The sequence below is a fragment of the Rhamphochromis longiceps genome, linkage group LG7, assembly GCF_057381845.1.
Source record: "Rhamphochromis longiceps isolate RC_006_pf linkage group LG7, R_longiceps_female_GT1.1, whole genome shotgun sequence".
NCBI lineage: Eukaryota > Metazoa > Chordata > Actinopteri > Cichliformes > Cichlidae > Rhamphochromis > Rhamphochromis longiceps.
The window spans coordinates 32,806,411-32,920,230 of record NC_140563.1 but is presented as its reverse complement, the minus strand read 5'-3'; the positions used below and the strand labels follow the sequence as shown (position 1 = coordinate 32,920,230).

The window sequence follows — 113,820 nt, the reverse complement described above, 5'->3', positions numbered from 1 at the left end:
CAGCCATCAGACAGTACACAGTACTTTATGACCACAGTGCACTGTGGTCTGTAACAATACTCAGGCGGGCTGTGGTGCTTAAATGATGCTCAGTTGGTATGAAGAGGCCCAAAGTGTTCCCCACCACCATTACAGGGTGACCGTGGCTCAGGGGGTTGGGAATCGCATCTGTAACTGGAAGGTCGCCGGTTCGATCCCTGGGCTCTCTGTCCTGGTCATTGTGTCCTTGGGCAAGACACTTTACCCTACTTGCCTACTGGTGTTGGCCAGAGGGGCCGATGGCGCGATATGGCAGCCTCGCTTCTGTCAGTCTGCCCCAGGGCAGCTGTGGCTACAACTGTAGCTTGCCTCCACCAGTGTGTGAATGTGAGAGTGAATGAATAGTGGTATTGTAAAGCGCTTTGGGTGCCTAGAAAAGCGCTATATAAATCCAATCCATTATTATTATTATTATCAACAAGCTGAACTGTTGATACAAGTTGTTTACACCAAATTGTGACTCTCTTCTGCTGCTGTAGCCACCTGCTTCAAGGTTCAGTGTGATGTGCATTTAGAGATGCTCTTCTGCATACCTTGGTTATAACAAGTGGTTATTTGAGCTACTGTTGTATTCCTATGAGGTCAAAGCCGTCCGTAAAACCTATTCTGAGATTGATATGTGAGGAAAATCCCAGTAGATCAGCAGTTTCTGTAATATTCAGACCAGCTGGTCTGGCAGCAACAACTATTCCATGTTCAGAGTCACTTAAATCACCTTTTTTGCCTATTCTGATGCTCAATTTGAACTGCAACATGCCTAAATGCAGCTCTGTGGCTGATGTTAGAGTCCTAATCTATGCTTTTTTTACACATGACCTTTGAATTTCTTTATTTCCAGATAAAGAGTGGGGTAATGACAGATTAAAAATCAAGATAAAGGCTAATCGATCAGGAAATAAGTGAGTAATCATCCAAGATTTAATTTGAAGAAGTTTAACATAAGTTTTAATATAAGAATGAGCGTTATCAAAAAATAAACGAAAAAGAGGCTATGGTTAGAACTGGAGGATCAATTGCTGGAGTAAAATAAAAAGTATATGTAAAAGGACATGGGTACAGTGTCCATTTATCCAACATCAAATGCAATAAATCACAATAAGAAGGCACACCGCGTTGTAAGCACGTGGATGATTTTATTTACAATATTTTCTTGTGCAGCTGCCTTGTCCCATTACAGCACACTGCTCTCCTGTTAGACCCCAGCATCCTACTGAAGCAGGGAAGGCGTGACCAGGTAATGGAGAACAGCTGTGTGGGTCAGCCTGCTCTAACACCACACCCTGAACTAGCTGCTCCACCCCTTCCCCTAGAGCTGAGCTACAAACCACACCCCACCACAGTGGGTCCATATAGTAGAATAAACAACCATGACAAATATACCAGTTAAGGTTAATTTACCCATAAGTTCCATTCCAAACAGTTCAACAGGCTCAGTTGCCTATCTGGGGGAAGAGGACAGTGTTGCATTACTATTAATGTATTTGAAAACTGTTCCAAGTGTTTAAGTGTTTGATTTCCTTCTATTGGAATAGATCTTTTCTCCTCAATTCATCTCAATCCACTAATGTTGACACTGAGCTCTCAGCTTATCTCTTGATTGCAAACCTTTCCCTGCTGACTGTCTGGTCAGAATAGCAGATTTGTTTAAACTCAAGAAGATCCCACAAAGTTTCTGGAGAACCCCTAGCCACTTATCTAAGAGTTAGTGCAACGTGACTGTATCACCAAATGTCTGGAAATCTAATTGTACTTTACAAAGCTTCACTTGTCCTCACTTTTACATTTTAGAGATGCCTTTTTGAATGAGAGTGGTTGCTGATCAATGGGCATGAGAATTTGCATAATTATGATGAATAAACTGACTTCTCAGCCCATTGTTCCTTCAGTGGGCTGGTTTCAGTCATTATGCAAATCTCCAAAAGTTGATTCTGTTCATCTGGACGTAGCGTTTTGTGGGAGAAACGTTTCGTCACTCATCCAAGTGACTTCTTCGGTCTCAGCTGACTGCAGGTTTCCCCAATCTTATAAACAGTACATTTGCATAATGACTGAAACCAGCCCACTGAAGGAACAAAGGGCTGGGAGGTCGACCGTTTAAATATTTTGTTACTCTGAAAATATGGCAGTATGAAGCTAAACCTTTAGCTTGACAGCTAAAGCAATGCTAAGATTTACACGGAAACGATCAGCGGACATCGTTAAAGTACTATTGGTCTACATTCTTCTTCTATGGTAGCAGCCTGGGCAGAGTAACAGCCAACTTTAAACTGCGCCATCTGTTGGCACAAATTACAATACAAAACATTATTGCGACAACACGTTTTTTGGGGAAAATAACAGAGATTGAAACTTTATTGATAATTTGTCCAAGTTGAAAAATGCCCTCCTCCAAAAATATCATGTGACAACCTCATTGCCTTACAGAATTATGACGTCACACACATGTAGAATCTTACCACCATTCTGATCCTTTGATCCTTTGATCCAAAAACCTATAAATAGCGGTGAAGAGCAACGACTTTTAGTCCGTTTCTCGCAGCATTGATGTGTGCAGCATTGAACCGTTCGCCAGAAAAGCCTTTTGAAATATTTGGATCCTTTGCAATTCTAACTGTATCCAGACCCAACATGTCTCAAACAAATCCAAAGGGACAAGAAGTTGACCCCTACACTCTTCCCTGGGATGAGCCACTAGACTCTTCCCTTTCCTCTCTTCCTTGGTGTGACCAAGTGGAACTAGAGGAAAAGCGTTTGGAAGAAATGGAGGATGAAGCGCTCAGAAACACAGAGAAGATGAAGTTCTTGATGGAGGAAAATGAGCAAAAGAGCGCTCAACTAAAAAAGTTGTCATGCCAGCTTCAAGAAAAGGAAGCTATTATTGAGGAGAAACAACAAGATCTCCATGACATGGACAAAAAGAACCAGGAGCTCCAAGGAAAGCTTGATGAAGCCCTGCAACAAAATAAAAAACTTGTCCAAGAGAAGAAACAAGACGCCACGAAGAAGAGAGGGCTGCACAGCAATCTCCAAGAAATGGAGCTAATGTACAGTGTATACAAAAAAAAGCTTGATCACACACTGCAAGAAAATGAAAAGCTTCTGCAAGAGAAAAGGCAACAGGAGTTAAAAGAGAGAGAAATGCATTCCAAGCTTCAGAGTATCAAGCAACACAATGAAAGCTTGCAAGGAAAGCTTCATGAAGCTCTGCAACAAAATAGAAAACTCCTCCAAGAGAAGAAAGAAGATGGCATGAAGAAGAGAGGGCTGCACTCCAATCTCCGAGACATGGAGCTAATGTACAGTGTTGACAAAAAAAGGCTTGATCGCACAGAGCAAGCAAATGAGAAGCTCCTCGAAGAGAAAAGGGAACAAGAAATCAAACAAAAAGAAATGGATTCCAATCTGCAGAGCATCAAGCAACAAAATGAAAGCTTGCAAGGAAAGCTTGATGAAGCTCTGCGACAAAATAAAGAAATCCTTCAAGAGAAAGAGCAGCTGGACAGAAAGCAGGGAGACATGGAGTGCCAACTCCAGCTCATGGAGGGAAACGACAGGATGCTGCAGGTAAAGTTGGATGAGACACTGCACAAATATCAAGACCTGCTTCAAGAGAGAGAACAGCTGGTCAGTAAGCAGCGAGAAGAAAAACTTCTTCTCCAGGAGTTTGAGAAGAAAAACCTAAACCTGCAAGAACTTTACAACAAAATGAAGTTCAAAGCATCTGAGCTGGAAGGAGAAAATGAAAAACTACAAAAACAGGAGGCAACATCTAAAGTGCTGAAAGAAAGGTTGGAAGAAAAACAAGCCGAAAAAGAAGAAGTGGTGAAAAAATGCAACAAGCTGCAGAAGCAAAACACTGAAAAAATCGAGGAGCTGATCCTCATCCTCGAGAAAAAGCAGAAAAAGAAAAAACGCTTCTTCTGGAGGAAGAACACTCCTTCTTTCACTACTGCCAATGTCACCTCTTCTTCCCCCACCTCTATTCCAGCTTAATTCCCCCCCCCCTTAACTACTAACACCTCTCCCATCTCCCCCATCTCCCTCCCCTCTCTTCACAGTCACCCCCCAACCAGTCCCGACAGTTGACTGCCCCCTCTAGAGCCTGGTTCTGTCATAGGTTTCTTCCTTTAAAGGGAGTTTTTCCTATCCACTGTCGCCTCGTGCTTGCTCAGAGGGGATTGTTGGGGTTTTCTCTCCTCTCTCCCTTTACATCCCACCCACCCCCACCTTTTCTTTTTTCTTAATAATTGAACAATAAAAACAATTGGCCGCTAATTAAATGTGTCAAATCAATGTCTTTATTCAAGAATACAAGAAATGGGTAATAGCTGCATGTGTGTTTGTGTGTGTGCATAATATGCATACTTTACGTGTTGGATCCAAATCCCACAAGGAATTAAATAAAACAAGAAGACAAACAAAAACAAATATTTCTCTCCCTTCCCAGGTCAGGAATCAGGATGAGGAAGAAATGAGGTCAGATCAGTGCAGGTTTTTGCACTACTGACATAAAGTTTCTGCTGATTAAAAAAAAGTATGTCGATATTTCTGAAATACATTTGCAAACAAATAACTTTGACAACTTGTGTTTTTTCATAAAAGAAAAATCAGAGAGCAGAGCTGGTAAAACAGCTTAGCTCCGCAGGTTACAGGAGATCAGATGCCAAACACTTTTCATGACAGTCTTCGTTATTGCATAAATCTCCCCTTTTATCATTGATCAGTAAATCACTGCATATACATTCATCTAACCGTTATAATTTCATGAGGAAAGATTCTCAGATGACTGAATGGCGGTTTTAGTAAATGTTGAACTTTATTGTGATTTCTATTTTTAGAATCAATAGCACACATTTTGATTTAGTTTTGCAAGCTGCTGATTTCACACAGATCCACTGCCCAAACGTGCCTTTGAGTTTTTCATCATTTAACAAGAATAGGCTCAGGCAATCATTGTGGAATTAGGCTTTGGGAAGGTCTGGGGACAGGTATGATGGTGGTGGTTTTAAAGCACTGTGGCACAACCGCTTGACTCAGGGAGATGTTAAAGATGCCTGCTAGGACATCAGTCAGCTGGTCAGCACGGGCTCTGAGCACGCGTCCAGGTATATTGTCTGGTCCAGCAGCTTTGTGTGGGTTGACTTTAGTGAGAGTCCTTCTCACACTGGCCGTGGACAGGGACAGCACTTGGTTGTCTGGCAAGGGGGTGGCCCTCTATAGTCCGTCTTGCGTCCCATTTAAACAAATGCGTGTTCACACTGCCCCTGGATGTCCTGGCCTCTGAGGTTAAGGTGTACGGCTCCTGGTTGTCAACTGACCAATTTATCATGGCAAAGCCTGTGGTGGACAAAAGATAAGAGGCTGATGATAAAAATGATCCATGCACGCCTTATGACCTACAGCATGTGCAGTTAACACAGCTAAATGGCTGTGAAATTGTAAAATTACTTTTGAAATAAAGCTATTCAAAGTCAATTAACTGTGACTATAATAATAGCAATGTTAGCCAGCAAACACAACGTTAGCACTAATTAAAATAAGCTGCTAGGTGATGTTACTGTTTCAAGTTCTCTCATTGTTTGACATGTAGGGCAGATATTTTGGTGACACTGAGATTAGCCAGACACTAAACAGCAGTGTAATATCAACGCTAGATTAGATGTTTTCTAATCCGATAAAATGACATTATTCCTGTTTATAGAAGATGTTTGTCGTCTGTTTGTTTGACTGACAGGAACAGGAAATAGTGGTTGGAAATTACTGTTGGTGTTACATGAGGGTAAAGAAGGGCTTTAAGCACCTGGGTAAAAACTGGACCCATGATGAAACACTACAACAAGTACAACATATTCTCCAGTTTTAATATGTGACCATACTGTGCAGACTGCTGATGAGTTACACGGTTACATTTCATTAATCATTGTTAAACTAAAGTGGTAAGCAGTTACTTTATCCTTTCACTTAAAATTTCCAGGAAAAACACGACCTTGGCTACTTTTGTGCTTACATTTGATCTATGCTGGGTCACTACTTTTGCACTATAATGCTGCTGCTGACACCTTGGTTCACACTGACAATTAGAAAAAAGCTGATAGGAAAAGAAGGATGGAAAATGCCTGGAATTTAGTTACACTTGCAAATACTGCTTCCTCCAAACTGCAAGCATCAATAAAATGTTACAGTATTGTTTTCTATATCTGTGCATATATCCTTATTGGTAGTTTTCTCGAAATAGAAGATCTTCATTTAAAAAAAAAAAATCTCTGATAACATTGCTGAAGCTAGCGCCCACCCCTACTGCACGTACTGCAAATATAAAACTGATATATACTTACATCATGAAGCAGTTGATGTCTGGTTTCTGACAAATACAGTAAAGAGGTGCGTTCTCCCCCTCCATACCAGTGTTCTCAGGCACTGGTACATGGTCAGTGTCAGACACTTCACTGTCCTACAACATACCACATAGGACCACATTAGAAATGACATGTATGTAGACATGCTAATTATACCTGGCTAAATGGATGCAGTAACAAAATGTTACTTAACTACTCTAGTTATTAGTTTCCAGATGTGTGCAGTTGCTCCAGTCTTACTGACAGTATACTGTTTCAAACACCAGTGCCAACATTTTATTTTTTAAATCTTAGTATGATTCTGCACCAAGACTTGTGGCCTGTTGCTCGGTAACTTATTGTCTGACTACATTAACTACAGTTCATAAACATCATTCATTTTCTCCTACTTATTTTATTCAGGTTGTATTCCAGCTGTCATAGGGCAAAAGTACACCCTGGACAGGTCGCCAGTCTGTTGGAGGGTTATTAGAGAGACTCAGACAACCACTCACACCAACAGCCAACTAACCTAACCCCGCGCATGTCTTTGGAGTTCAACACCAGACTGGCCGAATCACAGATAAGCAGGGTGTCTGTGCTGCAGAGCACAGCTGTGTCAGAGACTCTCGACATCAATGTAGCGTTAAGGATGCGGAGCGATGGGTGCACTAACGTAATGAAATTATGAGAGTGATCGTCATTGTCTCTATGCTGTTGCGCTCTTATTCGTATTACTGAAACCATATATCTATTCTAGCTCACCCTAAAACTGTGGAGAAAATTGATCTGATAATAAACGTGGTCAATTATTTGGGAATGTTCTGGCAAGAACGTCGCATTCTTCCGGTGGGGAAACTAATCATAATAATAATAATAATAATAATAATAATAATAATAATAATAATAATGACAACAATAATAAATATAATCACCGGTAAAGTCAGTTAGCGAACACTACTGGCATGTAATGCCAATGACGACCATTTCACAAACTGTCGAAAATGCTCAAAATGTTGTCGGCACCAAAAGTGAAGGGCTGACAGTTGTGTTTATATACGAACCGTAAGCGCTAATGTTGGTTAGCATCAGCTAAAGCGAGGAAGTTTGACACTTGCAGAGGCAGTGAACACAGAGAGAGCTTAAAAACGCATTGTGGGGTTTTTTAGTCTTTGCTTCGTTGCTTTGGGATTTTTTTTTTTTTTTTTTTTTTTTGCATTAAGACGTTGCCCACAAAATTACAGATATAACGGTGATTTAGCTGCTCGTTGGATAAACCCATGGACCTTAGAAAAGATCAACACTACTCGGATGTAAGCACCCGTGTATAACACAATAGGCAAAATTACGCTTGCTAACCTTTCCACATCACAGGCTTCACATTAAATAAACATTTTTTCAAATACTCACCATGATCTGAGACCGTTTAAATATTTTGTTACTCTGAAAATATGGCAGTATGAAGCTAAACCTTTAGCTTGACGGCTAAAGCAATGCTAAGATTTCCACGGAAACGATCAGCGGACATCGTTAAAGTACTATTGGTCTACATTCTTCTTCTATGGTAGCAGCCTGGGCAGAGTAACAGCCAACTTTAAACTGCGCCATCTGTTGGCACAAATTACAATAGAAAACATTATTGCGACAACACGTTTTTGGGGAAAATAACAGAGATTGAAACTTTATTGATAATTTGTCCAAGTTGAAAAATGCCCTCCTCCAAAAATATCGTGTGACAACCTCATTGCCTTACAGAATTATGACGTCACACACATGTAGAATCTTACCACCATTCTGATCCTTTGATCCTTTGATCCAAAAACCTATAAATAGCGGTGAAGAGCAACGACTTTTAGTCCGTTTCTCGCAGCATTGATGTGTGCAGCATTGAACCGTTCGCCAGAAAAGCCTTTTGAAATATTTGGATCCTTTGCAATTCTAACTGTATCCAGACCCAAGATGTCTCAAACAAATCCAAAGGGACAAGAAGTTGACCCCTACACTCTTCCCTGGGATGAGCCACTAGACTCTTCCCTTTCCTCTCTTCCTTGGTGTGACCAAGTGGAACTAGAGGAAAAGCGTTTGGAAGAAATGGAGGATGAAGCGCTCAGAAACACAGAGAAGATGAAGTTCTTGATGGAGGAAAATGAGCAAAAGAGCGCTCAACTAAAAAAGTTGTCATGCCAGCTTCAAGAAAAGGAAGCTATTATTGAGGAGAAACAACAAGATCTCCATGACATGGACAAAAAGAACCAGGAGCTCCAAGGAAAGCTTGATGAAGCCCTGCAACAAAATAAAAAACTTGTCCAAGAGAAGAAACAAGACGCCACGAAGAAGAGAGGGCTGCACAGCAATCTCCAAGAAATGGAGCTAATGTACAGTGTATACAAAAAAAAGCTTGATCACACACTGCAAGAAAATGAAAAGCTTCTGCAAGAGAAAAGGCAACAGGAGTTAAAAGAGAGAGAAATGCATTCCAAGCTTCAGAGTATCAAGCAACACAATGAAAGCTTGCAAGGAAAGCTTCATGAAGCTCTGCAACAAAATAGAAAACTCCTCCAAGAGAAGAAAGAAGATGGCATGAAGAAGAGAGGGCTGCACTCCAATCTCCGAGACATGGAGCTAATGTACAGTGTTGACAAAAAAAGGCTTGATCGCACAGAGCAAGCAAATGAGAAGCTCCTCGAAGAGAAAAGGGAACAAGAAATCAAACAAAAAGAAATGGATTCCAATCTGCAGAGCATCAAGCAACAAAATGAAAGCTTGCAAGGAAAGCTTGATGAAGCTCTGCGACAAAATAAAGAAATCCTTCAAGAGAAAGAGCAGCTGGACAGAAAGCAGGGAGACATGGAGTGCCAACTCCAGCTCATGGAGGGAAACGACAGGATGCTGCAGGTAAAGTTGGATGAGACACTGCACAAATATCAAGACCTGCTTCAAGAGAGAGAACAGCTGGTCAGTAAGCAGCGAGAAGAAAAACTTCTTCTCCAGGAGTTTGAGAAGAAAAACCTAAACCTGCAAGAACTTTACAACAAAATGAAGTTCAAAGCATCTGAGCTGGAAGGAGAAAATGAAAAACTACAAAAACAGGAGGCAACATCTAAAGTGCTGAAAGAAAGGTTGGAAGAAAAACAAGCCGAAAAAGAAGAAGTGGTGAAAAAATGCAACAAGCTGCAGAAGCAAAACACTGAAAAAATCGAGGAGCTGATCCTCATCCTCGAGAAAAAGCAGAAAAAGAAAAAACGCTTCTTCTGGAGGAAGAACACTCCTTCTTTCACTACTGCCAATGTCACCTCTTCTTCCCCCACCTCTATTCCAGCTTAATTCCCCCCCCCCCCCCCCCCCTTAACTACTAACACCTCTCCCATCTCCCCCATCTCCCTCCCCTCTCTTCACAGTCACCCCCCAACCAGTCCCGACAGTTGACTGCCCCCTCTAGAGCCTGGTTCTGTCATAGGTTTCTTCCTTTAAAGGGAGTTTTTCCTATCCACTGTCGCCTCGTGCTTGCTCAGAGGGGATTGTTGGGGTTTTCTCTCCTCTCTCCCTTTACATCCCACCCACCCCCACCTTTTCTTTTTTCTTAATAATTGAACAATAAAAACAATTGGCCGCTAATTAAATGTGTCAAATCAATGTCTTTATTCAAGAATACAAGAAATGGGTAATAGCTGCATGTGTGTTTGTGTGTGTGCATAATATGCATACTTTACGTGTTGGATCCAAATCCCACAAGGAATTAAATAAAACAAGAAGACAAACAAAAACAAATATTTCTCTCCCTTCCCAGGTCAGGAATCAGGATGAGGAAGAAATGAGGTCAGATCAGTGCAGGTTTTTGCATTACTGACATAAAGTTTCTGCTGATTAAAAAAAAGTATGTCGATATTTCTGAAATACATTTGCAAACAAATAACTTTGACAACTTGTGTTTTTTCATAAAAGAAAAATCAGAGAGCAGAGCTGGTAAAACAGCTTAGCTCCGCAGGTTACAGGAGATCAGATGCCAAATACTTTTCATGACAGTCTTCGTTATTGCATAAATCTCCCCTTTTATCATTGATCAGTAAATCACTGCATATACATTCATCTAACCGTTATAATTTCATGAGGAAAGATTCTCAGATGACTGAATGGCGGTTTTAGTAAATGTTGAACTTTATTGTGATTTCTATTTTTAGAATCAATAGCACACATTTTGATTTAGTTTTGCAAGCTGCTGATTTCACACAGATCCACTGCCCAAACGTGCCTTTGAGTTTTTCATCATTTAACAAGAATAGGCTCAGGCAATCATTGTGTAATTAGGCTTTGGGAAGGTCTGGGGACAGGTATGATGGTGGTGGTTTTAAAGCACTGTGGCACAACCGCTTGACTCAGGGAGATGTTAAAGATGCCTGCTAGGACATCAGTCAGCTGGTCAGCACGGGCTCTGAGCACGCGTCCAGGTATATTGTCTGGTCCAGCAGCTTTGTGTGGGTTGACTTTAGTGAGAGTCCTTCTCACACTGGCCGTGGACAGGGACAGCACTTGGTTGTCTGGCAAGGGGGTGGCCCTCTATAGTCCGTCTTGCGTCCCATTTAAACAAGTGCGTGTTCACACTGCCCCTGGATGTCCTGGCCTCTGAGGTTAAGGTGTACGGCTCCTGGTTGTCAACTGACCAATTTATCATGGCAAAGCCTGTGGTGGACAAAAGATAAGAGGCTGATGATAAAAATGATCCATGCACGCCTTATGACCTACAGCATGTGCAGTTAACACAGCTAAATGGCTGTGAAATTGTAAAATTACTTTTGAAATAAAGCTATTCAAAGTCAATTAACTGTGACTATAATAATAGCAATGTTAGCCAGCAAACACAACGTTAGCACTAATTAAAATAAGCTGCTAGGTGATGTTACTGTTTCAAGTTCTCTCATTGTTTGACATGTAGGGCAGATATTTTGGTGACACTGAGATTAGCCAGACACTAAACAGCAGTGTAATATCAACGCTAGATTAGATGTTTTCTAATCCGATAAAATGACATTATTCCTGTTTATAGAAGATGTTTGTCGTCTGTTTGTTTGACTGACAGGAACAGGAAATAGTGGTTGGAAATTACTGTTGGTGTTACATGAGGGTAAAGAAGGGCTTTAAGCACCTGGGTAAAAACTGGACCCATGATGAAACACTACAACAAGTACAACATATTCTCCAGTTTTAATATGTGACCATACTGTGCAGACTGCTGATGAGTTACACGGTTACATTTCATTAATCATTGTTAAACTAAAGTGGTAAGCAGTTACTTTATCCTTTCACTTAAAATTTCCAGGAAAAACACGACCTTGGCTACTTTTGTGCTTACATTTGATCTATGCTGGGTCACTACTTTTGCACTATAATGCTGCTGCTGACACCTTGGTTCACACTGACAATTAGAAAAAAGCTGATAGGAAAAGAAGGATGGAAAATGCCTGGAATTTAGTTACACTTGCAAATACTGCTTCCTCCAAACTGCAAGCATCAATAAAATGTTACAGTATTGTTTTCTATATCTGTGCATATATCCTTATTGGTAGTTTTCTCGAAATAGAAGATCTTCATTTAAAAAAAAAAAATCTCTGATAACATTGCTGAAGCTAGCGCCCACCCCTACTGCACGTACTGCAAATATAAAACTGATATATACTTACATCATGAAGCAGTTGATGTCTGGTTTCTGACAAATACAGTAAAGAGGTGCGTTCTCCCCCTCCATACCAGTGTTCTCAGGCACTGGTACATGGTCAGTGTCAGACACTTCACTGTCCTACAACATACCACATAGGACCACATTAGAAATGACATGTATGTAGACATGCTAATTATACCTGGCTAAATGGATGCAGTAACAAAATGTTACTTAACTACTCTAGTTATTAGTTTCCAGATGTGTGCAGTTGCTCCAGTCTTACTGACAGTATACTGTTTCAAACACCAGTGCCAACATTTTATTTTTTAAATCTTAGTATGATTCTGCACCAAGACTTGTGGCCTGTTGCTCGGTAACTTATTGTCTGACTACATTAACTACAGTTCATAAACATCATTCATTTTCTCCTACTTATTTTATTCAGGTTGTATTCCAGCTGTCATAGGGCAAAAGTACACCCTGGACAGGTCGCCAGTCTGTTGGAGGGTTATTAGAGAGACTCAGACAACCACTCACACCAACAGCCAACTAACCTAACCCCGCGCATGTCTTTGGAGTTCAACACCAGACTGGCCGAATCACAGATAAGCAGGGTGTCTGTGCTGCAGAGCACAGCTGTGTCAGAGACTCTCGACATCAATGTAGCGTTAAGGATGCGGAGCGATGGGTGCACTAACGTAATGAAATTATGAGAGTGATCGTCATTGTCTCTATGCTGTTGCGCTCTTATTCGTATTACTGAAACCATATATCTATTCTAGCTCACCCTAAAACTGTGGAGAAAATTGATCTGTTAATAAACGTGGTCAATTATTTGGGAATGTTCTGGCAAGAACGTCGCATTCTTCCGGTGGGGAAACTAATCATAATAATAATAATAATAATAATAATAATGACAACAATAATAAATATAATCACCGGTAAAGTCAGTTAGCGAACACTACTGGCATGTAATGCCAATGACGACCATTTCACAAACTGTCGAAAATGCTCAAAATGTTGTCGGCACCAAAAGTGAAGGGCTGACAGTTGTGTTTATATACGAACCGTAAGCGCTAATGTTGGTTAGCATCAGCTAAAGCGAGGAAGTTTGACACTTGCAGAGGCAGTGAACACAGAGAGAGCTTAAAAACGCATTGTGGAGTTTTTTAGTCTTTGCTTCGTTGCTTTGGGATTTTTTTTTTTATTTTTTTTTTTTGCATTAAGACGTTGCCCACAAAATTACAGATATAACGGTGATTTAGCTGCTCGTTGGATAAACCCATGGACCTTAGAAAAGATCAACACTACTCGGATGTAAGCACCCGTGTATAACACAATAGGCAAAATTACGCTTGCTAACCTTTCCACATCACAGGCTTCACATTAAATAAACATTTTTTCAAATACTCACCATGATCTGAGACCGTTTAAATATTTTGTTACTCTGAAAATATGGCAGTATGAAGCTAAACCTTTAGCTTGACGGCTAAAGCAATGCTAAGATTTCCACGGAAACGATCAGCGGACATCGTTAAAGTACTATTGGTCTACATTCTTCTTCTATGGTAGCAGCCTGGGCAGAGTAACAGCCAACTTTAAACTGCGCCATCTGTTGGCACAAATTACAATAGAAAACATTATTGCGACAACACGTTTTTTGGGGAAAATAACAGAGATTGAAACTTTATTGATAATTTGTCCAAGTTGAAAAATGCCCTCCTCCAAAAATATCGTGTGACAACCTCATTGCCTTACAGAATTATGACGTCACACACATGTAGAATCTTACCACCATTCTGATCCTTTGATCCTTTGATCCAAAAACCTATAAATAGCGGTGAAGAGCAACGACTTTTAGTCCGTTTCTCGCAGCATTGATGTGTGCAGCATTGAACCGTTCGCCAGAAAAGCCTTTTGAAATATTTGGATCCTTTGCAATTCTAACTGTATCCAGACCCAAGATGTCTCAAACAAATCCAAAGGGACAAGAAGTTGACCCCTACACTCTTCCCTGGGATGAGCCACTAGACTCTTCCCTTTCCTCTCTTCCTTGGTGTGACCAAGTGGAACTAGAGGAAAAGCGTTTGGAAGAAATGGAGGATGAAGCGCTCAGAAACACAGAGAAGATGAAGTTCTTGATGGAGGAAAATGAGCAAAAGAGCGCTCAACTAAAAAAGTTGTCATGCCAGCTTCAAGAAAAGGAAGCTATTATTGAGGAGAAACAACAAGATCTCCATGACATGAACAAAAAGAACCAGGAGCTCCAAGGAAAGCTTGATGAAGCCCTGCAACAAAATAAAAAACTTGTCCAAGAGAAGAAACAAGACGCCACGAAGAAGAGAGGGCTGCACAGCAATCTCCAAGAAATGGAGCTAATGTACAGTGTATACAAAAAAAAGCTTGATCACACACTGCAAGAAAATGAAAAGCTTCTGCAAGAGAAAAGGCAACAGGAGTTAAAAGAGAGAGAAATGCATTCCAAGCTTCAGAGTATCAAGCAACACAATGAAAGCTTGCAAGGAAAGCTTCATGAAGCTCTGCAACAAAATAGAAAACTCCTCCAAGAGAAGAAAGAAGATGGCATGAAGAAGAGAGGGCTGCACTCCAATCTCCGAGACATGGAGCTAATGTACAGTGTTGACAAAAAAAGGCTTGATCGCACAGAGCAAGCAAATGAGAAGCTCCTCGAAGAGAAAAGGGAACAAGAAATCAAACAAAAAGAAATGGATTCCAATCTGCAGAGCATCAAGCAACAAAATGAAAGCTTGCAAGGAAAGCTTGATGAAGCTCTGCGACAAAATAAAGAAATCCTTCAAGAGAAAGAGCAGCTGGACAGAAAGCAGGGAGACATGGAGTGCCAACTCCAGCTCATGGAGGGAAACGACAGGATGCTGCAGGTAAAGTTGGATGAGACACTGCACAAATATCAAGACCTGCTTCAAGAGAGAGAACAGCTGGTCAGTAAGCAGCGAGAAGAAAAACTTCTTCTCCAGGAGTTTGAGAAGAAAAACCTAAACCTGCAAGAACTTTACAACAAAATGAAGTTCAAAGCATCTGAGCTGGAAGGAGAAAATGAAAAACTACAAAAACAGGAGGCAACATCTAAAGTGCTGAAAGAAAGGTTGGAAGAAAAACAAGCCGAAAAAGAAGAAGTGGTGAAAAAATGCAACAAGCTGCAGAAGCAAAACACTGAAAAAATCGAGGAGCTGATCCTCATCCTCGAGAAAAAGCAGAAAAAGAAAAAACGCTTCTTCTGGAGGAAGAACACTCCTTCTTTCACTACTGCCAATGTCACCTCTTCTTCCCCCACCTCTATTCCAGCTTAATTCCCCCCCCCCCCCCCCCCCCTTAACTACTAACACCTCTCCCATCTCCCCCATCTCCCTCCCCTCTCTTCACAGTCACCCCCCAACCAGTCCCGACAGTTGACTGCCCCCTCTAGAGCCTGGTTCTGTCATAGGTTTCTTCCTTTAAAGGGAGTTTTTCCTATCCACTGTCGCCTCGTGCTTGCTCAGAGGGGATTGTTGGGGTTTTCTCTCCTCTCTCCCTTTACATCCCACCCACCCCCACCTTTTCTTTTTTCTTAATAATTGAACAATAAAAACAATTGGCCGCTAATTAAATGTGTCAAATCAATGTCTTTATTCAAGAATACAAGAAATGGGTAATAGCTGCATGTGTGTTTGTGTGTGTGCATAATATGCATACTTTACGTGTTGGATCCAAATCCCACAAGGAATTAAATAAAACAAGAAGACAAACAAAAACAAATATTTCTCTCCCTTCCCAGGTCAGGAATCAGGATGAGGAAGAAATGAGGTCAGATCAGTGCAGGTTTTTGCACTACTGACATAAAGTTTCTGCTGATTAAAAAAAGTATGTCGATATTTCTGAAATACATTTGCAAACAAATAACTTTGACAACTTGTGTTTTTTCATAAAAGAAAAATCAGAGAGCAGAGCTGGTAAAACAGCTTAGCTCCGCAGGTTACAGGAGATCAGATGCCAAATACTTTTCATGACAGTCTTCGTTATTGCATAAATCTCCCCTTTTATCATTGATCAGTAAATCACTGCATATACATTCATCTAACCGTTATAATTTCATGAGGAAAGATTCTCAGATGACTGAATGGCGGTTTTAGTAAATGTTGAACTTTATTGTGATTTCTATTTTTAGAATCAATAGCACACATTTTGATTTAGTTTTGCAAGCTGCTGATTTCACACAGATCCACTGCCCAAACGTGCCTTTGAGTTTTTCATCATTTAACAAGAATAGGCTCAGGCAATCATTGTGTAATTAGGCTTTGGGAAGGTCTGGGGACAGGTATGATGGTGGTGGTTTTAAAGCACTGTGGCACAACCGCTTGACTCAGGGAGATGTTAAAGATGCCTGCTAGGACATCAGTCAGCTGGTCAGCACGGGCTCTGAGCACGCGTCCAGGTATATTGTCTGGTCCAGCAGCTTTGTGTGGGTTGACTTTAGTGAGAGTCCTTCTCACACTGGCCGTGGACAGGGACAGCACTTGGTTGTCTGGCAAGGGGGTGGCCCTCTATAGTCCGTCTTGCGTCCCATTTAAACAAGTGCGTGTTCACACTGCCCCTGGATGTCCTGGCCTCTGAGGTTAAGGTGTACGGCTCCTGGTTGTCAACTGACCAATTTATCATGGCAAAGCCTGTGGTGGACAAAAGATAAGAGGCTGATGATAAAAATGATCCATGCACGCCTTATGACCTACAGCATGTGCAGTTAACACAGCTAAATGGCTGTGAAATTGTAAAATTACTTTTGAAATAAAGCTATTCAAAGTCAATTAACTGTGACTATAATAATAGCAATGTTAGCCAGCAAACACAACGTTAGCACTAATTAAAATAAGCTGCTAGGTGATGTTACTGTTTCAAGTTCTCTCATTGTTTGACATGTAGGGCAGATATTTTGGTGACACTGAGATTAGCCAGACACTAAACAGCAGTGTAATATCAACGCTAGATTAGATGTTTTCTAATCCAATAAAATGACATTATTCCTGTTTATAGAAGATGTTTGTCGTCTGTTTGTTTGACTGACAGGAACAGGAAATAGTGGTTGGAAATTACTGTTGGTGTTACATGAGGGTAAAGAAGGGCTTTAAGCACCTGGGTAAAAACTGGACCCATGATGAAACACTACAACAAGTACAACATATTCTCCAGTTTTAATATGTGACTCCTTCTTTCACTACTTCCAATGTCACCTCTTCTTCCCCCACCTCTATTTCAGCTTAATTCCCCCCCCCCCCCCTTAACTACTAACATCCCTCCCATCTCCCCCATCTCCCTCCCCTCTCTTCACAGTCACCCCCCAACCAGTCCTGACAGTTGACTGCCCCCTCTAGAGCCTGGTTCTGTCATAGGTTTCTTCCTTTAAGGGTAACTTGCATTAGGAAATCTCTGAGCTGAGGAGGAGAAACACTGAGCTGGAGCAGCTCTCTCACACAGAGGACCCCACCCAGTTTCTACACAACTACACCTTGCTGTCAAGTCTCAGTGAAGCTCCCGACTCAGCCAGCATCAATATTCATCCTGAGAGGTACACCAAGGATGTGACGGCAGCTGTGTCAGAGACCAGAGACAAACTACAGGACATCCCCAGTGAGGAATGGACAAAAACCTCTCTGAGAGGAACTGAATGGGATGTCTTACTGTCACAGACAGAGCCCATGACCAGAGATGAATTCTTAAATTATAAATGTCAGAACACATTCAATCTAAACACAACACACCAGCGTATTGAATGTGTCCAGAGCTTAAAAGTAGAAAATAGTTCTACTTAAGGTGAAAGGTATCAAGATCACCCAGACAGATTCACTGACTGAAAATCTGGCTTTCTGTTCATAAAATTACATTTATGAATGTGGAACCATGGGCACATGGTAGCATTAAATAATTAAAAAAAATTATAGCATCAAATGCGGAAGCATCTTTGCCCCCAATGATTATAGCAAACAATTAAAATATTCATAGACTAAGAAGCAAAATAAGAAAAACTATTATCAACCACAAGAGTCTTCTTTGATTTCAGTCCCCGTTGCTGATTGGTCGCATTGTTATGGCACATAAGTTGACTGACGCGGTATTCCACCAATTGGATTTGCTTGACGTCTCCACTCTCGCCAATCAGCGCCTGGGAAATGAAAACACACTTGAGTCTCCTCCCTCTTCCCTTCAGTGTGTGTGAGAGCAGGCTGTAGCAGGGCTGATGCAAAGTTGCATGTAACCGGTTAGCAGTGAATACCGGTCGTCGGCTTTGGAGGTTAAATTCCATATTCTTTAAATATAAAACTAGCGCGTTTTAGCGGGCTGCTGCTGCAGTAACAGAGCTGAAATGGCGACGGAGATAACGAAAGACGTGGAACAGATCTCAGTAGGTAAGGAAGGAGAGTGAGCTAGCTGGTTAGCTAGCTCCCACAGACATGTGTGGCTTTAATATTGCATCAGTTGCAGAGATGTTAGCAGTTAGCCTGCTGTGTAACGCCGATTTCTGATTCTGTCAGGTCTCTGGAATGATATGAGCTAATATGTGGCATGATCACGCATCGATCGGCCCTTCTTACCGCTGCAGAACCAATGAAAGTCATTATACAAACGAAAACATTAGCAAGGATATGCTAACATTTAGCCACGGCAGCTGTCAGTTTGCAGTGGAGAAGCAAAAGGAGGCTGCGGCAGACCTGGATTTGAATATCTCACCGTCTTTTATTTAATTGATCAAACCAATATCTAACCCGTGACTGTATTTCAGTCTGTTTTAATCAAGCAGAAAACTGAAGGTACTTTCGGTTTCATTTTAGGGTGTCACTATGATAGAATTCACACATATGTGGTGTAAATATACAGCAGATTTTTACACATTACATGTAAAGTTCGTGTATCGATAAAAAGCGTGACATTCTTAGTTTTTACCATTGCCTATTGTTACCCTGATAGCTGACTATTTTACATGTCACAGATATGATGCAATCTTGCTGATCACATTGCTCAGTGGTATATAGTACGTGTGAAAGGTACTGCATCTCCAAATTCTTCACCAGGACTAAATTCGAATACAGTTTTATTTATATAGCGCCAGTCACCTCATTAGCTTTATATTACAATATTAAAGAGGGAACCCCAAGGGTCACACGGTCACTTATGAGGATGTACTCACTTTTAAAAGGAACCAGAACAAATGAGGGATGGTGCAAGATGACCTGATCCCATAAGCTTGAACAAGTAAAGTTTGAAGCCCGGACTTAAAAGTACAGAGGGTGTCTGCCTCTTTGTCTGACATTCTTTAGCTATCAGGAAGATCTCCTGTGTAGGAGCCGGTTGCAGAAGGCTCTGTCTCTGATTCCTCTTTTGGAAACTCTGAGTCTGAGAACAATGTTCTCTACTAGGATAATTTGGTACTTTGAGGTCTGAGATATGGTGGGGCCTGATTTTGCAAGACTTTATATATGAGGGGCAGAAGTTTAAATTCAATTCTCATATAAGAGGGCGCTAACGTGGGAGAAATGTGACGTCTCCTTCTTGTCCTTGTTAGTACCGATGTGTGGAAGTATTTTAAATGTGTTTTTCTCACAGCATTTTAATTCTCTTGAGTGACGAGTAAGCCCTGCCTTGAACGCAGGTAAAATCTGAGTGCCAGAAACTTAAGAGATTGCACATATTGAGAAAATACTGAGCCGACTGTGCTGGTGTTTCTCAGGTGAGCTGTATGTGTCAGATAAATGTGGCAGCGACCAAGACGGAGATGGCACGGAGCAGAAACCCTTCAAAACTCCTCTCAAGGTAACTTGTTTGTTTACTTCAGATGTGCACGGGTAAAAATGCTTCAGGCTGCATGGATTGTGGGATGTCTGTCAGCACCTCACTGTGTCTTTGGATCTTCACAGGCTCTGTTGTTTGCTGGAAAGGAGCCGTTCCCCACCATCTTTGTAGAGTCCCAGAAGGAGGGAGAGGTTGGTTATATTTATAGATGATCACTTTAACAAGGATAGAAATCCAATCTTTACCATTTTGAACCCAACTTTGCAAGTTTTATTCCAGTACCAGCTGCAGCACCTGTTTTTACTAACTGTTATTAATGACTGATTCAGTTTATTTTCCTCCTCGTCTCCCTCAGCGCTGGGCGGTGATCTCTAAGACACAGATGAAGAACGCAAAGAAGGCTTTTAACCGCGAGCAGATAAAGAACGATGCCAAAGAAAAGAAGGAGGTTTGTGTCTAACCTCGAGATGTTTCCTACAATCAGTGGGTCACAAAACATTCTACAGATTCAATCGTTTTGTGCTTTTCTCTTCATTATGGCTCCGCTGTGTTTGTCGTAAAGGCCGAGGACAACGAGAGGAGAGAGAAGAACCTGGAGGAAGCCAAGAAGATCGTCATTAAGAACGATCCCAGTCTGCCTGAGGCTGAAGCAGTCAGTCTTTCTTATTTTACCTGTATTTTGGCTCCTGCTCCTGTTATAAAGTTTGATTTTAAGTCTGATTGAACTTGAACACAGAAGTTAGCAAAAAACAGTCCAAAGAACAGCAGCTCTGAATGCAGCCTCATTTCCAGCTCCATCTTTTTAGTGTTAGACTCAGAGTAGCTTTGCATGATTCACAGTTCAAAGTAAACAGCTTGTTTCGTTTCTATCTGAAATCACTGAATGACTGCATTATGCTTGATTTATGTTTACATTTAATTTGAAATATAAGGCCTGAGCTTTTGGTTGCTTGCAGATTTATAAACCTCCTTATTGGGAACCGTTTTATGAGAATTAATTGTTGTAAAATAATATATATGAGAAAAAATAAGAACAGCCCTCTTAACCTGTTCCTTAAAGTTTCACTTTTTGGTTCTTTACATTCATTTTTAATATTTTGCAGCGGATGCAGCGTTTCTGAATAAAAGTCACATACAGTTTAAAAACAAAGAAAGTAGATTAAGCTGAAAGTAACTGGCTTTGTGTAGATAGAAAACAGTTCACAGACGACATTCCTGAACCAGAATGGTTTGTGTGGAGCGATAAGCTTTGGCTGGTTTGCTGCTGTTTGAATTGAGCAGCTGAAACACAGAAGTTTGTTTTAAACCCCAAACTAGCTGAACAATCAATAGAAATATAAATATGTCTCCAAAGTCTGAATCATTTCACTGATTCTTCTTCTTCCTGGTGATGATTTAAAGATGATTGTTGTCTTTATTTCAGGTTAAAATCCATCGTCTCCAAGAAAAGAGAGGCCAGAGGGTCAAAGTGTTTGGATGGGTTCACCGCCTCAGGAGGCAGGGTGAGGAACACATCAATATAATCAAACAGTCGATCCATTCAGTATTTACTCATTCTCATTTCAATTTAAGATTCCAAAGTCAGAGAATTCAAAACTGATTTGTTGCTTGTTATTCATTTATAATACGGACAGCTGCATTAAAGGCTTAAACGAGGATATTTCTGAATTATTTTGCATTTAAGAATAATGTCAAAATGACAAACTTGAAATGAAAAGATTAATTTGTAAGTTTAAGATTCTTTACTGACTGTGAAAAGAGAGAAATGAGTAAGATTCAGTTTTTAAGATTGAGCCAAATTAAGTTTTTTAAGAGGATAGAAATAATTAAAATGTTACTTTGAGTCAACATATGTGTATTATTATGTTTTTTTGCTTTTTATTTTGTCTCCTCCAGGGAAGAACCTGATGTTCCTTGTGCTGAGAGATGGCACCGGTTTCCTCCAGTGTGTCCTCTCCGATCAGCTGGTAAAGCTTCATAAACCCCCATTTTTAACCTTTCTACACTGTGAGCTACATGTTATGGTTAAAAATTAAATGTTCATGTCCTGTCACGGCCAAAAGTTTGGCACCGGTGTGGTTTTTCACAATCTTTGCTGCTTCTGTCTTTATTCACAGTGTTTCTGTGTTGTTGTGCAGAGTGATCAGAAACATATTCACAAGCTGCAAAGAGCTCCCTGGGATTAAAAAGTTGTTTGTTTGTTTTTTTGGGGAGGATAAACGTTTAACTGCCGCTCCTAAAACATTTGGCCGTGAATGTAGTTCAAGACATTTCTTTTTATCCTCTACCACCAGGCCTAAGCAGAGAATCAAAGATTTAACAAAATCGGTGGGAGTGATTCATTTGAAGTTGGTGCTTTAAAAAGAAGCTGTTTAATTTCTGAAGTTGATTCTGAGTGCGACTCTCTGTTGTTCTTGTCTTTAGTGCCAGTGCTACAACGGCTTGGTTTTGTCCACAGAGAGCACGGTGGCTATTTATGGGACCGTCACTGCAGTTCCTGAAGGAAAGCAGGTAAACTCACCTGCTGCAGAAACCTGCTCTGCCTGTGCATGCTCACAGGAAACTAGGTCACCCAGAGCAACATGTTTACATGCCCCACAGTTCTTCCTGGAATCATCCTAACAAGAAATCACCGCATGACTGAAAGTGTATTTCAGTAATGAGATTTGAGTTTCTGTTATTTTTATCAGTGTACAGTAAATATGTTGTGTTAAACTAATAGTTGAACAGAACAGAAAACTTTGTCTTCTGCTAAAGTCTGAACCATGACTGAGGAACAACCTGAACAATCTAGTAAACCGTCTGTTTCCACTGATGAGCCTCCTCAGCCGTTACAGATGCTCTGCAGATGCAGGACGGAGATGTTCAGTGAGTTCTCCTCGTCTTCTTTTCTCAGGCGCCCGGAGGCCACGAGCTGCACGGCGACTACTGGGAGCTGGTTGGCTTAGCTCCAGCGGGCGGGGCCGACAACCTACTGAACGAGGAGTCAGACGTGGACGTCCAGCTGAACAACCGACACATGCTGATCAGAGGAGAGAACGTCTCCAAGATCCTCCGAGTCCGATCCACAGTCACACAGTGCTTCAGGGACCACTTCTTCAGCTGTGGGTACTACGAGGTGAAGCACAGATTTATTGTGGATGCCAAAATGTGGTGGGGTTGGGTTTGTTTTGTTTTTGCTTCTTCACCTCTAACAAGGAAAGAAACCCCCAAACCTGATGACCTCACTTTTAGTCAGTGACACTCTGTGCCTCTGTCACAGGTTGAGAGTAGTTTTGCAGATTAGGAATCAGATCCACCTGAACTGAAAAGCTCCTTAGTCACGTCAAGTCGATGCTGCTGGCCAGATGCAAGATAAATAGCTTTTTTCCAGTCTTCTTAAAGCAGCTGCTTGAGTGTAGCTGGTCACATATTCCACCTGCAAATATCTGTCTGTGGCCTAAGTTTGTAGTTTTTAGCTGATTGTCTTATCTGGGACCTATTGAAGGATTTAGCCTCTATCAGATAAGAGCCTGGTACTACATCTTCTTATCAAATCCAAATGCATTCAAATCACTTCTTCAGTTTGTTTATTTGATTACAGATATTTTAGTCATAAAAGTGCAGTTTAATAGTACAGAGAAGTCTCACTCGACAGCTGCTCGCTCAGAAATAAAGTCGGTAATAACTACAAACCGTTATGGTTGTTTTATTTTATCCTGCTTTGTGATTGGCCCGTTTCTCCTTTATTCTGAAAAATATGCAGCAGCAGTAAGTTTGAGGGTTGAGTGTGAAAAGGAGCAGACAGCTCGGCATCAGACTGAGGATCGCTTTGCTCTACAATAATCGTTAATTTATTTTTCCGGTGTAGATCACTCCTCCGACTCTGGTGCAGACTCAGGTGGAGGGCGGCTCCACGCTCTTTAACCTCAATTACTTTGGCGAGCAGGCGTACCTGACGCAGTCCTCTCAGCTCTACCTGGAGACCTGCATACCTGCCCTGGGCGACACCTTCTGTATCGCCCAGTCGTATCGGGCCGAGCAGTCTCGCACTCGCAGACATCTTTCTGAGTGAGTCGCCACGTTACAGCTTAAAAGCCTTTCTGCAAAGATCTATCATTTACTTACAGTGTTTTTATTATTGTCCTCCATGGTCAGATACACTCACATCGAGGCGGAGTGTCCCTTCATTACATTTGAGGACCTGCTGAACAGACTTGAGGACCTGGTGTGTGACGTGGTGGACCGAGTGCTCAAATCTCCCGCCGCAGAGCTGCTCTACGACATCAACCCTGTACGTGACGAGCGACAGTTTTGTGCTCCTGCGTCATTTTTCTAACTATTCTGGAGCATTTGACCTCATAACATTCACGTGTGGTAGTAAAGTTGATATTTTGTTTGGTGACTATGGCTTTTCCAGAACTTCAAACCCCCGAAGAGGCCGTTCAAGAGGATGAACTACAGCGAAGCCATCGAGTGGCTCAGAGAGCATGACGTCAAGAAGGACGACGGCACCTACTACGAGTTCGGAGAGGTGACGGTTGAACACAGCACATCATTCAGCTGCTCAGCTCATCTTATAAAGTCCCCAAAACGTCTGATATCAAAAAAAAATTAATCAAACATATTCCAAACAATTCAAATTCATGAGTGCATACAATCCATTAAACATTCATCAATGTTTTATTAAGTTTTAAAACAGTCCCCTCGATTAAAATGTTAAAAATTTTCCAAAAACACCCACATCTTCATTCCTTAAAGTATTATTCACACCAGCTCCTCTGAACGTCTAAGCCGGCCTACACTTGTGACAGACAAACAGGAAAGTGATCTTCAAAGATCCTGTCAGTAGCAGAGAGCTGCGGTTTTCAGCGACGCCTGTAGAGGGCACTATTGTACAACTTGTTAAAAAGCTCAGCTGTCAAACTTTGGTCTTTTCAGATGTTCTGCAATCATTTACAATTTATAAATACGGTTTTCTCCTACCTGAAGAGTTTTTTATTTTGAATATTCATGAAGTCTTTCTTTGATTCTCTCTCTTTCTTTGACTTGCCTGTTGTGTCGATATTTCTCCCTCTGTCAGGACATCCCCGAGGCTCCAGAGAGGCTGATGACCGACACCATCAACGAGACCATCCTGCTCTGTCGTTTCCCGGCCGAGATCAAGTCTTTCTACATGCAGCGCTGCACCGAGGACAAACGCCTCACCGAGTCGGTACGAACCTCACAGATCCAGCTGCGGTGTGGCTGAAGCCTGGTTAGAGAGCGGGGAGGTCATGTCCTTCACTAAAAGTACAGTTTCTGTGTGAAGAGGAGCATGAGCTCTTCACTTCAACCTGAGCATTAAGTAGGTAAAAAGGTAAAGACTTAAAGTATAAGTAAGTTGGTGATGAGTGAGTTAAAGGCTCGGCAGGAGAGTGTGAGTGACCTGTGGTGTGAGAGACGAGGTGTAGAGCTTCACTAAAGCAGGTCATCTGTGACTAAAAACAATGTTTTATCTTAAAAATAAAGGCAGGACAGCAGAACGGCAGTTGTGATACAGCGGCATGTCAGGAAACAACCAGCGGCCTTATTAAGATATGATCTGATATATTCATTAAACACAGTAAAGGTTCAAAGTTCTTTATTTGTCACATGCATAGTTATACAAGTATAACACACAGTGGTCTGTCTCTGTTTTACCAAAAACAAAAAACGTGAGTTACCTGGATCCCTCGAGTATCGTATGTTTGTCTGTGCTGCAGGTCGACGTGTTGATGCCAAATGTTGGTGAGATCGTGGGAGGGTCGATGCGTATCTGGGACGCTGAAGAGCTGCTGGAGGGATACAAGAGGGAGGGAATCGACCCGACTCCATACTACTGGTACACAGACCAGGTAAATGAACACTGGTTTGACCTCAGATGTTTTGTGCACCTCACTACATCTTTACTTTGTGCAGTTAAACGACTCACGTGGCAGTTAGTTTGTAACGTTAGCTTGAATAAGGTTATCAAACATGCGCTAGTCGACGTTGGCCAGAAGAAAGACAGTTCAGGACTTGGGGACCAAATCCTTGTTCAGCTTTATCATTAGATAACAGTGGTTCTCTTATGGCTGATGCAGTGGCTTCCAAACTTTTTGTCTCCGAGGACCACCAAACAGGAAGTCAAGATTTTAAGGCCCACCTGGAATGAGCCCTAACGTTTGGCTTTATTGCATCACTGCATGTGTGTAGTTGTTGGTAGCTGTGTGTTTCAACAGGCTTCTGTGTGTGTTTCAGAGGAAGTATGGCACGTGTCCTCACGGCGGTTATGGTCTGGGTCTGGAGCGTTTCCTCACCTGGCTGCTGAACAGACACCACATCAGAGACGTCTGCCTGTACCCGCGATTCATCCAGCGCTGCCGACCCTGAGCACTCACACGCCCACACACACACACACACACACACACACACACACACACACACACATGCAGTCAGTACACCCGCATGTGGCAGCGCACATTAAATGAAACCGAATCCATAGTTTGCCCGTGTAGCTTTCATTTCTGAAATCTGAAGAGTTTAAAACTTCACCATGCAACTCCTCAGAAACAAAGTCGGACGCCAGCTGTGCTTCGCCTCTAACCTTCACAGCTTCCTCCTGTGACTTCAAAAGTGCATCTGATCATGTTCAGTGTCTGATTATTAAACCAGAAATAAACAGTTGTTTCCTGTAAGTATCTGCTTCTGAATGTTGCAAAATATTAGCTCAGTCCACCTTAAATTCTTTGTTTTTCTTCGGGAAATTTGGCTTTAAACATTGAACCTGCAGCCACGACATTTACTAAAATAAGTCAGCCTTAAGAATATTTCAGGTGCTCCTGAACAGAAAGCTGAAAAATATGAATCGAAGAATAAAACAAATCCACTTTATTCCTGAGACTCATCGGTGCGTCCGTCCTCCTGAAGTCTGGACTCAGGAGAAATTCACAGCCTCAGCATTGCTTCTCCTGCACGTGGTCCTGGGAACATTTTCTCAAAACTGTTCGTCATTGGTGGTTTAGAAGTGTGACATACTGTACGTGTTGGCCTCAGGGGGTCTTATTGTGTTTCTGTTCTGCCTCTTCATCTGAAATAAATAAACTCTTACTCGATCAACTGAAGTTAAATAAAAATGTGATTCAGACGTGGCTGCTTTGGGCTTGTGTCCTTTTTTTTTTTTCTCCTTTTAACCGTAACAAAACCTTAATTATTTAACCTAACAAACACTACAGGACATTTTAATGAAAGATATTTTATATTAACTATTTTTACTAAGTTCACACAACGTCTGGCCCCATGTCATGCTCATCATCTTGCGAAAATCTGTGCCTTTTGTTGCTGCTCCACATGCTACAACACCGCCCCTACAAAGTTCCAACAAAGCAACACTTTAAGATGCCGTTTTTGCTCCTTCCAGGCCGGATACTTTGACAAAATCCTCGTAGACATTTCATCAGATCAGCTTGGTTTTTGGTCGGATCAGTCTAAAGATCACAGTGATGCTATATTGCAAAGCGTTTGAGTTCATGTTGGAGGGCATGTCCATGGCCCTATTTATCTTATGTCAACCTTAGGACTGATGTTTTTGCACCAACTTTCTTTTGATTGGCTGCTCCTCACAAAACAGAAGGAAATTGCAGCGCTGCAGTTCCACTTATGACCACTAGAGGCTGAGATAATCCAACACTTGCTTATAAAGACTTTGAAGCGAAAGAACCCAAATGGCGACAGGTTGCGTCTGTGAGAACTTCCCCATCTGGCAGCTTTTGTTTCTTTCTTTGTGTTTCTGCTTAATTTAACTTCCTCTTCTTGTAAAAATGTTTTTAAGGAAGAAGGAAACATTATGCAAACTGGAGAAACTGGTATTATTTAATAGGAATGTGGGCCATTCAAACGAGATTCTGATTCAAGGAAATAGTTTTTTGAGCTCTTTAGTAAGGCCTGATGCTGTTTAAAACACACTTCTATAGCATTTTAATCCCTTATTTAATTAGTTTGATTACCGGGAGGTTGTTAGGCAAATGTTTGTAGACGCTTTAAAAAAAACCCATCAAAACACATGTTCTGACAGAGCAAAGCAGTCGTAACAGGCTGTTTATGATCAGCATGGTAAGCCTTTGGCCACTTTTGCACCAGAAAGTGCAGCATAAAATACACAGCAGGTCAATGAACATGTGAAATGTTAATTATGAATAACTCATAATTAAATGCAGAGGGGCGTAATAGTGGGGATCAGGTTGGATCAGCTGCAGTGTCAGGTGATCAGGTGTGTCACAATTATAGAGCACATTGTGTGTTTCGCTTTTTCTGTTTAAATTAACGTTTCTCTTCTTGTTTCCAGCTCTGATTAAACTCTGATACTTTATCTCCTAACACATGTCTCTTAACACGCCGCCTGTGGGCGTGACCAGCACGGCCGTGGGCGGGGTCCTTTAACGTTAAGATGACGCCACACTGAGATAACGATTCTACGTTAAGCACGCCACGGTAACAAAGCAACAGACCGGAAATTGACTCAAGCTATTTCTATAATAAAAGCACGTGTTCTTTTTCTTTTCTTTTTCTCAGTTTAAAGCAAAAACAAAATAGATATCGAGCAAAGGGCTTGTACAATGCAGCTTACAATCCGTTTCTATATATAATTTTACTGTCATAAATACAATGAGAAATGTGAAATATATGTTCAGTTTAATTTATTCAATTATTTTTTGTATACTTACCTTCTTAAATCCCAAATAGTTGTAATTAGAGTAAAATAGTTCACTAATCTCTGGAACTGACATGGTTTTCTATAATTTGTGTAATCTTTTGTATGACCTTGTATTTTTCTTTTTTTCTTCCTTTTATAAATTTTGTTGTTATTTATTTATGTATTTACTTACAATAAAAAAAAAGCTTCAGTTTTACTGTTTTTGTTGTTTTGTTTTAGTTTTGATTGATTTTATTTTATGTTGTGTTTCATTGTCTTTATTCTAGATTGTCTTTTATTATTTATTTTGGCTTTTTTTTCGTTGAACGTTGAGGGAAAAATATTGCTGAGAAGATTTAATTACAAATAATAAAATGCATTGACCAAAGACTAATACTACATGCTTGAATAGGAATGTAAAAAATAAAAATCCGACTTTAGGGGACAAAAAAACCTAAATGTCCTATGTTGTAATACCACTTCCAGTTCGGAAGTGCCTGATAAATATCCTTCATAGTGTAATCATTAAAAAATATAATAGTGACATCCTCTTATGAGGAAATTATCCAGGACACATATTTTAGTTTTTAAAGCGTTTAAATATATTTTAAGAAGATATACAGGTGAAATCTAATGAAAAAGATGACATTACATCAATGCAGTTTTTGTAACGTTTAGCTCGTGTTAGATTTTGTTTCGAAACTCTAAACCGGAAGTTGTTTTTCATTAGCTGTTATAACTCTTAACGGAAGTCCTTGCAGGCAGCCGGCGGTAGCTGAAGGAATCTGGCTGTGGTGTCGGATAGTACCGTGAGTTACTGTGGATCCAGCAGCAGAGAGTCTCAGCATCCAGCCTTAATCTTAGCAGGCGCGGAGACGTTTTTTGCGTCAGTGAAAGCGAACATGATGGCAGCCCTGGGCAGCGCCGGTCGTTCGATCCAATGTGAGTGTGATTGCGCCGCCAAGTTAACCTGAAGAGAAAACTTCCAAGTTTTACTGGTTTTCTGAGGATTTAATGTCAGGGCATAAACAGCATCACAGCGCTTATTTTACACAGTTTACAGTCACTGAATTATTTTATTTTTATTTGCCAGAAACTCAACAGCACGCTTCTGACATTGACATCAATATTTTGTAAATGTAAAGTTAGCTCAGGGGATAGCATAACAACTTCCTGGCCGGATGTGCCCCTCGCTTTTAACAACCTCCTTTATTTTGCCATATTACTGACTTTTTTTTTTTTTTACCGTCACCGTCGTCTTTTTTGGAATACATCGAACCCAGGTTTTGTGTATAATACCCATGCGGTTAGGCGGAAAGGCTAAAATTATCTGAATGTGTTACCATGCTTGCTCTCTTATTTTGTAAACGTTGGTGTTTCTGCGGCTCATTTCCACAAGCTTGACGCGGCAGAGCTGCGTCCCTTTAGGTTGCCGTGCGAACGTGAGCGTTACATAAGGGATTTATCCCATGCCTAGGCTGCATTTGGTGAGCGTCAGGTGGCCTGAAACTATCGCCAGTGTGCACATACACTTCGCGTTTTAGCGCCGGGAGGAAGAAAGAAAGACTCGAAGTTACACAATTGCAGCTCTGTGAACTTGCGTAACCTCAGCGAGCCCCCTGGCGGTGCGGCGCGGTACTGCTGGGAGCGGTTATGAAAGTGAAGCCGGCTGAACGCATCGGTTAGACTGTATAGTTATTATCATTATTATTAGAATAATAAAGTTTATTTCCACGACAGCTTTCAAGAAGTTCTTTCAAAGTGTTTCCCAGGATATTTGAAAAAAAAGGGCAACGATCTAAAGAAGAGAATGCACGCAGTTAAAACGGCAATAACAGTTTAAAAGCTCATTCATGACTTCAGCTTCATAATCCATAAATAAATCTGTAACAGATCCACTAATCTGAGACCACTTTAGGATTTATGGGTACTTTTAAAAAGTTTAAAGTAAACTCTGTATCTGCCAGGAAGCTGGTGTTAAGTTCACTCTTGCCCAGCAGCTGGGGTTTGAGGCCTGAGTGGGTTAGGAAATTATAACAGTCCAAACATGATGAGATGAAGCAAACAAATCTTTATTTATATAGACTGTTTCATCCCAGGTGGGGGCAAAATTGCCTCATTCATACTCTATGAACAGATTTATAACTGATTCAGACCATGCATGTGCACAGATGATAATGAATGAAGGCCATAACTTAAACGCACACATCTATCATTATGTTTTTTGTGTGTTTAATATTTTGTTTTTCAATAAACCCCCAAAATGCCCAGAATGACAATGAAATTTTAAAAAAGGCAATTAAATTACACGTTAAGACCAGAAAGACCAAAAAATCGTCAGCTTGAATCCAGCTGTGATTTTGTGTGAGCGCTTACATTTTATCTGCATTTCTATGCTCATATCAGTGCCCATTTATCTGCACAAAGCCTGAACCAGTGCAGCCATGACAGATTTAAAAAGGAGCCAAAATGCAACGGTAAAATGTTGTTGTTGTTGTTGTTATTATTATTATTATTATTATTATTATTATGTACTATTTTAATCCATAAGCAAAATAGAAATTAAGATTGTTATTACAGCTATAACTGTAGTTTCACAGTACTTCTTTGGAGAGTAGCATTGGCTGTGTTACCTCTGTGATTTTTCTGGAAGAGAGACTTTTGAGTTTAATGTAACAACAGATTTGCCTTCTCTTCACCTTAAAACTGATCCATGGTTGAACTCTACACTCATTACAAACTGATCGTTACGCTCACTCACTGATTCTTGAGCTAATAAAATCATCTAATTGTTGTTCCGATGAATCGCACTGTTTCTTGTTCTTCAGTTGCCAGGAGCAGCTTGAGTCTGAGTTTGAGACGACGCTCCACTGCTGCAGCCGCCGCCTACGCCCAGACTCCAGAGACGCAGGAAAACAGGTCACACACGCCACACTCGATTTCATGTCTTAGCGAGGACATCTAATTGAAATAATGCTTTCCCTAGCTGCTTATCCTTACCCTAAATATCAAAAATGAATACCTACCCTTAAGCCTTTGCCTAAACCTAACCATAACCTAATTGTATCCCTGACACTAAAACCACATTTTGAGTCTCAAAAATGCCTTCAAACTTGTGGGGACCGGGACCACAAGGGCTGTTGGTCCCCACTAGTGATGTGCGATACCACTGATTTCCTTTCTGATCCGATACCAAGTAAAAGTCAGGGTGGTATCGACGATACTGATCCGATACCGATACTCTGTACAAAAACGTAATGTTTCATTGTATTTCATAATACAATATATAATTGTATTATGAAATTGTAATAATATAGCTTCATAATGATTACAGGACATCAGACTACTTGTTCTTTTTGCTTAATAATGTAGAATTATCATGTAGAAATAAAAAACCTGAAGTTGTGCCCTATTTGAACATGTTGAGAGACAGACGTCTCTCAGGGAGTCCTGAGAGACGTCTGTCTCGCCCTAGCAGCACCTGTCCCTCTCCTCCTCTTCAGTTCGCCTCAACATAAGCTCGTCATATTCTGTGATGTGATTTACTCTCAGGTGTTTGACGAGGTTAGTGGTGTTGCCACAACACGTCACTGTCTTGCCACATGTATCGCAAACTGCGCCTCGGCCGTTTGTGGAGGTAAAATACGTGCACACATGACTCCATTTATGCTCAGCCATTGTTGTGAGTGCGCACGCCAGGGGCTGGACACATTTATACAGCTGTGTTTTGCACATGACTATGAAAGGCGTAAGAGGAAATAGTTCCTTCCAATTTAGACAATCCGAATGATATAGTTTCTTTCCACTTTGTTCCTGTTAATGAAAAACTACAAATTTACCCCAAAGTACTAAAATATCGATATTTTAATATGAGAATTGATTCTAGAACATAAATGACTGGTATCAGAAGAATCGATATTTCAATATCGATCCGCACACCACTAGTACCCACAAGTATAGTAAACTTCCAATTTTTGGTCCCCACAAAGATGTTTATACCCGGCGTCCACAAACACACACACACACACACACACACACACACAAAATATGAAATAGGTGTAAATGGCTAAAGGGGTCTCTAAACACAGAGTCAGTGCCAGAGGTGGGTGGATCAATCCAAGTATTGGTATTAGATCGATACTAGCCCGATAGATTCGTACTTTCTATCATCTATGTTAAGTTTGCTTTAGCTGCTCTCCTATTGATTGATTTATTCCTTTTATTTCAGAAGCAAAGTCTAATAAAACCGCTCCACACCAGTGTGCAGGGCTGTATACACAAAGATTCCTGACCTTGTCTAAAAAAACAAAAAACACGTTTCACAAAGCATCTTGAGTCTAAAAGAAGGTGAAAGCCTGTCAGGAGTGAGGAGGGGAGAAGACGTCCTGTAATGATTAAAGAACAAATAATGGTGGATTTCCTTTCATCTTCTGTGAAATCGTTTCTCCTGGTCTGACCTGCTGGGGTTCATTAGAAATGACAGGGACTGTTTTCACCAGTTTGTCGACATCTTCTCACACAGGACCCGCCTCACGCCTCTTTATAAAATTCTGTCCTCCTCGAGCTGACAGTTAAGCTATATTTATGAATGCGACAGCAGATTATTGGAGTTCAAAGCTCACTGAAGGGTTTAAAACCTTAGCAGTGAAACATGTTTCTCGGAGCTGCTACGGCTGTAAGGCCTGCAGTGATGTAGCGTCAGAGGATGGAAAAGCAGCAGGCAGATAATTCCTGCTGAGCTTTGCCCACATTGGTCTACAGCATAAATGCTTTTATGCAGTTTTTTGTGCATAAATACATTGGCGTCTCCTCCAAGCAGGTTTTCTTCTGTTAGGGGAAATGTTTACCCTTCACTACCAATTTTCATAACTGGACTTTCATTTATTAAAGCATAAAATGCATTTTTGTTAATGAGAAGTGGGCATAAACATCAGAACTTGTTGTATGTGAGGAAAGAAAGATAAATGACCTTTATTAACTCTAGTAGAGCAGGGCGATATGACCAAAAACATTTATCATGATATACATTTGAAAATTTGCAATAACGATATAACTGACAACATAATTGACACTAGACAAAATACTTTACAACTCCACAACTTTTATCAGTGCAAAAACCCATCAATGTATTTTCACTTAAACAAGCAGCTGTTTTTTTTGTGCATTAAAGTTATATAAAAATGTAACAGTGCAAAATCCTTGCTGACAGTTTAACCAAAAGACATTTCCAGTGGAAACTGGCCGACAGATCCTCAGCATAACCATGTATAATATCCACAAAACTTGAAGAGGTTATACACACACAATATGGTAATATTATGTTGAAGCACAGTACGTATCACTCCGCGAGGCTCCTGCCTACGATAGCCGTACTGCTCCAACAATCCATCAAGCGGTGCGGGTTCGTAGCTTAGCAAAGTCGTACTGAAACATTTGACAGATTTTCGAGCGCCGTGTACATAAAATCGTTTCAAGGTCAGTAAACAAAACCAGAATTCATACATAAGGCACACGGGATTATAAGGGGACCTGTTGATTTTCAGAAAAATCAAAGGATTGATTTTAAGTGTGCCGTATTTTCCAAACAACACGGTAATAACGACGGCCCGCTAGCATGCTCTACCAAAAATAGTGCTTTGTTGTGTATCTGACGGACGAAAGCTAAATCAGTTCCACACCACTGAAGTTGGAGCATTTTTACAAACCAATTCTGATTCATCCGTTTCATTCAACGATCTGTTTTCGCTCTTCTCATTCTGCGTCGCCGCCATGTGCTTATGTAAACATAGGCACTGCGCATGCGCGTTTTACCCATATTCTATCGCGATATTTCATTTTCCTATCGTTGCCCAAAATTACACCGGTATTACCGTGAACGGTATGATATAGTACAGCCCTAAACTCTAGATCAGATTTGTTAATTTGCAATTGATTAACATTAAAATACAGACTGCTGAATGACCTGACTTTGTACTTTGTGGGGTGTAAACGCATTGAAGCACTGAGTCTGGTTTAGATCCTGTTTGGCTCAACTTTTCATTATTTATTCCAATAATTTATGCCTTTTGTTCTTAAACGATTAAATTTACCTAACAGAAGCTCCCCCTTGAAATATCTTCCCAGTCCCCCTGGCTTCCATCCATAATTTTTCTGACCTAGATTTGGCCTAGTGCACAGTTTCTACACAGTGTCACATCTTTTAGGGGTGTTAGATGTGAATTATTGATCGTGACTCTCTCCTGTCTGCAGGAAGCCGAAGACGGGGATCCTGATGCTGAACATGGGAGGACCCGAGAAGCTAGAAGATGTTCACGACTTCTTGTTACGCCTCTTCATGGACACAGACCTGATGAAACTCCCAGTACAGAAGTACGCACACAGAGATCACGCTGCCTTAAATGCAAGGAATTATTTGCAAATGTGAACACAAAATATAGTGACGCAAACAGCTGACCTTAGAGTTGAGGTGGTCGGTGTTTAACAGCTGGGATCTCGGTTTCCCAGCGCTCGCTCCATGCATTTAGCCCGTAATGTGAACTCTCCGGTGGACAGGATGTAAACAGGATATAAAGCTCTGATAAGAGGTCCTTCCTTCAAACAGTCCTCTGTCATCATTATTTCAGCAGGGCTTTGTGGGGATCTAGTGGATTATGTTATGCTCTCGTGCTTTTCTGAAACTCCCCAGATGTTTTCTGTTTAGATTATGTGATGAATTAAAAGCAACTGCTTTATTTTTGGGTTTACACATATGTAAGCACACACAGTGGGGGCAGGCGGTTTGAGGAAGTTTGTTGGGTGACGGCTCTGTGCTGTGTCCGTATTTCATAACGTCCCACTGAAAAGAAAAATCTTTGTGGTTTTTAGCAGCACTGATCCTTTTTAAAGCAGGCGTGACTGACCCAAGATCACACACTTTGACTTCAAAGATTGCTCCACCTCAATATGAATGTTTTATGAGCCACTTATTGACTTTATTTAGACCTCGGGCGGTCCCGACCCCGAGGGAATGAAGCGCTATAGCGAAAGTCTGGATATTTGGGTGCAAATGTGTCCTGTGACTTAACCAAGGACGTCATTCCAAACCAGCAGTTTGATCTGAACTGAGTTCACTCTGTGAAGAGCTTTCCAGAAATTAAGACCCGCTTAATGCATCCAGTTCAGGGTCTTGGGGTGGGGCTGTCACAGGATAAGATGCGGGGTACACCCTGGACAGCTCACCAGTCTGCTGAAGGGCCTCGTGCATGGTTTTGGGCTGTGGGAGGAAGCTGGGGTACCCATACAGAAGGACCCATGCTGTGAGGTGATGGGGTTGGCCACTGCACCACCGTGCTGCCCTGCACATAAATGCACATAATGCAACTTTCTGTACAGTTTTGGAACATTTTTAAAACATTGAAGAAATGTCAAAGTCGAACTGTAACTGAAACACAAATGACTAAACGCGTTTGTCTGTCAGTCGGCTGACCTCGGTTGGACCTCGGGGGTTAAGCCTTTCTTACACTTGAAGCTGTTTGACTGTAAAGTAGAGAGATTCCCATCAGCCACTGCTCCTCTTTGTTTGCTGCTAACATGCCGGGTTAGGATGGTGAGCATTTCAGCATGCTAACATTAGCAGGGGGTCAAATGACAGCTGTGTCTAAGTATAACCTCACAGAGCAGAGCTCCCTCCCTTTAACTTCTATTTCACTCAGAAGTGAAGCTCTTTGTGTGAAGAATCTCCTTTTATTTATTTATTTATTTATTTATTTATTTATTTATTTATTTATTTATTTATTTATTTATTTTTAAGTGTCATGATTGTAATCTCTGCTCTGTGTAAGAAAACAACACGAGTGTCCGTCTCCATGTTGTCCAGCACTGAGACAAACCATCCTCAGAAGCTGGACAGAATAATACTGACCTGCTAGGGGGTCGTGTTGTGCATGTTTTGTATAATTTTAGACCGTTTTGTGTTTCTGTTTTATTGTTTGGCCTTTTAAAATGCTCAAATATGACGGCACAAACTCCTTGTAACCCTGCACCAGTGCTCAGTAAGGTCTGTTTGTTCATCCATGCAGCATCTGCTCGTTGGACTACAACAGCATTTCATGATGTAACAGGATGAATCCAACTAGACCTGACAATAGAAATGTTAAAATAATAAATTCCTGCCATCATTGTGTACTTGGTGGTCACTTTACCTTTCCTGCTTCTGGCCATTTTGAGCAGAGTTGTCTGACAGGTTTCCCTGGGGTGGGAAACACAAAAACGGTGCAAACGTTAGTGCTTCTCGCTGCAGAAAGTCCATGCTGGAAACTCTAAACTAGATTTATTGTCTGGTGTTTGGTGACGCTTGTGGACATGAATCTCACCTCCGTGTCCATGGAAACTGCACATCTTACTGACAATGTTAATAATGAACCTTGACCCTTTAAAGCTCCAGAAATCACACGTTATAGTGCTGTTACAGGTCATTTGCTTTTCTTCTTCTTCGTTGCTGCGCAATAATTCACTGTATTAAATCTGTGATGCATTAAGTGTGAGTTGTGTAACTGCAGCTGTGCGATCTGCCTCCCGCTCTGCAGTAAACTCGGCCCATTCATCGCCAAGCGGCGCACACCGAAGATCCAGGAGCAGTACAGCAAGATCGGAGGAGGCTCGCCCATCAAACACTGGACGTCCATGCAGGGGGAGGGCATGGTGAAGCTGCTGGACGAGATGAGCCCTGAGACGGGTGAGGATGCCTCACAGAGGCCTCCGCTCCTCCTCAAATCTGACAGCTTACATGGAGTTAAAGTCATGTTTGGAGGCAGTTTGTGTGCTTTTATTGAGATTATGGTTTGCTTGGCTGTTGTTGGCAAAGTGTGTGTGAAATGGAGATAGTAAGACAGCGAAGGAGTGTCTCCTCACACGCCTGCAGCACACCTCACTGATAACACAGCAGCAATCTGAAAGCTGACCAGATCTGTTAGAATTTGGTCTAAAAGCACGATAATCTTCATAAAAACCTCCCTTTAAGCTCCTGAAATGTTATTTTTATTTGAAGATTTCAATTAAACTGCATATCCTGCATATTCAAACTGTAATGTTGCCAGTGAGTTTCTCCCGTGCTGTCTGGTCATTGGCTGTTTCTTCTCTCTGCGCAGCTCCTCACAAGTTCTACATCGGCTTCCGGTACGTTCACCCGCTGACGGAGGAAGCCATTGAGGAGATGGAGAAAGAGGGAGTGGAGAGAGCTGTGGCCTTCACGCAGTATCCTCAGTACAGCTGCTCCACCACAGGTGACACAAGCAGGAAATGATGTCTGTTAAATGTAGAGAACATGTAAAAGGAACAATCAGAAGATTACTCAGACGTTTGTGTCCGTTAATGCCGCCACACCCAGGGTGCTGTCTGCTCTGCGAGCTCCTGATAAATACACTCTGTTCTCTCCAGACTAAATCACACTCAGCATGTTCTCAGACTGTTCCAAGAACGCCCAGCTCACACGTGAGGCAGGCACACTCTTCAAACCCACAATCCATCCATGAATCGGTGCCCACAGACTGTTTTTGAGTTACAAAATATGCATCTGAGGAAGAAACTTTGAGGAAATTTATTGATTAGTGATTGGCAGCAGCAGAGAGATTTTATTCCTGTGTAATGAAGTATTTCTCAATGTGTTTTCTTTTGCTCACAGGCAGCAGTCTGAACGCCATCTACCGTTACTACAGCAACAGAGCTGACAGGCCGAAAATGCGCTGGAGTGTCATCGACCGTTGGCCCACACACCCTCTGTTGGTGGAGGTTAGAGACACACGCACTCATTTTCATATCTTAGTGAGGACATCTAATTGGCATAATGCTTTCCTTAGCCGCTTACCCTAACCCTTATGATTAGGCTAATTCTAACCCTGACACTACAACCACATTTTATGCTGCAAAACTGCCTTCAAACTTGTTGGGACGGGCATTTGGTACAGTGGAGGCCAATTTCTGTCCTCACAAAGATGTCTAAACATGAGTGTACACACATGCAAAGTAAAACAAACTAGTACTGATGTACACGATTCTGCCAAAAGTATTCACTCATCTGCCTTCACATCCATATGAACTTGAGTAACATCCCATTCTTAATCCATAGGGCTTAATATGATTTTTGACCCACCGTTTGTAAAGGCTTCAGCTCTCCTGGGAAAGCTTTCCATAAGGTTTGGGAGTGTTCATGAGAGTTTTTGACCAGTCTTCCACATGTGCACATGTGAGGTCAGACACTGATGTTGGGTTGGGCGAGATGGCCGGCTTGGAGTCTTTGCTCTAATTCATCCTAGAGGGTTTGAGGTCAGGACTCTGTGCAGAAAGGAATTCAGTGAGCTCCTGAGAGCGACCCATTCTTTCACAGATGTTTGTAGAAGCAGTCTGCATGCCCAGGGGTGCCTTTTATTTTATTTTATTTTTTTTTATTTATTTTTTTTTAAATAAATAAATACACCTGTGGCAGTGGGAGAGATTGGTATATTTGATTGGGTGAGTGAATGCTTTTGGTAATATAGTGTGTAAGAAAACAGAGTCAGTCAGTAAGTCACCACGCAGCTAAATGACCAGAAAGCAGTTGTGGTGGGTGATCATGGCAGCTTTTTGTCCTGACTGTGTTTTATCAGCTGAGGTAAATTTCACTAGCTGTGTTTATAATACACCCTAAGTGTGTGTGTCTGTGTCCAGTGTTTTGCAGAACATATCAGAAATGAACTGCTGAAGTTCCCAGAAGATAAGAGAGATGATGTTGTCATTCTGTTCTCGGCACACTCACTCCCCATGGCTGTAAGTATGAAAAACTACTATCAGTACTGCTCTAGCCTCAAAGTAACATGCTAATAAAATACTCAAGTTTCACTCACCAGAACTGGACCACAGACTTCTCTAAGCTCTGTACTGCATAACACTCATTATATTTCTCAGATAATTCAAGTAAAAGGCTTAAAAGGGTCATAAAATCGAGTGAAGTGACTCCAGCTTGCAGCAGCTGTCGGTATCACACCCATCACCCCAACTTTTAAACTTTAATACATTTGAAGGGGTGGATTATAAAAATGAGAACAGGTTTTTGTCACCAGACTGTAAAGTTTGGCATTTGCTGTCACAGTTTCTGGGGACTGACTCTTGGAAAGGAACGAATGAAGCCAGAGTGGGGTCTGGTCCTTATTACTGATGACACTGATCAGATGGTACTGACACTGACACTCTTATAAAAACTGATGTGCTTTCCACAAATTACTACTAAAATTTACTGATATTTCTCAGTATAGGCATTTCCTTTCACAATGGAGTAGTAGTATTTATCTCTAGAAAACAAAACCCACTTCATCTTCATTTTCTTTTCGTGTAAAGAAGTACACTTTAAAAACTATTCCGATTTGTTACCTGACGGTTCATCAAAACAGATGAAAAACCTGAAATATCTCAACAGAAATCAGTGCAAATTCAGTTTGTCTTTGCTGTTAGGAAGCCTATAAAACAGTTTTCTGCTGCTTAATTGGTTAGTTTGACAGCACATCTTTGGCATCTATATCCAACATGTCACCAGCAGTTCAGTGTAACTACTCACACTTTAAATCCAGGAAAGTCCCAAACTCTGTGATAGGCCAAGCTTCTCAGATGAGAGATCTGATTTCCTCGTGCCTTGTTAGCTTTCTTTGAACCATGCCATTAGGCAACAGAAGGTTTTTGTCCAGCTGAAGTACTTTCTTCCAGCACATTATTCAGGAACTGCTTAATGTGTTAATGTTGCTTAGCGCCGTGCTGTTGTGTGCCCTGTGCTGCAGGTTGTAAACAGAGGTGACCCGTATCCTCAGGAGGTGGGAGCCACAGTTCAGAGGGTCATTGAAAGACTGGGTCACTGTAACCCCTACAGACTGGTGTGGCAGTCCAGGGTGAGTAAACATCACTCGCTACGTAATTGAATAAACCAGCAGCACCACCTAGTGGTGACAGTGTGCTGTAATAATCAGGTAACGCTGCATACTCAACACTGATCACACATCAGTTTGTAATGCTTATCAATATGGTTTAAATTCACTGAGCGTATGCTTTGCTGTTTTTCACACAACTTTCATTGTCAAAATGCTTTTTTTGTTTGTTTGTTTTGTTTATTTATTTACTTTTTGGCATTATTTCACCCTGAGCCTGACTTTAAAAAGACAAAAACGCACATAGCGACATGGTCACCACAGGCCAAAGAAAGTCTGTGACATTCAGCGACTGAGTAATGATGGATTAAGTGACCACTAGTGATGCAGAGTGGGCAGGTTCCAAGTAAGGGGGGCATCAACACAAGAAACAATTTGCTCATCACTTTTAACTTTGCAGCTGCCTGGTTGTTGCTAAGGGACGTTCCAGACTCCAGTTGCCTAGGTAACCCTCTATTTTATTTGCCACACCATCAAAATACAGATAAGAGCATCCTTTGCTCTCATAGGTAGTCGCTCCATTCGCCTAAAAGTTCAGTAAAGTTTAACTTGGGATTTTCTATGGGAAATACTCAATGTCACCTAGGCAACCGGAGCCTAGACTGTCCCCTATGTCACCATCGGTGACAAAATGCTTTACTTCCTACATGAGCAGGAGCCCATCTGGTCACCGTAGGTAAGAATAGATTTGGGCAGTGCTCACATTCCTGGCAAATGTGTTCAGTTTTTCTTTAGTTCTGCAGACAGACTCTTCCAATCCAGCTTTACCTTCTTATTATACTTACATGCAGCTAAACTATTAATATTATTTAGACCTGGCCGGCCTGCTTTTGTGTTTTGTGTTGCCACAAGATGGAGCCACTTGTCTGACTAATATTTTTGCTATTTCAGAGTAGAAGCCCTCAAAGCTCCTCAGTGCTCAGGTCACAGGGCCTGGCAGCTTACATAATTCACAAATGATAAAAATTTCACAGTGGAAGAGGACTCTGAGCTGTCACTGGCTACCTGTAGGGCAGAATGAATAACCCAACAGGGTGAAAATGCACAGTATGTGGTACATACAGTAACACAGGGTACCAGAGAGAGCCTTCCTGCAAGAAGATCATGGTATCAGTTTTATTTATTTTATATTTAATGGGATTTCAAGAAAGGTCACAGGGTCGTTTGCGTCCTCACTGAACCAGGAACACCTTAAACCACCTTGGACACGTCATCCATCTATAGAACTTAAGTCAGCCATGTCCTGTGTGTGGTCTCTCAGGTGGGGCCCATGCCGTGGCTCGGTCCCCAGACAGACGAGGTGATCAAAGGTCTGTGTGAGCGAGGGAAGAAGAACCTGCTGCTGGTGCCCATTGCCTTCACTTCGGACCACATAGAGACCTTACACGAGCTGGACATCGAGTACAGACAAGTGCTGGGAGAAGAGGTGAGAGGGGAAAAAAGCAGTGTTTATATACATTTCCTCAGTTTTATGTAAAAATTAACCGGTACATAAATACTGATTTAAAAGAACAGAATAAATCTGCAGCAGCCTTTGGAGAAATAAACTGAAGCAGGCAGAAAGTCAATTACCCAGACCTGCTCTTTCTCTAAAGTCCTTAGAAAGATTCATTAAATAGGGGAAACGTATTTATGCATTTGTGATCTACAATTAGGGCTAAGGTCTTTGTACTGGTTGCTTTGGTTAGCTAAAGTGTGTGTATGTGTGTGAGGTTTGTTTCCAGCAGCCCAGTGCCCTCTGTCTGTCTGAAGGCACCAGTAAAATGGCCACCAATCAATGTGACTGGTGCCATAAAGATACACATTCTTATACCCATGAGGAACCATCGAAATCGTTTCTAAACTTGAACCTGAAGAAACACATCTGTCTTCCAGTCCCAAGTTTTGAGGTCTGAAATGCTAAAAAAAAACAAACCATACTCCACCAAAAATGTGTAACACCTCTACACACCTGATGTATTAAATTCCTCGTGTTTGGATTAATTTACTCCAAAACAAGACTGTCGCATTAACTGAGCGTTTACTACCTTTTTTCTGTGTGAGTCTAAATTGTTGGTAGATATGTGCAGTTCCAGTTTTTCCCAGTGGGCTGGAGAATATCATGACGATCATTTTAACTGATGTGTTGTGGTCGTGAATCACATATGAGCTGTGGCAGTGACTGCATTTTCTCTTTGGGTCTATTGAGTTTCTAAAGCTCAAAAGCCAAACGAATGACTGCATAAAGCTATAAAATGGAGTAAAGCAGCAAATGCTGACCTTTTAAGTCCACAATCAAGAGACTCTTTGGTGTTCTGACTCCACGTTCAGAACAGAAACTCAGACAGGAGCAAAGGAATGAGGAAAAGGGGGGGGGGGGGAGGGTTTGTCCCCTAATTTTGCAGTTTTCTAAGATGTTATGAACATTTGTGATGTGTTGTTATTTTTCTTTCCAGTGTGGGGTGGAGAACATCAGGAGGGCCGAGTCATTGAATGGGAACCCTCTCTTTATGAAGGTACCTGTCACACACTAACCTGACCCATGTTTGCAGAACAAAGATTTTCTTTAAAAGAAATGCAGATGCCTAACATGAAGTGCCACGCTGGTTTTTAAAGTCATGTTTTGATCCCTTGCGTTGAGCATTTTGGCTCTAATGTCATATGCAAGTGTTGCATATATCTCAGAAACGGAGTTGTTAACCACCGACTGCCCTTTATACAGTCCTTTTTACTTCAAATATGACCATAATTGACAAAATGAGCATCATCATCAATCAAATAACAGTTAAAATGAGCAACTTGGACAATAAACCCATCAAGAAACTCTTCACTGAGGTCACAGATCAAGTGAGAAGTAGGGTCGTTTTTCCCATAGACTTCTATGTAGTTGCGGCTCTATTTTATAACCAAAGGAGTTGCCCTCTGCTGGTCATTGGAAAGAATGCAGATCCAGCTTGCATATATATTCGTAAAACAATATGAAGACTGACAACGGGTAATTATTAAAAGGTGCAAATAAATGTGGAAAAATGTTCAACCCCTTAATACAAAAGAATAAGTGTGAGTTTTCAATTGGTAGATAAATTTTCACTCATGTTCCCAGACTGTAAAATATTCAGATTTCTTTTCAAACTTGCAAACTTACAGCTCTGTCATCAAACCTTTTCTCTATTAATGCCAGCAGAAAGGACAAGTAAAGTAAATGACAACAGTATATGTACAGTAGAAGAAGAAACGAGCAAAGATAAAGTTGAGGTATGCTGCAATGTTCCCGTGGGGCATGTTCATGTCATATGACATTTCTTTCCTGTCGTAGGTGAAACCTTTTCGTTGGCACCATAGAGCTTTTTACCACATAACATATATAAGAAGTTAGTTCTCACAGTAAAACTTCTGAATCTGAATGAGGTGGATGTGATTTAACCTTCTAGGCGAACTGCATAAAATGATGAAACCTGTCATTTCCATTCCCACTAGGTGGCGCTCTAAGCAAAGATTATCATGTACATGTGTTCCAAGGCAGGACTTCTATCTATGAACTTTGGGGCAGATTGGGCGATCCAGGTTTTGAGCTGCAGCAACTTTTTGTGTTTTACTGTTTCATGACGAATCATTGAAATTTGCCCTGGCACCATGGAAACGCTCTTTAGCAAAAACGCAAAGAAGAATTCATTAAAGTACACTGCCTGGAAATTGCTAAAACTGGACCAAAGTTGCATTGTAAATTAAAAATGGGGACCTTCCTGTTGTGTTCAGGGTATGGCTCTCATAGGTGTTTTTATACCTTTTGGGATGACACACATGTGAGCCAAATTTCATACATTTACATAAAACAAGCGGCTGTTTCGTTTGACTTTGCAGGCAAGACCCATAAAACCATATTTAAGTATGAAATCTGTAAGGGGGTCAAAAGAAGAGATGGTCCTGTGAAGTAGCTGCAGCCATGAGATGGTGAATGAATGAGTGAATGCCTCCTTGTGTCCTTCGTTCTATCCTTTATCTCTTTCCTTCTCCATTGTCACTATTTTTCCTTCCATCCCTCCTTCCTTTCCTCTCTCACCTCCCTCTCTCCCTTCATCCTCAACCCTGAAACCCTTCTCACAACAGGCAACTCCTCCAGCTGTATCGTGTGTGTTTGTGCGTGCGTGTGCACAGGGTTTATTAAAGGAAAGGGGCAGATCAATGGGAACCTTTAGAGCTGACTACAGTAGAACTGAACCGCCCGGCTGGCTGGCTGGTCAGGCCCACCGTGCTCAGAGACCCCTTGCCAAGTGTGTGTGTGTGTGTGTGTGTGTGTGTGTTTGTGTGTGTGAGAATCAATATCCAGAGGATGATTAGTTGGTAGTTACTGAAGGATGGTTTCCTTGGTGTGGTTTTTAGTTTCTCAGTGAGCTGCTGCCGTCTGCAAGTAGCAGCAGCTAGAAAATACAGAAAAATGCATTCATCAGGATTTTTACTGCACACTCTGGCTGGTGTTGAAGCTTCATTTAAAAAAAAAAAAAAAAAAAGTTCCCCTCAAAATTACTACACCTAACAACTTTTTAAAGCAATTTCAGAGTTGCAAAAAATGTCACCTGTAAGACTAAAATTACAACAGTTCAGGTAAAGTTTTGGAGCGCTCCTGTCATCCTGTATGTTTGGTGTAAGGGGATCTTAAGACAAAATTTGCACTTCAGCAGTTGAATGAACTATCATGTGACTATTGTAACACCCACCAATAGGTGCACTCGCTCCAGTCTAGTGCATTAGCTGAAGTTGTAGTTCATGTTCACTGTGTTTGTAACCTTGTTGAGTAAATGTTCATTTGCTCACAGATGTGGTCAGACACATCCACTCATCGTGGGCATGAATGTCGTGGTAATTCTGTGCTTTTAATGATATCTTTGAGCGGTTCTTTTTCCAGAGTGGAATAATTGTACAGCCTACATCTTTAATGACTATTTATTAAAAAAAACAAAACAAAACACTACAAGTTGGTACACAACTTCATTCATTTATTGTTTTTTCTCAGTTTCAAACACACATTAATTATGTATGCAGGTAGCAGCTCTGCCAGTTGCTTTTGGTCACATATCCTGCCAGAGGCTTGTTGATGGATACCATTTGTCTTGGCAGAATTGGTAGCTTATTTAACTTGGTCTCCTGGTGCAGATCTGGCTTTAAGCATAATCCACAAATTTTTCAATACAGTTGAGGTCGGGGATTCGGAAAGGCTATTCCAAAGGCTTAATGTTTGCCTGCTATTTTAAAACTAGTTTTGATATGCGTTTTTGATCATTGTCTTATTGGACCAACCACTTGTGTCCAAAGTTCTACTGTCTTACTGATTTGACAATTTTGGAGGTAGTCCTCCTCCTTCTTTATTCCAGGCCTATTAACGGGAAGTTAATATGCCTTGACCTTATCAACTTGAAATACTGCAGAACCTATAGCACAACATTAAAAGATTTAAGTGTACATGTATATTTGAGCCTGTGTGGATTAAAGAAAAGGATTAAAAGTTCTTGTTTGTCTATTTATTTTCTATTTAATGTCTTTCTAAGACATTAAAGATGTATGCTGTACAATCCTGTTTAAAACAAACACAGTGAAAAGGATTCTTATTGGCTTTTTACCCACAAAGGTTTCAATTCTGATTATAGTAACCACCACCATTGCTTCAGTGCTGTGTTCTTTATGCCTTTTAAAGCTTAATATATATTTGCTTTGCCGGGTTACAGCATTAGTTACAGCGTAGGGTTTCAGAAAGGTTTGCAGATATGTGCCCAATGTAGAAGTTATACTTAAGATGGCCTACTTTCTTTTAGCCTTTAAAATTAAAATGCTGACTCCAGCCATCTGTTTACTGGTTATATGGAGCCCTAATCTGTGAGGCACAGTTTGAACATACTTGTCTGACTGCTGATATTCATTTATCTCGTTCAGGCCTTGGCAGACCTGGTCCAGTCCCACTTGAAGTCCAACGAGCCATGTTCCCGTCAACTGACCCTGCGCTGTCCGCTGTGCACCAACCCCACCTGCGGAGAGGCGAAATCCTTCTTCGCCAACCAGAAGCTCTCATAGAAACTCAAGACACACATTCTGATGCAGCAGGGCTACCTGTGGAGGAACTCGAGGCCTTCTTCTAAAAAGCTTCATTCAAACGCACAAGCCCACACCACCTCTCCAACAAGAGTGTCAGTTAACCAGGAAATGCCACCAAGAAAGGACCAAATGGTTTCTGCAAATGTATTCCCACACACACATTTACTTTAGGTTTTGGTCTTTAGATGGGACTAATATCTGCCTTTCAAAACCTCTTTATGCTACTTAAATTCATCATTTTATTTCACCAGAGAGGTTAAACCGTCAACAGATACCATTTGGTCAAAGCTTGTGTAGATTAGAGAACTGGGACATCACATGACAGGAAAAAATTGCACTAAAAACTGCATTTCCCCTTACTCACATTCCATTTGCTTTGCGCCTGCAAACTTCCATCAGAGACCCCATTTTCTTGCCTCTTCGCTGGTGCTAAATGACTAACAGTCGGCCATGATGACACAACACGCACCCAAAGGGTTCTGGGCTGTCTGGCCATTTCCTTCGCCCTTCATCTCACCTGCTGCTTCACGCCATTGTCTCTCCAGGTGGTAGCCCCGCCCATCCTGTTGTAACTCCTGCAATTTGATTGGAGGAGGTTGGATCCTGTGTGATAGGAGGGTACTGGCGGGCTTAAGAGAGAAAAAGAGGTTCATATTTAAATTAAATAAAACTAAATGAATTCTTGTGATGATCCTTCATCTGCTCTAATTTCATAAATGAACCCCAGTGAAGCTGGGAAACTAGAGTCACACACTGACCCTGTGAGTGTCATAAGCAAGCTAGAAAAATACGTTGCTTCTGTTTTCCTGCTGAGGGAAAAACGGAAACCAAAACAAGTCAAAAAGCGATGAGGGATAATCGAACTGTTCACATCTTGAGCTGTCCGTATCGGTAAAGGTCCAGCCTGTGAGTTAGGGGTTGTGTGCAGCTATTTATTTTGAGAGCGATTGGCCCAGTGACGTGACCAGGAGATGAAACAGTAGCTGCATACTTTTTTTTATTTTTATTTTTTTCAAATAAAGTAAAATGAATGTAATGAAGAGACCAGTCAGAAATGTGACTTAAAATTGTAGCTTAACAAGGAAGAAGTTACCATAAAATTGTGAAACTATATCAGTGAAGCTGCTCATGAACCCTCCATGAGGAAAAACAAAGAGGGAACAGACGTTACTGGTTTTTATAGTAGCAGTACTGTTTTCACAAATTGAATAACAGCCACCAACATCATCAAGCTTAAAAATATCTGGAAAAGGGGGGGGGGAATGACATTGTCTGTATCTGTACACCTGAAACTGAAGCTAAACCTAATCTCTTTAAAGATGAGGAAAGTAAGAAGGAAAAACAAGCAATTAAAAAGAAAAACTAAGTGATCAACACGAGATATCCTCACATCTGTTAAAGGTTTTAAAGGCTCGTACAGCTATAAGGCCGAACCGATTTGGTTTCAATGGGTGTAACAATTCTGAAAAGACTAAAATCATCATATTAATGCTGCTTACTCCCATTTTTCTATTGGGCATCACCAACTTAGAGTTTTTTGTTGCTGTTATGGTTTCTCTTGTGAGCCAGTAGATCAGTACTAGTTGAATAGTTTAAATCTTCTTTATCAGTATAGGTGCTGAGTCGGTGTCAATTCCATCACTCTCTAACCAGAGCCAACGTCAGAAAATGTCTTTATTCTTTAAAGTATCCCATCCTTTGGGGCATGATAAGAACTGGCTTCAGTTTGGAAGGACTGAACAAAATGTAGATGAGTGCAGAGAAGTAGCTCGAAAATGACATTTGTCAGGTGTTTAACTGCAGTTTACCTCTGACTGCTGTCTGCATATAGAAACAATTCATCCTGATATTATTGTATCCAATTTAACCAGTGATTAGTCTGAATTAAAGAATTCTATAATTGATTTCAGTGTGGGTTGATAAAACTCCAGATGTCGTCTCAGTGACTGCTGGTTTGATTCCACCTGACTTCCTGTTGTCTTGGAAATGTCCGGGATTTGGGAAGTGATGTTTGATAGTGATGTGTCGGTCGCGAACGAAATGGCTCTTAGAGCCGGATCTTTGACGTGAACGACGCGAGCCGGCTCCTTATCGCGAGCCGTGGAGTTTTTTTCTTTTCTTTCTTTCTCTCACCCTCTCTCTCGCACATTTTTTCCGCTTCACTCGCACGCGAGCCTTGTGCTTTGTGCTTTGTGCTGGGCAGAGAGGGGAGGGGCGGTAGTTATACTCGCAGTAGCACAGGAACAGAGCGGGAGGGAGAGAGAAAGAGAGCCAGGGACAACAACGTCAACTGTATTCAGTTGTGGATGATAAAGGATTCAGAAAGTTTATTCATGCAGGCCCATAAGATAGAGGATATGCATCTTATTTTTATTTATATTTAATTGTGTTGTGCTTTCCAGTGTTTTGTTTTGTTTTGTTTCACTTTAAATTGGTTTAAAAGGAAAAAGCTGAACATTCATATAGTTAAAAGAAGCACGTACAAAACACAACAGAAGTGCTCCAGGATGCTAGGCACAGTGTTGAGCTTTTGTTACCTGGTGGCTACACAAGCCAGCAAGTACCAACGACTTGATTTGGTGTGTGGTAGTAACAGGTAAATGAACTTTTTTTTTTTTTTAATTATTTGAATATATATGAGTGCTTGTGTATAAATACACAAACAATACACACATGCTTTCAATTGTGTAATTTAAGTGATCGAGGTAGCTCTGTTTTGAAGTTCAGTTAACGCTAGGAATGTGTTTTGGAGTTTGTACGTGTTTTGTCTCTTGGGGCCAGCACATATATTTATATATAAACATATATAAATAAAACCACCAAGCAACAAAACAACCTGAAGAGCCGGTTGGGAGCCGAAAGAGCCGGCTCTTTTTAGTGAGCCGAGCTGAAAGAGCCGGTTCTCTAAAAAGAGCTGGAAATCCCATCACTAATGTTTGACCTCTGACCCTGTTCCTCCTTTACTGGTTTTGTTCTGTTATGCAGTGATAATGTGCCTTTTTTTACACTGGCTGACTAAAAATACTGGACTTGTGCTGTGTATGTAAATTATATGCGTGCTTAACCAAAATGCTGACAGGAGAACTCCATCCTGAAATCTGAATTTGCGTGTTTCTGCTGTGGTCAGTGCCATTTATTTAAAAATACATTAAAAATAAAATCTAACCATAATATCCAGAAAGTAGTTAAACTGCTGGGGCTTTACTGCACATGTTTCAGTAATGACCAGTCTCTTTAAGGGTCTCCTCTCCCTAAAACTCCACTTTCTTCTGTTTGGCCACTTTCTGGAAGCTTGCTTTTTTGTGTGTGTGCTATTTGGAACTATGACCATGTGTAAATTTTGCAACACTGTATCATTGTGTCAAAAACAGGGAAGAGCTACAGATATGTAACATTTAAAAAGTAGCAAGTACAGGATATTTACATAGTTTAGAAATGATATGAAAAACTGAAGGCTTGAACCTGTTTGTAGAAGCTAATGGAGCTCGAAATCAGCCTTTTCATGGTGCAGGTCATTCTCATATTTTTGCCAATGCTTGCAAAAAGTTTCTAAGATATTTTTGCTCCTACATTTTTCTGCTTCGACTGTACAACACAGACAGAAATGCACTATACAACGTGTACTCATCAGATACCAGACGTGTTAGTGTGCTTCCACATTCTTTTTTGTGTGTGTGAGAGTGAAATGCGTGAAGTATTACTCAGTCTCAGTGACTCCTTTTTAATGTCAGCATCCATAAGCTGTCTAAAGTGGTTTGTCATTATTATTGTGACCCATGATGTGGGCTTTCAAAACTGCTTTGCAAAGGATTAAAGGAGTGTCTCACTGCTTATGTGCAACTAAAAGACAAAGTTGACCTTCATTAAAACCCTGCTAACAATGGGAAAAGGTCACAGCAGAAAGACATTCTCAGGGTGTGTGTATCCTAACTTATTTTCAATGATCCTCAGTGTGTCCGCTTGGACAGCTGGTGTGACTGTGCGTGCGTTCAGCTGAAATTTTGCAGTTTGATTTGTACAAGCAAACGCACTCTAGATTTCTTGCACCTCCTGTGTGCTTGTTGTAGTTTGGATTTTTTTTAATTGATTTATTTTCTTTGTTCCAGAGCACATAAACCACCTGTCTCTACTGTTGTATCATGTTTTTTGGACATGTACATGAGAGGACATGGTATTAACAGTGCAGTTACAGACGACAGCAAGTCTTCCTTCAAAATAAAATACAGTAATGTGAGAAAAAAAAAAGTAGTCATTTCTTATTATTTCAAATCTGTTGTCACGATTATCATTTGTCACTAAATAAAGGGTGAGATTTGCATGCACCAACCATTTTATTAGGCACACCTGTTTAGATATTTGTTAATGAGCAGTTAATCATCCAAATGCCAGCAGCTCAGTGCTGTTCATACTATGATCGTAGAGCATGTGTGTGTTCTCTATCACTCTAGACGAGTAAACCAATCATGATAAAACTTTGCATAAACACTGCAAGTCCCAACCTCTATATTCCATATCTATCTATCTATATATACAGGGAGTGCAGAATTATTAGGCAAGTTGTATTTTTGAGGAATTTTATTATTGAACAACAACCATGTTCTCAATGAACCCAAAAAAACTCATTAATATCTGTGTGTGCAGGTGACTATTACTGTGCATAATTATTAGGCAACTTAACAAAAAACAAATATATACCCATTTCAATTATTTATTTTTACCAGTGAAACCAATATAACATCTCCACATTCACAAATATACATTTCTGACATTCAAAAACAAAACAAAAACAAATCAGCGACCAATATAGCCACCTTTCTTTGCAAGGACACTCAAAAGCCTGCCATACATGGATTCTGTCAGTGTTTTGATCTGTTCACCATCAACATTGCGTGCAGCAGCAACCACAGCCTCCCAGACACTGTTCAGAGAGGTGTACTGTTTTCCCTCCTTGTAAATCTCACATGTGATGAAGGACCACAGGTTCTCAATGGGGTTCAGATCAGGTGAACAAGGTGGCCATGTCATTAGTTTTTCTTCTTTCATACCCTTTCTTGCCAGCCACGCCGTGGAGTACTTGGACACGTGTGATGGAGCATTGTCCTGCATGAAAATCAAGACTCACTCTCATTTCATCAGTCCATAAAACCTTAGAAAAATCAGTCTTGAGATATTTCTTGGCCCAGTCTTGACGTTTCAGCTTGTGTGTCTTGTTCAGTGGTGGTCGTCTTTCAGCCTTTCTTACCTTGGCCATGTCTCTGAGTATTGCACACCTTGTGCTTTTGGGCACTCCAGTGATGTTGCAGCTCTGAAATATGGCCAAACTGGTGGCAAGTGGCATCTTGGCAGCTGCACGCTTGACTTTTCTCAGTTCATGGGCAGTTATTTTGCGCCTTGGTTTTTCCACACGCTTCTTGCGACCCTGTTGACTATTTTGAATGAAACGCTTGATTGTTTGATGATCACGCTTCAGAAGCTTTTGAGACTTTTGAGACTGCTGCATCCCTCTTCAAGATATCTCACTATTTTTGACTTTTCTGAGCCTGTCAAGTCCTTCTTTTGACCCATTTTGCCAAAGGAAAGGAAGTTGCCTAATAATTATGCACACCTGATATAGGGTGTTGATGTCATTAGACCACACCCCTTCTCATTACAGAGATGCACATCACCTAATATGCTTAACTGGTAGTAGGCTTTCGAGCCTATACAGCTTGGGGTAAGACAACATGCATGAAGAGGATGATGTGGACAAAATACTCATTTGCCTAATAATTCTGCACTCCCTGTGTGTGTGTGTGTGTGTGTGTGTGTGTGTGTGTGTGTGTGTGTGTGTGTGTGTATATATATATATATATATATATATATATATATATATATATATATATATATATATTTATTAGGGGTGCAACGATACACAAAACTCACGGTTCGGTACTTTGGTGTCTCGGTTCGATATTTTTTCGATACAAAAAAAGTTCATGCCTTTTTAATTTGTCATTTATTAAAATTATAAATATATATTTTAACTCAAAAGTACAGTTTTTAAATTTAATGTTGCTGAAACAACAAAGTCGGAGTAAATGTGCAGTCATATTCGTTGTGTTCCCACTAGTGCTATCAGCGTTAATTCTCGTTGAAATGCCGTTAAAGCCACAACACGACAAATCTCCGTTAACGAGCTACCGCAGATCGCCCTGTGTGTGGGGCTGGACCGCCAACACCTTAACAAGCTAACTGCGCTAACACACTAGTTCCCACCAATGTAATTGAGCATTGCGTGGCGCATCCCACATACTGTTTTACTTTAGTCCGTGACGCGCTTACCTTCAGGGTCATACGTCACATGAAGACCAAAATAGTTCTAAACGCCAGATCTGAATGAAGGTGGGAGAGGTTCAATTTGCCATGTTGCAAGGAGAGCTTAACTTCTGTCTGCTAGCTTGCCCTGCGCTCAGTGAATCTGCATTCGACTACTCCGCCTAGGCTGCACTGTCGATCGCAGATCCACTGAGCGCTCAACACAGACAGCATCGTCAGAAGGAAAGTTGATAAAATATATTAAAAACTTTGTATTGTTCATCCATATGTGTATCGAACGGTTCAATATCGATACGAGTATCGTTGCATATGATTATATGATTAATGGTGAATGGACTGGTTCTTGTACAGTGCCTGAACACTCAAAGCACTCAATACAACTTGCCTCATTTACCCTTCACATTGGAGCAGCCAGTTATCTTTACATCTTGAAACATCTCCCTCTGTATAATCTGTGAACCTCTCAGCTTCTACGCTGAGAAAAAACAACTTGATCATACTGTTGTGTCCTCACCTGTGCGCAGACACCAAATCTGAGAGGTGCATGACTGGCTGAAACTCCACCAAAGCAGCAACAGCATTCATGAGAGTGAGAATGGCAAGTATAATGGGCTCCTTGCACAGCTAAGCCAGGTGTAACAGTATCCAAACAGGTGAGATATAAAAAAGACTCCAAAACATGAAGGTCACTGGGGCTTTATGCTGCTTTCCATTTGAAGTTAAAAGTTGAAAATCCTGAGTTTCCAGTCAGGATTTACAGTTCGAATTCCGACTTTAGAAAGTTTCAGAAGGCACACCAACCCAAGGCATCTATGCTGTGGCTGTTGTGTATTTGTATTTGGATAAAGCTCTATCAGGGCACATTAAAAATATCAATCCAATAACCTCAAAAGAAAAAAAAAAGGGGGGGGGGGGGGAATAAAAGTAGCGTTAAAATTGGCTTCTTGTTATTTGGTTAGTTTTGGACAAATGTAGGTGATTCGAGACACTTTTGAAGTTTTGTTGCTTGAGGTTTTTTTTGTTGCTGTTTAAGGCTAATATAGCACGGTCTAACACACCACCAGGATTTGATTTCCTTTATTCCTCCTCTGTTTTCCTTTCTTCTTTCACTCATCTCGTCTTTTCTCCTTAATTGTCCTTTTAATCCTCAGCCTATTTCTCTTTATCTTCCCTTTATTCTTCTTTCTTTCCTTCCCTCTCTATTTATGTCTTCATAGTCGTCACCTTTTTCATCTGAGTTTCCATTCATTTTGCTTTCTCCTCCACGTTCATCTCTGCCTCGGAAAACATTCCTTTCACTTGCCTGCTTTCAGTTCCTCTTTTTCCCCTTTCTCCCACATCTTCCTCACTTCCTCTCCCATCTGTCTTTCTCTTATCTTCCACTTCATTCCTTTCCTCCTCTTTCCCGTCTCGCCCTCTCGCTCATTTCTCTTCATTTGTGCTTCATCTTTTTCTGCTTTTACCCCCTCACCTGTTTTCTCCTCCTGTCATCCCATAATTTTCTCCCCTCTTCCTCTCCTCTGTCCCCCTTACTGCTCTTTACCCCTCCCCCGTTTTCTCTGTCCCATCTTTTCCAATCGTTTGTCCTCCCTCCTTTCCTCTTGCACACCCCCCTCTTCCCCCAGTTTTCCGTGCTTTTCCAATCTTTTCCTCATCTTCACTGTTCCTCCCCCCTTCCTCTCCTGCACCGTTCATTCCTATCTCGTCTCCCTCCGCCTCCTTCCTTCGTTTTTCCCAGCAGTCCCCTGCGGTGTTGCAATCACCTCTGCTGCTGTTGATTAAGCTGAGAGAGATTGGCTGTCCACGACCCAATAACCCCTGAGGACGGCCGGCTGAGCGACCAACCCCCCCCCCCCCCCCCCCCCCCCCTCCTCCCTGCATCTGAGCCAGCAACTATCTTTCATTTCATTTTCTTCGCTCTCCCCTTTTTCCTCATCGTACTTCATCCCATGTTTTCTTTTTCTCCTTGTTCTATTTTATCTCCACTTCTTCTTTTAATTTACTCCTCATTTAGCTCCTATTTTTTCTTCCTGTCTTCCTCTCTTGACCACTGTCCAAAAAATCTGTCCTGTCCTGTTCTGTCTCCTTCATTCCTCTTCTTCATTCCTCTCCTTTCCAGCATCTGTTTTTATTTATTTCAGTTACCTTCTCTCCTTGTGCTCCACCCCTCGCTAGCATTTTCTTTGATTTTTTCCTTTTCTCTTTTCTTAATTGTCTCAGTTTTGTCAAACTTGTCAGCTAAACAAGTGTCAGGAGGTTTGGTGCAGATGTTTACTGAGACTCTGATCCTGTTTGGATTGTCGTATCCATTCTGAACTTAATTAAATTAAATTGAATCTTTATCCTGACAAAAAAAAGCAGCTACCATAGAATAATAATTTATTTTTTTTTAAATCCCTCAAACTAAAACAAGTTCTCAAATCCATCCATCTTTTTCCGCTTTTTCCGGGGCGGGTCGCGGGGGCAGCAGCCTAAGCAGAGAAGCCCAGACCTCCCTCTCCCCAGCCACCTCCTCTAGCTTATCTGGGGGAACACCAAGGCGTTCCCAGCCAGCCGAGAGATATAATCTCTCCAGCGTGTCCTGGGTCTGTCCCAGGGCCTCCTCCCGGTGGGACATGCCCGGAACACCTCACCCAGGAGGCATCCTTGTCAGATGCCCGAACCACCTCAGCTAGCTCCTTTCGATGTGGAGCAGCAGCGGCTCTATTCTGGGCCCCTCTGGCTGAACTTCTCACCCTATCTCTAAGGGAGAGGCCAGCCACCCTTCGGAGGAAGCTCATTTCCGGCGCTTGTATCCACGATCTTGTTCTTTCGGTCACTACCCACAGCTCGTGGTCATAGGTGAGGGTAGGGACGTAGATCGACCGGCATCGGTCGGTGACAAAGGGCAGCCCTGGCAGACACAGCCCGAAAAGGGGACATGGGCCCACCACCCGCAGGAGGTGGGTGCATTGCGTGCCGGACGGCGGCCAGGAGCGGAGGGCCTGGCGGACTGATCCCCGGCTACCAAGACTGGAAACTGAACCCATTTAATCTATTTCTGTATTTTTCCTCAGATGTGTACTTCTCATTACTTACACTTTAAAAATGTCAAAAACTACTCAGAGCATCGTTAAAATCTCCTCCCACTAAATATGGCCAATAGTTTAGGAAGGCTACTTACTTGAAACACTCGCTGCCTTCATGTCTTTTGAAAACCAGCTCGCATTTCTACAGGTTGGAGATTTGAACATAACGAAACAGAAGTTTTCCGCCCCCTCATCGGCACCCACATTAGAGGGAGCATTTTCAGGATTTGTTTTAAATGAGGCGGTGCAGGCAGGCCACATGAAATCAGAATATTTGATCAGAAGTTTTACAGAAATGTTACAGCTTTGTCTTTTCTCAGGACAGGCTTTTCATACTTTAGGTGGTCGTTAGGTGGAGCCCTGCTCAGTTCTACCTGCATTCATTCCACCAATCACCCCGCTGTATTTGAGCACTAGCTTAAAGCTCAGAGCTCAAATCATTGTTGCCCTTGTGGTGTTAAGCAGGTTTAGGGAGGTTTGATTCTGTCAGTTTTTGATGTTGCTTTTTAAATTTTCCTCCTTGAAAATCTTGAAAACAACCCCCCTCCGCTCACCTGCAAACATCTCCTTCTCTGGACAAAACTGTCTCTCCACCACTCCTCGGCCTGACTCCTCTCAGCAAACTGTAAAAGGAAAACCAAGTAAAGACTCTAAACTGCACACTGAAGCATTAATGGCATTAAACATCCCCACCACTTCACACTAACCTGTCTGCTCCTCTCTGGCATTCATAAATTCCTTGTCCTGCTTCTGAAAACAGACTTACCTGGTTTCACTTACTGGCTCAAAATACTGGCTCCAGCTCCTGAAAATGGTGATCGGTCTCTGAGTGCTGCTTCTGATACTATGAGACAAGTACATTAAAACGGTACTTGAGTAGATGTAGTGCTGATTGGTATCACTAGTCCTCTCCTTGCTTTCATCCAATGCTGTTGTCCAGAATAGAATGAACAATAATTCAGTATTTCTGCATCATTCAGCACTGGAAGGTGTTGATTTCATATCACAAGTGACTGACATCCACGAGAGGACACGCAATGCAAACATTCATCATGGATCACTGACACTCCATTCTTCAGATTTTTCTTCTTTATTTCCTTCAACAATCTGACTTTGATTTATTCCATCTCTATCTGTCTCTGATGGTTTCTGTCATTTCAACATCCAAATTGTCCTTTCATCTCAAAATCTTTGCACTTAATTTTGCAACGGTGGGTTGGAGGAGCGGCTCAGTACTAAAGGTGTAGGTGTGTGTATTTTTGTGTGTGCACGCGCTGTGGTGACTGCAGGCTGCTAGTAATTGAAAAGCCAGGACGCCAGCGCCCGGAACCCCGTGACCTCCTATTGAGGAGAACGACCATTGATTTCTGCAGAGCAAGAGAGAGAAGGATGGAGCGAGGTATGAGGTAAAATGAAATTAGAGAAATAAAATTGGGAGAGGATAGAGGTAAAAGAATGAAGGGCGAAAGGAGAGGAGGAGAAAGATGGAAGGTTGAAGAGAAAGCGAGCATAAGAGGAAACCAGAGAGAGAACTGGGGAAGCAGAGAATAAAAAACAAAGAAAATAGAAAGAAAATTTAGTAAATTCTGCACAGTCTCTCAGAGGAATAAAGAGCTCGCCTTGTATAAATTTCTCCACTGAATGACAGAATCAAGTGATAATCAAGGGGCAAACACCTAAAAATTGCAGTTCTTCTTGTGGTCACTTGAGGTTGTTATTAATAGTTAAACACTACAGTCTTAATTCCTGCTCTTCTGTGCAGGTCCGACTATTCAGATCAGCTTCTGTATATAAAGATGTGCGTGAGTCTGCTGATGAATTATTTTCTGTGCTCTCATTTTAAAGCAGAACCAAAATGGCAAAGCCAGGTCAGGTGACGTTGTTTGGGAACGGCGTGGTGGTCGATATCAGCCGGGCTGCACCGAGCTCAGCATAGTTTACAGGCTATTTGATTCCCTTTCTCCTGCATGCTGCCTGTTTACACTCATTGTGGAGGTGTATTGGCTCCTGTCCACTGGCATTAGCAATGTCAGCCTAGTCCAGCAAACACCCTTCTACCACGCAGCCTGCAGCACAAAGTCCTCGTACTTCAGCCTGAGTGGAAACCAGCACCACGCAGGAATCTGCTGGACTGTTAATGTGAATTTAGCACAAAGCAGTGACACAAAAATCTTAAAATCAAGCTGTTCATTGTACAGCAGTTTCCAGTGAGTTGCTCTTCGGTTTCCCACGCTTTGTTCTCCTTATCAGGCATCTGACCCACAGGTAATAGAAAGACAATGTCACCAGATTAACAGCTACACAATGGGCCACTGTTTCCCTGGCAACAGAGGTAGGAAGGCGAGCAGGAGGTTTGGGACGGAGTGATTAAGAGAGCGGGAGGAGGGGTTAAAGGGGAGAAGTGACGAGGTGGATTGATGAGAGGAGATGGATGCTGGAATGATTACAGTGAGAGAAAACAGAGCAGAGTGACACTGAGAAGAAAAGAATGAAGAGAGAAGAGATGTAGAATCAGACGGAAGAGGCGGTAGAGTCATTACAGACACAGAAATAAATAAATAGATGGGGTCGTGGAGTGGTTAAAAAGAAAAGAGGCAAGGTGAGAGGTAGAGGGGACCAATCTAACAAAAGAAAATGCGGGACAAGATGAAACTTTAAACACGTCTGTAAGGAAACTGAGGAAAAAGATCAAATTAAAGATGCTTTGCCAGGACTTTACTGCAGCTACCTTCGGTCTATGCTTGTTTGTGGGTCTTCATGGATTCAGTTTTTATATTTAATAAATGAAAAGCTGTTCCATCAGGTGACTGACTGTTTTGGACATTGAACAACATCCCATTTCTTTGCCTTGAGAACCTCTTGGGTTGCTTTTGAACTGTGACGCTCTGTCCAATCAGTTTTGAAGCTTTCCCTGAATCCTGAGAAAAGACCAATGCCCTGAACTCTTCACAGTTCATGTCCTGCTACTTCCATCAGCAATCACATCATCAGTAAACACTAGATCCGGATCCGCTGGCAGACCTTTATGCCCACGTAATGCTGCCTCCACCATGTCTGACAGATGTTGTACTCTAACCTCTTTTCTGTCTCTTCCCATCAGGATTAACTTTTTGGGAAAAGTTAATCTTGATTTCATCTGTCCAAAGAATTGTTTTCCCAGAACTGTGCAGCTCTCTCTACTTAGGAGGTAGGCTGTGGTTTGCAGTTTTCTGTAAACCTTCTGTATTTACATTTGTAAAGATCTTGAGCCCTTGAGAGCGCTCTTGACTTTGTTAGATGTTGTGATGTTATTTTCCCATGGAAATAATTCAGTCATCGCACACTTAGTTGTCTTTTTTTGGTCTTACAGCTTGTATGGTGTCGCTGAGCTGGTCAGTGCGTTCCTTCTTCATAGGAAATAACTAGATTGTTGGTTTGGCCACACCAAAAGCTTTTTTTCTTTGAACCAAAGTAAAGCTAATGATGGCCTTCTTCACTTTCACAAGCAGCTCTTTGGACCTCATTTTGAGAGTTTCAGTGAGCAGTTACCAAATAAAGTTCGACACTTAAACTCCAGATTATTTATTTGCTTAATCTGTCAGGGAACAGGACTCACCTGACCACTGGTCACTTTCAAACCTCTAAAAAGGACTCCAATTACTACTTTGTTGAAACCCATTAATCAAAGCTGAAAGCCTACACTTCAATCACATTTTGATTTTTGATTTTAATTTTGATTGAGAAACTAAAGTCACTGCACACTTGTTTGGTTTTGACTTGACAATCCCATGGTAGCTGCACCCTCAAACAAACCCCACTTTATCTTCTAGTTAAAGCATTCCCAAATTCAAGTTTCTTTCAGCACACTTTGGTATCTGAAAACCTTCTGCTGCTTACCCAGACCACTACACCTCTGCTGAATGCAGAAGATTAAGGTGTCTTCTGGTCCCACACAAGTTGGGTGATTTGAACTCCTAAACAATATGACTTCTCCAAATCAAGTGGCAACCAAAACTATCTCTAATGTCTCAGTTAGCCTCCAGACTCCCATTTTAAAATGCCCCTCTTTAAATAAAACCCTTTGGAGCCTGCTGTATAAAAAAAATAAAACACCTTTGGTCTCTGTAGGTAGTTTCCCTCCTCTCTTCAGTTTGGGCTGTTGGAGCACTTTTAATGCAGCTGCCAAATAACGTGGCCCGCTGTGTTATACTGACCATACAAGAAATTTGATTCAGTGTTAGTAAGTGAAATTCTAATATTTCATTAGTCTGCTAGCAGCAGTGTTGGGGAGTAACGGAATACATGTACCGGTATTACATATTTAAAATACAAAATATGAGTAACTGTATTCTATTACAGTTACTGTTTAAAAAGGTGGTATTCAGAATACAGTTACTTTGATGAAATAAATTACACGGCGGTATTTTCCTGTTTCATATGTTCGGCTATGTCCTCTCTATTTTTGGTCATTCCACGCCGGTGGAAACCCAAACAAAACACGCATTAAGAGGCTCTAATGCCTGTGTCTCAATCTTGTGGCCCGCATAATGACATGAAGAAATATGTTTTAAAATGATTATTCAAAAAATTATTTAATATGAAGGCAACAGGCAGAATGCTACAGGCATCGCCCTAAAGAATGTAGCCTCATGGGCAGTGTAGTCCGTGCTGCAGGGAGAATGGACTGCCATACCCGTTATGTTTCTGTGAGCGCGAGGAGGGAGAAAAAGGAGAGTGGAAAAGTACGAGCTGTCATCGAGCAGAAACGGGAGCTGGAAGGATGTAAATATAATAATAACCACTGCAGCCAAGAAGAGTGCCTGACGAGCCCAGTTGTAAGTAAGCTGTTAAGACTCGACTGTACACCGTGTACACACGGAATAGTTTTCTATACGAGATCGCTGCAAAAAGTGCAGCCTTACCTAATTTCCACCCTACTGTTACTCAAAAATCTAGTTTGTATTGGTATGACAAGTAACTTTTAGTAATAGTAATAAATCACACAGCAGTAGTACATTCATGTAGTTGTAAAAAGCTAAAAAGCATGATATATTAAGTAATCCAAAGTATTCAGAATACGTTACTCTCACTGAGTAACGTAACACATTACAAAATATGTTTTGGGGCATGTATTCTGTAATCTGTAGTGGAATACATTTAACCTTCCCAACACTGGCTAGCAGTAATTAGCAAGTATGTTTCTTTGGGTGATATATAGTTCATGGGTGTAAATACTTGGGTACTTACATTAGCAAATTCTTACTAACTGCGATAGTTAATATTAACTGATTATTTATGGTCATTTTACGCCTAAAACAAAAACAAACAACAAAAACCAAAATGGTAACTTTAAACCTTAAAGACCAAAACCAGAGGGTGACATTAGTGACCACATTTGTTAACCAGTTTATATTTAAAACACACCACCTCATTATATATTGTCGAACTTTCTATAAACGTTTAAACCTTGAGAAGTAAACTGAGTATATGAATCTGCAGTTTCCCATCATTGTACTTTTTATTATAAACAAAATAACAGAAGAATCAGTTGTACATGGATAAGACCATTGTGATTTCTTTATTGATTTTTTTTTCTTCTTTTATACATAGAGTGGAACAACAATTATTCTCCAAATATCTTCTTCATGTTTGATCATCATTTTTATTCCACACCACAAGTTTGCAGTCACTTCACTTTTTCTGTTCCGACCAAATGTCAAAAATAAAAATGCCTCATTTGATTTTTAATTACAGTATGACAAATATGACAAATTAAAAATTAAAAATAAAGAAAATTAAATTAAAATTTAAAATTAAATTAAATAAGTAAAAAAAAAGGTTAAGAAGCAAAAACAAAAGGATTAAAATATTGTTCAGGGGGATGTTTTGCCGCGTAAGCATGGAAAAATGTATTTTTGAAAGGAAGCTACATTAATTATTCTCCCCTGCAGTGTCCGTGGTAACTAAAAACATGGACAGGTTGTGATTTTATCCACGTACTGACTTCATGAGTCTGCCTCTTTAACCTTTGACCCCATTTTGTTGATGCTGCTGATGTTAAAACCATAGGTTCTGACTGGATTTCTATATGCACAAAAGAAATGCAGCTAAATGCACATATACAAATTTTATGTCATTGGTTTCATTATTTCACTTGTGCAGGTTAATGTTTCGTACACATACGTTATTAGAAAATTAATAACTTAGCGGACTTGTAAAGTTCTGATTCTTAAGAATTTTCAACTTAACTCTGGGGTTTATAGCACAAAAATAACATTCAGGATTTAGCATATTAATTTACATCACACACTTAATCAACAGACAAATGAAACAAAGAAAACATATACTCAACAAGGACCAAAAAAAAGAAAAAAGGGTTTTCCAAAGTCAGACTGTTAATTTTCAGGTGATAGATGCCATTTTCTGACTAGTTTCTCTAAGTTAGAGTAACACTTTGACCACGTTCACAAAACACTAGCCTTAAGTGAGCTTAAAGATTTTTTTTTCCTCACTGAAACACTGAAGTAACTTTTGTTTAATTTTCATTTTAGTTATTGAGTTATGAGGGGCCATTTGTATCAAGATTCTCATCACTTAAAATGTTCTTTTCCTTTGGATACTGAAATAACTCAAATTTGATCAACTGTCCATTTGTTCTTTGGCTCTTTTTGTTCATAAATAGCCTTTAAAAATGAATTAAATCTTGAGTTTCTCCTAAACATCCCTCTTATAAATGGTCAGAGCATGAGATACATGAACAATTTCTTAAAGCTTTGCTGCTTAGTGGTTTCAAGTTCACGTCCAGCAATATTCAAACCAAGCAAAAAACAAAACAAAAACAGAATACTACTTTGATTATTGTTTGGTTTCAGTCAAAACCGTTTCTACGTCAAAGGCATCACATTTACTTTAACGATCACAGGAAGGGCCAGCTTCTAAATTGTATGATAAATTTTCCTTTAAACTATCAGTACCCTGATAATCCCTTCTCACTGTGGGTGCTGATGCTTCAATACTCCAAATGGAAACAAGTTATCAGGTTAAACATCAGGAGGTCAAAGGTGTGCCAATGCGAGATGCAACACAAGGGTCTGTGTGTACAGCATATAGTCATGAAAATGAATCAAGAAGATGACAACAAGAAGATGGTTAATAATAAGACTCACAATGCATTACATGGCTAGCTAATTATACTCATGCATAAAATCTGGGCTATAGAACTGCTGTATGGGTTATGTAATGTGATGCTAGCATTACGGCACTGGTAAGGAAAAAAACCAAAACTAAAAATGTAAAAGAAGTACATGAAAGCAGCCGTTATTATTCTGGGCTGAAACATGTAGATTGTGACATCATTCCAACAATGTTCCCAATCCCAAAAATATCCATACGAGGGGACAAAAACCCCCTTTAAAAGAGCCAAAAAATAAGATTTAAAATGATGTGTCCTTCAATCCTTGGCAGATGGGATAGACGGAGAACAGCAATACATCAACAAGAAAGAGCATAGAAGAAGACAAGCATTTTTAATTTTTGGTTTTAGCGCACCTTTTTAGCTATCACAAAAAAGAAATCACAAATTAAAAATGTATAAAGCTTTTTCCCCACATTTGTTTTATTTTAAAGTCACAGTTACCAAAAAAAGAAAGAAGAGCAAGTGAATAATTTATGACATACGCTATAATAACATCATCCTAACACTAGTGTCTATGAGGTATATCTGCAACAGTTTGGTAAAGAGAGCACGGTCTGCGCACAACGCTCATAAGTTTGTCTCCATGTTTAGTTTTATTTTTAAAGCTTTGCGACCATTTAAAGAGAGAAGAAGAAACAGAAAAGAGGAAAACAAAGCGCTAATTTTCCACCAGATCTGGTTGAGTATTGTGGTTTCTGTCTTGCTCAAGATTGCAAAATTTTCATTTCAAGAACAAGATCTACAATTGAAACCAAAAATGGAGTCAACATTAGAGAATCTGCACAGCTTTTGCTGTGTGAAATGACTTTAAAATTCCATCAGATTTGCACACTGGAGTTACTTTCACAAATAATAAAACTAATGCAACAATTGTGAAATATTTTTGGTTGTACTGAAAATCTTTCTTTTCTCATCACTTTATTTACTTAAAATTTTATGTCTCGTTGGCTTCAGTGCACAAAGATATTCCATATTTCCCTGTGAAAATTCCAGGTCACTTGAAATTATGTGTATTATAAAACATTTATTTTTGACTTTCTGTATACATAGAAAGCCAAGAATTAAAAAAAATTAATTTATTTCAAGGATGTCATGAAGTAACTGGAGAAATTGAGAAAATTAGTTTGTTAGCATATTACATTAAACTGAGAAAGAAAAGCAAAGACCAAAAATGCAAATTGTTTGTGTCTTTGGCCAAGATGCCAAACATTTCATTCATCACTGTCAAAGTTTGACAATTGGAATCATCAGTCATGGTAAAATGGTAAGTAAACTTGAAGCAAGCAATGATTAATCATGACATTAATTTTTGTACATTAGACGCTGAATAAAGCCACAATGAAAATGATGAATTTTGTGGTATCTAAGAAACTGCTTTGTAGCATAATCATAGAAATATCTAATAAGATTTTATCTGTTTTAAAAAATTACATTTTTAACATTGTAACAGAATACATAGGCTTTTTGTTCTACCACATTATGGAAAAACTGTTCATTCTTTTACTGTACAAGCAAAATCCTCGCAAAACTGGGATTTGCCTTCTTGTGATCTACACAAATATTTGTACTGATTTGCAAAGTCTGGAACTCATAAAGCAAACTTATATTGTTTGTAAAACATAAGAGTTTTATTTTTGTGGCTTTCCATATCTATGGAGGGTCAAAATCTACTTATCTTTGTGTTGGTTCCTGGTTGGACCAACATGCATTAATTGTGAAGACAGGTTTCTTGCCTTTTAGAGTATTGCTTGTAAGAAACAAAATACAATCTGATTGGCCATCCTGTTCCAGTATGCATTAAACTTACAGTAGATGATTATAGCATTAAGTATTTTGTTTTTTCTTTTAACAAAAACAAGGAAAAATGGCAGAAAAAAAGTTTTTATGTCTCTTTGGCTTTCCACATTTACAAAAGGACAAGAGGTCAAACTTTTCATTAATGTCTCTGTTAATTCTAGCAAATATGACATTGACATCTTTCAGTCAGTTAAAACAGGCACAACATCAACCAGATCATCCTGTGAAAGCCCAGCTGGGAAAAGACAAAGAACAGGGAAGGAATAGTACGTAGAAGAGGAAACCTTTGGTATTTAATGTATTTCTTCGCTTTCATTACACTGCAAAGCACCACAGAGCAGTGAAGACACTCAGTGGTGGCATCCACACTGAGGTTTTTCTTATTTCATGGGAACAGGACATTTAAAGCACATCAACAGATCTAGACTTTGCTTTGGTTCAAAAAAGGCACTCATCCAAAGTTATCTCATACTTTGCAACAAAAGCGCTCTGTTTGTTTTCAAAGCATCCTGGTTTGGAAAAGCAAAGTGTATTTTATTTAGTATTTAAATAGTATTTAAGCAATTTTCTACAATGTTTTACTATGACCCTGATGAAGGCCAAAAGCCGAAACGCATCGGTCAATTATTAAAGTTGTTCATCTTCCCTCAAGTGTTGCTGGAGTTCCTGCATTGTGAATTCTTTCATCCTCTCCATGCACCTTGGAAGTAGGTGAAGTTGTGCCAGAAATTTTTGCTGCGATAAATATAAAAGGTCCCATTAAGACTATAAATGTAGAGCCATCACAAGTTCCAACTCAGCCTAGTTTTCAATGCTAATTACCAAGTATTTTTTTGTTTAAGTAAAATTAGTCTAACTGGCTTTTATCACCATCATAATGGACATGATTGAGTCATTTTGACACATCCTGGAAGTAGTTCATTTGGCTTCTTCCTGCTCAAACACAGTACTGATGATGAATAAACATGACGTGGGTGTCTGAACAGAAAACATCTCATACACAAGGTGTTGGGACTTGTTTAAAGGGCTATTTTTTTCACTCTTGTATAATTTTTGGTAATTTTTACTTTTGTGTCTCAAAGTAAAGGCCTTACTTCATATGTCATACAGTCAAGTTTAGTTGAAACGGGCCTTAGCAAAGTCCAATTTTAGCTCAGTGCCTCTTAATATTAATGTTGCAGTAGATTAATTAGAAAAGACAAACACTATCAGTTAAGTTTTAGCTTCGTTTATTATTTTTTCCTTATTTTTAGGCCAATTAACCAGAATATGAGTAGAGGAACTGTACAAAATCAGACTTTTTTATATTATCACATCACATTGAATTTTTACATTTTTTAAGACGTTACTCATAGTTTAAGTGACATTGAGGCCCTTTTATTTACCAGCAGTTAATTTACCAACTACATTCAGCTGTAAAATATTTATAACAGATGCTAATTTTTTTTTACATTAAATCATGGGGCTGTTTTTGATCTTCAGTTGAGTGTATTTCTGAATTTGGAATCCAAACTCCGAAGCTCATCGCATGAAATGTTCAAATGACTTAGTTGAAGTCATTTGAACATTAATACCCCTACAACTGATAAAGCCCTGATATTCTGCATATAGCCCGAGCCTACACAAAGTCTGCCTTTTCACCTTCTTTGCACTTTTTGAAGATAAGAGGCCAAGTGGAGCTAAAAGAGAAACATGTAAATGTGAGAAAGAGAAAGTAAGAATAAGAGAGACAAGAAAATGTAGAATCTGTGGGATTATTAAACAGAACAGAAAGTACAAAAGCATGGAGCTGAGCGCAGACCGTACCGAAGAGGAAACAAATCTTTGGTTTCTTTGGTTTCATCAACACGATTAAAAGGACAAATGGAAAGTCAGTGAGGTAGCCTCTCTGGTTCTCACTATTGAAATAGAAAGTTTTTTTTTCTTTTTACACACAACAGACAAAGTCAGTCTTGGAAGCAGCTAGCTTTAAGGGACTCCTCATTTTTCCTTTGTAATAAGTGAAACAAGTTGGTGTGTTGGCATTCACGCAGTCATACACATTGAAATCCTGATACCAGCAGTTATTTCACATCCTGTTTATAGTGCCTGGGCAAGGACACGGTTTAAGTTTGTAGAGGACATGCTTGAGAATATGGTTTGATTTCTTGAGAAAAAAAAATCAATTTTTGGCAGCAAAATACTTATATACTGTGTATAAAAGATGGATGTAACCTTTGATCTTAGCCTGGAAAGTGAAGCCAGTGTATAACTGTCTTAAACATACTTTCTTTATAATAGTCAGCAGAGGTTGCTGCTCTGGTTGCAAAAAGAAGTCAAGTTACATTTACGTCCATAAGAAAAGGACCCCATTTCTCACAGTATTTGCAACCATGGTAAAAAAAAAAAAAAGCCCCAAACCTTTCTGATAAGTTTATGGTCTTAGTTTAAGTCTTCTTAAAGATATAACAATGTTACTTTTTATAAATTATGGTCGCATTTAAAGCAAAAGAGACAAGAGACTGACCTACTTTTCACATGTGATGTTTTGCTTCATAAAAACAAGATGGTAACAACCAAAAAGTGAGGCTTTAAAATGTGGTTACACCCATGTTTTATATACAATATACAGGTGCCCTATAAAACAAATATCTCGTAAACATCTGACATTATGTCCTACAGCTGTAAAAGTAAATTAAAATTTTTCTTTATTTAGTCCATTTCTTATAAATTATTTTTGTTTTGCTGAATTAAAAATGTGACAAATATACCTTAAAAAAGTCACTACCTCAAATATGCTTTTGAAGAAGTGTACATGTGGTTATATGAATACGAGCTTTACCAGGGTGTGAGCTGCGTGGATGTAAACACACACAGTTTATTGGCCTCTCAAGGACTCCAGTTATCTTTGGCGAGTCAGTTCATATCAACATGTGGCCCTTCACTTCACCTGATCAAGTGTCACTAGAACACCAGTCTCAAATTCATTGCTTGTTCAACAATGGTCAGCAGGATGCAAACAAATTAACAAAATTAAGCACAAAAATCACAGGGAAGAAAAGGGAAACAGATGCAGTGCTCATCATTCGGTAGGCTAATATTTGTCATAAAGAGATTGTTTTCATTACAAAAAATTAAAAAATAATTACCAGGACAAAAACAAAACAAACAAACAAACAAAAAATAAATTAGCTAAAGAGTGAGAGCAAGTGTTCACATTCAGAAGTACGCAAGTCTAATCTGACATTTCTACATTGTTCTGTCATTAAGTCTAAACATTCATAACACAACATCTCATTTGCTTTAAAGTAAAGCTAGCTAAGAATAAATTAACAGGCCTGGCAAATGCACTGCATCTTTGATGCACCTAACATTCTTAAATACTCATAAATATTCATCAAAAAACAATTACATCTAATTAAATAACATAAAATTATTAATAAGTACAAAACTAGCGTGTTCTAAAACACCTCATAAATAAATACAGCATCGAACAGAAAGGAAAAGAAAAATACAGTGTAAACTTTGGCAAAGCTAATCATCAAGGGTAAAAGGGTTAAGAGGGAGATTTGGCAACAAAAATGTGTTCGCTTAAATTAATTCACAATTAAAAATATAAATTACATTAAATAAAAAAATCGCATATTGCAAAAACACACAAAAAAAAAAACCCTAAGAAGGAATACAGTAGTAGTAAATTTGGCAAATAATTTTTAAGTACTTAAAAACAAGCAATGAAAACCTCTTTGGGACTGTTTTTGGTTTCATACCCTTCCTATTTCATTTTCATTTATCTTTTGTTAGTTTGGCAGGTTTAGCCTGTATTAAATCCAGACGAACTGCAACTAGGAATGGAAAATGGCCACCACCCCCTGAACTGTAAGTCACGCCCCCTCCTTGGGCGCTGTTAGCAGGACGGGACAGCCAGGTGGGTGGAGGATTTCTTTGGACTAGAAGCTTTACATACAGAAAGACAGAGAGAAAACTAAGGATAAAGCTATTTGACCGATATTTTAGCAGTTTCTCTCAGCAGATGTCGACTTGGTCTTTTTTGGTTTGGTTTTATTTATTGTTGTTGTATTCACGGAGCAGCAGCATAGTTCTTCCCCCCAAGGAACAAGCTAACATGAGCTTTCTTTGCTACAGAAAGGGGATTTTTAGGTTTCTCCTACAGCATGGCAAGTTGGGCTACAATTTTTACAGAAACCTTCTATCCAACTTTAAAAACTTTTTAACCCTAGCCAGCCGTGCTTTAGTCCGTCAGCTGAAATTCACTTCAGGGTTACAGTAATTATTGTTATATACTGTATGATAGAATAGATTATTGTACAGGTTTGTAAGTGGTCCAAATCTGATCTTAAACAGCATGCAGCTTTTTTTTCTTTAACAGATTTTTAGCTGGGTTTGGGTTGAAAAGCACAAAGTCAGACTTGGCATAAAATAAACTGATTGAAAAGTGACAGTGTGCTACTGTTAGTACAGCAAAAAATCTTTGGTATGCACTGTACAGTTCAAATAGCACTACCGCTGTCATTCTTTCCATAGCAGGAAGTGTGCTAGACAACAGCAACTAGCTAGAATATTTAAACTGGGTGCAAGCATCACAACTAGCTGATGTTGTTTCTTAATGCTAATTCACCAAGCTCAAATATGTTGTCCTATTGGAGTTGGAGGTAGACATTGACCTGTGTGAAAAGCTAAAAGGGAGAAACTTTTGAATTTTCCAAATACTCAAGTAGTTCTCCCTCGGTGTGCAGCAGAAGATTGTTTTTATGTGTGGTGTGGTCTGGTGGTAAAGTTTGCAGGTAATGATGGCTACATTGATGCCATGCTGAAGGAACAACCAATAAAAGTAAAAGCTGTAAGTTTGGGGTAAATGATCCACAGAAAAATAAAATTAGCTTTTTGCAAGCTCATGACCTTAAAAGCTTAGAAGTAGCTAGCTAGCTAGCTTACAATCAAACTAGGTTAATTGAAAGAGACATGTTGGGTAAGTTTGTTAGCTAACTGCATAAAGGAAATGCTACTAGTTTTAAAATCAAATGATAAACAAGGCTTTGGGATGGCCTTTATGCTAACTTCCAGAACAGCTTAAAACTATCTGATAAGCTAGCTAGATAGCTTGCAATCCAAGTAAAGTTTTCAAAAGAAAAATGTTGGCTAAGGTTGTTGGTTTTAATAAAGCTAAATGATTGCTGAAAATCCAAATTGTTTTAAAATACAAGCTAGATCAGCTAATATAAGAATCCAGAATAGTGTATAAGCCAGCTAGCTAACTCGTAATCAAAGTGAGTTCTTTGAATGAAACACGTTGACTGAATTTGTTGGTTTTAATAAAATTAGACTGAAGGTAATACTACTTGCTTTAAAGTCAACCAATGAACAAGTTGAATTAGCCTTTAAGCTAACCTTTAATGTTTAATGTATAACAGGTGATCAACAATAATAATAAAAAACAACAACACACCACTATCAACAGTACATATGCTGCAGGTATGTTCATGCTGGTTAACAAAATGGGTATTTTATTTGGGGGGGGAGAACTGCTACTGGAGTTAACGGTGAATCTTTGGTTTGTTAGCTGATGAGGTTTCTGTTGTTCTTTTAACCTTTTTTTTACTTTGAAAAACTGCATAGGCACACGTTAAAGACACTCTTCAACCGTGAGAAACACATTAATGTTCTGCCTTTTTTTGGGTGGATCGAAGGGAAGAAAATGGTCAACGGTGTCCTCCGTTCGTTCCTTCCCTCCTTCTCATGTGGTTTTACCCTTTTTCAGTCCCCAACTTGCTTCCCCTTAAAGATTGCCTGACTTAATATCAGGCAGAACAAAGCTACTTCTCCATTCTCGTGGTGTCATCCTTCCTCATGTCCTCCCTTGTCATCGTTGTCCTCCATCCTCGACGTTGTCGGTGCCACTCTTTTTTTCTTTTTGTTTTTTTCTTTTTTTTGGTAATAATTCTCTTCCATCATCAGTTTTTCCCATTTGTTGGAACAGTTAGGTGCAGAAAAAAAGTTTTCTTTGGTTTCGATTTGTCAATAAATAGAAAAAGTCTTAAGTGTCCTTTTTTTTTTTTTAATGTTAAATCGTTCTTAAAGCCTTTGGCTTGCCTCTAACCAGGCCAAGACTCAGCCTGGGGTTTCTAAGGAGCAGGGGCTGCTGACTGGCGCGTTTCCTTTGGTTTTGTTTTCTTTTTTTTTTTTTGGTTTGATAGCTTGAGTGAAAGATAATTGATGAAGTGACTGCAAATGGTAAAGGCTGCCAAAACTGAGCTGGAGGTGATGGTGCTTGAGGTTTTGTGGGTTTGTTAGTATTTACATCATGCGTAAAGGCTGTAAAGTGTGACAGTAAAACCTTCAAATCAATGGGTATTGGAGGATTTGGTAGCTATGGATGCTTGGACACAAGGACAGTCACAAATATGGGCAGAAGAGTCTAGTTTTTGTGTCACAGCCCATCTGTCTGTTGACTGTCCATCCCTTTTACCAAGCATCCAACTTTCCTACACTGCAAACAAACTACATTTTTGAGTGTTGTCCTCAAACTTGCATTGCATTAGAGCTGATCTTTTCAAGTTGACATTTGCTTTATCTTAATAAATCAGCACAGTTTGATGTACACATTTATCAAAGATCATTTGTTTGCAGCAAATGCTCTTTTCCAACCCACTGACCCTCTGGAAGAGACAGACTAACCAGGCATCGTCTTTAGATTGTCCTCTTTAACTATTACAAAGGCCCTGATTCGCCTGGACAGTTTGTCCTTCTTGGGCTCAGATGGTTAACTGGTTCTGCGGATGTGTTGATGCAGTGGGAGGTTTTGGTTTGCTTACCTGTGGTAGCAGTGAGGGCAGATCAAAGCTTTCCAAAAAGCATCTTGGCTTAAAACTGGATTTATACCAAAAAATTTTCAATCCAGAACATTCTTTATTCTTAAAAAAAGTTAAAGTTTTGGTTTCAATATTTTTTGTGGTTGACTAAAAAAGAGCGGTAGAAATCACTCTCAACATAACGTAGCCTTGTTTTCCCAATAATTGTGCTTTTTTTTTTTCACAAATTTTGACTTAAGGGTCCAAAGAAACCAATGTAGGAGCATTTTTGTGGCATCTTTCCGATTTAAACTGGGGATAATGTCAAGATTATAAACCTAAATGTCACCTGCTTAGTGTTTGTTCAATAAGAAATTAACTCTAGTGCAACAGAATAGATGCAACTAGATGGTGAGAAAAGGCGGCTGGCCAGCCGATGCTTATTTAATGCCAAGATGTTTGCAGGGTTCTTGCGGATGACTAATTTAAAGCCCAGAACTTCTTGACATTTTTTATTGTCTTAGATTTAATGTTAATAATATTGAACTATTATCCCCATCCTACTTTTAGTTCACCACCTTGAGGATCACAGATTTTGGTCACATGGTTATAAATTTCAGCTCTAGTCTGACTTTCATTGGTTTGAAAACCTCGTTTTTCTTTGCAAACCAAGGTGGTATTAATGCTAAGATGCTTTGTGGAGTGAGCTGCCCTAATGGATGCGTTTATGGTAACAGAAGTGATGGGTAGGTGAAGCAAGGGTAAACTGGAGCTTAGCTTTGGTTTGGCTGTGAATTCAGGGAAGTGATTGGGAAATGACTCTTTAAATTTGTGTGTGTGTCTGAAATCAGTTTGTGTGTCTGCATGTTTGTTTGTACATTCGTACAGTACATTATGTGACAACAGACGCTGAATGGATTTCAGCCACTGTTTAAAAAAAATGGCATCCTGAGTTTCCTAAGATGTGATGACCACTCGGCTTGGCAGAGAGCCCCGGTTCTATTGCAAAGAAAATGTGCTTCAAGATTGTGCTCACGTACATCATATATATTCATATATTATACAGTAATACTCCATCAAACGCTAAATATGCTGAGAAAGCTTGTAGTTGGCTCAAATTATGAAGAAGTTGCATGTGCCTTGGTGAGTATTTGTGTGTGTGTGTGTGTGTGTGTGTGTTTGTGCTTGCATATTTTGCCATTTCCTAACTTAAAAAGAAAAAAAAATCCTCACGTTCCCCTTTAAAGAGCCAAATCTTTACATGTTTTATCCAAAAAGCTATGGAAATTTTGTCATTTTATAAACAAGAGTTGGTTATTGATCACATGCATTTAAGGGATCGGCTTCCTATTTTCACATTAAAATTTGTATAGAACATGTTAGAAATCAACTCCTCAGTTGTGATAAAAACAGAGACTGCACAGCCAAAAAATCTTCCTGAATAATATATAAAAGACTCTTTGAGCTATTAAAAGCTGAATCTGAATTTTGAGGGGTACGATTTGGAAATTTACAAGAAAAAAGGCTAAATTAACTAGATTTTTAGTGTGAAATTTACAGGAAATATACCACACAAAAAAAAAAACCCTCAAAATCTTTAAGGAAGAAAAGAACATCAAGAATTGTATAACAAATAAGAAATCCTGAAATGAATGAGGAAAAACTCTAAACTTTTTTAAAGATTGAAGTCATAACCTACAGCTAAAATTGTGAGATTTTTATTGTAAATTTTTTAGACTTTTTTTTTCTCCTGAAAATGCTGTTGTATATCAGATAAACTGATACATTTTTATCAGCAGAATACTGAGCTGGAGTAACTATTAATGTTATTTTGAATAAAACTGTCCAGATATCCTGTGAAGAAAAAGAACTACCTTCTGTTTTCAAGATAAATAACAAACTTTGATTGTGCAGTTTCTGAAACCCAGCTTCTAAATTAGGATTCTTTCGTGAACTGATGTGTCGGCTTTGGACATTTGAGATTAGAAATACCACAAAATTTCCACACAACTCCTGCTTATCTCCGAGCTTCTATCACATTCTGTGGTCTTAAAGCTTTCCTTGCATTCCTGTTTGGTTGGTTTCTAGCTTATATTGCATAATAGAAAACACGCATCGTCTTCTCGTCTTTGGTATTTGGGCTAGCGTGTCAGCTTATTGTCCAAAAGGAGACATCAGCAGTGAACGTCAGTGAGGTTTGAATGCACTAAAGATTAATTTACCCTTCAGCTTCTTAATGGATGTATGATGAATTTGCAAAAGGCGGTTTGGCTAAAACAAGTCGTGGCAGTGAGCAGCCCCTCTCTCAGTTTGTCACTCTTGACAAAAGCAAAAAAAAAACCAAAACAAAACCAGACAAACAAAAAGAGTAAAAAGTTTGGTTTTCCTCCACGCTTCAACTGGACGAAACCTCAACCCGCGCCCTCCATCCCTCCCCAAAACTCCCACCCCCTCCCTGACTCCCCATTCCCCTCCTCGCTCTCTATTATCACGCTTTGGTACAAGTGCTTGACGCTGAAGATTGGCCGCCAGGGCTGGCTCCGTCGTCTGTCCATTTGTCCAGGCTCCGGCGGCGGGCGTTCATGAAGAAGTTGCTAACGGTGGTGAGTTCGAGGCCCAGCTGCTGCGAGATAGTGAGCTGCATCTCTTTGGACGGCCGCTTGTTCTCCTTGAAGATGGCCAGCAGGGTGCGCCGCTGCAAGTCGGTAAAGACCAGCCGCGACTTCTTTGGCGTATTGTTGCGGTCCTTCGACGTGTCCTGTTCCTTTCTCTTGCACGCTGCAAAGCAAGTGTGAGAGGGTGGGGGAAAGAAAAAATAAGAGGGGAAAAATAGAAAAGTGTTATTGTTTGCATTTGAACAACAGTTAAATATTGGAGGGGGATCTTGCAGTGTCCCTCACACGAAACACAAACAGAAGGTCTTGTTTACAGATGCTCATGTTCCTGTGTTGATCTGATCTGTGTACCTTCTGTCTCGCCATGTTTTCCATTGTGCCACCGGGCTGAACTTTACTTACTTGGCTCATGCTGTGATGTTTCACTGATTAGAAAACACAGGAGTTGCATGATCGTTTGGTATCTAAGTGTGCTTTAACCTCTAGCCTACTTGGTTCATTTCCTGATGGATTTGGTTGTATAGACTGTGGTAAAATCTGGCAATCAAGCTTTATTTGTGTAAAGTGAACAACCAGAGTAAGACTGCACTGAACTTTGAATTCTCATCTGTTGAATTATGACAGATATACTCTTATGTGTGATTTTGTTTAATACCATCAGGACTGTGTACTGTGTTTGCTTTACTTGCCACCTTGCTGTGAGTGTTTCTTCCAACCTCTGATTATGTTAAGATGGTGTACTTGTTTTTTCTGTGCACCTTTTTCCAAAAAGAAAAAAAAACTTTAGTTTTGCATCTGCCTGCCTAAAGCACATCATGTAATGCTCAAAAAGTGACCTTTAATATTTGAAGTCACTCATTCTTATTCTCATGTCTGCTTTAAACTTTAAGGATCCTAACTTAGTGAAGTGGCCTGGCAATATCTTCTTACAGTCACAGTAACAGCTAGTAGGATTCTCTAAATAGTAAGGAAAGTTACTCCAGTGCTTTCTTTTTTACTTCCTTTAGCAGAAGATACACTGGAGCATCCTTAATGAGAGGAAAGCAGACATTTATTTTCCATAATTCAAAAGGAAGCACTATCTGATTGTCATTGCGTAAACTTGTTTCTGCCACTGAAAAAACAAACAGTTGAGTTATTACATTTGAGTAACTCTAATGTAATAACTCAAAAATTAACTCAAAATCAAGAAAATAACTTGAAATTTTGAGTTATTAAGTTGAACTTTTGAGATAATAACCCCAAATGGTGACTTCTGGTTGCCAAAAAATGTTATTTTCAGTGGAAGAAACAAGCTTCTATGTGATGTTTTTCCAGCAAGTTGAAGGTAGGCTGACCTGTGCTAAGTCTACCACACCTGTCCCCAATTAGCCAATCAGCCCTTCTAATACATACACAGCCCTCCAGTCTTTCTCCTCCTGCTTGCTCGACTTTCTTGCCACTTTTTGTTCTTGTTGCAGTTCAGCAGCTCTTTGTGATTTTCTGGTTTTGTTGTTTTTTTTATTCGTGTATGACCTTTAAAGCTGTTTGTTTTTAACCTGATGCCTGCTCCTTTCCTGTAAGTGTTTGTTTTCGCTGACTGCCTACGTGTACAACCTCAGCCTGAATCAAAGATTTGGATTATTGTGGGCTGGAGCTGTCTCCTTTATCTTGGTGTAGAGCTGCATTTTAGCCCGATACTTGCATTGACCCTCTCTGACTAGATCAGAGTGCCGAGGGATCACCATTTTCCATCATGAAGTAACTGTAGTTTTCCTGTCACTGATTAACACCTGAAATGTGTCTGCTGCTGTATAGCAGCCAGAGAGGGCAGAGGAGGAGGATGAGGAGGTCTGTGTGTTTGATTTGATTACCTCCCTGAATTAAGTATGCACGAGTCAGAGCTGATCAATACGAATCAGGTTAAGGACTCAATTCAGTCACAAAACTATTATGTAAGGGGAAACTATCCTCTCTGTAAACACACACACAGAGTGACATCCCTCTCCCAGCTTTGTATCTCAGCATTTAGCGACCTGACAAGATTAAATTAATTAAGGACAGCACCTTTATTTGTTTCCCTGTCTCATTACAGGAACAGATGGATTTAAAAATGCACCGTTCCCCCAGATATTACCTTTTAAGCTCAGAACTGGCCTTTAAGGAGTGACTAGTCCTATAAACACAATCAGTCCTTGTACCATAACGACAGCTTTGTTTTTTTTACTTGGTCTGAGAGACATTTTTCTGTTGGTTCTGACCATTCATGACCCTGAAATATTGTACATGAGTAAAACAAACACCAATTAAAGAATCTGACTAAGAAAGGAATTGGTGATTTTTGCTGGCTAAAACCTCGTTGCGGAGCATTTATACAGGTTCTGGTATTTTTGGAAACACTTTTTTGGACTTTTCTAGGAAAAACTGCCTTAACTTTGAAATATGTTCCCCCTTTGAGTTGAATTTCAGGAGGTGCCTTTCAAAAAGGCGTCTGGAGATAAGTGTGAATGTCTTTGTGTCTGTGCTGTTAATCATGTGGGGAGAGATTCCTCTTCCTTTGTTCTCGCTGTCAGGAGTCTTGTGGTTGTAGTTAAAGTGTATCACTGACAGGTGGCACTGTTGATCTCTGAAAATGAAGGCAGCTGTTACCAAAAAAACCAAAAAACCAGCATTGAGAAAATATATTCATCCTCAGAGATAGAAAGGGGAGAGTCAGAGAGTCATCTCAGAATCATCATGACTGTAGAGAAGAGATATGTACAACAAATATCAATAATTATATTTTAAATCACAACTAATGACTTTATTCTGTACCTGCTCTGCATGTTGAGCCTTTTAACCTGTTTCCTATATATTCCTAATTATTTAACTATTTTTTTTAACAGTGCATTTATTTCCTATGTTTTCTTAGGACTCCTTTTATATTTTCAAATTAGATTTTAAAGATTGTTGGTTATTAATATGAAGGTAATTAGAGGGCTTAAAATCTGCCACAGGTTTGTTAATTCAAAGTTTAAACTAGAGGCAAATGTTGGACTTTGGACACGACTATTTACTGGATGATCTTTGTGATAAAATATTTAACTGTGAGCTAACAGACTGAGGGAGGTACACCACTCTTCATACTTCTTATTAACAGCTTTCATTGCTACCTGTTTCTAATACTGCTGCTGTAGTTTACCCCCGGCTTTACACTCGCTTTAATAGGCGTGAAACAATGTTCTCGACTTTGAGAAATAATATTTCATATTTTGTGTGTGAATTTGAAAGCATGCACAGCTTCAGTTCTACTGAAAGGCTGAGAAGACGGAAAAATGAAATCTTAAGCGATATGAAATGGTTAGAATCAGCTTTTTATCAGGAATATGTGACCCCTGCTCAGCACATAATCCCTATAACTGTTGTTTTTATGTGTTTCTAAAGTTGATTTCAGAATAAAATGTCACAAAAGAAATATTTACTAAAACATTTAAATTCAAGTCCGAGGCATTCAGAGTCCTGCAGCGGTCAAAGCCACCACAGACTGAAGTTTCAGCATCATACACTCCCAGATGGAAAGCCTTTTAGTAGGCTGTACACATACTCTTGAAAAAAATTTAGATGATCCGCGTGAAATTTTCAGAGCTGCAACCAAATCAATTTTACACCACTTCAAGTGCCGCAGCCTAAAGATATCGTAGCATCATCATTGGGAAAGCTGCACCAGTTCAGCCCAGTGAAGCAAAGTGTGGCATGTTTGATGCAAGTGTTTTTGTGAGCTTTGAGACCTCTATATCATCAGTGTTAAATAATCTATGGATGTAGCAAAAATCATACAAATTATAAAAATGTATTTTAAAATGTTAAAATTTAATTTCTTTTTTTTTCTTTGTATAAACTCCAGTTTCTAAAAGGAATTTTTTTGCATTTCAGTGTTAACATCTGTGACACAGAACAAATTCTTTTTATATTATGGGACTCATTTTATATTAAGTTCACTCAACAGTGAAACTACCCTTTCTGTCAGTTTATCTACAATTTAAATCCTGATATTCCTTAATGTATGCAAAAGAATCACAAATTCAACAATAAGTCTCAGTTTTTCTGCGTGATGAATAAATGCTGCTGTAGTAAATGAAACAAATCTGTCAGAATGACTATTTAGGCTTAAATTGTAAGAAATAAATGTATAAAATTATAGGAAAGCTCTATTATGTCATTGCCTAAACTTATGTAATTATAAAACCAAGTTTTGTTAATTCACAGAACTCAATGTAAAACAGAGAAATTTAAAATATTAAAAAATAGGAACTTACTTGTCATTCAATTGTTTATATATTGCTCAATTACTTTTCAGTCACAGGGCAGGTTTTTATTAATAGGAAAAGATACAAAACCTTTGGAAAATCCACTTAAAAGTCCCCTCCACATTTTCCAAACCTGTCCAGTGGGCCAGGTCGGAGTCTTTGCTGGGTCGATTTTGTCCCATAAGCCTTATGTTTCACATCTGTGATGTAGAGGAACAGTAATACCCATTGGTACCCTGGATGGTTAGATCTGTGTTCTGATAATTCACTGAGCTGTTTGGCCATGGAAAAACCCCAACATGGTGCACGTTTTTTATGCAGATGTTAATCTTAGAGCGTTTCTCATCTATGTCGTTCAGCAGTCGGTGATCCTGCTCTGTAACTTTATGTGCTCTGCCACTTCTTGGGGTTCCTAAACACTTTACAATAATCCCGCTCACAGCTGATCGTGGAATATCTAGGCTGGAATGACTTGTTGCAACTGTGGCATCCACTTGAACTCAATGAAACTGTATGTTTGTAAAGGCAGTATGCATGGCTAGGTACTCGCTTTTATACACCTATAGAGGTGTGGTCTAATATTTTTTATCTGCCAGGCTTTGTTAAAGATGCTCCATTTAAAGTAGTTTGCCATGCTGTAAATAGATTTTAAATGTGCTCTCTCTGACTTTCTCGCTTCCTGCTTACTGTAGCTCAATTAAAAGCAGATCAGCAGCAGTTCACCCCACACAAGTTTTTTTTTAACTTAAAAAAAGTGCAGACACATCTACGTATAAAAAAAGGGAGCAATCAAACACAACCACCCCTCTTCCCTCCCGTTCCCCACACACACCCACACACACACGAACACACGACATTCAATGGAAGCACGCTTGGGTGGTTCATTCAGCCTTTTTTTTTCTGCCCGCGCCCTCTTCTGTTCGAGGTTACAGTAAGGATCAAACACACAATTATATTATTCAAAAGGGGTTTACCGGTTTGAGGAGGGGTGAGAGTAAAGGTGGGGTGAGGGGGTGGGTGTTCTTTAAAGGTAAGGGCTGAATCAATGGGATCAATAAGGCAGGGCCCCTCTGCCTTTCATTAGCTTTCTCAGCCACTCTAGACATCCGAGTGTTGCTAAATGTGTCTCTAACTGCACACGAGATCAGCAGAAAGTACTGAGAATCACTCCTGTTTTTTTCTCTCTGAATCAGCTGTCATGTTATTTTTACATCATCTGAGTAATCATCACTGAAATCTCAATTAAAGCATTTCCAGCACAATATTTACTCTCATAGTCATCTATGTAGTCACAAGTTAGCCTTAAATAGAGCTAAGGCTTTTATTGTCTAACCATTATCTAAAGTCTTTGATCTGCACTGCAAATTTTCCACTTTTATACTAAATTGCAACATTTATAAAAAATGATTAAGTCATCCAATAACAGTTTACTTTTGTTGTTGAATTGTTGCTAGAGAGCACACCAGAGACGTTATAATCCTGATTCTAATGGAAAACTTCAGTCTACCTGGGGATGAACTTTTTCTAGTTTCTGAGATGGGTGATACATCTTCAATACTTCAGTATGGCTATTAAAAGTAATTTGGCGAACTGAACCAAGACTGTGTTTCACAGCTAACTCAGTTCTATTAAAGCAGACATAGGTCATTAAGGGTTGGCCAGTTACTATGATCCATTTTATGTGAAATCAAAAACATGTTTCAGAGTAAAGGAACAGAGAATATTTTTTTTGCTAAGCTGCAAACTCTGGGTGCAGTTTCTCTAGTGAGCAGTTGAGGCTCACTCCAAAAGTGTGTCAGTTTCCACAAAGTCTTTACAGCAGTGATAAACATCTTTACAGACTGCTACAGAAATGGCTTTTATCTCGATAAACAGACTTTATTGCTATTTGGAGTTTGCACAAGTACTTCATGTTGGTGGTCGATTGGTCTAAATTTTTAGACCAAGTGGGTAAAAGGATCAACTAGTCGCGTGCCACACCTTCACCTCTGAAAGGCAATCTGTCTCCAACAATTGTGGTTACATTCAGAGTGACCACTGTCATTCTCAGACAGACTAATGAAGGTTTTACAAATAGTTGCCATCTAATTGCTAAATGGAGACAAATTGCCAACACGCCAACAAATCAGTCTGAATCAGTCTGCAGTAATGAGCACGACTTCCGACAAGTCTCTGCAATAGGAGACTTGACTCTACCACCTATGCCATTTTGTTGTTAAATCGCTATACTGCTGCAATTATGTCAGTATTTGTGGATGAACTTCTGTTTCAGATCTATCAGGTTCTGGCTGGACTCTCTGGCTGGATGTAGTTAAACAGAATTTCTTTGCATGTAGAAGGCAACAGATTTGTAATTTTCTAATTTCACACAGTTTTATTGCAAACAGATCGCATGTAATTGCTCACTTGGCCCAATTCACCCACCACTGATGGCAGGCCGACACAGGCTTATTGTCATCTTGTAGCCATCTTGATGCACCAAAGTCACTTTGCAGGCGACACCTGACTGCGAGTGGTCTCAGGCTGCAGTCTGCTCTCATTGTTTTTCCGAGTGTGACTAACATTAAAGAACAGTATAATTAGTAATATTAAACACACAATATTATAATAGACTATAAAAAATTGCTGAATTATTGTACATATACATTAAAATGCATATGTTACCACCTTTCTAGTGGGAACTACAAAGAGCTCTTTGTACGAAGAGACATGGAAGGTCAGGTAGTAGACATGGCTACAGTTACTTTGCTTCTTTCTTTGAATCAGCTGAAATATTAGTAACAAAAACCAACAGAACCAGTGAGCTGGTGGGAATAACATATCAAGGTGCACAACCTGAGTCAGTGAAGAGCTAAAAACCACCAGCTTTACCTAGCATGGGCTCTGAGATGCTCATTAATTGCTTGGATAAGTGAAGACTTTGACCGTGCAATGCCAGATCGAAACCGCACTACATTCACTAATAATACATGATGAGAATCTGCACAAAACAAAGGATGGAGCACCGCTGTTGCAGAAGAAAGGGCCACAATCCAGCTGACAGTCCCTCACTTTAACACACATTTAAGAGCACTTCACTGAAGTTAATTATTAACCAATTCTGAAGAAGGCTGATATAAAAACTGATCTTATGTATCTGAATCGCAGGTCAAACACAGATGTTGTGCACATCTGTGCTGAACTGTTTAAAAACACAATCAGCTTCTCTCTCCCACCTCAGCTCATGAGGTCAAGTCTTCCAATATGGCAGCTGAGAGGCACTACTCCACCTTAAAGCCCTTTCTCTTTTCATTTTTGAATTGGGGGGGGGGGGTTGAGTCAAGTACAGAGCCTCAAGAGCTGGTAACACTCACAGCAAACTCATCAGTGTATCATACAGACGCTTTAAGAGTCAAGGGCCAATAAATGTCAATAGAACCGTCAAGTTGATGTTTTATTGAAGCAGCGATTCGAAGTGAAAACACAGATATGGAGCTCAGATACACCCGTGATTATAAGTGGAAACTGAGTGGAAAAAGAGGGGTGCAAGAAAAAGTTAGGAAACACAGAAAGGAGGAATGGATTATCAAAGATGAGGAGAACGTGACATAATAACCAAAAACAGGAGGGCTTCATTTTCAAACAACATCTGTTAGTCTAGGTTAGTCTGTGTACTGGGTCTCTACTTGCTGTTTTTGTGAGCCTCCTGTCTCCCATGTCTTGCATTTAGCTTTACATTCCTTCCCTATATTTTGTTCACCTGTCGCTCATTTTTCCCCAGTTGTGTTCATATATCAACCTTTGAGTGTTAGGAGTGGCTGTGTGGAGACAGGAATAGGACCCAAGGTGCAGACTCCGGAGACAGTCGTGAACTCAAAACAGCTTTAATGTAAAACTCAAAATATAACATAACTGGAAAAAAAAAATCAAAATAAACTTAAACCAGCGGACTGACAGAACACACAACTAGGTAAACGGTAGATCGCGACACAGACACAGAGAAACACAGGGCTTAAATACACAGAGGGAGCAATCAGGGAATGGGTAACAGGAGGGAAACACAGCTGGGGCAAATCAGGCCTAACGAGACAAGGGGAAGTGAAACCAGATACATTAACATCAGACATGGACTTTCAAAGTAAAACAGGAAACACATAACACAGACTGAACCAAAGACACAGACTCACATGCAGGCACTACAACAGAGGGAACAGAGACGTGGGACCAGGGCAGACACAGACACTGACTGGACACGGGGATATAGCGGACAGGGGAGACAGCAACTAAGGATTACACAGAGACAACCCATAAGACATAACTCTAACAAAGAAACCAAAGCATAGAAATGATAAATAATATATAAACTCAAAACCCTGGGTCAACGACCCAGGCATCCTAACAGTACCCTCCCCTAAAGGGCTGGCTCCCAGACAGCCCAAACCGAAACACCAAAACAAAAAAAACAACCCAACCAGGGTGGGCGGCGGTGGAAACAGGATGAAGGGCTCGAAACAAACCAAACAAGGAGTCAGAAACCAAAAAAGAAAAGTGCAAACACCGGAGCCCGGAAAGCAACATAACAAAACACAGGCTCACGACAGGCGCAGGCGGCCAGGAAAAACAGGTCACACAAAGTTCAGGGGGCCGGCCCGGAGGCTGACGACCCAAGAGCCCAGAAAAGCGTTCAGGGGGCCTGCCGGACGGGAGGCACCGGCGGCGACCGAGCAGGTCAGGAGGCCGGCCGGGCGGGAGGCACCGGCGGCGACGTAGCTCAGGGGGCCTTCCATGACGGCGGCGTAGCTCAGGGGGCCTTCCATGACGGCGGCATAGTCCAGGGGGCCGTCCATGACAGCAACGACGTCCGGTCATCAGCCTAGAAAGCGGCCGAACAGGACGTGCAGGACGAGCAGGCCGGACAGGACGAGACGGCATGGGAACCTCAGGCGCAGACGAAGCTGAACACTCGGAGGCTGGACCAGGCGGAGCTGCAGAGGCTGAGGCTGGACCAGGCGAGGGCGTGGGAGCCACAGATGGTGGCGCTGCAGGCGAGGCAGGCTGCTGGACAGGCCCCTCGGACCCTCCGGCGGAGACAGGAGGCTGGACGGGCCCCTCGGACCCTCCGGCGGAGACAGGAGGCTGAACAAATAGGTGAGCTAATGTTTGAGCTATGGATAGAAGCTTAAGTTGTATTGACTGTTGTAACGATGGTAGTAATGGTGGGTGAGGTGGTGGATGAGCACCAAGCTGAGCTATGTCTTCCGAGCCTACGGAAAAATGCTGGACGGGCTCACCTGAGCCTCCAGCAAGGACAGAAACCGGTGCAGGGGCCTGCTGGGCAGTAGCCGCTCCCACCCGCGGAATAGGCACGGGCGCAGAGACTAGCGGAGCCTCAGCTGGCCTGGAAACTGGAGCAGGGACAAACTGGGCCCTAGCCCCCCCTCACCCGAGGAACTGATACAGGTGCAGGAGATGGCTGGACCGCAGCTGCCCTGGGCGGAGGAGCACCGGAAGGCAAAGGAGCAGGCTCACTGAAAACTGGCTCATCAAAAATAGGTGACGACCCTTTCCCACCACGTTTAACAGTCTGTACAGCCCTAGGTTTAGCAGTGTTCACAGTCTCAGAAAAAACAGACTCGGCAAACTCAGGTTTTAATTTGTTCCCACCCCAACGAGCAGACCTTGAACTAAAAATCTCAGACGAATGCTTATTGTGATGAACCAGCGCGGGAAGATTCAAACCAAAACTGGCCTCCCAATCCAAATCCTCGTCGAGAAAAGAAATCCCAAAAGTGTCTGAGGTGAGTTCATAGTCTTTACTGTTTAACGGCTCTGGTGGCGTTTGGAAAGTGTAGTCCTTTTGACTCACCACCGGAGGTTGCTCCGAAGTGTCCTTATGACGGCGACGTGAGCGCCGTTTCCTTTGGGCAGAGGTAGCTGGCGGTGTGAGCAACTGAGCCTCTGGTGCACAGAACGGTGACGCTGAGGCCGGAGCGTGAGCGCCTGAAGCTACATGGAGGACTCCCAACTGAAGCGGCCGCATCTTGAGTGCCAGCGGAGCAACAGGTGGAGACTTCTGGCAGCTCCGGGGACCGCCGAGAGCCAGCCGAGTGCCATGGAAAATGCGCCCAACGTCAGAGGTAAGCCATGGCTTCCAGCGGAGTTCCTCCTCCAGCTGGGCAAAGGCTGCTCGGCGTCGCTCCTGAAGTTCAATGTCTGCTGGGTCCATAGTATGGTCGCGATCTTCTGTTATGAGTGGCTGTGTGGAGACAGGAATAGGACCCAAGGTGCAGACTCCGGAGACAGTCGTGAACTCAAAACAGCTTTAATGTAAAACTCAAAATATAACATAACTGGAAAAAAAATCAAAATAAACTTAAACCAGCGGACTAACAGAACACACAACTAGGTAAACGGTAGATCGCGACTCAGACACAGAGAAACACAGGGCTTAAATACACAGAGGGAGCAATCAGGGAATGAGTAACAGGAGGGAAACACAGCTGGGGCAAATCAGGCCTAAGGAGACAAGGGGAAGTGAAACCAGATACATTAACATCAGACATGGACTTTCAAAGTAAAACAGGAAACACATAACACAGACTGAACCAAAGACACAGACTCACATGCAGGCACTACAACAGAGGGAACAGAGACGTGGGACCAGGGCAGACACAGACACTGACTGGACACGGGGATATAGCGGACAGGGGAGACAGCAACTAAGGATTACACAGAGACAACCCATAAGACATAACTCTAACAAAGAAACCAAAGCATAGAAATGATAAATAATATATAAACTCAAAACCCTGGGTCAACGACCCAGGCATCCTAACATTGAGTCCTGCATTTGGGTCCTAAACCTGCACTTCATGACAATTTTGTGTTCTGTGTATTGCTCTTTGCAAGTTTTTAAATTGTAATTTTAAGGACTTTAGTTTTGCATTTGTTATAGATGCATATTGTTTAGTTTTTGTAACTTTTTTCATGATCTTCATTATTATTATTAATAATATTATTATTACTACTGCTACTACATAATAATAATACAATAACATAAACTCAAAAGTAAATGAACTAAGGGGGAAAGAATTGTTTCCAATGCGTGAACATCCACAAACCAGGGACCAAACCAAAATTGTTAGTGTGAATATATTATTACTATGTTGTGCAGGAAAAGTTAAATCATGCATGCACATTCACCCTTTTTCTGAGTTCAAATACGTTATGGAAATGTTTTTTAAAAATGAACATCTGAAAATGTGTGCAGTTTCAAGACAGTTGCTTCACATGTGGTGAGAACTTACAGGTTGAAGTGGAAATACATTAAACCTTCTAAAGCCCAGATTTTTCTTTCACATCTTTAAGAATTAAAAAACACGGTCTAGCTCTAAAACCAAGTTTAACTTTCCCTTCATTTTCCCTCCTGCGTTGTACGATGCTATAGGAATGAAGCTTATTATAAAGAGTAAAAGTTTGAAGGGAGGAAGTGAGCGAGCCAGCGAGCATTGGTTTCATCTTACAGACGGGGAGAGGGGAGCTCAGCAGAGTCATTACAGACTGTTTTCATCTCCACCACAGAGATAGATCACAGCCTGGCAGCTCCTCCGTGACAGCCTCGGTCTCCACAGTGCCATGCAGGAGTCCAGCTGCTGATGGACGCCAATTCCCACTTTGCAATACATAAAGGGAATGGACGAGTCGCTCACAAAATAGTGACAAATTCCTGTCGGACGGTGTGATGGCTCAGAAATATAGTGGTCTGAATGACAGTGGATAAAACGGGGCACAGTTCAGGGACAGGGCTGAGTTTTAGATCACCAGTATTAGAAGTGCTTAGAGATGAATGCACAATCCCTTTCTTCTACTCGTAAAAACAAAAAATAGGAAAACTATAAGCCAGAACAATAAAAAGCACTAATACATGTGTTCAACATAAATAAAGGATACAGATTACCTGTGACATGAAACCACATGCTTATTGGCTAAAAACCCTTCAATCACAAGTCAACAACTACTGACTGCGTGGGCTTCACAGTCAGACCCCGAACAGAAACTTCATCATCACCATCTTGTTTTTTGCAACCAAGACGGTGACGATGGAAACATAAAGCAGGACTTTAGAAACCAAAGTGATCTTTTATACTGGCTACAATCAGTCCTCACAGACTCCAGTGTTAAAATGTTCAAATTTACATCATAAATAAACATGTTTAGAGACTGCTACAAACATCCGATTTGGTCTTCATGGACAGTTTACCCTGTCATAATAACCATCTGAAGGTTGAACTCTTTTGGAACTGACATTAAGGCTTCAGTTTTTGTGAAATTGTTATATTTTACTAATGTGCTACTACTTACTTTGAACTAATGAGCAAGTATCTGTTCCTGTGCTGTAAACACCATAAAAGATGGACATAGCCTCAAGATGAACATCTTCATCACTTGCATCTTGGTGTTTTGAAACGGGACGTCACAAACACAGACTCAGATTTAACTGAGGACATAAACTCAGAAGGAAGGTGTTTACTGGGATCAGACCTAATGGCTGTTCTTCCCAGAAACTTCTATAGTCTAAAGGAAGACAGAAGACAGAATGCCAAAAGTTGATTTGGGTTATTTAAACTGTTTTACATGATTTGTTGGCCTATAATCTGCCAAACGTGTCAGTCATGAATTATATCGATTCATTTTCAGCCAGAAAGAAAATTCCTATCAAAAGATAGAAGTTGCAATCAGCTTTTGGCACAGTGACTTTTAGAGATATGGTCTCGAGGAAAGCAGAAATTGCAGCAAATATAACATTACAGTTATGTAACGAAATCTTAAGTGACCAAAAAGGACTGGATTTATTATAATGTAGGTACAAAAATGCAGAGTCATAAAGATACTTGTAAAACAAGTTAGTTATTTAATACATAACCCCTTCATAAATAATGTTGATTAAAGTCTGTTTACCAATATAACCAAAAATATCACACATAAAAACATAAAGAAACACTGAAAATTACTTTCTGGCACAAAACCTGGAAGCTAAATCCATCTTTTTATACAGCCTACAGCTATCATCCAGTCAAACTGTCAATGTAGAACTGTGCCCTCTCGTCCAAAGATGGTCACTGCTGCCTCCAAGAAGAAAAAAATAAAACAACATGGGCCAAAATGGTCAAAATGTTGACACAGACAACTCAAATCAATCCTTCAGCATTCAGTCAAGCAGCTGTCATTAAACCTGCAATGCTCTTAAACTTTTGGGAGTAAGAGTAATGTAAGAGGTCAGGGTAGCTTATGTATATTTAACATTTGGAACTGGCAAATTTAAAGACTCAATCTCTCACTTTCACTTGCCACACCTGGCTAGCAAACATTTCACGGTGAATTCCAGTGATAAAAGGTAGTTAGCAGCCCTAAGATCAAAGCACACTGCAACATGATTGGAGGCTTTTTGCTAACTTAATGCAGAAGTTTTTCCAGGTACCACAGTGGTGTCTGCTTGCATGGTGCAGAGAGATGAATTGTGGGAATTGACCCCACACACAGGCTACAGAGATAAACTTGAATTCAGTCCTCCTAACAAACCAACAGCACGATGGCAATGACGCTACGCCTGGGTAGAGGGCCGATTAGTTAATAAGCTGGACGCCATGAATAAAAAAACACACCAGAGATCAACAAAGCACAGAAGCTCAAACAATGGCTTTAACACAGAAATGAAGCGAGGGTCATGTCACCACCAGATATTTACTGGAATGTGCAAAAATGTTTGTATGCTTATAAACTTCACAGTTAACACATGTCAGACAATTGATATGAGTGAGAGGCCCTCAAATCACTCTGTGTCAGGGTTCAGTACGTATTACTTACATAGTTTCACAGTAAACAGGTCACACTGATCACCAAAGCATATTGATCACAGGCCATTGTTTCCTGTGTGAAACCACCTCTGTATTAAAATCAATGATTCTGACTAAACTGCAGCTGCCATTTTACTTCTCCTCTGTCTGAGACGGAGGCAGATGGAAGGAAAAAGAGGAAGACTGAGAAAAAAAGAAACCGAGACGCAGACGGAGAGAGTTTGAGGATCAATACAGCTGAATATAAAGCCACAGATGTCTGTCGGGCCTTTGCAGACAGACAGCCTTCATTCAGCAAGAAACAAAAAAGGATTTCTTGCACAAAAGGAAGTTCCTCTCTCTCTCTTTCTTTCCCTGCCTTTCTTTGCATCTGTGTGTGTAGATTTTGTGCCATCTTCTGTTTTCTGTTCATCGTTATTTCATCTTTTGTCCTCTTTCTGTCCGATCCATCATTTCCCCCCCCTCTTTTGTCTCCATTATCTTTTTAACTATCTTCTCCCTTGTCCTCCCTTCTTCTTCTCCATCTCTCCTCTTCCTTCCTGTCTCCTCACCGCTGCCTCTCTGTCATTTCCCCGCACCTTCTCCTCCTCCTACCTTACTGTTTCTCTCTCCTCCTTCTCCACGTCTTCCTTCTCGCTCTCCGTCACTCTGTGATTCTTTATTCTTTTTTTTTTTATTGCACCATTACCACTTAAGCTCTGATATCCATTACACAAAGGGCATATAAGTGCAGGGTAAGTAGTAAAGTCGCCCTTCAACACACACTTCCAGGCTTGTGTGTGGCGCCATGTTTTGGACGCTTCGACACTCCGTCATGGGCCGACCAGGCCGAGCGTTGTTTGGGTTCAGTCGTTAATCAGCTGTGATGCTGTTAATGTGGGCGAACCTGGCGCGGTGTCACACGCCCCTACACTGCAATAACCGTGACTGCTAACTGTCATTTAGTGCTGTCTGCTTATCTCAGTACTATAACTGTAATCTGCTGCTATGTGCTCAAGGTTTATGTCTTTATTTTATTACTTTTCTGCTAAAACGTGCAGTGACAAAATCCAGTTGACTAAATCTTACTTCATTTTAAAAAACTAACAAAAACAAACACTTCTAACTGAACCTTTAAAAGGTACTTGTTGTATGTCATTTGTCTTTTTAATACAAATACAGACACAAAATGACCTCTGCTCCTACAGACATCTACAGCAAACCAGCCCTCAGCTCTGAGTTCTGTAAACACAGCTTAAATGTTCATCTCAAGACCTCAAAACAGAACTTCACAAATCGATGGCTGATATTGGTAGTTACATTCAATCATTACAAACACGTCCTTATTTACAGTGGTGGGCTGCTGAATGAAAAGACCTCGGAAAAACCTAAAAAGAACCACACACACACACACACACACACACACAGACTGATATAATAATGTAGAACCAGGTCTCCGGCAGCCATATGTGTGTGTAATGTGTAAGACAGAAGCTAAAGCACAGCATGTCAGCCTGGCAATCATACTTGATGCATCATATCTCAGCACTCAGAAACAGGACTGTAGCACTTAGCAATGAGTACTCTACTACTGTATAACACTGTGTGTGTGTGTGTGTGTGTGTGTGTGGTCATGCTTAATGCACCATGGTGCTTTCCTGCTTCCGTTTTAAGAAAATAACCGGAAATGGAGACACAGACTAAAGCCTCTTTGTGCTTCTTTCTCACACAGACACACACTCGAGAGCATGAGTGAGACTGTAACAGTTTATCCTCTGATGTCTCCTTTAAAAATACAGTGTATGTCAGTAAGTCAGCTGAGAAATAAAGAGCACTCACTCTGTTAGACTCTAAACCAGACAAATCCTTGTTACCTTCATCTCCTTTGATCTTACACTATATCTTTTTTTGTATTGTGTCTATAAAGGCATGTAGATGTGTCTGTCTAAAATACACAGAACATGTTGACAAGGAACAGGTTTCCCTGACCAATCGCTTTTGGCAAATAAAAAAAGAAATGCCATAGCCAAACTGCAATCACCTGACAACTCCTTAGCTTTTTACAAAAAGCATTTGCCTTCATATATGGACTGTAAGAAATAACTGGGAAACACAACAGGAAATCTTGGCTGGGAGATGTGTTATCTGTATATCTGCTGCCTCTGTGCCTTTTAGCTGAAACACTGGCTATCACCCACAGAGGCTAATTCATCATATGACAGGCGATGGGTTCCCACATTGCTTATGTTGTGACCCAAAGCCCAAAACTCAGAGAAACATTAATCCCAAAGAAGCTATAAATCAGAATAGGAGGACCTCCTATAATTATTGTCAGCTGCCCGTACTCTTCCTGCTGATGCAGTTGAACCAGTCTCGTTATACTGAAATGCCTGAAGTGAATCCTAAGACTCGGCTGTGTTTATGAAACTGTTAATCTTCAAATACTACAGTGTTCTAACAAGCCTGCAAACCACCTGGAGACGCAAGCATCATCAGACAAAACAGCATGAAATTATGCCACAGGATGTAATGCATTGGGTTCAGGCTTTACTTTACTGAGGCTTTACTTTGGCCTGTGATATGATCAAGTTCTTTAAAGTTAATTATTCCATCCGTGTTCAGTCTTGGTGTGTCAGAAGGGTTTCCACATGTACAGACTGATCTGTTTCATGAGTGATGTACCGAGGAACAAAGAGAGTCTGAGAGAGAGAGAGAAAGAGTATTCAGAGTACGTAATCACTGAATCAGTGTGTGTGCAAAGATGGTTTATCAGTGTGTAATCTGTATGTCCACACAGTCTGTGGTGACATCACCGGACAAAGGTCTCTCTGCCCGCCCGCCCGCACACACATAAACGCACACACACACATTAATGTATCTCTACTTGTTTACCAGGACAAACGGGCTGCCCAATCACAGAAACTGGTGACTCAGTGATGTCATTGAGCTGATGAGGAAATGGCCTCAGAGGAGTTTGATGTCATCCACCTTCATCACTCACCCTCTGTCTTGCTTTGTGCCGCCTTCTCTAATTTTTCATTTTCTCTCATTCACTTGCTTCCCGTCCTCTCTAGTTCCGTCCGTGCAGGAGCTAAGGAAACTTTGTTCAAATTCATGCTTAAATAAACATGATGACAATCATCTGAGTACATTACAAATCTGTGTTTTTATAGATATGTTTCCAATCACTTGGTATGTTTGCAATGAACAGGGTGAACCCAACTGCAGAGCCTCGCAGCTCTATGAGGCAGGAGGATGCAAAAAATACTATAAAGAGGAAAAATATAGTATGAAAAAAGAAAAAATATAGAAAGTCTACCAGAAAAAGGGAGACTGAAGGGACTACAGAGGACAACCTGACAAAGGCTGAACGCAATATAAATATCCAGAACCAAGGAGGGATAATAAGGCGCACGTGAACGACATCTTTATCTGCTGACTCAGACACTGGGCATTATCCACAGAGAACTTAACACAGACCAAGGGAGAAAATATTGGTGAATACCGACACCTAAGAGATGCACAGATGAACTATTGCTAGACCTCCAGTCTGTACACGATTCGGCTCAAACTGCCTAAAATGTACAACCTGATATCACTGCTGTTAAGTCTTCAGGTTCTGATCTGTTTGACAAATTGTTCTCTTATATCCTGAACAATATTTTATACATTGTGGATTCACTCAGACCAGCCATAAAAATAAAACCAATAATCCTGTTACTATGTTAGATCCTCATATTCACGGACCTAACATAGCATAGCATCTTTATTAATAGGTTACTTGTAATGCTAAGAAACCAGGCAATTTTAAACCAATGACTCCATGTTAGCATCCTTCCCGTTTACATCAAATATTATGAGAATTGTAGTGGCAAAAAAGTCACATTCATCCAAAGTTAAAAACAACATAAACCAAGGACATTCGCTTTTTTCCACCAAGATTTACAATACACACATAATAAATTATATCCCTGTATAAATGATTAAAAACCCATGCATTCAAAGGGTTTAAATATAACAAAGTAAATAAAAGTTAATAAGAGCAAGAAAAAAATTACATTAAAACATCCTTCCAAGAGAAAGAATGAAAATGTTGAGAGAAAACACCCACTAACCTTTAACCTGCTGAATATTGACACTGAGGATAAGTCAGAGGGAAGCTCTGTTTGGACATTACACACACACACACACAGTAATAGGTGATGAGTTAACTGATCTCTCAGTACCTCTTTCTTATCAGCAATGTTTTTTGGAGGCCTGAAGTCATCGCCGCTCTGTCTCACAGCACAACGGTCCAACAGAGAGCAAACACGAGCAGAAAGATAATAGTCTCTGATCAATAGATTGTATTGTAATCGCTGATTGATCAAAAGAAGGTTGGTCAACTATAAACGTACATCCTGGCAAACCGCTCACCGCTATGTTTGTCTCCAAACGATCAGTGGCGAGCGATTTGAGTTGATCAGGTTTCCTGCTTTGAGAGATGCAGATGCAGCTCACTTACGTTTAGTCTGAAAATGTATTTTTAAAATTGTATTTAGATTTAAATATCTGATCTAATATGGCTTAATCTTGATCAAAAAGTTTAATATTTATTAACCAAATCAAATCAATCAGTAATCTGCTTCCTTACTTATTTGTACCTTTATTTCCCGTGTTTATCTTTGGCTTTTTTCTCTGACAAGCTCCTGCCCGCTCTCTCCTGCTAAACCTGTCTCCATTAAAGGTTGTAATATCTACAATTGGATCCCATCCATCCAATATGAAACATAATCCAATAACAGACAGATTCAGCTAAATGAATCCAGTTATGTGGCCCAATCAAATAGAGGAGGATTCCCTTCAAACCCATCTGTCTGATACACATCAATCTGGGTGCTTTTAATGCTTTTACCACCAAACTGAGCGGAGGTGAGCACAGAAGAAAAATAAGAACAATCTGACCTTCAACACTGGCTTTCTTTTCTCTGTAAATTTGGCTTTGATTTGGACTTTGTCACCACAAATGATAAGAATAAAAGGTCAGCAAAACAAAAAGTACAAGCTCTGTAGGTGAGATAAAGAAAAGGCCATTACTGCAAGAAGAAACCATGAAGTAGAAAACAACAAGATTCAACAAAAGAGGAAATTTGGCTTCATGCATACATTAGAACAAAGAGAAATTAGGCAGTCATGGCCCATGTTTATTTTTAAATGTCTGTAGTTTTCCCTTTTCACAGGTTTTCTCCTGTGTTGAATTGTGGTTTTTAAACCCTCATCTTTATTTCCTGAACAGTTAAGGTGAGTAATTGTTCCCACCTGTGTCTCATTTCCCAATAACGCTTTGTAAACAGGTTCTCTTGTGTTTTGCTGTTACTGCCCTGTTCAACTGCTTGTGCTTATTTTCTGTGATCATGAAAACTGTCTTGCCTGCGCGTGTGTGTATGTACAATTATATACATGTTATCTATATATTTTTTCTGTGTTTATGTCCTTGTTTTTGACCTGCAAAGTGATTACTGTACCACATGCTGTACAATTTCTAATGTAAAAGCTGTGCTATCAAGACATGCATAGTGGTTTGCAAATGGTTATGAGATGAGAATCAATACTGCAAAAATCATCCCCTAAACAACACAACATTTTTCACTGGTGTATTAAACTGGTAGAATGGTAGTCCACGTGGCTTTAAATACAAAAATAAAACTATTGTTGCTAACAGTTTTCCACGAAAAACAACTTAAAATATAAGGAGTTTTTTCTTTAAAGGGGAAAAAAGAGTTAAATGTTTGAACTTTAAATGTAAAATCTGATTCCATTTAAATCCATTATTTCCAAAAGACTAGATAATTTTATGCTATTGATGTGCAGTGACCTTTGCATAAAGACAAGCATATAACATAAAATAAAACCAGAGTGGTTGCCAGTGAGGATCACATCTCTCTCTCTCTTTTAAAGAGTATTAAAATATTAATATAACAATAAAAATCACAGCTGAAATATATAAGACTTGAGCACTGTATGACATGGTTAACTCTCAATATCTAAAAGGGGGTTTAAATATTTAAAAATAAAAGTCGTGTTTCGAAAATGACATAGAGTCCAATGGTTTTGAATCAAGCCCAGAGACAATAGTGAACTGTGGCCACAAGACATTGGTAATTTATAGAAAAAATGCAAACAGCCAATATAATATAATATAAGCAGAACAATCGCTTGCACTTCGCTGGTTTTAACTGATGCCTATTTTTAGATTTCACTGGGCAAGCACTGCCTCTTTGCTTGCCCTGAACTTGGAATTCCCATGTGCTTGGTCACAGGTATAGGCCATCAAACTCCCTGGTTTCTCTGTCTTTTGCATGTGTACACCTCAGTTATTCCCTATTCCCTCAGTGCCTCACAACTGGTGTTTTATCAGAGTGACAACTCTACACTTGTTTATTATGCCAGTCAATACCAGCTGTAGGAGCATTTTTTTGCTAAACATCCCTAGCATGCTCCCATAGGTGGGAATATGGACAACAGCTTTCATATTGTGTTTTACAACATGATATGTTGCCTACAATAACACCTGTATCATGTCACAGCGATTCTATGATACAAGTAAACATCAAAATGCATTTTCAGCCTTAAAGTATCTGATATTGACTGGAAAATGCTTTTCATATGTTATGATGCTGATTATAACGTTGTTTAATGCAAGTCTGGTCCTCTCTTCCTTTTCCTCCTTCCACAAGGGGAACTACTCCATTCTCCCTAATAAATCATACTGTTATGTAATAAAAATATTAAGATCTAAAATTTGACCTAAAACAGTCCTCCAAGTGGGGTGGACCCCTGGGCCCATCTCTAGAATATTCATTGACTAATCTGGCCAAAAAGAGGCAAAAACCAAGAATATGTCAGTAAAACTGACTAGCTCACTATTTTAATTGTCACATTTTCCCCCTGTGAGTTTCTTCCTGTCACATATTTCATTTGCTTTCCCTTCATTTGCCACCATGTGGAATTTCAATAGCAAATTTCCTGCACATGAACATGCAGAAGAGTACTGACATTCAAACAGGCTCTGGATGCATGAAGGTAAACAGTCCATGTGGAGCATTAAACAGGGAAAGCATTTACTAAAACACAACCTTGAAACCAAAAACTAATGTCACTGGTGAGTCTAACTGGTGAGGGAATCGGTTTAGAGCAGCTACATCCTTACGTACAGAGATATTGATATATTTGGCTTCAGCGTATCAATAACATATTGCAAGGGAAATCGAAACAATATATACTCATATCAATATTTGGTCCAAAGTCAGTGAATGTCACTAAAGCAATGAAAGTGAAACATGCTGTTCTCATATCAAATATTCACAGAAGACTAAAGAAAACAGTCAATGTAAATGTCTCCAAACACCAGAAAAAGAAACTGGTTTCAGCAAAACCAAGTGCAAAACCATTTTAGCCACATTCTCCAGCACGAACCAGCACACAAATAAAGTAATTCCTGTACTGTGATTCAGATTCTTATTGTAATCGTTATGTAGTGAGCCATTGGCTCCAGAAGGCTCTTTGCTGAGTTGCATGTATGCCTTTCACATAAGTAGTTTGCTGCGTCTACTATTGCACATTAAAGTGTCCAGGTTGTTGTTATTGTTTTGCAGCAGGAGACATTCAGATACAGTCTCTCTCTCTCTCTCTCTCTCTCTCTCTCTCTCTCTCTCTCTCTCTCTCTCTCTATTGTATGCTGTCAGCTCTCTCGGCCTACAACCCCCTCCTCCATCTCTTCCAGGAACCGGTCTGGATCAGGTTCCTGCAGATCAATGGAGATCTCGGTCCACACCGTTTACGTTATCGTTGCCAGTATTAATGCTCTTTTAATCTGCTCGGGATTACAGCCATCGATCCACGTCATCCATCCACGCACACGGCCAAGCCCGAACTGCAGCTGCTTTACACACAACAACACACACACACATTTCAGAGGAAAACAGCAGAGGAGAAAACAACAGCATGAGCAGAGGCTGGAGCAGGAAGGACAACAAACAAGAATGTGCCTCAGCTTCCTTGTTTGTGTCCGATCTCAGTATCTGACCATCAGAGCATTGATCGGTTATAGATACACATCAGCACATTTGCATAACTGTCAGCTGAAGCAGCAAACTGAAATATCACAGACTGACAAGAAAAATGAAAACTTTAAAATGAGTTTGGTGCATTCTGATGTATAAATTGTGCTTGAGCAGTAAGTGGGTGGAAGTAAAATGAGTTGAAAATGTTTCAAACTGTGACTATTTAAAAACTGAAAGATATTAAAAATCTGAATTTAAGCTTAATAGTCCTGTGTCTCATGCCTATTTTTGGTGTTTAAAAAAATCCATGTTTACACACTGACACAGTTTTTCCTGTAATAAATTAATGTTTTTACTCTAAGCTAAATTAATCAGCCTGTCATCAGATGTTCTTGTGCACCAGGATTCTTCTTCTACTTCTTCTCATCTTGATATAAACATTAAGCATAGAAACCATTACCAAGAAATTCAAGTTAAATTATAATAATTATAATTAATTCTATTCAGCAAATAATCTATAAATTATCTATACATATTTTGATGCTGTGTTTTTTCTTGGCAAATTAAGCATGTAAAATTTAAAACTGCATAATAATAATAAAGAAAAGGGCTCAGTGGCTACCAGAGTATGAAAGTAAAACTGTTAATTGAGAACGAGCAAATCACCAGAAGATCAATGTGAAGCAATGAAAACACTTCAACTCAGGCTCATGTGATGAGCACAGTTGTTATTAAAGATAAATTTTCAGATTTCCAAATGCAGTCTGGAGTAAGGGAATGACTGAGTTAGGTGATAATAAAATAGACATCTAAAGGTTTTTGTTGTGCGTTTATGTTCCTTTTTTCCTTAAACACTGTGTTTTCACAGTAAACCCTGCCTGCAGCCTGACAGGTTTGTCCTGCCTGTCGTTGCTCATTACGCCTCTGGACAGACTTATTTCAGCCAGGCAGTGACACCAATACTAATGAAGCTGAGGGAGGAAGGGTGAACAGGATGGAGGAAACAAAGAGAAAAAGAAAATTAGGAAGAAAACATACAAACCCCACAAAGATAACTACAGTAAAGTAACAGAAAATGTCATCAATGGGATCGGTCTATTCAAAGGTGCTGCTTCATGTGTGGATCAATAAATGAATCCTAACAACCACTAAAATAGCACAAACCAAATAAGGCCCCACATCCTGCACCTCCTCCAGTCTACTTCTGACCTAAACTGCTGCGGGGCCTCACTATTGATTGGATAACGTCAGCAAACACATTCTGCAATCTCCTGAAAAACCCCTTGAGATATATAATGTGGTTAAAAAATAAATCCAACAGCAGCCAACAAGGACAAAAATAGTTGAAATTAATCACAAATGCTGTTCTACGTGTCACAATCATTAGATGTTTCCCATATTTTTAGTCTGTTACTGGAAGCAGTTCATTCCCAATTATACGTGTATAAACATTTTGTTTAATTGTAACTTCAAGGATTAATAGAATCTACTGCATTGTCTTTACACATCACGACCAAATTGCAGGCTTTTACATACCAGTCACTAAAATATTGACCTCCTTTTAACTGTAGCCTTTCCATTATTCCAGAAATATCCATGATGAGGACCTTTGGCCATGAAAACATACTTCATGATAGATTTAATAGATTTACTATTATTATTATTATTCTCTTGAAATAGGTTCTAGGTTACCACATGAATTGGAAGATAACTAATTGGCTTCTTTTGAATATAGCTGTAGGAAACATGCAGGGGGTGACTTGTTTCCTATGTAGACAGGTATCATTTAAACTGGAAAAATGGCTTTAAACTGCAATGTCTGACTGTTTTTTGTTCATTTTACAGTGTTGTGAAGCTTTTTTATATGGAAACCCAAGTAACTGGAACAGTGCATAGATAAGCTAACTTAACTGTTGGTGCTTAGAACCTGCAGAGGGGATCAAATAAAATCCTGTAATTGTAATCCACTGGCAGAAGCCAGAGTTCGCTCATGCTAGTTCCCGAGTTATTTTCTCCCAGACTACAGCAGCTCTATACTATTACACACTACTGAGCTCTTTATGAGGTTTTTGAGCTTAAAGCAGACCTGTTAACGGAGTAAGTCTTATTCATAAGGTTGAAAGAGGCAAATTTCCAAATGAATGGTAAGAAATTAAGACTGGCATGCTATAAATTAATACTATAGGGCCAAAGACATTGCATACTACTTTTTCCATAATGTATCTCAATAATACATTTCATTGAACCTAATGTCAGAGTAGAGTAGTTTTTAACTATACTGAAATATAAGATATTATCACCAATAAATAGCAAATTTTCATAGCTAGGCTAATCTTTATGAAAAGAAAGCTAATTTGGCCTTTTGAGCATGATTCAGGATTGTTTTCTCGTCCTTGCTGCAGCTCCGACTGTCCACTGTGCATTCTCTGAGCACTCGGCCTCAGTGAGTTCATGGTCCAGGTGTCACATTTGATTTGACCGTCCTAATAAAGAGGCGACAGGACCATTTTCTCCCCTGAACCCGAGCCACTCAAGCAGCCCCAGCAATGCTTCTACTGCCCCAGCAACACCAGTGCACCATAATTGGTGTGGACAGTCTTAACGAAAAATCTCTACACCACTCTTCTGATATTCTTATTGGGAACGGTGAAGGTTGGAAAGAGTCTGTAAAAGGAGATCGGTGCTCTGCTAAATGAATATAGTGCAGCCAGAGCCTCTAGAGTCATAATTTTTTGATTATCTGAACCTTACAAAACATACAAACGAGTTGTGAGTTTTCGTAATTTTAGACACAAAAGCAAGCTAATTATTACAAAAATGCACAGGCACAACCAAAAAAACATTGAAAATCAGGAGTGACCAACAAATGCAGACTTTGTCATACTTACAAACACAGTTAGTGTTTGGCCTCGGCATTGAATGTCGCTGCAGTTGGTGTATTAAGACACCAAAGTCAAAGATCACCTTTTGGATATCTCTGACATGGGACCAGGTTGGTTTAGACACAAAAAGGAGGAGCTCAAGTGAAGGTGGGTTGTAAAGTGGCTTGCAGATGTGGAGCAACAGCAGCCAGGTGGCTTAAAGCATCTTAGATATCATGCCTTACATGAGACTTGTCAACTCTGTGCATAAAGAGAATCAACTGATATGAATCAATTTAATTCAATTTAGTTTTAGTTTTATAGCCTTAAATCACAACAACAGTCACCTCAAAGTGCCTTACATTGTAACATAAAGAGCCTACAGTAACAGGCTTTATTAAGCATTGATTTAGACTGCTTCATCCAAAACACAGCATCTACACTGCCCACCATGAAAATAGTGTGCATTATCAGCATAATGTCATCACCAGCTTTTTGTGTCGTAGAGATAAAGAGCTCCTTCTTTCTACCTTCACAACCTGAAAATGTATATATTTTCAGTCTTGTAGTGTTCAGAATCATCATCGACCATATATAAGAGTTTGATGTAGCCACTGTGATGTTGTGAAACCTCAATCTCGTGGTTTTTGCCATCACCAACTTGATGTTTTGAAACCAAACGTGATGAGCGATAAGACTAAGAAATCAAGGGATTGCTCGAAGGCTAGCAGCTTGTCAGTTACACAGTAATCAATAAGTAACAAGTTGTACTCAGTACATCTATAAACCAGTGACTGAACCCATACCCTCATCAGGACAGTGTTTGCTCAGCTCATAGAGGAGCTGAGGGTTTTTCCACAATCTTCTTTAAAACCAGAAGAGTTGACCATTAAAACAAATGTAGGTTTAAGACACATCTGCATGAACTTCACTTTTCAGACCCAGAAGGTACAGCCATCTATTACGGAAAGACCCATCAGACCTGCTGGAGACACAGAAGTCTGCATTCACTTCCCAAAACCTGAAGACAGACTTTGTCACGTCTCACTTTCCAGCCACCGAAAACTGCTATCGACAGCACGAGACAGAGATAACAGCATCTGTCAAAGCTTCTCACACCGACACACAAACAAACATCACAAGTCTCCTCTTAGCAGCCTGAAATCCATTATTACAGATCGATGGCAGTCTGTGAATATGCAGGAGGTCAGAACAAAAACCCCGAAAACGGACACAAGCTGTATTCCCACAGTCTGAAATTGTAAGACTACGCACACACACACACACACACACACACACACACACACACACACACACACACACACACACACACACACACACACACACACACAGACAGTAACTGCTGGTAATCTGTGTCATAAAGCAGAGTCCGACTCATTAATAATGCACCCTGTCTGCTCGCAGCAGGATGCATAAAATGGAAAATATTTAGGTTCAGTCACTCAGATTTTCAGCACAATTTGACTCTGAGTGGATTCATTCTCTTCTGGAAACATTAAGGTAATCCCTGGTGATCATATTCTGTATTTTATTTTCCGCTAAAACAACCAAGCCAACAATGACTGTATCCTATTGATAAATAGACTGTGCTATCTAGAAATTAGTTTCCCTTTCTACCTAATTTCCTGTTTTCTGAGATGCTTTTAATGTGAAAAACTCCATAGGAAACAACTTCACAGTGCAAAAGAGATGCAATATGAATACATGTTGAATTTGTGGTATGTAAAAGGAGAAAAGAGGGATCATTGTTGTATCATTACATGCACATTACTCTGAATAAACCATGTGAATAGCGGTTCGTTGATTCAACACCAATTTGCCCATCATTTTCCTGTCATCCATAATTCAGTCGCAGTCACGGGCGGACTCTGTCCTCCATCCAAACAATGGACTCCTCCTCCTCCTCTCTTCCTCTCTCCCTCTCTCCCTCTTCCTCCCTCCCTCCATTTTGCCTGGTTAACCTGGCTGTGAGGTGAAGAAGAAGTGAAGTGAGCAGACCGAGGCGGGTCACGCTGAGATTCCCATCAATAATTCATCGGGCCGCTGCTGCCTCTGCTCTTGTGTTCAATTCCCCTGACGATCACATAATACCTCCACCCCCAAAAGAGAGAGAAGAGGATGGAGCGAGAAAGAGGTCCAGGGGACGAGAAAATGGTGAAAGAAACAGATTCAAAATGAGGGAGAGGATGAGGAGGAGGCATCGAAAGAAACGAAGTAAAATATTTAAACAAGCACATTTGTTTTCTTTTAATATATTGTCAGTGTGCAAGTTTATATTGTTTCTTTAAATTTCAGAATTAGGATTTGTATGTGACTTCTCTTTAAACTGCCGTTGCAAAATGTACTTGCCTTTATAGTATGTGGACACAAAGATACTAGCACATCTGATGAAGAGCAAATCCAAAGGCTCTAAAATGTTGGAAATTGCCTTTTTTTTGTTCTGCCAGACAAAAGTGACTGATTCATCTGTCCTGACAATTACTTTTCAAGTGGAGACAGAGGTTAATAGGAACACATGACTTGGTTATTAAGATTTATTTATTATTCCAACCAAAAAAAGGTCCTGGTGGTTGATTTTCCATCCACCAACTGAAACAAAACCTGCTAAGGGTTTTTCGTGAATATAATGATTTTTGTCACCACCCAAAAATCCAAACCTGTGATTTTTAAATATTTTTTTGTGGGTTCTGGGTTCAATTTACACCAGCGTGAAATAAATACTTGTTTATTACATGACTGAGAACAGGGAAATGCACAGACTCTTTGCCTTAATCCAACCCACACAGGCCTCTTTAAAGGCAGGAACTGTTTTCTTATATGAACATGTACAAGTACAGGAACTGGGGCGTCCAGTTACACTGTCAGTGTAACAATGGTTAGAATTTTAGTTAATATTATTTTGAAAAAGTAAGGAGAAATTGTGACGTACAATGATTCATACAAGCTACTTAAGTGTCTCAAGAATACTTAATCTTAGTCCAAAACAGCAAACTCACTGCTTTTATTATTTTGTCTAATGTTTTTGACCACTCAAAATTCTTTACACAAAGCCACAGTCACTTTTTCTGGCACTTATCCTACCAGACACTGGGAGGAATTTGGGGTTTCAGCATCTTACACAAGAACACTTCAAAATGCAGGCCAGAGAAACTAGGCTCTTTTTTTTTCTATTTCTATTGGTTATTGAGCCACTCTACATCCTGAACCACAGCCAACACCAGACCTTAGCTCTCTCCTGCTGTACACAGAAACCCATCTGAAGCCCATTTACAGCTCAGTATCTCAGTTCCTTTCGTTGTGTGTGAAGAAAGCTTTAATAGTGCAATCAATTCAATTTTCAATTCATTTGAATTTTATTTACATAGTGGCAAATCACAAACAGTTCAAGGCACTTATTACTGTAAGGTAAATAATACAAAGACAGATCACACAAAACGCAAAGCTAAAAATTATAGACAAACTCGGAACAATAAGAGTGATACGTACAGAGAGTTATTCATGTTTGCTGGACTTAAAATGTTTACATTTTGGCAAAAGATTTGCTTCACACTAGGTTCTGAAAAAACTTTCTCCAATAATTTGCAATGCAGGACAAGCGTATGATCACTGAGTTGGGTTCACATTTGCAGAATTGTAGGCTGATTCACGCTACTGGTTATTCTCTTCCTCATCACATTAGCGATTAGGGACAAGTACTTAGAGCTTTCCAGTGCAAATGTATCCATAGACATAGCACAAGGAAAAACTTTGTGGGCACTGGATCTGTGAAGTCTGTATCATTGACTTCCTTGTCACCGACTTTTCCAAACTGACCTAAGTGTATGTGCTGAACATTAACCGTCATCATTTGAATTTCTCTACCTACTTCTATGCAGCATGTAATACTTGTCTAACATCAAATATATATAAAGCATTACTGAAATTCTGCTTTCTATATCCATCCATCTATCCATCCATTTGCTTCCACTTATCCAGGGCCAGGGATACTTAAACACCTCCACTTGGAGCACTAACTCATCCGTGACCCAGACTGGGTAATCCGCTCTTTTCCGACTGAGGACCTCGCCCTCAGACTTGGAGGTGCTGATTTTCATTCCCCCTCACTTCACAAACCACTCCAGTGCAAGCTGGAGGCCACCACCTGATGAAGACAAGAGAACCACATCATCTCTGAAAAGCGAGACCGCCCAAGTGGAAGCCATCCACTACTTGGCTATGCCTAGAAATTCTGTCCATAAAAATTCTGAACAGAATCGGTGAAAAAAGGCAGCCCTGGTGGAGTCCAACCCCCCCGGGAATGAGCCTGACTTATTGCTGGCTATGCGGACCAGGCTCTTGCAGCGGCATACACTTTCCCCAGGAGACTGAAGAGTGTGATCCTCCTGGAGCACACCGTCTGGTTCCCCTTCTTAAAGATGGGGAACCAACACCGCGGTCTTCCAATCCAGAGGTACCCCACCTTATCTCCACACAACACTGAGGATGAACCTCATCCACTCCCATGGCCCTTCCACCAAGGAGTTGTTTAACTGCCTCAGTGACCTCACCCCTGGTGATGGACGATTCATCCCCTTCATCCCCAGATTCTGCTTCCTCTATTTTAAGATGTAGAGAAGTTGCTTGATGGTTTGTCAGAATCTCCTCGAGGCAGTCCAAAAGTCTCTCCAACTGGCCTCTCCGAACTCCTCCTACAACTGAGTGCCGGGTGGCGGCCAGACACGGAGACCCTGGCGGACAGAGCCCCAGCTGCCAAGACTAGTGGTTGGGACATGCTTTTTAAAATTAGAAAAAAATGATAATGCTTTGTTTTTCCATGCCCACAGTCTCACAATAATTTCCTGCAAAAGACCCTGAACAAAAATATGTTTATAGACTGAAAAGCATTCAACCCTCATTTATTACTGAAAACTTTAGTTTCCAAACTTTAGCTGATGGTTGGTTGTCGAGAAATAAATACAAAAAATAAGCAAATAAGTGGACTGAATGAGATGAAAGTGTATCAACTTCCTTCTGTAGTTTTCCTACAGTTTCTTCCGACCTGCGTATTTTTTCCCCAGAAATATAATATGGATCATATTCAGAATTTACGGACAAAGGCATTACTAAGACATTTCTAGACAGAGTCTGAGATGATAGGGAGAGTAAAGAAATTGAAATATATGCTTAAAATAACCACATAATTATTATTGTCCTTCATTGCTGTGACTGTAAAGACCATTATGATGGAGAATTTAGCTACCAGATAAACCTGTCTCCAAGCTCTCAATTCTTTTCTTTTCCCCGTGCATGCTGCTCCTCCCTCTCCTCTCTGCTCATCTCAGGGTCAAGGGAATATTTGCTCCATCTATTGTCTGAGTGTTGCAGCTCTGACCTTTGACCCCACCTCTATTGGTTGCTTGTAGCGTTGCTGATCTAAGGATTGCACCTCCCTGTTTCTGCGGTAATTTTAAAATCACCGTAGAGGCGAGAGAGAACAATGGAAAGAGCAAAAGAGCAACACCTGGCCAACACTCAAATAAAGAAACAAAATATTGACCCATTCTCTGAGAAACCACAGGATGCCAATTACACATCAAGAATCAAACAGAATTTATATTTAAAATCAAGGCATCAACATGTAGCATCTCCAAAGCTGATTTACATTATACGGAGAGCGCTTTTCTATAGCCTAGCTTAGCCCAAAGAGCAGACGTCGCAGCCAAGTCAAACCATGATGTTTAGACTTTGTGTAAAACTACCATTGCTTTCGTGTGCACAAGAAATGTAAGAAACAAAACAGGAGCTGGAAACAAAACAAGGTCAATAGATAACAGCAATTTAAAAAATGATGGCGCTGGATGAGCCACAAACCCCAGTTTCCTGAGTGAAAGTCCAGTGTGGGCCGAGGCCAAAAGAATTTTATAGCCTTTGTTGTTGTCTCGTACATTTTATTCTGTGAACCAGCTTCATAGCTATTACATAATATTTATAGTAAGCCTATTGCCAGAGGAGGAAACTACTGGCTTAGCAAAAGAGAGAGAAAAAAAAACACTTTTCCACTTTTACTTTTACAGTACTATTATGTCATCAGTTCTAATGTACTACAGTTTCCTACTTTAAACTGATTTACAGTAGAGAAGAATAACAGCAGTATCTGTATATTTTCCCACACTCTTTATGGTAATATACTGCGTAAAAGGTTGTGCAGTATCTTACACATACTACAGTTGTTTAGATAAATGACAGTATGTTATCATAGGTTTCTCATTATACAGCCATTTAAATTACATGAATTCCAGTGTAGCTTTTGACAACTGCTTTAGACAACAAAGACACTAATAAACAGAAAACTTAATTACCTTTTACTCTATAAATCAGACATTGTACACTTAGTTAACTACCTAAATAAAAAAAGGATTATATTATATTTCTCAATGTTTAGAATTAAATAAGAAGAATCTTTAGCATTGGTATAATAAACTGCAGGCTTTGCAAAGATTTGAAGTTAAAAAAGACCGAGAGTGTGAGATATGCAGTTTAATCCTAGGGAAAGCAGATGAGTGCAGCTCACTCAGACAGAGGTATAACTGTGAGGCTGTCCTGTGACATTTTACAACACACAGGGGAGCACAGATCACATGAACACTCCCCTGCTCTCTTCCAGCTCCAACCTTCACCCACTCTCTCCTGTCATTTTCTATTAACCTGTATCGTCAAATACCAGCATCGAAAATCAAAGAACCCCTAATGAAATTACAGTCAAATCCTGCAGAGATAATCTCATCCACATCAGCAATCTACAGACAAATCCAGCCTGCTTAAATACTGATTTCCAATCGAATGTTAAAGAATCAGCGCTCCATGTTGGGCTGATGTCACGCATTGTTATAGTCAAGACCTTTTCTGTCTCTGCAAAACTCAGAAGGATACTGAACTGGTTGCATCATATTACAAAGTACATCATAGGATGTGTCAGATGAAACCACGGCAGATCTGAAGGTTTAAGAATAAGATAAAATCTTCTTAAACTCTTAATAAAAACCCTGCAAAAACACTGACATTCACAAGGTATAAAAAGGGTTATCACAGCGATAAAATAAGAGAGGACATAAGTTCATAAAATGCTGTTACGATGTTATTATTAGTAGGAAAAACAACAGAAGATATATAGTTTTAGGAAAATGTAGGAACACCTTTACATTGACATATTACTAATAAACAAGCTGTTTGTTTTAATTAACTGCGTACTCATTTGAATTTCTCAAGTGCAATTGTTTTTGTTATTTGGATAAATCTTTTAATAATATTTTGTTATATGACTGCATTGTATAGATGAATAAATACATTTTTAATTTCAAATTTGACCCAATCATTCATCAGTTGTATATTTTTGCCTCATTTATTTTGATTTGTGTTCTTATTTGGTAGATTTTTTTCTTGACATAAAGTGTTTTTTTTTAATCTCTTATCTCATTACAGCAACAATAATTAAACCTAATTAAAATATTATGATAATATGAGTATTATAAGAAAGCTGTAATGATATAAATTGAAAGACATATGCGCTGTATGATAACAAACATATTTATTAGATTAGACCATATCTATTATATTTTTGGATAAATAGAGTTTATTAAAAAGGAAAAAAAATAAATGAATGAAAAACTGAAGAGACGCACACACATGACAAATGCACATATCCAGGAGTGAAAGGGATCAATTTCAATTTACTTAATTTCACCCACAAAATCCAATATCAATATCCTATATTCATGGAAAGTCCTGGAAATGTATATAAACAAAAGAAAACCCATAAAACAGCCATGCTGAAGACTTATTGTTGGATATTACACCGACTCTATAAAAGCAGCTAGATATAACATTTAAAAATGTACTAATCTATAAACACATTAAGCCGGTGAAAACGATTTAATGTATTTATCTGTGACTTAAAGAAATGTATAAAATGATTATTTGAATGCTGTATGCTATCATCTTAGTGTCACTGTATGCGCTTATAATCATGCAGGTTTTAGAGGGTTCATTAGTCTGTGTGGGAGATTTTACAAACTCATAATGAAGCATGTAAATGTGCAACTTATCAAAACGTTATAGTTTTTATTACTTTTATAATGAACATTTTCAATTTACAGTGATTATTTACGGAAATGATGAATAAAAAATAAAATACAAAAGGTAAGAATTCCTTATCATGATCATTTTAATACAAAGATTTTAATTTAATACTACTTCCATGTAAATCTGCATTTGTTCTCTGGTATCATGTATGTACTTTTGTTTGTTTAGAGCTACTGAAATCAAGAGCATAATTAAAATGAAAAAGATAGTGATCCCCTAAAACAGAGCATTTACCAGATTTCTTTATTTAGACTAATTCGGTGCTGATTATTTCTCCTATGAAGGCAGCTGGGATTAATTAACTTGAGTCAACCAATAAAACTGAAGTGGATTTCAGCGGATAGCAAAATACAGGCAGACATTGTTCCTGAGAATCTTTTTTAAGCTTTTAAAGATTATAATATTCCCAAGTATCCCAAACTCTACAAAGTCTATTCGTCAGAAATCCTGCAACTGAATGTTTCACAAATCTGTCACTTTGCTGCTCCACATGTCACTCTTTTTATTTGAAAGTGAAAGCCACGTGCCTCCCAAATTTAAAAACAAGGTATATGGGTTTTTTTTTTAAATTAAAAATACGAATTAAAATACAAATTGATGCATTTTGAAAACTATTTATTATTTAAACTTGAAACATAAAAAGTTGATGTTTAATGGTTTACCTAAGCAGTACAGTGAAAATACTACTACTACTACTACTAATAATAATAATAATATCTTTGTTGGGGCTGCCACACAGTTTTTACATCCATTTCATTCATATTTCCTCTTCTTTCTTACTTTTTAATCTCATGTTTATTTGTGTTTTCTTTGGAATTTTGCATAAATAAAAACAATGTAAAAGCATATTTACACAGAGTGAGGCACTGACACTACATATATAAATTAAGCTTATAGATTTAACACAACAAGGGTGAATGCACCACTGAAAATATGCAGGTTATAGCTTAAATATGCAATAATTACAAACTTCACACATCAGGTAACTATAAATACCGTTTCGCTTAAGCCAGGACACCATGACGATAAAGTATGCTTAGTGTAAATGTAATAATTTGTAATATTTTGGATTGTCTTTGTGTTTTCTCAGCTTTTGAATAGTTATAATTTTGCATATATAAAAAAAATGTGAAGGCACCTTTCCTGTACCTAAAATATCTCGGCACAGAGTTTTGGCTTTCCTTCCAAAGGAAAATCAGCAGTTTTATGATTAAAGAAAAACATTTTTAATCTGTGTTTTTAACAGGGCATAATTTACTGAAGTTTGAATTCATGTTTGTTTAACAATGGTCAGAAATAAGAAGAAAATACAAAGATTTCTATCCGGTGAGGTAACACACACTTTTTGCCTTTATGTATATGCGAAGCATTTGTACTTACAGTATCTGCATATTTAAAACTTCAAAATGAGTTTTGAAGCCACAAGAAACCCTGGCATATATTTTTAAAACAAACAAAAAGAGAATAATTTTAACGATTTAAAGTCTTATGGTAAACCAGATAAATATAAACACTCATCATTTATGCTTTTAATGGGACATAATGAAAGTAAAGACAATTTTAACAATATGGGATCTTGTTTAACTTATATAAAAACAGCAAAAGTCATACGTGTGAATGACTGTGCAAAAAAAAAGTAATTTTGAATCACTCACGGTGCATAAATCATGCAGTTTATAGCAAAAAAAAAAAAATGCAGCCCTAATGAAAAACACATTTTTTTTCAGATTAACATGAAAAAAATCATTTTTAATGTGATTTAAATAAACTGGCCTCTCTTTGTTTTTTCTGTTTTTGCATGTAAAAACAATATAAAGGCATATTCGTATCGTGGGAGACACTAAAAAAAAGTTTAATAAAAAAGCTGAAATGATGTGGAGCTATAATTTACTCCCAGCAAGCAAGCTATGAAGTATGCAGGCATTAAGATGTGGACGTGCAGTGGGTAGTTTAAAGTCGTATTCTAAACCACGTAAATACAAATACTGCTGTCACTTGTGCTGCGCTTTACATTTTAACATGAAAATAAAGAACCTTTGATATAATTTAAGACTCTAAAATTACTACATATTCAAAGAAAATGTCTCTGTTGTGATATATAGATGACCAAATCCCAATAGAAACATTAAACGTTTATCACATCTTGGTGTGAAATTAAATGCAAGCCTTTCCATGACCTGACCTTTAAAAAGGGGGAACTGGCCCGTTTTAGTGCTGCTCCGGCAGACAATAGAGGCTGGGACAGGGAACAGGTTCCTCACTAGAGGGGGCACCAGACCCACCGATTCTGCAGACCTTCGTGTGTTTATGTCACAGCTTTCTGATCGCTTGAAGCTCCACACAATCAAAAACAGATCCTCCTGAACGCCCCCATCACACTTCTCCACCCAAATGCTAATGCAATCGCAATGCAATAAGCATTTAAGGAGCTAATGACAGTAAAAACACCAGCATTATAAGAATGTTCAGCCCTGAGAATATATATTTACACCCGCGGATGCACATTAACAACCACAAATTATACCAAAAATATTGTGCGATGTTTAGCAGGTTTTTATTGTTGTTTTATTTTCTTGGAATTTTAAATATATTTATTATTAATCTGGGTGTTATTTAAAGCAGAATAACTAGTAGATTTTTTGTGTTAGTGCAGCGTTTTCCTCGCTGCCATGGAGGGACTGGAAACTGAAAGAGGAGGATTGTTGGAGGGAAATCCCATGACCTTGTCATTTCCCATCGATCCTTTTGTGTTATTGATCAATAATGGTAATCATAGCACCGGTGAGTCTAAATAAATCCCATTCACCTAAATTGGAGTGGCGCGTGAGGAGCCACGAGGAGTGAGAAAGAGAGAGAAACCAACCAAAATAAAGCCAGCAAGAAGATTAAAAGTCAGCTAGTGATAAATGCTGAGGAATCATTTGAGGATATTTTGTTTTAATGTGGAGGATTTCTCCTTTTTCTTCTCGCTGTGGCACAAAAACAAATCAAAGCAAAGCAGCAGCAGCAGCAGCTCAGGTTGTTTTCCTCTCTTACCTGCCAGTCTGAGCGCGGACATTCTCTGAAACTCGGGCTCCTGCAGCCACTTCCACATCCTCCTGAAGGTCTCCCGGCCTGACTTTAGTTTACTCCAGGGTTTGGGGTTCCTCAGCAGGTCCGACAGGGTCCCCTGGGAGCGGCACAGCACCCTCTGGGCGAAGATGGCCTGGGGGATGCTGTACCTCTTGAGCTCCGCCGTGATCCTCTGCGCAACCTCCTTAGTGTTGATTTCTTCCAGCTGTCCCGAGCTGTTCCCCCCCTGCGTCCCCGAGGAGGAGGGCGTTCTTTCCCGGGTGGAAGCCAACACGGGCCCGTGGGATGGAGACTGGAGGTGGGGGTGAGAGTGGGGGTGGTGGCCCGCCGAGGAAACGACCGGGTGTCCCGGGTGGTGCATTCCGTTCAGGTGCGGCATCATCCCGCCAGCCGGAGCGCCGAGGCCTCGGTGCTGGTGGTGGTGGTCCCCTCTGGCCAGCATAGAGGCTGTGTGGTCGAAGTTCAGCATCTTGTCGTGGCTCCCGTGCGTCGTGGTGCCGTAATTGTGGAGACCCTGTTGGGTGTTGTGGATGGAGCCAAGGCCGTTGCCCAGCACCGGGGAGAGGTTCTGACCCATCCCGGACATGTGGTCCTTGTGGTAGGGGCTGTAAATGTTGTTCATCCCCGGCAGTCCCCGCTCGTCGCGCATCAGGGTGAAGCTCCCGCTCACGTTCCCGGAGAGCCGCTGGTGGTGGTGGTGGTGGTGATGGTGGTGGTGGAACTTGTCGGACACGGTGGAGATGGGGGGCAGCGGCTGCAGCGGGGTGAGCGTGGTGTAGGTGCCGCTCATCCCCATCCCGGGAGAGGAGGTGTCGCAGGGAACGCTCATGGCGTGGTGCAGCGGCAGGGACAGCTCCGGCCGGTACTCCCCGCTGCCGTCAAGAATCGTGGCCATGCCGGACACCATGGCCGAGCGGGAGGACGCGGCGGCGGCGGCAGCCAGGTCCTGGTGTATCCGCAGGGTGGACGCCGCCGCAGCCGCAGCCGCCGCTCCGGGTCCCGACGAGCCTCCGCGGCCGTGGTGCGGGCTGTGGCCGCTCATCAGCTCCGCATCAGGGGCCACGGAGCTCACCGCCACCCCGCCATGCAGGCTGCCGATGCCGTCCATTGTCATGTCCGTGTTCATGGCGTAAGCGTCCAGGTCCTTGGCCAGGCATCTATAGGCGTTAGTGTAGGCAGTCTTCATTCATCTGTCCTCTCAGTCCATCAGGTCGAGCAGAATTATCTCTCCTTCTTCTCCTCCTTTCTCTCGCCGCTTCTCCCGTGATGCGCCGGGATGGGTCAGTAGCCGTGTCCCCGTGTTTCCTCCACTCCCTCGGTGTGTTTCCCCCCCGGTCCTCCTTAAGGCCTCTCCAGCTCGCTCTCTTTGTAAAAAGTGTTTTATCTCGATCATACGGGCCTGTGCGGTGGCTCCCCCATATCCAGCCCTCTCCTCCTCCTGTGTTGCTCTGCTCCTCGGACGGGAGCTGTCCACGGTCCCCTAGCCGACCTCTCAACCCAACCTGCTGGGTGAGGAGGCGGAGGGGGAGAGGCGAACTCGTATACGGGGTGACTGACGGTGGAAGAGATCAATTAGAGGGACGGAGAGGACTGTGGGGGCGTGGTTGACTGAAAGACAGACCAATCAGCGTTAATGATTGCAGCTGTGGGCGGGATCACCGCTGTTATGATATCGGTCTAAAGAAGACTTCATACATATTTTTATGTACTAGTTTAACATTTTTGATTAAAAAATAAAGACCAATCCCCTGCCATTTTCTGTGCTTATTTTAATTATCTATTTATTTATTTTCTTTTATTAAAGTTATTGAGATATTTTACTCAATGAACTTTATACACCACATTTTACTGTATTTTAGTCTGATTTCCACGTTTTGATCTTCTTACGTTGTGATACTCAGCTTTTACATAGCATTTTGCTGTATATCATACAATTGTTTTAAAATGATCGCGCTAGTGGGCTTCTTAATATTATATATTCAGTTCTTTATATAATATTTAATTGTATTTAATGAGCTGTTTTACTCTATTTAGCTTTAGTTCTTTTTAAATGATAATTTATAGCATTTTACTTTAAATGTTATTGAATTACACTAATCTTTTTGCATGGCCTATTGAGATATTTTATTTTGATTTTTACTCGTTAAGCTCCTTACTTTACTATATTGAGCTGTTTATATGATATTTGATTAAATTTGTTGAGCCATTTTACTTTATGGAGCCAAATTAGAGGGTTTTTTTACCAACTGTCTTATTTTCTTTAATCTCATAACTACTTATTGAGCTCTTATTATAATAAATAAACTTTTTTGCTTTGCATGTCACTTATTTACCTTCTTCAGATTTTTGGTTTTGTCATATCCTGTTTCATTTAAGCTTTTTTTTTAATTATAGATTTTCTTTCGTGTTTTGGCTGCTGTACCGTTATTTGCTTTTTCCCAGCTTCTGGCATAAAGAATATATTTATGTTGTTTTCTTATCTAATTTTTTTTAAATATATTTTAAAGATGTCACCAAGAACATGTATGACATGTCTCCTCCTGAATTTATGGTATTGCAGTATTGTCTGTCTGTATATTACTCCCACAAACTGTGATAAATTAATTCTGAAATTGTAAAGACTGTGCTGTACTTGTGCAGTGCAAGGCTTAAAGGTCATTATTGACATTGGGAAGGAGTCTGTCTGTTCTGGGACTTTCTGTCATGTTACACGGCCTTCCGTGGCACATCTTGTCCAGTTTTAAAGACACCACCATGAAAAAGTCCTTCATATTCAAATTAAATTTTTATTGTTAACTTAACTGACAGCCTGATCTACTGGCGACACAACCAGAATATAGTGAGACCTATTCCAACCAAAATTTGAAATATAAGGCTTTACAAGATTTAATTGTTCCTTCTAAACAAATCTGTTTAATTATTTATGTCATATAGGGCTTTACATTAGACATATAAATAATTTAATACACATGACTGAATAAACTAGAAATAAGGAAAGGAAAGAGTTTCTTTAAAAAAAATAAATAAATAAAGAGGTGTTGAAAATAATACAGAAAGCTTGCTCCATAGTTTGCCAAAATTACAAGTGCTAACATAAATGTGGTATAAAATCATTATATGGATTTCTGAGTGTGAGCATAACAGCTAAGAAACATTTCCACTGATATGAATGTGAACTGAGCCTTTAAGGCCAGTTTGGCTGAAGGTGTTCAGCATTAAGTGTGCAGATTCCCTAAATCACTTCTTCATCCTGCGGACATTCGTCTTGGCGCCTTCCTGCGAGTGAAACCCAAAAAACAAAGACTTTAATCTGTGCGTCCTTTGTAACAAACCAAGGATGCTGTGTTTTCTCCTCAGCTCCTGCAACAAAAGATGCAATTTGCCCACAGG

General features: G+C 40.1%; 3 protein-coding genes and 3 long non-coding RNA genes across 9 annotated transcripts; 2 read left to right on the top strand and 4 right to left on the bottom strand.

The window, feature by feature from the left end:
* Window positions 1-4,314: 4,314 nt before the first annotated feature.
* LOC146665680 (uncharacterized) lies at window positions 4,315-8,014 on the bottom strand. Its single transcript, XR_014912645.1, has 2 exons — window positions 6,375-8,014; window positions 4,315-5,376 (listed from the first exon to the last, which is right to left on the bottom strand). It is a non-coding gene; the product is annotated as an uncharacterized LOC146665680 (long non-coding RNA).
* Window positions 8,015-9,989: 1,975 nt separating this feature from the next.
* Window positions 9,990-13,629, bottom strand: LOC146665679 (uncharacterized). 2 transcript variants are annotated; one of them, XR_014912644.1, is made up of 3 exons: window positions 13,442-13,629; window positions 12,050-12,165; window positions 9,990-11,051 (listed from the first exon to the last, which is right to left on the bottom strand). It is a non-coding gene; the product is annotated as an uncharacterized LOC146665679 (long non-coding RNA). The 2 variants fall into 2 exon arrangements; XR_014912643.1 differs by lacking the exon at window positions 13,442-13,629 and having other exon boundaries at window positions 12,050-13,167.
* Window positions 13,630-15,648: 2,019 nt separating this feature from the next.
* Window positions 15,649-19,558, bottom strand: LOC146665678 (uncharacterized). Its single transcript, XR_014912642.1, has 3 exons — window positions 19,223-19,558; window positions 18,074-18,199; window positions 15,649-16,709 (listed from the first exon to the last, which is right to left on the bottom strand). It is a non-coding gene; the product is annotated as an uncharacterized LOC146665678 (long non-coding RNA).
* Window positions 18,231-26,954, top strand: nars1 (asparaginyl-tRNA synthetase 1). The gene is made up of 15 exons (XM_085413403.1): window positions 18,231-18,443; window positions 19,763-19,845; window positions 19,950-20,015; window positions 20,180-20,272; window positions 20,387-20,476; window positions 21,248-21,326; window positions 21,721-21,791; window positions 22,249-22,335; window positions 22,721-22,942; window positions 23,675-23,874; window positions 23,962-24,097; window positions 24,224-24,337; window positions 24,887-25,018; window positions 25,548-25,679; window positions 26,065-26,954. Exons 1-15 carry the CDS (start codon window positions 18,401-18,403, stop codon window positions 26,194-26,196), a joined length of 1,680 nt encoding a protein of 559 aa, XP_085269529.1. The 5' UTR covers window positions 18,231-18,400; the 3' UTR covers window positions 26,197-26,954.
* A 2,289-nt stretch (window positions 26,955-29,243) lies between these two features.
* fech (ferrochelatase) lies at window positions 29,244-50,341 on the top strand. The gene is made up of 11 exons (XM_085413402.1): window positions 29,244-29,437; window positions 31,324-31,414; window positions 34,745-34,864; window positions 37,060-37,208; window positions 37,621-37,755; window positions 38,154-38,260; window positions 39,176-39,274; window positions 40,276-40,383; window positions 41,681-41,845; window positions 42,855-42,914; window positions 46,324-50,341. Exons 1-11 carry the CDS (start codon window positions 29,398-29,400, stop codon window positions 46,459-46,461), a joined length of 1,212 nt encoding a protein of 403 aa, XP_085269528.1. The 5' UTR covers window positions 29,244-29,397; the 3' UTR covers window positions 46,462-50,341.
* An 18,226-nt stretch (window positions 50,342-68,567) lies between these two features.
* On the bottom strand, window positions 68,568-111,967 carry onecut2 (one cut homeobox 2). Of its 3 annotated transcripts, none has more exons than XM_085413399.1 (2): window positions 110,395-111,964; window positions 68,568-74,402 (listed from the first exon to the last, which is right to left on the bottom strand). In XM_085413399.1, the coding sequence occupies exons 1-2, from the start codon at window positions 111,614-111,616 to the stop codon at window positions 74,113-74,115; spliced, it is 1,512 nt and encodes a 503-aa protein (XP_085269525.1). In that variant the 5' UTR covers window positions 111,617-111,964; the 3' UTR covers window positions 68,568-74,112. The 3 variants fall into 3 exon arrangements, with proteins under 3 accessions (XP_085269525.1, XP_085269526.1, XP_085269527.1); XM_085413400.1 differs by lacking the exon at window positions 68,568-74,402 and adding an exon at window positions 82,031-84,739 and having other exon boundaries at window positions 110,395-111,967; XM_085413401.1 differs by lacking the exon at window positions 68,568-74,402 and adding an exon at window positions 102,241-103,381 and having other exon boundaries at window positions 110,395-111,966.
* Window positions 111,968-113,820: the final 1,853 nt, after the last annotated feature.

Excerpts from the sequence above, each read along its gene's own strand:
- nars1 (XM_085413403.1), top strand. The coding sequence starts at position 18,401 with ATGGCGACGGAGATAACGAAAGACGTGGAACAGATCTCAGTAG. Across the intron at positions 21,327-21,720 it reads TCACCGCCTCAGGAGGCAGG|GGAAGAACCTGATGTTCCTT; the intron begins GTGAGGAACACA and ends TGTCTCCTCCAG. Across the intron at positions 23,875-23,961 it reads ACTCGCAGACATCTTTCTGA|ATACACTCACATCGAGGCGG; the intron begins GTGAGTCGCCAC and ends CTCCATGGTCAG.
- fech (XM_085413402.1), top strand. The coding sequence starts at position 29,398 with ATGATGGCAGCCCTGGGCAGCGCCGGTCGTTCGATCCAAT. Across the intron at positions 37,209-37,620 it reads CGAGATGAGCCCTGAGACGG|CTCCTCACAAGTTCTACATC; the intron begins GTGAGGATGCCT and ends CTCTCTGCGCAG. Across the intron at positions 41,846-42,854 it reads GACAAGTGCTGGGAGAAGAG|TGTGGGGTGGAGAACATCAG; the intron begins GTGAGAGGGGAA and ends TTTTCTTTCCAG.
- onecut2 (XM_085413399.1), bottom strand. The coding sequence starts at position 111,616 with ATGAAGACTGCCTACACTAACGCCTATAGATGCCTGGCCAAGGACCTG. Across the intron at positions 74,403-110,394 it reads GTCCGCGCTCAGACTGGCAG|CGTGCAAGAGAAAGGAACAG; the intron begins GTAAGAGAGGAA and ends CTTGCTTTGCAG.